The sequence below is a fragment of the Sorex fumeus genome, unplaced genomic scaffold, assembly GCF_029834395.1.
Source record: "Sorex fumeus unplaced genomic scaffold, SorFum_2.1 ptg000098l, whole genome shotgun sequence".
Classification (NCBI taxonomy): Eukaryota; Metazoa; Chordata; class Mammalia; order Eulipotyphla; family Soricidae; genus Sorex; species Sorex fumeus.
In genome coordinates, this window is record NW_026606155.1 from 263,013 (window position 1) to 378,243 (window position 115,231).

Consider the following 115,231-nt stretch of genomic DNA (forward strand, 5'->3'; position numbering starts at 1 on the left):
ATTTTAGGGGCTGGAGCAATAGCACAGCGGGTAAGGCGTTTGCCTTGCACGCAGCCAACATGGCCGACACAGGTTCGATTCCCAGCATCCCATATGGTCCCCAGAGCACCACCAGGAGCAATTTCTGAGTGCATGAGCCAGGAGTAACCCCTGAGCATTGCAGGGTGTGACCCAAAAAGAAAAAAAAAACAAAATTTATTGAGCCATCGTGAGATACAATTACAAAGCTTTCATGTCTGAGATTCAGCTATACAATGATCAATCACCCATCCCTCCACCAGTGGAAACTTTCCACCACCAAAGTCCCCATTATCCCCCCGACTTCCATCCTAGTCCTTACCCTGCCTCTATGGCAGACAATTGCTCAGATACTCTCTCTCTACTTTTGGGCATTATATTTTGCTCAAATTTTCCCACCAAATCGTTTTCTTTTTTCCCCCCTTTTATTCCCTTCTTTATTTTGGGGGGGGGGGTCAGACCGGGCAATAAGGCTGGAGCAATAGCAATAGCGGGTAGGTGTTTGCCTTGCCACCTGGCTGACCCGGGTTCGATTCCTCTGTCCCTCTCAGAGAGCTCGGCAAGCTACCAAGAGTATCCCGCCCACACTGCAGAGCCTGGCAAGCTCCCCCTGGCGTATTCGATATGCCAAAAACAGTAACAACAAGTGTCACAATGGAGACGTTATTGGTGCCTGCTCGAGCAAATCAATGAACAACGGGAGGACAGTGCTACTGTGTCACCTGGCAATGCTCCTGGCTCTCCACTCAAGAGTCACTCCTGACGGTGTCCTCCGGATGCTGGGGATTGACGCTGGGTCGGCAGCATGCAAGGCAAGTGCCCTGCCCGCTGTCCTATCGTGCCAGCCCTGGCCTGTGTTTTTCGCTGCTCGGGCCCCGTGGTGCTGAATCAGGGGCCAGCCTGGGTGCTGGACCGAATCCAGAGTCTCCCTTAAGAAGATCATGCGCCAGCCTCATGCGCTGTCCCCCCTCCCCGCCCCCAGTCACACACAGGCTCTCAGCAGAAGGCCTGGGGTCAGCGTCGGACAGGAAAACACACCGCCCCTCGCTACCACCCCTGCCCACTGCCTCCCTGCCTGGACGGTGGAGACAATAGCCAAAAGTTGCCCTGCTAACCGGGTGTGGGGCTGCTTCAAGGGGGACAGCCCTCGTTTCTGGCACAGTTCATGGGCATATACAGTATTGAAATCACCCCTTGTGTCCTTGATGATTACATGGGTCGGGGAGTCACTCGGACAGCCCAGTGAGGACCTAGAGCGGCACCGCAGACCCTAGGCTCGCTCTGGGACCCTTGGACCTTCATTCTGGTTGATGCCTCCAGCTGCCTGTCTTCCAGGTGGGAACAGACCCCCAAAACGCTCAAATTTGCAGGGGTTGGCCACTGCTGGACGTGACTGAGCAGGGGCTAAAGTCCCTGTCGCCACCACAGCTAGGAATTAGAGAGCATTGCAGTCCACCGAGGCACGACATCCCCTCTCTTGCACCTAGAGAGGGTTCTCTATGGCCCTCCAGATGGCTCTGCATCCTGAGAGCATCATGTGGGCTCACAGGAAATCCTTGGGGGGATGAACGAGGGGTCAGATCTCGCCTCCCTCCACCTCTGTACCCTCTGACACCTTCATCTGTGCTTATCTTACAACGGGACTGTCTCTGGGGGCAGGAGGGCCCTCCAGGGACACAGGGGGACATGGCGACAGGCAGAAGGATGTTGGTTTCCACGTGCTGGTCCACCCAACTCGGGAAAGAGGACCTCTCGGATACCAGGTACAGGTTGTCCCACAGCCTTTGGTTCCGTGGAACATGCCAGCAGGAAATTAGCAAGAACCCCGCCCCCTCACACAGGCCCTGACACCGCCTTTAACAGCGTTGAAGCCACAACTGTCATCCCTTATCCCTGTTGATTAACAGGAAGATTAATTTTCATGGGCAGGTGACATGGATTTGGCCACGTGCCCCAGGGGCAGGGGGTTTGGGGGTCTTCTTGCAGGCTAGACTCTCTCTTCTCAGCTCTTGGGGTCCTGGCTAAGCCAGCCTGTGTCAAAGCAGGGAGTCACTTATTGGTCCTTGATGGAGGGTCAAGGGTACAATGGAAGAATTTTTTAGGATGGAGAATTTGCCTAGAGACCTTGGAAAATACCACAGTCATCCCCCAGCCCGGGGCCCTTGCATGCTATTTCCTGACTAGGCAATTTCAGCAGCTTGCGGCTTTTGGGCGCAAATTGTCCCGTGCAAAAGCCGAGAAGTTGGACATTTGAAAGGAGTTCAAAGTTCTCCTGGGCTGCGAGACCTCGGCCAAACCTCTTCAGCCCAGATTCATGGGAAGAGGCGGTGGGGGATGGATGCGGTTTTTTTTTTAATTTATTTTTTATTAGTGAAACACCATGAGGTACAGTTGTAGATTTACAAATTTTTGTGCTTGGATTTCGGTCATACCATGATCAAATACCCATCCCTCCACCAGTGCCCATTTTCCACCACCATAGATAATATCCCTCCCCCCCCATCCCCCCCTGCCTCTGTGGCAGGGCATTCCCTTTTGTTCTCTCTCTCCTTTTGGGTGTTGTGGTCAGCAAAAGAGGCATTGAGTGGCAAACATGTTCAGTCCATAGTCTACTTTCAACCTGCATCTCCCCTCCTGGGAGGATCCTCCAAACACCCTCCATTTGGTGCTCCCTTCTCTATCTGAACTGCCCTTTCCCCTAGAATACCCGGCTGGCCTCTAAGCTATGGAGTAATCCTCCTGGTGTTGATCTCAGCTATTCTTGGGTATTAATCTCATATCTGGTTACTTTATATCCCCCAGATGAATGCAATCTTTCTATGTCTATCCCTCTCTTTCTGACTCATTTCGCTTAGCATGATACTTTCCATGTTGTACCTCTTGTTTGTAAATTTCATGACTTCATCTTTTCTAACAGCTACATAGTACTCCATTGTGTAGATGTACCAAAGTTTCTTTAACCAGTCATCTGTTCTTGGGCATTCAGGTTTCTTCCAGTTTCTGGCTATTGTAAAGAGTGCTGCAATGAACAAACAAGTGCAGATGTCACTTCGACTACACATTTTTGCCTCTCTGGGATATATTCCCAGGAGTGGTATCGCTGGGTGCATTTGGGTTTTTAGCAAGCACGGAATGGAGAAAGGGAAGTCGTATGAGCCCCCTAGTTCTGTGTGTGCTCTATGGAAAATTCCTTTATGATGTTCTGATGCACTGGTGATATTTCTGTATTTTTATAAGTGCAGAAACAAAGTGTGGCTGAAGAAAAATCGTTCTGAGTGGGAATGAGGATCAGGGGTAGAGGACTTGCCCTGTCCCATCCTCCACAGCAAAAGAAGAAAAAAAAGGAGGAAAAGGGAGAAAAATTAAAGGAAGGAAGAAAATAAAAAGGAAAGAGAAGGAAAGAAAGAGAAGGAAGGAAAGGAAGAGAGGAAGGAAGGAAGAAAGGAGAGAGGAAGAAGAAAGGGAAGAAAGGAAAGAAAAGAAAAGAAAAGAAAGGAAGGAAGGAAGGAAGGAAGAAAGAAAGAAAGAAAGAAAGAAAGAAAGAAAGAAAGAGAAAGAAAGAAAGAGAGCTCATTCTGCTGACACAGTTAATCATCCATGGCATTCGGGGTACTGAAACCTGAGAACAGATTGAAGAATATGATGAAAGCCAGAGATGAGCATGGGGTCATTCATTCATTCTCTCATTCATTCACTCTTTCCCCAGTCAACTTTAGGCAAAGGCTTCAAGGTCTAGGGTGAAGCAGGCAACTTTCCAAGCCCTGGAATCCCCAGTCAGGCGGGAGATAAGATCTCTGCCCTCAGGAACTGTGCTTTAGGGGGTGTGGCCTTGGCGGGGAGCCGGGAGGGAAGGAACGAACAAATAAACAAGGCCAGCTCACAGAGCTGGGTTGCCGGGGTGCTGGGGTGCTGGGGTGCTGGGGTGCTGGGGTGCTGGGGGAGCTGGAGGCATAGCTCTGTCTGTCTGAAAACACTTGCCTTGTGGAAGGCTCTGGGTTCAATCCCCAGCACTGCAGAAAAAGAGGAGGAAAAAGAAAGCAAGACCCCTTGGGCCAGAGAAATAGGGCAGGAGAGCACTCTTGGCAGGCCCCCCAAGCACCAAGCACCTGGTCCCTCAAGCACCTCTAGAACAGACCCCTGGGCACAGAACCAGAACAACTCCAGAGCACTGCCAGATGTGGCCCTCAAAGCAAAACAAAACATAAACGGTTTGCAAAAGAGGCTCATTAATAAAAATTAAAAAATTAAAAATAAAATAAAATATACTCAAGAAAAATAAACTTTAAAAAATTGCTTAAAAATAATAAAAAAAATTTTTAAAAACGTAAACAGGCTGGAGTGATAGTACAGCTGGGAGGGCGTACAGCTGACACGGTCGACCAGGGGTTTGTATCTCGAGGAATAATTCCTGAGCATGCTGGGTGTGACCCCAAAACAAAACAAAACAAATCCAAGGCCAGCTGGGGCAAGTGCTAAGGCACTGGGGCAGGTAGGGAAATTATAAGCAGGTTTCTCATTGCAGGGAGCCCGCTGGGACGTTGCAGGCCTGGCGTGACCCAGTGCAGGTTCCAGGTCGACTGGGAAAAGGTCAGGAAGCACAGTCCATTTCCAAACTGAGGGATCTCTTCGTGATGTGTGTTTTCTTTGGCCCATACAGCAATCCTGAGGGAGGCATCCCTGTCCGACTATGCCCAGAAGAGCAGCGCAGGCTCAGAGAAGTTGAGTCACTTCTTGCAGGTCACACAGCAAAGTGCGGTGAGGTGAGGGGACACCACAAGCGGGTCTGACCAGTGAGTGGGGCCGGAGCAGGCCAGGGGCTGTTTACCTGGTGGGTGGAGGCGGCAGGGGTGAAGGGAACAGAGGTGAGCGGAATTGTTTCCTGACTCAGGGTCAGGGAGTTTTGGGAGTCTGAGCCAAGCCTGGAGGCTGGTGGGGAGGCGGGGGCCTGCTCCGAGCAGGGGTTGTGGAGTGGACAAAGCCGGAGGACTTTGGGGCGCCCACCCACCTCAGGCACTTTGCCCCCTGTCTCCCTGGGCCTGGGCTCCCCTGTACCAAGCAGCGAGCACTGGGGCCTGGAGCTCAGACCTGCACCAGCCCTCATGGGGCTCCCAGCCCCATCTCCCACATCTGCACGGTGCTGCCGGGACCCCGGCTTCTTCCCCATGACACGAGGGTCCCCTTGAGATTCTAGAGTAACTGATTTGGGTGTGGGGGAGGGTGAGGGGTCTGGAACACAGATTCTCAGTTCAGCCTCGTGCACTGCACTATCTTCCGAGCACCACCGCCATGTGTGGGGATCACAGGCCCTGGGCAGCTCTGACTCCTTGAGCTGTGGATTGAAGTGTCCAGTCTGGGTACAGATATCACTGAGTGGCCCCCAGATGCCTGGGAGCGCCCCCGCCAAGAGATGAACTCGGGGGGCAGATTTAGGTTCATAGCAAAGGAGGTTTCCCAGCCCTGGGCCCTGGAACCAGGGGCCCCTGGGGGTGATGGATCCACTTCAACCAGTGACTGTACGTGAACATACCACTCTCACCCGACATTGGGGTCCCCTGGGGTGCCTTCACAGGGGCCAGGAAGGGCTCAGAAGACTGAGAGCAGACCTTGTGAATGCAAGATGCAGGAGGTTATAACTACAGAACCACATGGTCCCCTGAGCACTGGAGCACCACTGGTGGTGGTCCCCAGGCGAAACAAAACAAGAGGCGTGAAACACATGTTGGTAAAAGATTGAAGGAAGAGGAATGTGGCACCGTTGGCTGAATTGCAAATGAGCGTCCATGACAATGGTCAGGGTTCCCAGGTACTTGTGGAGTAAGAAATATATATAGCGAAATATCCAAACCAGAGTCAGTAACACTGAAATCGCAAGACCCCAGCTTTTCAAAAATATCTGAGTTAATTTATTTTTTAATTGAATCACTGTGAGATGCAGTTCAAAGTTGTTCATGTTTGGGTGTCAGTCGTACAATATTCCAACACCCGCCCCCTCCGCCAGTGTATGTTTCCCACCACCAATGTTCCTAGTTACCCTTCTACCACCCCATTCCCCATGCCTGCCTCTAGGGGAGGCATTTTTCTTCTCTTGCTCTCCCTCTTTCCTTTCTTTTTGGTGTTATGGTTTGCAATCCAGGTACTGAAAGGTTATCATGTCTATCCCTTTACCTGGAGCTGGAGGGATAGCACAGCGGGTAGGGTGTTTGCCTTGCACGCGGCCGACCCAGGCTCAATTCCTCTGTCCCTCTCGGAGAGCCTGGCCAGCTCCCCTTGACATATTCAATATGCCAAAAATAGTAACAACAAGCCTCACAATGGAGACGTTACTGGTGCCCGCTCGAGCAAATCGATGAACAACATGGACAGTGCTACAGTGCTATCCCTGTACCTACTTTCAGCACTCAGTTCTTGTCCAGAGGGACCATTTCCAACCATTATTTAGACCCAAACTTTTTTTTTTTTTGCTTTGGCATCCTGCTTTGTTTAACAAAAATTGTTTTACAGGCTGACAGAAATAATGTTTTAGTAAAAATGGCATGTGTCCCCTTTTCACTCTTTTGAAAAATCGAGTCAGTGAGATACACAGTTTAGACAGTTACAAACTTGTTCATAATTGAGTTTCAAATAGTGTTCCAACATCTGTCCCTTCACCAGTGTACGTTTCCCCTCACCAATTAGACACAAATTTTCATAACCAAATGTAAAAGATGCCTGTCAAGATGCCAGGCTGGGGTGTGTGGAGTAGGAGATGAGAACCCAGGGACACTTGTGGAGGGAAGTTGACACTGGTGGTGGGATTGGTGATGGAACATGGAATGTCAAAAACTCAACTATGAATAACATTGCAATTCACAGTAGCACAGCGGGTAGGGCGTCTGCCTTGCACGTAGCCAACATGGCCGACCCGAGTTCGATTCCTCCGCCCCTCTCGGAGAGCCCGGCAAGCTACCGAGAGTATTCGATATGCCAGACACAGTAACAACAAAGTCTCCAATGGAGACGTTACTGGGCCCGCTCGAGCAAATCGACGATCAACGGGAGGGCCTTTACCTTTTTTACCTTTATTATTTATTTATTTATTTATTTTTGTGTCACACCCAGCAATGCTCAGGGGCTACTCCTGGCTCTACACTCAGGAGTTACTCTTGGCGGTGCTCAGGGGACCCTATGGAATGTTGGGGATTCAAACCCAGGTTGGCTGCATGCAAGGCAAATGCCCTGCCCACTGCACTACCTCTCTGGCCCCAATTCACAGTGCTTTAGTAAAATCAAATTTTGACCAAAAAATATATAAGCATTAAAAAAAAAAAGAGGCCATTCCCTAACCCAGAAATGCCATCCTCAGGGACTTGTCCGAAGGGCTTGGGCACTCTGATTTGTGAAGGTATTTGCACCCTCTGTTCATGGCAGTCCTGTTCAGAACAGCCCACACACGCCTATTTCTGGTTCTGGGCTCATTCCTGGAGGTGCTCAGGGGATCCTATGAGGCATGAGGAGAGAACCCGGATCAGCTGCATGTCAGGCCAGCGTCCTCCCTGCGGTACTAGCTCTTCCAGCACCAGAAGCTTTGACTTTTTTTTTGTTGTTGTTTTTGGGTCACACCTGGGAATCGAACCTGGGTCAGTGGCATGCAAGGTAAACGCCCTACCTGCTGTGCTATTGCTCCAGCGCCCAGAAGCTTTGACTCTTATTTATTTATTTATTTATAGCTTTTTGGGTCACACCTGGGGATGCACAGGGGTTACTCCTGCCTCTGCACTCAGGAGTTACTCTTGGCGGTGCTCAAGGGACCATATGGGATGCTGGGAATCGAACCCGGGTCGGCCGCGTGCAAGGCAAACACCCTACCCGCTGTGCTATCTCTCCAGCCCCAGAAGCTTTGACTTTTAAGCCACTCCTTCCTGGGCCGATCCTCAATTAACTTTGCTTTTTGCTACCCCCGAAAATGTTATAAAAAAAAATCCAGCATTTTTCCCGCAGCGTTTCTGCAAACACCCTCCCCCTCCAGGTGTTTTTCGCCCCCACCCTGGTCTCTGTCTCTCCCACATCTTCACAGTGCCAGCAGCTTGCACGATGTGGAGGAAAGTTTTTCTCATTTGTTCCCTGGAAAATCTGTTCTCCTCAAATAGTGCTCTACTGCTTGGGGAAAAAAAAAAAAAAGAAAAGACAAAATGAATAGGGCTGTCTCCGGGGAAGCAGCCTTTGACTACTGGAACCAGGAAGAAATGAAGGGTTTTATTTGTGGAAATTGGGACATCTGGTACTATCTAGGTAGGAAAGCTAAGTTTTTTTTTAACCACCATCAACACCCCCACATGCCCTCCCACTCCCAGGATATCAGATCCTAGGGAATACATTAATATTTCACATTTCAGGTAACCTCCCCAGTTTCCAGAAAACTCTGCATATGAATGCAGCTCTTTGCAAGGCGAAGAAAGTTCTCAAGGTTTCCCTCCCCCTTTCTTTTTACTCCCTAGAGAATAAAGAGTCCATAACGAGGATGGCATAGTTTTGATTTTGCAACTGTCCCCAAATCGGGCCCCTTTTGATGCACCAAAGTCCAGCGAGGTTAAGAATCTGCCTGTGCTGACAGTAGACTAGAGACCAAACATGATTGCCACTGAATGCCTCTTTTGCAAACCACAACACCCAAAAGGAGAGAGAGAATAAAAGGGAATGCCCTGCCACAGAGGCAGGGTGGGATGGGAGGGATGGGGGGTGGGAGGGATACTGGGATCAGTGGTGGTGGGAAATGGGCACTGGTGGAGGGATGGGTATTTGATCATTGTATAATTGAAACCCAAGCACAAAAATTTGTAAGTCTGCAGCTGTACCTCATGGTGTTTTACTAATAAAAACCAAAAAATAAAACAAAAAACAAAACAAACAAAAAAGAATCTGCCTGTCAGGGGCACCGGAATGATAGTTCAGCAAGGAGGGTGCTGGCCTTGCATGTGGCTGTCCCAGGTTCAATCCCCAGCACCTCACATGGTCCCCTGAGCTCCACCAGGAGTGCTCTCTGAGAGCTAGGAGAAAGCCCTGAGCACTGCTGATCCCCCCATCCTCCGCACCCCCCTAAAAGAATCTGCCTGGGGTCACACAGTTCAAACCTCCCGGGGTCACTGTCCACCGAACACCTTCCCTTGATCCTTGTGCTCGAACCTGGCTTCCTCCTGTGTCGTTGGAGACCCAGCAGTAGCTGGAGGTTGGTGGCATTCACAGGCCACGTGTGACAGTTGCCTCATGGAGACCAACAGGCTGTCCCCAGCTCCTGCCTTCCCCTCCCACCCCCTCTCCACACCAGCACCCATGGGATCACCAGCTCTCCCTTCGGTTCTTGAAGGTTCCTCTCTGCCTGGGGCAGTCTAAACCCCTGAAGCCCAAACTGACCCGCTTCCCCACAGGCTTGGGTCTGGCGTAGGCGGGGATGGAGGACATGAAAACGCAGAGTGGGCGGTGTCCTCTGCAGAGTGGCCTTGTGACATCACAATGCAGGTCGCCACCTGGAGCCGAGCTGCTGACTCGAGAGACTCAGCTTAATCCAGTCTAATCCGGCCCAGGGCCTGGCTCTCGGCTTCTTGGTTTCAGCAGAAATGCTGGCATGTGTAAAGTCCCAGTAGCGCTCCGAAGGGCCAGAGAGAAGGCTTCGATTGATTGATTGATTGATTGATTTGGGGGGTGGGGCTCACAAATGGTGCTCAAGGAACCTGTGGAATTTAGGGATGGGCAGTTCCATCCTGGGGACCACCAGCACCACACCTGGCAGTGTCCCTATGAGGACAGCTGGTGCCAGGAACAAATTTATGTCCTCACACACAGGCCTGCACCCCTGGCCCTGTGCGACCTTTCCTCACCCTAAAAATACACGGTATTAGCCTGCCGAGACCCAGAGGGGTGGTAGTGGGGGTCGGGCAGCTGTCAGGAGGGGTTGGGGGGCTACTGTGAGTATTGGGGACAGACTGGACAGAATCTGCATGTGCTTGACATCGTGGCCTTGGCCTCTGAAGTTCAAAGCCCATGGAAAGTGCTGCTACCTTGCTTACCTCTTGAGCTCACGGTGGCAGAGAGCTGACAGGCTAACCTAGATTTCTGTGCACGCAGGAGGCTTAGGGGGGCACCCGAAGGAGGGGGTCACTGTCAGGGCCATCACACCCCACTCCATGCCGGAAGCGGAGTTTCATAGTTCCGGATATTTTCCAAGCCTGCAGATGCCGGTCAGGTCCATCCGTTCCCCGAAAAATTCAGGGGGCAGGGACTGGTACTCAGTGTCACCTGCTTCCCTCCCTGGGGAAGGATGTAGGGCTCCGAGCTCTGGGAAGTCCCATCCAAAGCTTTTTTTCTTCTCCTGTTTCCCACTTCTTTTCCTGGGCAGAGCCGAGTTTCAAAAGTCGGACAAAGATTCAAGCAGCATCAGGCAGCTCCGAGAAAATCCATTTCTGGAAACTCCCGGGAAGCCAAGAGGACTTTTCCTTCCCTCCAGTAAAAGTGTAAACAGAAAAACAGGATGGTTCATTCATGCAAGAGGGCGAATAATACCCCCCCCCCCCCCCCCCAGGAAGGTCACAACCCAACCTCGACCAGGACCAACAGACCCAGGGTGGCTGGGCACAGCCCCCAGGGAGGAACTGTGCACCGTCAGGCGTGTGCCAATGTGTGGCGTGTGTTCTGCCCATGGGCGACAGGCCAACGATTTCCCGGCTTCCAGGTCACGGGGCTTCTGTGGGCCCTTGCTCTGGAGTTGGGGCTGGCAAGTGCCAAGCCATCCATTCAAGCGTTCACCCAGCACGGAGGCCTCTTGCTAAGCGTTCAGAGAAAGGAATGACACGGCCCTGGAGGCAGCTTGCGGGGAACACCATGTGGCAGCAAGGAGAGCCTGGCTGGGAGCGGGGATGCTATCAGGAGATGGCACCAAATCAGGGAGGGTGTCCGGTGAGCACTCAGAGGTCCCTGGATGTCAGGGAAGATGCTCTGGAGGTGCACATCCTAGAAGGAGGAGTGAAGAGGACGTGCAGGGAAGGAACCAGCATGAAGGCAGGAACCTGCAGGGGCTCAACATCAGGACCTGAAAGTCACCAGGGGTGGGTGAGCTCGGGGATGTTTCAGGGCCAATCAGAAAACTCCCCAAAGCTCAATGACAGTGAGGGGCAGGGAACAGGGCCAATCAGGGAAGGTCAAAGCCCATGTTGCGTCAGTCCAGGACCCTTGAGAGAGGAACCCCATGCTTGGGGCTGTGGGTTCTGGTTCTCGTTCCTGATTCTACCGTACTGAAAAAAATTCTCTTTCCAGCACAGGGCAAAAGGGAAAGAATCTTTAGAGAGTGTGTGGGGTGGTGCTGATCCAGATTTGGTAGACAGTTGGCGCTCAATCGTTGATGCTGGGGGGAGGGTGAGGGTGGTGGTGACAGCCTGTGCCATGTTCCCCCCCAAGACGCCGTGTTCCTGACCAGGAGCAGTGCGTTGGGATGGTGACAAGCGGCCCCTCCCCACAGCTGACATCCAAGGCCTGTGTGACACTTCTGTTCCCGGACCCGCCTCTCCACACAGAAAGGCTGATTCTCTGGGCACTTTGCTCTGGAAGGAAAAGGATTTCAGTCCAACTTGGCCCCCTGGCAATTGGGGAAGTCTCTGAAGTTTTGAAACAAAATGGCTAGGACAGGGAGCACTAGCTCTGCGGAGACAAGGAGCCTGTCCTGTGTGGGAGAAGACCAGCTTAGGGACCAAATCACAGTAGAAATTGCCACCAGCCATCACCCCCAGAGTACCTGCCCAGGCAGCCAGGGGCCCCCCACTGAGGCAGGGGGCCCTCAGGCCTTTCAGAGGAGAAGAGCAGGGGCAGGCAGAGGATGGGGGTCCTGGAAAGACCCCGAGGGAGAGGGGAATGACACCCCACTTTCTGCTGGTTATAATTGCAGGCGCCTTTGCCTTTGTGATTCCGGAAAGTTCCCAGAGTGGTAGTGCCCACAGGCAGCCGTGGCTTGAGCCTGGTGAGGGCCCAGCACCTTGGGGCACCCAGATTAGCCCCCAGTCACCTCTGTTAACCCCTCCATCACTGCTGTCCCTTGCGGGGGCTCCGCAGAGGTGCCCAGCCCCAGATAGGAACCGGCCCCAAAGGGCTGGCTCCCTGCCAATCCCTTCATGATGCAGTTCCTGGTCCCTTAGCTGAGTCCCCCTCAATGGATGACCAAAGGGGGCTCTTATGCCACCAAGGTTGAAAGGGAACAGTAGAGAAGGTTCTGGAATCTCAGCACAGCTATGAGAGTTCTGATGTGGGGTCCCGGGCTGGGGCTGGGGTGGGTGGGGGGGTTGCAGTCTGCTGTGTTTCCTCTTGGATCACCCCCGTCCTAGTCCTAAGCCGGGGTGAGAAGGGGTCAGCAGCCCGCCTATCCCCACCCACAACGGCAGCCTGGGGCAAATTCCGGTTCTCTTGGCCTCACAGGTCACCTGGACTCAGTCTGGGGAGAAGAGGAAGGACTTGGCCTCTGCCAGAGACATTGAGCCCAGAGAGGGAAAGAGAGAGAAAGAGAGAGAGAGAGAAAGCACACTAGACAGACTCGGTCTTCATTGAACATACCATAGCTCAGCACCCCATGAGAACCCCAAATCCTGGTAGCGACTTCTCCCTCCTCCCCACAACCTAGGGACCCCTGGGTGGGGTCTCTGTGGCAAGCCTCCCCCAAATCCATCCTTCTGCCAGCGACCCCGCTGCTCCCCCTAACTCTCTCCACACTGCTCGGCACCCAGCACCCACTCTTAGCCCCCAGGTGCCCCGAGGGGAACGGTGGGGGAGTCCGCGGAGGGTGGGCGCCCAGGATGCCTCCAGCCCCTGGGGGCCGTGTGTCCGTGTCGGAGGGGTGGGGGTTCCCACGGTGGGGTAGGGGGAGCCACGGAGTCCGGGCGACCCGGGAGGGGTGGGAAGAGGAGGGAGGGGCCTCCAGCCCCGCGACGCGACCCTCGGGCTCAGCTCCGCGGGCCCCTCCGCCCCCGCCTTGGCGTCACCGGCGTCCCCCTCCCTCTACACATCACAATCTGGGGAGGGGGTCCGGGTCCCCGCGTCTCATCGCCGCGCCCTTGCGACCCAACAATCCCGGGGGAGTGAGCGAGCGAGCGAGCGAGCGAGCGAGTGGGTGGGTGGGTGGGGGGGCGGGGGAGAGCGCGAGAGCCGAGCGAGAAGCGGCGCAGCCCAGCCCAGCCCCGGGCCCGCCCCGGCCCGCCCCGCGCCCCCGGGGCCCCCGCCCCCCGGCCGGGGCACTGAGCGCGCGGGCGCCCCGCAGCGCGCGCCCCGCCCGGCCCCGCCCGCCGCCGCCGCCGCCGCCGCCGCCGCCGCCCGGCCCGGTGCGTGCGCCGCCCGCCGCCCGCGTCCCCGCCGCCGGCCCGCCGCGCTCCATGGCTGCGCCCGAGTGGGACTGGTTCCAGCGCGAGGAGCTCATCGGCCACATCAGCGACATCCGCGTGCAGAACCTGCAAGGTAGCGAGCGAGCCCGGCACCCGGGGGTCCCGTGGGGGGGTGGGGAGGGGGGCGCTGGCGCCCGCGCCGCTGCCCACCGCCCCCCGGCTGCACCCCTGGCCCGGCCCGGCCCGGCCCGGCCCGGGCGTCCACTTCGGGGAACTTCGCGCGTGGGCTCGCGGGGTGCTGCGGGGCGCCCCCCGCGGCCCGAGTGCATTTGGGGCTGGGGGCGTCGGGTTGGAGGAGGAGGAGGAGCGGGCCGGGGGCGGCGGCGGGAGGGGGGATTTGCAGCGTCCTCGTGGCTGGGTGGGTGGGTGGGTGGATGGATGGGGGGGCTCCCGGTGCCGGCCTGTCCTTTCTGGAGGAGATCCCCCCACACCCACTCACCCACCCAAAAACACCCCCGTTGGGGGCCGCCCCTTCCCCCGAAAGTGCGTGGCGCCGCGTCCACCTGGAGTTCGTTAAGGTGAAAGAGAAACTCCCGCTCCTGGGGAGGTGGGTCGGCCTCTCCAGGGAGGGGTTCGGGGTGGAAACTCAGCCCAGGAAGAGTGCCCGGGGATGGGTGTGTGTGTGTGTTGGGGGGGGGAGAACTGCCCGTCCCCCCGACCCCCACGCCCCTAGAGAAACTGCTGCGTGGGGACCCGAGTGACAGCGCCCGCCTTTTGCCTCTAAGGGCTCTGCCGAGCTGCCCCGCGTTCCACTTCCGGCTCCCGTGTCCCCCACCCCCCGTCCGCACCCCTTATCCCGTGCTCCCAGGGACACCCCGAGGCCCCGGGAGGGAGGCGGAGGGCGCTGTGTCCGCGCGCCGCCGCTGGGTCCAGCAGGTGTCCAGCCCTGGCCACCCGAGCCGACGCGGGGGAGAGGCCGGGGTGGGGGTGGAGCAGTCAAGTTTAAACATTACACCTGGCTGGAGGTTTCCTGGGCACCCACGTGGGTGGGCTCCACCCCTCGGTTGGGCAAGGACAGTGCAAGCCGGAGGTGACTTGCAGTGGGGGCCCCCGGAGACTAGGAGGCGCAGCTAGGTGCTGGCTCCCGGGTGCCCCGTGGCTTCCCTGGGATTTGGGCAAAGGAGGATAAAGTCAGAGACACAGGACCTAAGGCCTTTGGGTGATGCTCCCTCCTGTCCTGTCCCTCCTGTCCCCCCACATCCCGGCCGTCCTGTTTGAGGGTGTGCACTGGTTAGCATCTTTGGGGATGGCATCCGGTCTGTCAGGGCTTATGTGACTGTCCGTGGGTGTTTCATCAGTACACACTAACCGATGCTTGGTGTCACTTTTCCTGTATGTCTCTGAGATCTGTTCCGGCTGTAGAAATGGACTCTCCTGGGTGAAATATGAGCGGCTAATTTATTCCTGGAGCAGTCAGAGAGAAACTTTCACAAGCCTGAGGGCAATGGGAGACGGGTGCCGAAGGTAGGATAGGAGTTTGATAGCTGTGTTTCTCAAATCCCAGCGACCCCACTGGTTCTTCTAGGCAAGGCTTAATTTGAGGGCTTGATAGACTTTCGCTCTTTGAATAATACTTTAAAATGTGTATATATCTGATATATATGACACTTTTTTTTTGGGCTTTTTGGGTCACACCCAGCGATGCTCAGGGGTTACTCCTGGCTCATGCACTCAGGAATTACTCCTGGTGGTGCTCGGGGGACCCTATGGGATGCTGGGAATCGAACCTGGGTTGGCCATGTTGGCTGCGTGCAAGGCAAACGCCCTACCGCTGTGCTATCTCTCCAGCCCCCGATATATATGACTTTTGAGGTGTATGGAAAATGTGCTTTAATTTAATGTGAAAAATTAAATTTTTAATTTAAAAATCTTGGGTGCAAGTCCAATAAATGTTTCCAGGTGGGTACACATGTGACCACACAGATCTGGAAGTAGATTTCGAGGTCTCACCTTTTTTCCCAGTTAGGGTCACCCCCACCCTGCCGTAAGGTAACGACCATTCTGGTCTTTATAACCAAGTTTTGCCTCTAGCACTTCATAGAAAATTCACTCATGGGCCCTAGGAAGTACCAAGCAGTAGAGCACTGACCTAAAGTATGAGGCTCCTAGTACCATGTTCACGCTTCCGAATTGCTGGGGAGACCTTGGCCACCTCTTGACCTCTTAACTGGGGGGGGTGTCATCCCATTTTTTTACAGTACGGTAAGCATTTTCTTGGACTGACTTTACTTGTTCATTGTGTTGGTGTAAATTGGTGTATGTTGGTTGGGGTAAATCATCCGTGTTCTTCTGGTACCAGTAGGTTCTTTTTTTGTTTGTTTGGGGGCATCAGTTGGCAGTGCTCTGGGATCACTCCTGGAGGGGCTTGGGGACCCCTGTGTGGTGCTGGGGATCGAACTGGGGTGAGCCATGTGCCAGGCCAGTGCCTTCCCACTGTGCTGTCTCTCTGGCTCCCACCAGCAGGCGTTTTAAAGAGAGGCTGAGGAGAAGGGACAGGGCATCGATTTGGTCCCCATGAGCACTGCTAGGGTGGTATCTGGCATTGAACTGCCTGGCCTGAGTGGCCCCAAAGCCCCAGGCTGAGCGGTCCCAAAGCCCCCTGAGCACTGCCCCCCAAATATTTTTATCATAAAACTGCATTATTGGGGCCAGGGGTAGAGCACTTGCCCTGAAGAAGTGAGGTTCTGGGTCAGGCACTGAGGTTGGTTCTCAGTACTGCGTGGATCCCGAGCACTGAGCTAAGAGTAGCTCCTGAGCACTGCTGGGTGTGACGCCCCCAAAACAAGAAGTCCCCCCATGAAAGAGCTCCTGTATTACTGCCATGTAATTCATCTGTCATTTGATTGCCCTGTTCTGCCATTTCCGCTTTGGTTATTTGTAGAGAGTTAGAGTACTGTGGCTAGCATAGTCCAGAGAGGGCAAGTTTTCATGACCTGGGAAAAATCCCTGGGCCTGTTGCTGCGGTCAGCTGCTGGCCGTGGTCGTCTGGAATTCCCAGGGCCAGCCCGGCACGTTCCTGGCCCTTGCCAGGATGACCCATTTGTCCAACCCGTGGGTTTATCTGTGAGAGGCACTGGTGGTTTGCAGTGTGTCCCGTGGGGAGGGGATATTTGCTTCCGGTTTCCTGCTTGGCTATGCGATTTCTTGACCCAGTGCTTTTTTTTTGGGGGGGGGGAGGGAGGGTCACACCCAGCGATGCACAGGGGTTACTCCTGGCGGTGTTCCGGGGACCATATGGGATGCTGGGAGTCGAACCTGGGTTGGCCGCATGCAAGGCAAACGCCCTACCTGCTTGCTATCACTTCAGCCCCGATCCAATGCTTTTAACACATGCTTCCTTGAGTCATCTTGGTGACCCCCGAAAAGTGCAGAGGAGATGGTGAGCCTTAGGATGCCTTCCGTGGGGCGTCTGTGGACCCTGGGCCATCGACTGGGTCATCTGTTGCACGGTCACTGCTTGGTGTGGGTCACTGCTTGGTGCTGGTGGTGGCAGTGGAGGTAATGGGTGGGCTTTGAGCTGTGCATCCAAGGTGGTCTGCATGGGGGTGGTGAGGGCTGGGGCCTGGGGCCACAGCAATCCACCTCAGAGGGATGGAAGCTTCCAAGCCTTGGGTCATAGGTGGACACTGCCCACCTGTGCCCCCTTCTTCCCAGAAAGCCTCAGCCCTTGTCCTGGACCAGGGGGTATGGGCCCCCTAGGGGCATAGCCGGGGGGGGGGGGACTCTGCTTCTCCCCATCCTAACCGGATGAAGCTGACCCTGGCCTCAACTCTGGGTTGTGAAGTCAGCTCATGCCCCCTCAAGGCTCCCCCCCCGCCCCCCCCCGATCCTTGGGGTGAGGAGTGAGCCAGGGTGCACACACGCTGGACCCCCGTGGTGTGGGCACCTGGCCGTGATTGAGGACAGGGGAGGCAGCGTCCTTGCTCCTCCAGCAGAGCCTGGAGCTCCCCGGGGGCCGGTTGGAACAGTCATGCTCCCATCCTGGGGTCCCTGGCGAGAAAGGGGTGCCCACACTATCATCCTTCTTAGATGGGGGGCAAACGGAATGGAAGCTGCGGTGCTCCCCTCCCCCTGCCTCTCCATGGAGCCCATGGGGAAGCCCCAGCTGGGGTGGGGGGGGCCCTGCCCTTGTTCTCTGCTCGCCCGTGGGTGGCGGTGGCGCCGGTCTCTGCTCACCGGGCCACTGCGGCTGCCCTCTCTCCCTCTCTGCCTTGACCTCAGCGTCTGGCCAAACAATGCCCCATTTTCCTGGGGCTTGGAGGGTGTCACTGGGTAATGGAGCAAAGGCGGTGAGGGGCTGAAGTCTGAAGGCCTGCCCTTCCCGGCCGGGCCCTGTGCTGGGGAAGTTGTGTTGCTTCACAGGCCTGTAGCCCCGCTAGGGGCTCTGCTGGATGGGTTTGGGGGGGATAGGCCAAAGGTAATGCTCCCTGCTCGGTGCCCTGAGCGGCACCTGCAGCCGCTGATGGGGTTTCCCCCAGGCAGGGTTGGCCTGGAGCTGTGACCCGGGCCACTGGAGGTTGAGGTACTTCAAGGACTGCCGGGTGGTCAGCCTGGTGTCCTGCTAGCGGTAGGTACATGTCATGGGGGCGAGTGAAGGGGGTACACCCACGGCCGAGGGGCTCGCATGGGGTCCCGACATAAGCACCATCCAGGCCAGCTTTTCCTGATTCTCACCCAAACTGTGCTCTGTGTGTGTGTGTGTGTGTGTGTGTGTGTGTGTGTGTCCTCACACAGCTGAGACATGCCCGCTGGCCCTTGGCCGTGACCTCCCATGGCTCCAGGCCAGGGGACACCTGTTCCATTGCTCTGACTGCCTGGCCACCACCTGTGTCCCTTCCCATCCCTTCACTGCCTATCTGTGGCCAACGGGCATCTCCGTACTGGAAGGCGTGCATGTCCTCCTGCAGAGGCGTCCGGCATCTGTGTCAGGCGCCCGAGGCTGCCACTGGAGGCCCTGACTGGCCCAGTTCAGGCTGCTACAGCGACTGCCCCTCTCACAGTTGTGTCCTGTAGCCCGGGTGCCTCAGTCCCCTTCTCGGGGCACGTGAGCTACAGGGGGCTTTTGTGTGTATTTATGTTTTGGGCACCTGCCTGGCGGTGCTCGGGGCTTACTCCTGACTCTGTGCTCAGGGATTACTCCTGGTGAGCGTGGGAGACCCTAGGGAGTGGCTGGGGATAGAAGCTGGGCTGACTGCATGGGGGGCAAGCGCCCTCCCTGTTGTACTGTCACTTGGGCCCCTGCAGAGGTTTTAGAAGCCAAAGGAGGGGCTGGAGTGATAGCACAGTGGGTTGGGCCTTTGCCTTGCATGCAACTGACCTGGGTTCGATTCCCAGCATCCCATAGGGTCCCCGAGTACCACCAGGAGTAATGCCCGAGTGCATGAGCCAGGAGTAACCCCTGTGCATTGCCAGGTGTGACCCAAAAAGAAAAAAAAAAGTACGATGATGGGACTGGAGCGATAGCACAGCGGGGAGGGCGTTTGCCTTGCATGCGACCGACCCGGGTTCAATTCCCAGAACCCCATATACTCCCTTGAGCACTGCCAGGAGTAATTCCTGAGTGTATGATCCAGGAGTAACCCCTGTGCATCGCCAGGTGTGACATTAAAAAAAAAAAAAGAAGCCAAAGAAAGTTTTCAAGTGTGTGGACAGAGTCCCCCCAGAACCCTACTTGTGCCCCACTGGGCTGTGCTGTGGGAAGTGATGAGCATCAGGGACCACCCCCAGCTCCTGCCTCCCTGACTGCCCTGAGGGGCCTTCCTAGGACTTTTTTCCAGAATTGCCGAATTTTGCAGGCAGCAGCCTTGTCCCCTCCTAGGTCCTCCCTGCCCGGGCTGTGGGGGCTTCTCTGGGGGGAACTGAAGACCCGGGTCTGAATCCTGGTTTTGTTGGGGCATCTCTTCCCCCAAGCTGTGTCTCCTTCCTCATCTGCAAGATGCTTGGTCGAACCAGTGGGGGGCTGCGGAAGGAGGGCACCTTGGAAAGAGGCATATGGGGGCTGGGCCGGCTCAGCATGGTCACGTGATCCCTCCACAGCGTGTCCCCGACACCCACCCACAGGTGGGCGAGCTGCTGAGCTGGGGGGCCCCTATTCAGCTGCCTACTGTCCAGCCCCTTTGTGCTGTGTACCCAGGGGCATTTTGGTTCCATCTCGGCAGAAGGTTTCAGTTCCCACCAGCTGGACTGGCAGGACAGAGTGGACATTTCTGGGGAGCTTTCTTCCATGCCCCCCTCCCTACCCATGACAGACTCGGGTGGCCCCATGGCCCCATGCACCAGGACCAAAAAAGCGTGTCCCCAAAGCTGCCCGGAGGGCCAGGGTACCGGCTGGCGGTCCCGGAGGCAGCCAGCCGAGCCTTGGAAGAAGTTTCCAGGCGGAATCGCACTTGATTCCATCAGAGCCCGCCCCTGCGGCCGCCCACGGCTGCCCTCCCTGACCCCTGTCACGGCTGGCCACCACCGACTGCCCCCCTGCCCTGCACCCGGTCCTTCCCCGCCCGCGCAGCGGCCCCCGGGTCAGGCCGGCCGGCCGGAGGGGGCGGGAGACACAGAACGTGGTTGTCGGGGCTGGTGGCAGCCTTGGAGGAAGGGAGCTGCTGCCTCCGTTCCCATGGAAACCGGTCCTTGTTTGGCCCGCCCCCTCGCGGCGCACCCCGCCCCCCCGCCGGCGGTAGCTGGTGTCAGCGAAGGAGGAACCCGCAGGCAGACTCAGATCCATCCGGAGGCTCTCCCCTTCCTCCCCTCCTCTTCTCCTGCGCTTCCTTTGTTTTTTCTTGCACAGGGTTGCCAGGCTGCTGTTTGCACCCCGGACGTGGTCCCCTGCAGGCACTCAACCCGAAATAAAGTTTTTTTGGGGGGAGGGGTGTCCTGCAAGGGCCTTTGCTTTGCACGTGGTCTGTGCGGAGGGCGGACCCTGCAAGCCAGACCTTTTTGCGCCCTGGCTTACCATGGGGTTTGGGGGCACTGTGTTTGCCAGGGAATCGGGGGAGCCGCGGGACAGGGGGGATGTGTCCATTGCTGGCCTTAGTTTGCGGGTGGCTGCCCCCAGCTGTGGTGGGCTGTCTGACCCTTCGGGTAGGGGACAGTTAACTGGGTCTGCCTGACATGCTCGGGTGCAAGTGCAGGGGTGCAGGAGAGCACTGAGGGTGGGCCCAACCAGCCTGAGAGGTGCTGGCACAGACAGGCGGCGTGAGGGTGAGGCCTGGGTGGGGTGGGGGTGGCGGTGGGGACCCCCGGGAGCCCGTCATGGCTGGTCCCCCTTTGTCTTTGCACCTCTTCAGCTCGGCCACCCTCCGCCGCTCCCTGAGGTCAGCCCGAGGCCCTGACCCAGCGAGCCAGGCTTGTTTCCGTGTCCTGCAGCCCCTCCGGCTTGGGGTACAGGATGTTCCTCTCCGCTCCCCTCTCCCGGGGGCTCTGCCCGTGGCCCAGAGCCTTTGCGATATTTATATTCCTCCCCTCTTTTCAACTATTTTTAATCCTCGATGGTTTGACATACTTAAAAGTCAGACTTGCTGGGAACTGGGACGGGGCGGGGTGGGGGTGTGTGTGCTCCAACCTGCCCTTGGGGTGGAGAATAACTGGACCCCTGGGTCATCTCCCTCGGCCTTCAGCCACGAAGGGGCTCACCTACACCGTCCACCCTGGCCACCCTGCGCGGTTGTCATCGCCCCGGCACCCTGTACCCGTCCAGGCGCACTGCCGGCAGAGGGGAGCGGAGGCCGGGCTCCCCGGATGCTGGCTGCTGCTTCCTGTGCTCTCCAGAAGGTTCTCCGGTCCTGCCCACAACCTCAGAGCTGAGCACGCTTGAACCCTTCCCCAGCTTCTGACCTCGGAAGGCACGAGAGGAGATTTGCGTTGTTTTCAGCCCTATGTCTTGTTTCGAAGAGGCTCAGCCGGGAGGGTTGGCCTGTGCAGGGTCTCCTAGAATTCGGAGGGACACCGGGGCTGTGCTGGGTGGGAACTCTAATGCAGGGTCTGGCCGTGGGAGTGGGGGACTGGGGGAGACATGGCGAGATTTGGGGGTAGGGGTGGGGCGCAGGGCCAGGGACTGGCCTGGTGGACCAACTTCATCCGGAGTAAAGATGTGACCAGGATGGGATTCAGGCAGGGCCAGGACTCGAGGAAGGGGTGTCTGTGATCCACTGTGTGACCCTAAGGGGCTGAGGAGGTGACAGTGACCTCTCAGCCTACACTCTGTCCCGGGGGGTCTGGATTCAGCCCAGCAGTGGCAGTCAGGTCTCTGTCCTGTGTCCTTTTAGATGCGATGCATGGACTCTGCAAACATGTTTCCTTCTCCCGCCCCCACCCCCCACCCCGTCGACCTCCCCCACCGCTTCCCTCCCCAGCAAGTCACGCCCGTCCCAGATGTTTTTATAAACCGTCAATCCTCAGCAGGGTACATCAAAGTCTGTTTGGAAGACCGGGGAGCGTTCCAGGCCTCTCGGCCGTCCCCTTTCTGGGCTTCAGATCCAGCACTGGAGGCCCCAGTGACAGGGGACTTGGATTCCTGGAATGACAAGGTGGCCTGGGCGGCGACTTCGTTCCAGTTCTGCCCGTGTCCCCATCACTTCCTGTGTTGCCACGGAATCCCTGGTCTTAGGTGACGGTCTGGCCCGTGGCCTTCACAATCCGGCCTCATGAAGGCAATGCTGGTGACCGACGAGGATGCTTTTCATCTGTCGCTTTCTGTGTGTCTCGGTAAAACGGGAGCGGAACGCATGGACTTTGCATGTGGGGAGGTTGAACCCGGTGATGGTGGCAGGATGGCCGAGCAGGGTCCCCGGCACTGACTGTCGCTCACCTCTGGAGGGGTGTGGGGACCAGATGGGGTGTTCTAGTCGGAGACCCCCTTCCTCCTGGTGGTTTGATCTTCTCCCCCCCCCCCCCCCCCCCCCCGCACACTGAGACCCAGCAGAGAGCATCAGACGTGTCAGGCTGCAGGGCTGTTGAGTGACAGATCTAGGCGCCAGCATGAAGCCTGGTGAGAAGGCAGGGAGAGCAGGGGTGAAGCAATGGGCTGGGTCAGGCCCCAGTGGCGAGGAGCCGTGCCAGCCTCAGTGTTGGAGGCCGAGAGCCTTACTGGAGCCCAACAACTTGCCTGAGGCTGCCGCAGGGAGGAAGGCTGGATTTTTTTTTTTTTTTTTTTTGCTTTTTGGGTCATACCCAGCGTTGCACAGGGGTTACTCCTGGCTCTGCACTCAGGAATGACTCCTGGCAGTGCTCAGGGGACCATATGAGATGCTGGGAATTGAACCCAGGTCGGTGCAAGGCAAACACCCTACCCGCTGTGATATTGCTCCAGCCCCCAAGGCTAGATTCTTATTGGGTGTTTCTTCACCCCTGCATGTGGGGCCCAGGGGGACTTGGGTCCTCTGGGAAGAGCTGGAGAAAATGGATCCCTGGACCCTGGATTCCTGCAGAGGTGACTGGAGGTCATTCCGTGCTCCCCTATCTTAAGAGTTCCCCCACCCCTTTCCGGGGCCACTGCTCACTGGCGGCCTGTGTCCCGGGCACTCACTCCCCACAGTGCCCTGCAGGGGCCCGGTGGCCTTTGAACTTGACCCTGATGTTACACAAAGCAGAGTGTGATGAACTTCCAGCTGGGCCTTGACTTTGTCCTGAGTGTCGCCGGCAAACATCAGGAGTCACCTGAGGGACACATGGGCAAGGGTCCGGGGTCACGAGCTGGCAAAGCAGGTGGCGAGGAATCGGGTGGGTCTGTCCAGCGCTGGCCTGGTTGTTGCTGGTAGAGCCAGGGCTGCACCCCTAGGCTCTGTCCTGACCCCTGCTGTGTTTGGGGGCTGTGTGCTGGCCCAGCTCCATGTCCACTCAGCTCATCCATGCTGACTCGGGGAGTGTGGGCTTGCGGGCAAAGTGCTCTGACCCTCCCTCACTCCTGACCTGCCCAGGGGAATCCCGGGCTCCAGAGCTGGGGAAGTGTCTTTGTCACTGCTTCTGGGGCTCCGGCCTGTCCTCGCCCCAGCCTGCTCCCGGGGTTCTCTCGGTAACACCCCCAAGCTCCTTCCTCCTTAGGATCCGGTTCCATTTCCCACCCTGGGCCTCCTCTCGACCTCTCGATCCCCAACTCATTCCTGTACCCCCATGTCCCCGAGGGGGGTGGCTCCCAGGGGCTGTTCCCTCCCGCCCTGCCCTGCGGGTCCTCTGCGGAGGGGTCTCTGGTTTTTCCTCTGGCCCTTTGGGGGCTCTGTGCCCCGCCTTCCATCTCTGCCCTCCTCCCCTGGGCTGGGGCACAGCTGTCCCCGCATCCTCTGTTACTGTCTCGGGGGTCTTTTGCCCACCCCAGGGCATGCCCTCTCTTGCCTTCCTCTCGGGGGTCCTGAGCTGCCTGGAAGCGGCCCGAGGCAGGGTGGGTGCTGGGAGACTGTGGGCAAGGGCTGAGTGATGTCACTGGGACCTGCCATTGGGCAGCCTAATTTAGGGTTAAAGCCCCTCGTTCTTCTCTGGGGGTACCACTGAGAACTGTGAGGCGCCCGGCACTGTGTGGTCTGTCTGAGCTGTTCCGCTGGAAGCTTGTGGCCGCCTCCTCCTCTTCCTCCTCTTTCTCCCCTCCTCCTCCCCCTCCCTCTCTTTTTCCTTCTTGCTGGGATCAAACCAGGACTACCCACTTGCATAGATGCTCTGCCCCTGAGATGCACCCCGGCCTCTTAGGGTGTCCAGAGCCCCGAGACTTCGGGGTGCCTGGCTCGGTGCGGGTCTCTCGGCCGTCATGGGTCCCCGTTTGGGGCACAGTCTTCAACAGACTCTGCTCTGGTCTCCTATGACCGTCTGAAGCCCCTCTATGAATAAAGACCCTGCGCTTGGCTGCTCTCTCTTGGTTCCTGTTTCCCCTCACTGTCGGCGTCTTGGGTTTTTTTTCAGCGCAATTTTCTATACCATTTTCTCTGTTATTCTCTAATCTCTCCCATTTCTAATTTGTTGGCGCTTTTTCTCAAACTTCACAGGGCTGGGGGTCTCTCTGCGGGACGTGTTATGGCTGGACAGTGCAGGGAGAGGTTCTGGGAGGAAGCTTTGGGTGCCCAATGCTTCGGACATGTGCCCTGCCCTCACCGAGGTTCTCTTGAAGGGTCACCGGGGAGGGAGGCGCCAGGCTGAGCCCTAGGAGTTTGCCCAGCGCAGTGGCTGGCTGTTGCATTGGGCTGTGAGCTGTACTCTGGGACTTCTCTGGCTTTTGTGTGCGAGCGAGTGGGTGACTACACAGGTGTGAGCGCATGTGTGAGTATGTGTGTGTTTGCACATGTGTATTTGAGTGTATGTGAGTGTGCAAATGTTTGAGTATATGAGCAAGTGAGTGTGAGTGGGCATGTATGTATATGTGTAGGAGGGGTGTGCGCATGCGTGTGTTTTAGTGTATGTCAGTATGTGTGTGTGTGTGTGTGTGAGAGAGAGAGAGAGAAAGAGAGAGAGAGAGTGTGTGTGTGTGTGTGTGTGTGTGTGTGTGTGTGTGTGTGTGTGCTTATGGGCCTGAAGATCTGGAAGCAAAGTCAGCGATGTGACTTAATGGCAGGATGCCTGCCCGTATGTTAACCTCCAGGTCACACAGTCTCTCTCTCTCTCTGTCTCCCTCTGTCTCTCTGTTTCTGTGTCTGTCTGTCCTCATACAAAAGTGCCCCAGGCCTGTCCTCAGGGGTTGGAGCTCCTTGTCCAGAACCTTCTCTGCTTCTGTTCTGCTGGGCTGGGCTTTGTCCCCTGAGGCTTTCCTTCCAGACCGGAAGAGGACCAGCGTGTGCTGTCTGGGGGCCAGACGGGGCTGGGGTGGGCAGGTGCTCCCCCTCACTGTGTCCCTTTGCTCTCGTTCGCCCCGACACCTGCTGCTTCACCGTCTGGGGAGAATCAGCTTGCAGTCTTGGGTGACACAGAGGGACTGTCACCGGCGAGAGCCATATGGGAGGGGACGTGGGCGTCCCACTGCGCCTTTCATCAGTCCCCTGGGTCCTACAGGGACACCTGTCGCCTCTCCTTTGTCCTTCCCCATGGTGCTCTCTCTCCCCACCTACTGGGCGCTGGGACCCCTCGTTGCCGGTCCTTTGGCGCTGCCCAAAGTCACCTGTTTACTCTGAACTGAGGAGCTTCTGGGGAGTCCTCTTCCGGTGCCCATTCGAGAACTCTCTTTGCTCTCTATGCAGAAGAGAGTGGAGGGGCCGGAGCGATAGCACAGCGAGTAGGGCGTTTGCCTTGCACGCGGTCGACCCGGGTTCGATCCCCGGCATCCCATATGGTCCCCCAAGCACCGACAGGAGCAATTCCTGAGTGCAATTCCTGAGGGTCTCATCTGGACACCCGGCGTGGACAGTGGAGGGCAGCCCTTGACTTTCGGTTCCAGTGGATGTCCCGATGATGGCCTGGAGTGGCAGCTGGTGCGAGTCCCACCTCTGACAGGTGGCTGTCACCTTCCCGAGCACCCGGGGGACAGCTGGCCAAGAGTTGGGGGCTCAGGCCAGTCACAGGAATGAAGACCCTGGCTTGACTCCATTCCCCAAAGAGCCACTGGGGGCAAGACAGGACTTCTGGTCGCCCCTGGAGACATAGGTCCCCGGGGTGCAGCTCCGAAGAGGCGGAACTTCCTCCCGCCTCTCAGCCTCGCTGTGAGAACACTGGCCAGTGCTCACTCCGTGCTGGGGGTGATTGTTTGCAAGCTGTAGCTTGTGCTGCCCATGGACTGCGTGGGCTCAGGACACACAGGCTCCTCAGGAGGTGAAGGGCACACTGCAGAATGAAACCCACCGGGTGGGCCCGCAAAGCCACCCGAGCCCCCGCTCCCAAGGCTCTTTTTTGTGTGCTGACTTCTTTTTCTTTTCTTTTGCTTTTTGGGCCATACCCAGTCATGCTCAGAGGTTACTCCTGGCTCATGCACTCAGGAATGACTCCTCACAGTGCTCAGGGGACTGCATGGGATGCTGGGAATCGAACCCGGGTCGGCTGCATGCAAGGCAAACTCCCTCCCTGCTCTGCTGTCGCTCTAGCCCTGTGCGCTGACTTCTGGGGATTGTCTCGGCTCTGGGAGGGGGACTCGAGGGCACTGGGGGGCGGGGGTGCACTGTGCAAGGCTACAGGAGACAGCCGACCCTCTTGGACATGCAGTGCCCTGAAGGGTGGGGGTCCTGCCCCCTGTGAGCTGTGGAGAGCAGATACCTCCATTGTGGGAACTGAGCGCCAGCACCCTCAGGTCCTGGTTACTCCTGAGCACCTTTTCTTTAAAGTAAAAGATACGGTGTGTGTGTGTGTGTGTGTGTGTGTGTGTGTGTGTGTGTGTGTGCTTAATGGTATTGGGTAGGGATTTGACAGATGTGAATGAACTGGTTACTTAGATTCTTGTTTGTTTTGTTGTTGTTATTGTTTGCTTTTGTTTGTTTGTTTGTTTTTTTTTTTTTGCTTTTTGGGTCACACTTGGCGATGCACAGGGGTTACTCCTGGCTCTTCACTCAGAAATCACTCCTGGCAGTGCTTGGGGGACCATATGGGATGCTGGGAATCAAACCTGGGTCGGCCGTGTGCAAGGCAAATGCCCTACCCGCTGTACTATCACTCCAGCCCCCATTTTGGCTTTCTTGGGCCACACCCGGTGATGCGCAGGGATTACTCCTGGCTCTGCACCCAGGATTCACTCCTGGAGGTGCTCATGGGACCACATGGGATGCGAGGGACTGAACCCTGGGTCGGCGACATGCAAGGCAAACGCCCTCCCTGCTGTACTATCACTTCCTGTGTTTGAATGTCAGATATCTGTGTCTGGGGGTCACGTGGAGATTGGGGTCTCAGCGGGAAGATGGAATGTCTGGCTGGATGGCTGGGGTGACATCATCTCCAGGGGTTATGTTCTGTGCATACCAGGAGCGTCAGTCCCCCCAGGAGGAGGGGAAGACCTCAGAATCCTTTGACTGCTGGGTAATGGACACCTGACCTCTTATGGGGTGACTCCTTGGTCCTGGATCTTTCTAGAGTCCATGCCCAGAGGGTCCTTGTGAGTGGCTTGCTCACCCCTTCCTGTGTAGGCTGCCAGAGCCCGCAGCCCCGCCCTCTCTGTGTCTGTCTAGGGCCTGCCCAGCCGCTGCGCCCCTTTCTGGGAGGAATCGCCCCTCATTGGGGCTCACCTGATCCCTCCGGCCCGATCTCTCCTCCCGTCCATCCTCAGAGGCCTGGTTGGTAAAATCCCCCTCTCATGGGGTGCAGGGGAAGCGATGTTCCCGCAGTCCCCGGCCCTGGCTCCGTCCCATGCCGACACACGGGCTGGCACCCCAAGGCCCCGCCATGGACAGACAGCGGTGTGGACCCTGCCTGTTCCGACAGTGATTTCCTTAGCAAAATGTGTGGATGCAAATGAAGCACCTGCAGCTGCCTGGCCCTGCTGCCCTGCGCTGCCCCGCCCGTGGGCACCAGGGGGTGGCTGGGTCTCGTTGGGGTGGGGAGGAAAGGGCCGGCTCCACCCCCATCCTGTGAGGTCCCGCGTGTCTCATCATTGCGGGCCCAAACCTGACTCTCCAGTGGCCTCTGGAGGATGGCGGCCACCTGGCCGCCAGGGGAAACAGGCCAAGGCACGAAACCTATTCCCACCTGGGGTGGCCCAGCACCGGTAACCTACTGCAGGGACCGGATGCATTTCTGCCAAAAGCCTTTGGGTTTCGAGATTTGTTTCTGAGTCTCTGGGTTCCTGGCCGTTAAGCAGTTCAATCAGAAACCAGAGAGGCCTTGCTTCTCATTATATAGCCAAGCCCGAGGTGGTTTGTGGGTGTGTCTCCCACATACCTAACTTTTGGCCGCTGACTTTCTCGGTAAACTTTGCCCCGAATTTTTGGGGTCTGGCCAAAGGCACAGCAGCAATTTTGGGGTATCTGGAAGTCTGAAGGCGCCGTCAGGCTGCTGATGCACTCGCCTCACAGGTACAGATTGACCTGCTGGTGGCACCATATCCCCCGGGGGTGGCTGGGAGGCTGGATCAGACCCGGAGCGCATGGTCAGGCACACACCCAGAATCTTCTCTCTTGTGGTCCAGAGTCCCCTTTGGGTCCTGAGCTTCAGGGAGTCCCAGATCTGGACATTTGTGGTGGTGGGGGGGTGGTCAGAGAGCTTGGATGGCGTCAGGGCTGCTAGCGCTGTGGGTATGGCGGGGGTGTGTTAGAACCCAGAGGCAGGTAGGGGAGGGTCGGGCCTGTCCTTGGGGTCCTGGCTGAGAACAGAGCCAGCAAGTAAGGGTGGGCGCCCCCTTCCCTGTGCCTGGCCGTGAGTCACAGGCACGGAGCCCTTGGCATGGTCTCATGTCAGCCTTGGGCAGTTGCTTTGCTCTTGGGGTTTTGTTGAGCCCTGAAAGTCCTTTGGAAGTTTGGGGTCCCCTGTCCTGACCCCCACACCATGCTCACTCGTGTTGGGTTTTGCAGACTTGGGTTCATTCCCTGATGACCGCCTGGCCCGGTGCTGCTGGGCCCTCCCTGGCACCAGAACCCAGGGTCCAAGGGTGAATCCCAACTCTCTGCCCCACGACGTTTTCTAGATGCTTTGTTTGTTTGTTTGTTTGTTTTTTGCTTTTTGGGTCACACCCGGCGAGGCACAGGGGTTCCTCCTGGCTCTGCACTCAGGAGTTACTCCTGGCGGTGCTCAGGGGACCATATGGGATGCTGGGAATCAAACCCAGGTCAGCCGCGTGCAAGGCGAATACCCTACCGGCTTTTTTCTTGCTCCAGGCCCTTTATTTTTACTTTTATTTTATTTTATTTATTTATTTATTTAGTCTTTGCTTTTTGGGTCACACCTAGCGATGCACAGGGGTTCCTCCTGGCTCTGCACTCAGGAGTTACTGCTGGCAGTGCTCGGGGGACCATATGGGATGCTGGGAATCGAACCCGGGTCGGCCACATGCAAGGCAAACGCCCTACCTGCGCTATCTGCTATCTCCCCAGCCCTGACGCTTTGTTTTTGATTTGGGGATTGAACCCTGGGCCCTCACACATAACAAAGTTAAGTGCCCTACCACTGAGAGCAGCCCGGCTTGTAGAAGTTTCTAGAATTAGCCCAACAGTGTGCCACTGTTCGTTGGCCAACACTCGGTCACCTGTTTACTCTGAACCGTGGGGATTCTGGGGAGTCCTCTGCCAGTGCCCATTCGAGAACGCTCTTTGCTCTATGCGGAAGAGTGGAGGGGCTGGAGTGATAGCACAGTGGATAGGGCATTTGCCTTGCACGCGGCTGACCTGGGTTCGATCCCTGGCATCCCATATGGTCCCCCAAGCACCGCCAGGAGGAATTCCTGAGTGCAAAACCAGGAGTAACCCCTGAGCATTGCTGGGTGTGGCCGAAAAAGTCCAGAGAGAGAGAGAGAGAGAGAGAGAGAGAGAGAGAGAGAGAGAAGCTGTGGGGGGCCGGAAACGGACCCTGAGAGCCCTCCGTGCTTGAAGCTCTGCTCGTGTTTCTCTCTCCCATCTGTTAAGGACCCGGCAGTTCCCCCTCCCCCCCCCCCCCCCCCCCCACCGCATGTTCTGGAAACTTCACCAGGGCATGGACAGGAATTCTGATGTCCTCATGCAGCATCTCTGGAGAGATGCCCCGAACTCAGGTGCCCAGTCCTGTTTGCCACACAGAGAGGGGTGCCTGGTGCAGGACTGGGCTCCCCGTTCTTCGGGCCCCCAGCCCCATGCCTCGTGGGGTCATCCTGTTGTCATCCAGATTGGAGAGGTGGGATCCATGTCCCGGGTCACCAGCCAGGGAGAGGGGGGCTGGGAGGGCCAACATGGGCCAGCCTTGCTCTCTCTGCTTTGTATGGGACAGTCTTGGGGACATGCAAGATCAAGGTCCCTGGGTGGGTGCCCCCTCGCAGGCATCGAAGCCCCTGGGGAGACCTGGGGAGCCCCGAGGCCTCACCAGGCAGAGGGGAGAGGGGGTGGGGGGGAGACTGGATTGGGCATAGCGTTCGTCCTTCCAGCTGCTGGAGCAGTTCTGAGTAATGACTCATGTGGGTGACGGAGGGGTGACCGGGGGCCCTGGTGCCAGCCGTGCTTGTCCCGAGAGGCCTCTCTGGGCATCTGCTTGGCTCTGCCCCAGCCTCCAGGGCCTCGGCGGGTTGGGAAAACCACATGCCAAGTGCCTGGCTCCCTGTGGCCGTGCCTCTCCGGGCACAGCCGAGCCTGGTGGTGGGCTCACAGGCAGCGTGGCCAGCCTTGTGCCTGGCTCCTCTGCTCAGCTGGGTTGGGGTCTCCTAGTCGTCCGGCCTGCTGACCGCTGCTCCTCCCTTCTCCCTCTTAACACAGCTGCCCTGCCGGCTTGGACACCGTGGCCCCCAGGCCTCGGGTGGGGTGCGGGGCGTTTTCCTTCAGGGGCCTTTCCCAATCTTGCCCAGAGCTGATGGTTGAGTGTTTGCGGGGAAAACAGGGCTGGTGGCGGCCTGCCCACAGCGTGGGCAGCCCGGGGACTGGAATTCAGATGGCAGTGGTGCTTATTAAAGCTCCTGAATAATGCATGCAGCCGAGCGCTGGCCGTAGCTGTGGGCTTCCAGAGCAGCCCAGAAGCCCCGACACACTGGCCGGCGGGAGGGTTGTGTCCACTGCGTCGCCTCCTCTCCTGTCAAATAAAGGGTTGTGCACAGTGGCCTGCGCTGACCCAGTGGTCCTGGCCACAGAGTGCTCTCCCCCGGCTGCAGTCACTGCCCGGGCCTCTGACCACCCCCTCTCCCCACCTCAGGGATGGTCGCTGCCCCCTTCCTGGGCACCGACCTCATTCATGAGCCCATAGTGACCTCCTCAGGCCATGGCAGTAGAAACCCCCCGAAGTCAGTCCCCATCTGCTGCGGGGGGACCCACTTTGTTGAATCTTCCAACGTCCAAGAGTTCCCGTGTTCTGAGGGGTCCCTGCATCCTTCTCGGTTATTTCTATTCCTAGTCCCTGACTGCCCCATGAGCAATCGTCTCATCCTTCTGCTCCTCTGTGGTTCCCCACAGCACGATCCCCCTTTTACAGGGCTGTGCCGTATTCCATGGGGATTTGAGGCCACTGCAGCACAGGAAACACCCACCCTGGCTGACAAACAAGATCAGGGTGGGGACCCCCAAAGACCAGAGCCTTGTGTTGGCCAACATGGGGAGGCATGGGGGGAGGTGCCCACCCCTCTCCACCCTATCACCCCTTGTTGGCTGCATGAAGAAAGTAGCCCAAAGACAAGGCTGCCCAGGAATGCAGCCTCTGATGGGGTGTGTATTGGTGGGGGACACCTCACCTTTGTCATAGATTTTGTTTGTCTTGTTTTGGAGCTACACCTGGCATTGCATTGCTCAGGGGTTATTCCTGGCTTCCGAACTCGGGGATTACTCCTGGGGAGAAAGTGTTGGGGGACCCTATGGGATACTGAGGATCGAACCTGGGCTGGCCGCATGCCAGGCAAGTGCCCTATCGCTGTGTTATAGTATTGCTTTGGCCCCATTGCTTTGTTTTTATTCCCAGACTTTCTTAGGGTGTCTTGTTCTTCGCCCTTGGGTGTTGGTGCTGTCGTAGCTTCAGCAGCACCTCAGACCCTCCACCCAGGCCCCAAAGCTGTCACACCAGCAGGTGGCCCGCTCATTCCCTGATACCCCGGAACAGTTGAATCTTCCAACGCCCAGGAGTTCCCCGTGTTCTGAAGGGTCTGTGCATCTTTCTTGGTTATTTCTGTTCCTGGTGCCTGACTGCCCCATGAGCATTCGTCTCCTCCTCCTGCTCCTCTGTAGTTCCCCACAGCACGATCCCCCTTTTTCATGGCTGCGCCGTATTCCACGGGGACTTGAGGCCACTGCTTCCTTACCTGGCTTGAGTGGTGCTGATGCTGCCTGGAGCAAGGCACGGTGCCCTTCAGCTGAGTCTGTTCCTGACCGTGGGGGTGGCACTGTAGGATCACGTAGATTTTCCACTTTCTGTTTTTTTTTCCCCCTCCGGCCCCTCCATTTTTTTTAAATTAAATTATTTATTTATTTATTTTTTATTTCGAATACCCATCCCTCCACCAGCTCGACATCTCCTTATATATACAAAGTGATCAATGGAAAGTAAATCATCCAACGTTTCTCCCTGAAAATCAGGCTTAACTCTTTTGCAAACCACAACACTCAAAAGGAGAGAGGGCTGGAGCGATAGCACAGCGGGTAGGGTGTTTGCCTTGCACGCAGCCGACCCGGGTCCGATTCCCAGCATCCCATATGGTTCTCCGAGCACCGCCAGGAGCAATTCCTGAGTGCATGAGCCAGGAGTAACCACTGTGCATCACCGGGTATGACCCAAAAAGTTAAAAAAAAAAAAAGCGAGAGAACAGAGGGGAATGCCCTGCCACAGAGGCAGGGTAAGATGGGGGGCCTGAGGGGAGGGAGGGATACTGGGATCCGTGGTGGTGGGAAATGGGCACTTTCTGTTTTTTTTTTTTTAAGAACCTCCCGAATGTCTCCCTGAGAGGCAGCACCATTGTCCCAGCCGCCCACAGGCCTGCGGTCACACTGCAGGAAGCAGCTCCGTGCAGGGCCATTTCTACCGCCGGTCTTACCCCAGGGGACTGCTCACCTGGGGTGACCTGGCTGGGGAGAAACGGGTTGGCAGATGGCTGGCGGTGGGTCAGTCCCCGAGATGGGCCCTGTGGTGGGTCCCTGGGCACCGAGTGTGCCCCGGTCCTGCCCCCTGCACCCCAGCATGAATGGTTGCTTGGGTCTTGAGGGCCCTCGCCCTCTGCTCTTTGGGAAACTGTCACGGTTTGTCATCTGGGCTCTGGCTGGTGCCTTCATCGCCTGCCCCCTGCCTGTCTCTACAGCCTGCCCAGGGCCTGGCTCAGGGCTGGTGGCTGGTGATGGGGTTGGGGGTGGGGGCAGGATCCCTTGAGGTTTGGGGGGTTCTGGGGTCCGTGTCTGACTGCAGGGGAGGCGAGGGCGGCCCTTCACTGTCTTGATTCCTGCCTTGCTTTCCTTCTTCTCCCTCCTCGGCACCCATCTGTCTGTCCTTGGGCTGTGGGCAGGTGGAAAGAGGGAATATTTTTTTCTCCTTTTTATTTTCAGTGTTGGGGTGGGCAGGAGAGATCAGTGTGCAGGGACAGTGGTCCTGGGAATGGGCAGTGGGACGGGGGAGGGGGGGGAGGTTCTAGGCCAGACGGGACTTAATTGGCTGCTTCCTCCTCAGTGGCCACCGCTTCCTGCTGTCCACCTGCCACAATCCCCTCTGACGCTGTCCGATTGTGCTAAACCCCCCACAGTCGTGGTCATGTGAGACCCGCCCAGCCTCTTCCCTTCCTGCCACTCCCCAACCAGCGGCAGCCACCGTCCTGGTCCCAAGGCGCCAGGATCGGCCTTGATGGTTCCCAGGCTTGGCGTCGACAGAGCCGTACTGTGGGTTTTGCTTTTCTCAGAGCTTCCCTGAGATCCGTCCTGGCCTCCAGGGGCGCAGGGGGTCTCCCCGGGTGCCTGGACCGCACTATCTTGTGCCTTCGTGCATGGGCAAATGGGCTGTTTCTCGTGGTTCCGTGCTGCTGGGCCGTGAGCTAGTGGGCAGGAGTGTGGGTGGGTTCTGAGTGATAGGGTAGTGGGAGTTTGCGGGGGTCCCGGCAGCTCTCCTGAGTCCCGTGGAGGGGGGAAGGGCTCTTGCTGCTGAGAAGACGCGAGCACCCGGCCACCTTGGCAGGAGACGGTGCTGGCTGAAAGGTCTCTGCGTCTGCCTGACCCTGGACCCCAGGGACTGTCCCTGCCTGTCTCATGTGCACTGTCTCGTGGTTGATGTGGAGCATCTTACAGGGTCCTTCCTTGGATCTCTGGTCCAGCTCCTGTCCATGCCCAGATTAAGTTCACCCAGCCTCCTCTGGCTAGCTTCTTGGTCGACACGGGTGTCCCCTATTCAGTCCCCACAAGCGGCCAGAGCCTGTCCAAAAAATTGCACTCTGGGCCAGGACAGCAGTATAGGAAGTATCGTGCACGCACCCGGTTCAGTACCCGGCACTGCCTTACGGTCTCCTGAGCACTGCCAGGAATAACCCTTGAGCACTCTCAAGTGTGACTCATAAAACCAAAAGGTTCTCCTAAGGTCCAGCTTCCAAGGAAGGTCATTCGAGAGCTGGTGTTTGCTGCCTGTTCCTGGTGCACATCTGCCAAATCAAACTGCTTAGATTTTTTTTTTTAAATTCAAAAGTTTTATTGCACCAAAATGCCACAGGAAAAAAAAAAGGATCAAAGTAATACAAGAACAAGTTTTAAGAAAGATTTCCCCTATTGACATTGATACGTACATCACTGATTAAAAATATCAAGTCCTATCGATTTGTACGAATGGTGCCTCAATCATAATAAATCCCAGTTTTCCCCCTTTATTGAAATACCACTTAAATTTAAGCATGTTTGAATTCTGCTTCCGAGTTAGACAGTTTGCCAAATTTTGACATTTCAAAGTCGAATACACTGAGGGAGCTGTCTGATTTGGGCAAATATTATATTAAAATATCCCCTTCTCCCAAACACAATAAAAAACAAATGGTTCACATTTACCAAGAGAACTGCTTAGGTGTTTTACCATTGCTCTTCCCTGGACATTCTCTTCTGCGGCATTTGTGCCTGGCGAGCTCCTATTCACGCTTCAGGACCCAGGTTCTATTCTCCCTTCCTCAGGCCTCGGATGTACAGGGACACTCACTCTGATCGAGAACTCAGCAAGTTCAGTAGATGTGGCTCTTGGCTGAAGAGGATGGATGGTCTTAATTGCTTTTCTCCCTTCCACCCCTTCACTTGCCAGCTTTGTTTCTTGCTGTTCTGTGCCGCCGGGCCGTGAGCTGGTGGGCAGGAGTGCGGCTTGCTTCTGAGTGAAAGGGCAGTGGGAGTTTGCGGGGGTCCCTGCAGCTCTCCTGAGTCCGGTGGGCGGGGTGGGGGGAAGGGCTTCTGCTGCTGCTGAAGGCCACCCTGGCGGGAGACGGTGCTGGCTGAAAGGTCTCTGCGTCTGCCCGACCCCGGCCCCCAGGGACTCATCTTTGAGAATCCTCACAGTGCATTAGGGGCCCAGGGGGTTGGCGGTGGCGTCACGTGCTTCCAATTTCCCAGATGTGGAAAGATTTCAGCTGAGAGGGACTTGAGTGGGACAGTCTGGATTTCAAGCCAAACAGCGCCGTTCTGAGCGATCATGGGCGGTCCCAGGCACATGTCCAGCGGTGGCCTGGACTTCTGCTGTGCCTGATGGGAGCCACCTGTGTGGACAGGGTGCAGAGGGACCCTCAGAACCTCGCTCACCCCACAGAGGGGGTGGTGTGACTCAGTGGCCTGCCTAATGTCATCCTGACCAAACCGACTGGGGCTCAGGGACAGGCTAGCCGGTCACTCGTTGACTGGTAATGCTGGATTGGGGAGACACCCCTGCCCTCCCCAGCACCCACAGACAACCCTTTGCTCTCCCCTGCGGCTGTGAGGACCCTGCGGAAGTGGGTCGGTTGCTCACTGAGGCTGATCCTGTGCCCCACGCAGTGTCCCCTTGCAGCCATCATGCCGCTCCTTGTCACTGCAGAGGCGGCATGAGCTGGTCACCTCCTTGCTGCTGATTGCCGAGTGGCCCTCCTGGGAGTGAGCTGGGGTAGCGGGGGTCCCGCCCTGCAGGGCTGAGGCCCCCCCAGCTGCCTCTGCTGGGATGCATGGGACCGCCACCCCCAGCGTCTGCAGGACTCAAGGTCACCATGGAGCCTCTCAATGCATTCTGGGCCTTTTCCTGTTCGTCCAGTTGACACACAGGTCGTGCTTTCTGGGTTGTCTTCCTACCCCTCCTCAGGCTGACTCCTCCTTCCCCCCTGCAGGTCCAGCCCATCCCAGGGTGTGAATTTGGTGGGAAGGGTGTGTGTGTGTGTGTGTGTGTGTGTGTGTGTGTGTGTCCTTGTTTCCCTGGAAATCTGAGAGCTTTCTAGAAGAACTCCCATAAACCAGGAGGAAATTGTTTGCTTTGAAGGAGGGACGTTGGCCCTTGGAAGGAGAGGGGCGAGTCTGTTGACGTTATTGCCACTTGTTTATTATTCTTCAATTTTATTATGCTTTTCTGGAAATGATGTTGACCGGCTTTTGTTTAAACTTGAATGCAGATAAATAAAAGTGGGGGTTGGAGAGATAGCAGCACCGGACGAGCCTGCTGTGTGATTCCAGGAAGTTGACCCGATTTCGTCTCTGCCACCACAAGCCCCTGAACGCAGCCAGTCCCTTTGTGACTTTCCATCATTTTCGCTTTCCAACAGCACCATATTTCTGCCCATCAGTGCCCCCCCCACACACACACCTGTGAGTCACTCCAGAATCACAACAGAGTGGTCTTCACAGACTGTAGAGACCTCTCCCCAAACCACGTGGGTGAATCTCGAATCTGGAACAAATGAATGGGAAACTCCCTTCCCCACAAAGAGACACAAACACTGGCCTGTCGTGTTAACCCTTGTAGATGAAGTTTAAAAACGGGGCCAATGAATCCTGTGGTTAGACTCAGCAGAGCAGAGGTGGGGAGGGGGCCGGGAGGGCTTCCTGGTAATGGCCATATTCCCTGTTCTGGTCCAGGTGCTCCTGGGATGCTAAAATGCGTGGAGCTGTGTGTTCGATTTTGTGCATTTCACTGCATTTCTGCCAGGATGGGGTCATAGACAGACGGGCCCATCCCTGGGCACTCAGTGCTGTGTATTTTTGCTTCCTTTGTTGAATCCTAGTGCCGGGTGGATGGGCTGTGTAATTTACAAGTCTCCTGCCTGGTTGGCACTGGTGTCTCCAGACCAGCCTGTTCCAGGTCGGAAATCCTTCTGAAATGGTGGAGAAGAGAACGGGTTCAGCCAGGGCCTTGGCATTCACTGGTACCCTTCAGGGCATGTGGTTGCAGCCAGTGGGCTGTAAGGGAGTGACATGTTCTGGGAGCGAATTGTTCCCAGGAATCTGTTCATCGGGAGTAACTTCTAAAAGATGAGTCAGGCTGGGCGCAAGAGATCACACGGGATGAAGGAAGGTGCTCCCCTCGCATCCCTCAGGCCCTGCTCTAAATCCCTAGCACTGTGCAGAGTCCCTGAGCATCACTAGGTATAAGCCCTGTTCCCCACCTCCACCCCTCGCCCCCGCCAATAAATCTTGAGCCAGGCTTCATCTGAATTAGAAATGTTTGTGCTTTAGGGGCTGGAGGGATAGCACAGCGGGTAGGGCGTTTGCCTCGCACGCGGCCAACCCGGGTTCGATTCCCAGCATCCCATATGATCTCCTGAGCACTGCCAGGAGTAACTCCTGAGTGCAGAGCCAGAAAAAACCCTGTGCATTGATGGGTGTGACCCAAAAAGAAAAAAAAAAAAGAAATGTTTGTGCTTTATTTATTTATTTTTTTCTTTTCTTATTGGGTCACACCTGGCAATGCTCAGGGGTTACTCCTGGCTCTGAACTCAGGAATTACTCCTGGCGGCGCTCAAGGAACCATATGGGATGCTGGGAATGGAACCTGGGTTGGCCTCATGCAAGGCAAATGCCCTCCCCGCTGTGCTATCGCTCCAGCCCCAAAATGTTTGTGCTTTAAAGGGCACCATCAAGAAAGTGAAAAGAGAGTCTGGAGACTGGGAGCCAATATCTGTAGGTCTCTTCGCGGAGGGACCGACCCAGTGCAGACATACACAGAAGCTAGTAAATAGACCCCCCAAATATAAAGGAACAGAGGATTCAGTTACATTCAGTTAGATTCCCTGCCCTCGCCCCTGCCCCCAAAGATGGACCAACAGCAAACAGGTGTGTGGGAAGATGCCCAGGATCCTTGATCATCAGGGAAGTGAAATGGAAATGGCAACAACCACAGTGAAATACCCCTTCAGCCCACTGTATGGCTCAACTCAAAGAAGGCAGCAAATAGGTGTTGGCAAGGCGTGGAGTGTTTGGAACCAGCAGCCAGAGTGGGGTGGAATGGTGCTCGCCCTCAGACTGGGGCACAGTTACTGCCCAGCCCACAGTTCCATTCCTAGTGTAGACCTGAGAGAAATGAGGACCCGTCCACACAAGGGTTTGTCTGGGAATATGTCCATCCAGCCCAGGTATCTGAGACATGGACACAATGCAAGGCTCCCTCAGCTGGTGAGTGGAGACAGAAAACGAGGTTCCCGTGGTGTTGCAGTATCCTTGGGCAGTGACCGGGGTAGAGTAACTGGGCCACGCTACAACTCGGATGACCCTTGAAAGCATCAGGCTCAGAAACAGGACCACCCGTCACTTGACCCCATTTGTATGAGACGTCTCGGATCAGGGCAAGACGGAGAGTGTAGTATCGTAGTTGGACTGGAGATAGGGATGGAAGAGGCTGCTCAGGGTGGAGGCTTTCTTTGGATGACAAGTCCTCTAAACTATGACAATTTGCATTGTCTTCTGCTTGTACGAGAAACCACTGACCTGCCCCCCTAATGAGGTACATGGCAAGAGAATTCTAGCTCTGGACATGATGGAGGGCATGGAAATGACCCCCCAGGAATATGTAATGGCCAACGGGGAAGATGGGAAAGGTGGTGGATTGTAGGTGGGTGTTTCAAATTGGTGGTAAATTCCCAAGGGTGCCTGAACCCCGGCTGTCCCCTTCCTGCTGTGTCCTTTCTGCCCCTGCCCGCCACACCCCCTCTCCACCAGGCTGTCGTTTGATGGTTCCTGGGGTGCAGTAGTTTTCTATATAAAGCGGGAAATGGGTGTTGGGGAGGGCCGGGTGCAGGACCAGGCAGACCAAGATTGGGCCCAGTCAAAGTATCCACCAGCCTCTCTGTCCCTGGCAGCCGAGACACGCCCCCTGCCGCTGATAGGTGGGATGAGAGCGAGGGGGCGTGTCCTCCAGGCCGGGAGTGGCATCCTTCTGCCCTGTCCCACTGGCCAGGGCTGTGCCAAGGTCCAGAGGTGCAGCGCCGTCTGCAGGGAGGGTCGTGCGGCTGTGGAGGCTGGCGTTGGGGCTGCAGGGGGCACCGGAGGCTCATCGACGTGGGGTACAAGCCAGACGGCAGCCTAAAGGAGAAATGGGATTCCAGAGGGTATGACAGTTTTCTTTCTTTTTGCTTTTTGGGTCACACCCAGTGATGCACAGGGGATACTCCTGGCTCATGCACTCAGGAATTACTTCTGGTGGTGCTCAGGGGACCCTATGGGATGCTGGGAATCGAACCCGGGTCGGGCCGCATGCAAGGCAAACACCCTACTGGCTGTGCTATCACTCCAACCCCTGGGATGGCAGTTTAGACGCGAGCTAAGACCTATCAGCCCTGCCTGCTCTTGCTCCCGTGGTCTAATGCAGAGACCTCTGTCCCCTGGGAGGCTCCGGTGTCCCCTGCCTCCAAGGAAGTTTCCCAGGTGCCAGCTGCTCGGAGCTCACAGCTGCCAGGAGCACTGTGACACAGGGTGGTTACAACAGAGAACATCGGATTCTCAACTCATTAGAACAATCGTTTCCCCTAAGGCTGGCGCATGCCACCTGGAGGGACCCACTCCTCCTGCCTCCTTCGAGCTCCCAGAAAAGCGGATGTCCCTGGGCGCTGTGTTTGAGCATGAAAAGAATGCCCTGTTCCCCCTCCCCCCCCATCTCAGGCAGCTGCTCCAAGTGATGAGTCATGGGAGGCAAACTCAGAAATCGATCGGGTTGGTGCGGTTCCAGGTGATCCCAGACAGGAGCTCTGAGTCAGAGCAGTGCCTCCCTCCTCTGCACGCACACGTGCCGCTGTTGCTACCTGCCTGCCTCTGCCAGGATCGCCCAGAGAGACACGGCCAGCAGGATGTGGAGAGCGATCTCACTTCAGGAATGACTCATGGGACCGTGCGCGCTGACACTCGGAAATCGATAGGGTGGGCTGTCCAAATTGAGATCCTGGAGACCTTGCAATTCAAGGCCAAGGGTTATGTGTTGGCAGAAGCCCCTCTTGCGAGGAGGGAATGTCTTAATGGCTCCCGCCAAAATAGAACAATCTTCACACTGCTTCCTATATGAACACTTTTTTTGTAAGCATGCTCAGCAAAGGCCCCCTAAAGGCCCTCCCGTTGATCGTCGATTTGCTCGAGCGGGCCCAGTAACGTCTCCATTGGAGACTTTGTTGTTACTGTGTCTGGCATATCGAATACGTCACGGGGAGCTTGCCAGGCTCTGCCGTGCGGGCGAGATACTCTCGGTAGCTTGCCGGGCTCTCCGAGAGGGGCGGAGGAATCGAACTCGGGTTGGCCATGTTGGCTGGGTGCAAGGCAAATGTCCTACCCACTGTGCTATCGCTCCAGCCCATAACAGACAGTACAAAATACATTCTTTCAGTTGTGTTTTGGGACAGGGATTGGGTTTGGGCATGGAAACATCCCGAATTTGGTGGTGGGAAGGTGTAATGGTGGTGGGATTGGTGTTTGAATCTTTATGCAGTCAAATATTGTGAACTAACTTATAAAATAAAAAAAGTAAAGAAAAAACCCGTCAGTTGCTTAGACGAGGCCCACCCACACGATGGAAGGCAATTTGACTCATAATTTAGTGATTTTTACGTTCTTCTCACCGCCCCACCCCCATAATAAATACACATTCACAGGAACATCCAGAAAAATATTCAACTCACTGCTAGGGTGCGTGACTGAGTGGCGTGTGCACAGAATGAACGCTCTCACTATTTTTTTTTTTAATTTTCATTAGTGAGACACCGTGAGGTACAGTTGTAGACTTACAAATGTTTGTGCTTGAGTTTCAGTTATACAATGATCCAGTACCCATCCCTCCACCAGTGCCCATTTTCCACCACCACGGGTCCCAGTGTCCCTCCCACCCCCCCAACCCCCCCATCCTACCCTGCCTCTGTGGCAGGGCATTCCCTTTTGTTCTCTCCTTTTGGGTGTTCACTCACTGTATTTATCCCCTCACAGTGCTCCTGGAGCCGGTGGACTGAGGGGGCTTGAGCGGTGACCCTTTCCTCCTATGGGGCAGCGCTGTCCCCTCTCTGAGCCTCTGTGGCTGTGTCAGCCTGCTCCGACCAAGCTGCTGGACTCAGGCTTCTCCCAAGTTTCAGGCTGGCCCCGGAGCGGTCGATTCACCCTGCTGGCAGGGGTGCGGTGTGGCTGATGGGTGTGATTGCAGTGCCCTTGCAAGGGCCCAGGCCGGCCCTGCTGGCTTGTGCTCCATCCGAGGCTGGTTTCCTTTCGCAAAGGCCGCGGGAAGTGAAGGGTTTGCTCAGAACTCGAAGAATTAAGACGGCAGAGAAGGTGACAGTGCCGGTGACGTTCGGCACTTCCTGCGTGACACTGGGCACTTCCTGGGTGACACTTGGCACTTCCTGGGTATCTATGGTGTAGTTCTTGTTTCTGGGCCTTCACTGGCCCCTGACCCAGCCCTGCTGTCACAGCCCAGCTCAGCCCTGGGCTGTGGGTTCTGAGTCACAGGCCACTTCCCTGGGACAGCCCTTGTGACAGGGCTGCATTTCCTGACTGCTCATTTGGAAAACAGAGAGGCACATAGCTGATGGAAAGCCGCCTCCTCCAGCTGCCTCCACCTGTAAAAATCTAGCTTTCAAAGATTTTTTTTCACACCCCCCCACCCTTTCTTCACAGTACCTGTTATGTTGACCACGGCACAAACTGATTGACATGTGTCCTGTAGATTTTTCTTGTGTGTCAAGGGCAGGAAATGTATTGGAATTCTCTGCCCTGCATCTAGTAGGCCCAAACAAGTGTGGATTCTTTCCACAAGCACTTGGTTCCTCAGTTTCCTGGGTTTATTCTTTTTGTTTGGGGGAGTCACACCTGGTGATGCACAGGGGTTACTCCTGTCTCTGCACTCAGGAATTAATCCTGGTGGTGCTCGGGGGGACCATATGGGATGCTGGGAATCGAACCCGGGTCAGCCGCATGTAAGGCAAACGCCCTACCCTCTGTGCTATCACTCCAGCCCCTTGGGTTCATTCTTTCAATAAATAGGCCGAGCAGATGCTGTGAAGGCTGCCCTACAGGACAGTGCCTCATGGCGCGTGACATTTTGCCATGTTTCTGTTCCCAGCAGACCACATAAGTGACAGGTCCCCATGGTGCCGCAGCATGGGGTGCATAGATGAGGGCCCCTCCCCCATCCTAGGGAGTCTTCCCGGGGGACTGGCCAAAAGGTGGAAGAATGCAGGGTGTGCCTGGAAGCCATACTGAGGCCTGGGCATGCTGAGCTGGTGTGTCTGGGCGTTAAAATGAGCTGGGACTGGGGACTCTGGGTGCCCTTTGCCGCTAGGGGGCATCCTGCACACCAGGCAGTAGTTGGAGATGCCTTTGACCTTCGTGTGTGCAGCAATGCCAGGGGGAGGGGTGGGGGGGTTGCCAGGGGCCATATGCCAGAAGGGGGACGTGGAGGTCACTTGGGCATCTGCACCCCCACCTCGGCCCCGGCTAGGCATGGGCGCAGCTCCCGAGCCGACTGGGGAACACGAGATCCTGGCCGCCTCCCAGGGACCCTGTGGAAACCCCCAGCCTGTCTCCTTCCTCCCCAGGAAGCCTGGCGGGGCCAGGTGTGGGTCCCCTGTCCTTGTGAAGGGCGTCCCAGCACCCACAGGGTGTGTCCACAAGGCATTTCCTCCTGGCTTCTGTGCCTGAGGTGACACTCGGTGAGGGGGGGGGAGCTTCAGGGGCGGGGCACGGGCCAGTGGCCAGCAGCCAGCCCTGTCCCAGCACTTGGTCCTGCCTGTGACTCCCTGGCCTTTCTCAGGCCCAGCAGTGACCCAGTCACACATATACAAACATACACATACACACACCCCAGCCCAGCCACAAATGCAGTCTAAAGACACATGTAGGCCTGGGAAGCACACGGAACACGTAAAGCACATAGACATGTGTAAAGCACATGGATGCCTGACACAGAAAACACACTTCACCCCCAGACATGTGGATGCAGCATGTGTGCACCCGAGTGTGCAGTTGTGACCTGCCTTATGCACCCACACCCACACGCTCCGTGCTCTTATGTAACACATTGCAGACCAAGGCCCCTCATCCGTGGCATTCACATACCCCTCACCTGGCGCATGGGTGCAGAAAACCGGTCCCTTCTGCCTTTCTCATCTCTACCTCAAACAAAACAAACAAACACTGTCCTCCCGTTGTTCATCGATTTGCTCGAGTGGGCACTAGTAATGTCTGCATTGTAAGACTTGTTACTGTGTTTGGCATATTGAATTCGTTACGGGTAGCTTGCCAGGCTTTACTGTGCGGGTGAGATACTCTCGGTAGCTTGCCGGGCTCTCCGAGAGGGGTGGAGCAATCGAACCCGGCGGGGCCGGGCTGGCTGTGCGCAAGGCAAATGCCCTACTGCTGTGCTATCGCTCCAGCCCATCTCTACCTCATTTTTTCTTTTCTGTTTTCAGGCCATGCTTGGGGCTCAGGGTTTACTCCTGGTTCTGTGCTCAGGGATCACTTCTAGCTTTGTGCTCAGGGTTTACTCCTTGCTCTATGCTCAGGGATCACTCCTGGTTCTGTGCTCAAGGGATCACTCCTTATTCTGTGCTCAGGGATCACTCCTGACTCTGTGCTCAAAGATCACTTCCAGCTTTGTGTTCAGGGCTTACTCCTGGCTCTGTGCTCAGGGATCACTCCTTGTTCTGTGCTTAGGGTTCATTCCTAACTCTGTGCTCAGGGCTCACTTCTGACTCTGTCCTCAGGGCTCACTCCTGGTGGGGCTTTGAAGACCATCTGAGGTGTCAGGGATTGAACCCAGGTTGACTGCGTGCAAGGCTAGCACCCTCCTCAACTGTACTGTCGCTCCGGGCCCTCCGCCTCATTTTGAATAAATTAATAGTATAGTATAGTATAGTATAGTGTAGTGTAGTTTACATCAGCCACACAGTGCTGATGTTTCTGCACCCCCGTCCCCTTGTGCCGTGCCCCTCCCCCACCTCCCCAGGGTCACCCCTAGTTCCTCTCCACCTCTTGCTCCCCTTATTCCGGGCTCGTTGGCCGGGGAGCTGGGCTAGAGACTGAACCCGGCCAGGGAGGCCTCTGGCCAGTACATGTGTGGGTTGGCCTCCAGGCACCCCCAGACTGGAGCTCAACCCCATTCCCACACAGCGGGCTCTGGGGGGGTCCCCAGTGACCCCTTCCTTCCCCTTCATGAGCCTAAACCGGCACCAGAAGACCCCCCCCCCCCCACTGCCAGGGAACCCGCGTGACTCCCCCCGCCTTCCAGAGCAGGCGGCGTGATCAGAAACGGGCCGTCCTGCCTTTCAGAACACTGTTGTCAAGGAAACCGGCTCCCACAGAGGGCAGTGAAGGGCAGAGGAAGGCCTGGGCCAGGGCAGTGTCTCCGCGTCAGCCCTAAGCGCAGCCCTAAGGAGCTGCTCCAGGGGTGCTGGGCACTCTGGGCCCCCGGGAGAGCCCAGGGGTGCCCCCGAGTCTGTCTGTGTGCAGGCTGTGGACCCCACGCCGCACACTCGCCTCTCCATCTGCTCTCCCCCAGCCAGACTCAAGCCCAAGGTCAAGTCCTTGGTCGGGGAGAGGGTGGCACAAGAGGGTCCTACTTCTGGGGGTGGCGGGAGATTCTGCCTCTTATCCCCTCAGGCTGTCTTCCTGGGTGTGTTTCAGGATGCAGGTCACCTGAGTGACTGCACAACCTTGGGCCAGCTCTTTTTTTTTTTTTTCTGGCTTTTTTTGGGTTATACCCAGCGGTGCTCAGGGCTTACTCCTGACTCTGCACTCAGGGATTACTCCTGATGGTGCTCAGGGGACCCTATGGGATGCTAGGGACCGAACCCGGCTCTGCTGCGTGCAAATGCCCTCCCCGCTATGCTATCGCTCCGGCCCTGGACCACTGCATTTTAACCCCCACCCCCACAAAGACCCGCTCTCCAGACTGGAACAGAGCCAGGAGCCGGACTTGGGGGCATAAGGGAATTGGAACCGATGGCCCCGGCCACACCACTGGGTGATGGAGCTGGGGGCACCAACTCTGCGGACTGCAGAGAGGATACGGGGTCCCTGCAAGCACCCAGCATTGCCCCCAGGAGACCTGGAGCCAGCAGGGCCTGCCCACCCCTCGGGCTTTTCTACCCTGGGGCTGAGCAAGAGCAAAGTGGGAAGGGCACCCGTCTTACACGCAGCTGACCCAAGTGCAGTCCCTGGCACCCCATATGGTCCCTGAGCCTTCTAGGAGCAATTCCTGAGTGCAGAGCCAAGAGTAACCCCTGAGCACTGCCGGGTGTGCCCTCCCCCCAAGTACTGGGGGTCCGGAGGTGTCAGTTCCCACAGGACCTCTTGGTGTCAGAGAACTCTCTGGTTTTGGTGCAAACTCTGGGGCGTGCTGCAGAGATTTGGGGGTCCGTTATTCTGTCTTTGCAGTGGCTCCACCAAGTGCCTCCCATCTTCCTCAGGGGGTTGGGGATGGGGTTGTCCGTCTGGAGGGACTCAGGGTGACAAGAAAGTGGCACAGACTTCACTGGAACAAACCCAGGCACCCCGGGAGGAATGGGTTCCAGCCCAGGGCCCCCGGACTGGCGCCTGGCTGGTCGCTGGTACAGCTGAACCCCCGCCAGAGCTTTGGGGGCTCAGGGTCAGGGTCAGACATGCCCCCCGCTCCCACCCTCTGCCCATGGCCCCAGGCTGCTGCCTTCAGTGTGAGCAAAGCTCCTGCAAGCCGGATGGGCAGGGTCTGTGGCCCAGTGTGGCACCCCTGGGAGCAAAGGGGAGCAGAGTGGGAGGCAGCATCCTGGAAGGGCCTGGAAGGGCCTGGAAGGGTGACAGTGGAGTGAGGAGGTGTGGAGCGCCTCAGTCTGGTCCCTGGTCCCGGAGAGGTTCGCTTCCCCTCTCGAAAGCCAGTTAATTGCGGAAGATTAATTGGACTTAATGGCTTGCAGCGAAATATTTCTAACCCTCAGCGCCAGGATTCTATTAACCACACATTGTCGGAGGCTCCTGCTGGGGCTCTGTCAACGGATAAACAGCTTCACTTCCAGGCTGCTCTATTGGGGCTCTATTGTCTGCCAGGGGGCGGGGGAAGAAGCAGGAGTGAATGGGAAACCCAAGGGGAACAGCCACAGTCCCACAGTTCCTCCTCAGCTGCAGCCCGAGAGCGGTGTGCCCTGTGTGGGACCCGGGGAGGAATTCTGCGTGATTCCTCCCACCAGGGGCCGCTTCCCGCATGCAGATGTGTGGGCACTGCGGCCAGAGGGAAGTGCCCACGCTCTGCCAGGAGCACTCCACGCTCTACCGGGAGCACTCACTGCAGAGCCGTTGCAGCCTGTTTGCAGAGGAACCTGGGGTGACCCTCCTGCCTCTGCTCCCCTTTCCCCCTGCCCCTCCCCCTCTCCCCCTGTCCCTCCCCCTCTCCCCCTGCCTGTCCCCCTCTCCCCATGCCCCACCCTGTGTGCCTCTGACCTTCCCCCTTTCCCCTTCCCCTCCCCCGCTTCCCCTGCCCCCTTCCCCTCCCCCTCCCCACCCTTCCCCTCTCCCCCTGCCCCTTCCTGTGTCCCCCTGCCCCTCCCCCACTCCCCCTGCCCCTCCTCCTCTCCCCCTCTCCCCCTGCCTCTCCCCCTGCCTCTTCTAATCTCCCCTGCCCCTCCCCGTCTCCGCATCCCTCCCCCTTTCCCCCTGCCCCTCCCCTCTTCCCCTCCCTCCCCCTCTCCCCCCTCCCTTTGCTCCCCCATCTTCTTCTTCCTCTCAGTGTCTCCTTCTTCCCGCCCAAGGGCCTGGGCCTCCCTCCTGGGAACCTACTGGTCATTGTCACACACTGTCCTCCCTTGGGGTCCCTGCCCCTCTCCGGAAATGCCTTCTGCTTCCCATCCGCTGATACCCCACTGGCCCTTCCGGCTCCTGCTCCATCCTGGCCTCCCAGAAGAGAACCCGCCTGGCCTCTGCTATTTTTTGGATGCTCTGTAGACCGCGTCCTGTAGGCCAGGGGAGTCCGGCCCCGGCCCGGACTTGGTCCTCCCCTCTTGACCCGGACACCCAGCACTGTTGTTGTTTCGAAATGACTCGAAGGCAGGGACAGCAGCCTGGGCGCCCTGTGGCCTTTCTTGGTTCACTCTGGCATGTTGAGTGAAGAGTCGCTGGTCTCAGCTCTCAGCCGGCTGGCGGACGGGCCGTCAGTGTTACATGCTGCAGTGACCGGCTGAAGCCCAGAGCCACTTGCTGTGGTTTCCTGCCCTGAAATTCATGCCACACTTCAGGTGGGCACCGCGAACAGAGCAGAGCGCTGGCTGCCGTGAAGTTGCCAGATGGTGCGAAATGTGAGCGGCAGCACAGTGCCAAGGTGAACTCAGAATCGGGCTGGGCGATTCTGTTCTGCAGGGACTAGAATGGGTTTAACGGGCCTGGGAGCAGGCGTGTGCGTGTGTGTGTGGGGGGGGGGGGGGCGGGGCGGGGCTTGGTGGAGGGCTCCCAGGAGAGCAGGCGGAGGGCCCACATCCCTGCCCCACACCCCATGTCCCTCTGAGCCTGACTTCCTAGGCAGAACTGTGCAGTTCTACCCGCTTCTAGCTGTGAGATCGGAGGCAAATCACTTAACCTCTCTGTGCCTGGTTGTCTTGTTTGGGGGATGGGGAGGTGCTCTCTCCCCTCTCGCCAGGGTTGAAGGAATGAAGGCTGAATGCTCCCGTTTCAGCCGCATGCTTCCAACCCTCCCGTCTGCTCTGCTGAGGCGTGTTCCTGCAAAAGCCCCACACTAGTGAGAACTGAGATTTGAAAGGGCAGTAAAGGCCTGGGGTGTGTGTGTTAGGGTGTCCGGGGGACAGGAACTGGGTGTTGCAGGCATGAGGTGCTGAGAAGCAGCAGGAAGAAGACCCCTGGTCAGCCCCTGGCCCCTCACTTGCCCTGCCAGCCCGGAGGCTCCGGGCCTGCGCTGGGTCATGCGTGGATCACAGTTAGAGTGGCTGCCTGGCAGAAGCCCACGGCCCGTGTAAGGGGCTGCCGGGCCAGGGCTGGGGACAGCCCAGGGATGTCGGCACCTGCTTGGCCCACAGCCAAGCCGGGTTTGATTCCTGGCACCCCATGTGGTCCCCTGAGCACCACCAGGAGGGTTCCCTGAGCACAGAGCCGGGAGTAAACCCAGAGCATCGCCAGCTGGGGCCCAGACAGTGGTTCAGTGCGCTGCTGTCTGCCTGACACTTCTTTTATTGATTGATTGAGTGATTGATTTAGAATCACAAAGTTGCAAAGACATTAGTGATGGAGTTTCAGGCATATGGTGTTCCGACACCATTCCCTCCAGTGGTGTTCCTGGTTGGGCTGGAGCGATAGCACAGCGGTCGGGCGTTTGCCTTGCACGCAGCCAGCCCAGCCGAGCTGGGTTCGATTCCTCCGCTCCTCTCGGAGAGCCCGGCAAGCTACCGAGAGTATCTCGCCCGCACGGCAAAGCCTGGCAAGCTCCCCGTGACGTATTCCATATGCCAAACACAGTAACAATAAGTCTCAAAAAAAAAATGGAGACGTTACTGGGCCCGCTCGAGCAAATCGATGAACAACGGGAGGACAGTGACAGTGACAGTGGTGTTCCCGGTTTCCCTCCGGCCCATGGCCTGCCTCTGTGGCAGCCACTTTCCCCCTCCCCCAGGGGCCTTGTGTCCCCCTCCGGAAACGTAGAGGACTTCAGCAAGCAGCTGGCCTGCTTGGCTCACTCCCTAACTGACCCCTCCCCGTGCCCTGAGGCCCAGCGTGAGGCCCAGTGCTGGGTTCCGGGACAGGCAGCCTGCAGGGAAGTTATTTTTCAATCAACTTCGGCTTTGCCGCCGTAATCCTCCCCCTCTGCAGGGGCTCAGGCCGAATCTTCCCGGCACCAGGAGCCCCAAATCTCTGGCTCTGAGCCAGGGGTCCCCAGATGGAGAAGCTGGACCTGAAGGGGGAGAATAAGCCAGAGTTCAGGAATGTGTCTCTGAGACCCACCAGGCCAGCTGCGCTTCTGGAAGAGGCCACTGGTGAGGGGGGGACACCACGGGCTGCTCCCAGATGCCGCCCCGACCCCTCTCTGCGGCCCCACCCAGAATGTGCAAGCATGGGCGTGAGATGTTAGCATGCCCCCCGCCCTTTCCTGCTAATCCTGATTACCATGCCCTTCTCCCCAAGCCTCAGTTTCCTCATCTGCCCATTGGAGATGTTAATGCCCACCGGTGCCCAGTACCCTCAGGACTCTCAGAGGCCTGGTGCTGGGCAACCTCCAGGTAGTCCAAGGATGGATGTCAGATGCCATTCACTTCCAAGAGGGGACACAGTGCAAGCCTAGAGACCCTTGGGGCTGGAGCGATAGCACGGCAGGTAGAGCATTTACCTTGCACGCAGCCGACCCGGATTAGATTCCCAGCATCCTTTATGGTCCACTGAGCACTGCCAGGAGTAACTCCTGGGTGCAGAGCCAGGAGTAACCCCTGTGCATCGCCGGGTGTGACTCAAAAAGCAAAAAAAAAAAAAAAAAAAAAAAAAGGCTAGAGGCCCAGCTGGAAGGACACTCGCTCAGAAGGCGGTCCTGGAAGCGCTGGTCTGATGGGAATTCTGTGGTGTGGGACGAGGCGGGGACAGAGGTGTCCTGGGCTTTGAAACACTGGGCCGGGTGCCCCTCGGGTTTCTTTGGGGCTGCTCCCGGCAGCTGGCTCGGCGCCGTCACAGTTGACAGCAGGAACTTTGCCACTGACCTGTGTTGCTCCCCCACATGGGCCCCGTGGGTACATACAACCTGCCCCGGAGACACAGAGAGGAGAAGGGCCACATGTGGTCATCCTGGCCCAGGAGCAGACACCGACATGGTCATTTAGTACCAGGCCCTCCCCCCATGTCTTTGCAAGAGCCCACACTGTAGGATCTTTTTTTTTTTTTTTTTAAATTTTTGGGTCACACCCGGCGATGCTCAGGGGTTCCTCCTGGCTCTGCAGTCAGGAGTTACTCCTGGCGGTGCTCAGGGGACCAATATGGGATGCTGGGAATCGAACCTGGGTCGGCCGCGTGCACGGCAAACGCCCTACCCGCTGTGCTATCACTCCAGCCTCTGCTGGGTCTCTTGTGCAATCCCTCCCCGCCCCATGCCATTCAGTGGCCCCTGGCCCAGCAGTATTAGGACTTGCCGAGCTCTTGGTGGGGGCCTGATATCTTGCCTGCACCCCCAGGGAGCCCGGCAGTGCGCCTGGCCGGAGCCTTGAGGGGTGTTTCTCATTCCTTGCTCGACTGCGTGTGAACAGAGGCAGGTGTTGGGGACCAGAAGGAGAGGGAGGGTTCACAGAAGCACCGAGGATGGGGTGGGGACTGGGGGAGCACCCTCAGCCCGGCCGCAGGAGACCGAGTCAAAGGAGGATAGAAGGTAGAGGTGGTCAGGAAGGTCCTGGGGAGGGGAGGGGAGGCAAGGGTCCCACGCTGAGGGGCCACCTCGCTCCCTGGGGAGCCAGGGAGTGGGACTGTGAGTGTTGGTGGGCTTTGAATGGCCCGTCGTGCTGAGAGGGTATATCGTGTCAGACGGAGCCCAGCCCCAGAGACTCCGCTCAGAGAGCACTGTGTGAGGAGCAGCCACATCCATCTCCCCCCCCCCCCCCCCGCCTTCCCCTCCAAGCCGAGGGCAGTGGCCGCCCTGGGAAGGGACAGTGACTTAGGCTCGTTTTCCTGGTTTCCTTCTTGTCTGCGAATCGGCATTTGACGTCCGGGTCAGGGCTGTGGCCACAGGGTCTGTGTGTGTCGGGCACCAGCGTGGACGAGCCCGGGCTGCCACCAGCCTGCCACTTCTCTGTCGGTAAAATGGGCCCCTGGGACCGTGACTCAAGACTCTGGGTTCAGACCATGTGTTGATGCATTTCCGCTCTCGACTGCTTCCGTATGTTGACTTTGGGGGGAGCGGCTGTGGCCTCACCCAGGGGTGCTCGGAGGACCATGTGGTGCCGTGGCCCGAACTTGGGGCTCCCGCATGCGAATCCTGGGCTGCAGTCCTGGGAGCCATCACCTAGCCCCCCTAAGGGGCCATGATTTTTTTCTTTCTATCTATCTATCTCGTATCTATCTATATATCACTGTATCACTGTCATCCTGTTGTTCATCGATTGCCTCGAGCAGGCACCAGTCACGTCTCCTTCATCCTAGCCCTGAGATTTTTATGAAAGTGCCACATTCGAGGCTCTTTCAGGGTCAGGAGAATGAGACCCATCATTGTTACTGGTTTTTGGCATATTGAATACGCCACAGGGAGTTTGCCAGACTCTGCCGTGTGGGCAGGATACTTTCGGTTGCCTGCCAGGTTCTCCAGAGTGAGAACTAGATGATAAGATGCCTATCTCTCTCTCTATATATATTTTTTTCTTTTGGATATTTTGCCACACCTAATGGTGCTCAGGGGTGATTCCTGTCTCTGTACTCAGGAATTACTCCCGCTTGTACTTGGGGACCCTATGCGGTGCCGGGAATCGAACCTGAGTTGTTGACTGTGAACAAGGCAAGAGTCCTACCCACTGTACTATCTCTCTGCCCCCTCCCCCTGTCATATATTTTTATTTATTTATTTATTTAGACTTTTTGGGTCACACCTGGTGATGCACAGGGGTTACTCCTGGCTCTGTGCTCAGGAATGACTCCTGGCGGTGCTCAGGGGACCATATGGGATGCTGGGATTCGAACCCGGGTTGTCCGCATGCGAGGCAAACGCCCTCCCCGCTATGCTATCGCTCCAGCCCCCTCCATTATGAACTTTATAGGAAAGAAGAAAAAGCACCAAAGATAATTGTTGGGGTGGTGGCGTTTTTTGCCCCCTCTGTGCTCCCACGGACTTTTCAGACAAAGAAGGTCTTATAGGAGCGGGTGAGGACTGTTTTGAGAAAGCTACTTGCTGCAAAGGAAAGGCAGGTGAGAATTCCTTCCAGGCACGGCTGCCCAGATGGGACTTTTCCTCTGGCTCTGGCAATGAAGGAGAGAAAACCCAGTGGGTTTTTCTGATTTGCAAGAAAACTGCGTCTATTTCGGGAACCCAAACCTTAATTCCAGCAATTGGGTCATGAAGGTTCCTCCCGCTGCTGGGTTCGCTGTGGTTGCCTGAATCAGTCAACGGAGCTTGGGCGTCCGGAGCAGGGCGGGGCTACCCTGCGGCCCCCTGCCTGGTTGTATAAATAAAGTTTTATTGGAACACAGCCACAACCATTTATGTCTGGTCTGGGCCGTATTTCCACCCCAGCCGCAGCGGACTCGTCGCCATATGGCCTGCGAGGTTTACGACAGACTCTGGCCCTCGGCAGGAAGCGTTGCCAACCCTGGTTTCGAGCGGAGGTTCTCAGCCCTGGCTCTTGTCACTCGCACTTGGGGGACTTTAAAAATGCAGATGCGGGGTCTCTGGCCCAGGCACTCGGAGTTGGGGGGTCTGGAGAGCGGCCCAGCACCTCAGGTTGTTCCCGGTCATGGGGGATGGTCACGTGTACCTGGGATGCAGACTGGGGTCCAGTCTGAACAGGAACATCAGGCCCAGGGCACTGGGGTTTGCCAGCCGCAGGATTGGGAGAACTTGGACTGACCCAGCCCAGACCCACTGTGGCACCGGCCTGGGCAGATGCATGCTCTTCCAGAAGGTTCTTCAATGCCACGGTAGCTTGGATGGGTCCCTGTTGGCCTCAAGAGAGGGTCCGAGCTCATGGCCAAGGCCGGGCTCTTCCCGCCGTGGGGCGCCAGTCCTCACGGCTCCCAGACCCCCATTTCTCAGGCTGCTCTCGGCAGGGATTTTTTTTTCTTCTTTTGTTTTGTTTTTTGTCCCACTCCCAGAGATGCTCAGGGGTTACTCCTGGCTCTGCACTCAGGGGACCAGATGGGATGCGGGGGTTCTATAACCCGGGTGAGCTGCGTGCAAGGCAAACCCCTCCCTGCTGTATGGTGGTGCCACGCCCCTCTACAGGACTCCTGCTGTCCTCCCTGGGGATGGTATGAAGGATGCATGTGTCACCTCTTCCTGTCCCTGCCCTCCCTCGCGTGGGGGTCTCTCTTTCGCGCGCGCACACACACACACACACACACACATCTTAGTAGCTGCTCCAATTGCACGAGCCAGGGGAAAGCAGGTCCTAACCCCGACACCAGCTCCTGTACCCTCCTGTGGGTCTCGGCAGCCAGACTTCTTCCCTCCCAGTGGCGGCCCCAGGAGTGGAGGCCGAGAAGGCATGCCCACGGCTGGCCGGGATGCAGGACAGGCTGGGAAGGGTAGTTTGGCTGTTGTGCACCCAGAGGAAAGGAAACGGTGTTTAGTGGCCCTGGAGTGGTCTGTCTTGGCATTGTGGTTTTCACGCACTGTGAGGACCCCCGGAGACATCTGTCCCAGTCCTTGGGAGCTGGATTTCCCACTCGGGCTCTTGAAGGCAGTGGTGATGGTTTTACTCTGCAAAGGGGGTCTGGCTACCAGGGAACTGGGTTTGGACCAAGGGAAACTAGTTTCTTCTTTGCAGAACTTATCATGCAGGTTGACCCATGCTGATCCTAACTTGGATCAGCTCTAAGACCCTCAGAGCTAGGGTTCTGCAGAAGGGACTGTGGACAGCACTTCTTTCGAAGTTTTTCTAGTTACCTTCCAGGAGCCAGAAAACTTTGTGAAAAATACTGGAATTGGGGGGGAAAAAATCAACCCTCGAGGTCAGGAAAGAGCACTGTGGGCTGAGCACAGGTCTTACATGCAAGAGGCCCAGAGCTAGTCCCCGGCACCACATGGTTCGTTCCCCTGCCCTCCCTCCAACGCAGCCAAGAGTGACCCCCACGCATCACCAGGTATGACCAAACACGAAACAAGTCACTCAGACGTGGTCCCATGGAGATAAGGGGGGGGGGGCCTGGGAAGAATCTTGGGGGTTCTTCATGTCCCTCTGCTGGCCTTCGTCCTTCTGCCCATCCGTCTGGAGCCCAGACAGGTCTCACTCCCCCCCTCCCAGCTGGTTTTACCAGTGATGCGCTTGCCACGTCCATGTCAGCTGGACACGTCGGGCATCCTTGAGTGGGCTCACGACCCCTCTCTGCTCATCTGGGTGAACGTTAACCCCGCCCCCCCCTTTCCCTCAGCGAGATTCTGAAGGCTGGCAGGCGTCAGGTGTCATAAATCAAGGTGTATGTGTGTGTGGGGGGGGGGCGGGGGGTGGTTAGCACCGAGCAGAGGAAAGTGAGAGCAGGTTTATTTTTCATTTCACGCACCAGCACGACACCCCACGCCTCCCCCTATATAGCGTAAAACTTAATTTGGTGAGTAATTGGGACTCGCTCTTTGGCGCCCTGGGGCATGTGGTCTGGAGCAGCTGGGCCTCAGGGCACGGCGTGGTATGTTAATTGCTGGCCCCTGGGGCCCGGGAGAGAATCGGATTTAGTTAGGTCCCCTGTCTGGAGGCCCTGGACAGGCCAGCGCATCTCTGCGGATGCTCATGCAGGAGACCCCCAGTCTGCGCCAGCTCCCAGAGCGGGTCCCCTCCTTCCTGGTGGGCGCCAGGTGCTGGGTGGGGGACCCCCGGGCTCGTCCTCTCTCTGACTCACACAGCTCTTGTACGCTGCTGTGCTCGTACCCACGGAGGGGCTCGCGTTTTATGACCCGACGTCTCGCTGAATGGGGATGTGGGTCAGAGGGAACTTGCAAGGGAGAAAAAACAGAGGAAATGAAATGCAGAATCAGGGCTGGTGTGAAGCCCGGGGAGACCTGGGCTTTTAATACCGCCAGAGCCGAGTGGGGCTGCAACGGGTGGCGGGGAGATGTGGCCCCCAGGAGTCGGAATCGAGGGCCCTGTCTGCCTGCAGCCTGGGCCTCTCCCCTGTTTAAAAAGAAATTGCCGTTTAATTTGTTTCTGAGTTTTATTTCTCGAGTGAAGCAGCATGAGGCCATGTAATGAGGCCGCGTTTCTGGGAGGTGTTGAAAGACGAGGAGAGAGGAGCGAAGTGGCGGAGGAGGGGGGCCGGGCTGTGTAGGAGACCCCCCCACCCCTGATCCCAGCCCTTCTGGTCTCAGGCTCCTGGGAACACGGCAGCACCTTGGCTGGCGGGGGCTAGTGGAGCCCCCTGCTGGCTTCCCTGGGTACTGCCGGTGGGGGCAGTAGGAGCCCTGGTGTGAGCTGGTGGTGATCTGACCCGTGGGGTCACCCCCTGGGACCCCAGAGGCACGGAGAAATGTCTCTCTGTCCTGGTTTAGAGGTCACAGGTCTGAACTGGGGGGTGTTCCCAGGCTGTGGGACAGAGAAGAGTTTTCCTGGGCCAGGAGCCGGACCCCGAGCAGCCTGAACTCTCTGCCCATGCCTTATTCTGCAGACCACCTGCCTGGTGTAGAAGTGCAGGCCGGAGGTGTGGGGGCCCTCCAGCTGGCCCCTGGGGTGATCCCTGGGCAATCCCATTCAGCTTTCCAGCCCCCATGGGCTCCAAGTGGACACCTCCCCCCAAGCCCCCTTCTGCCCTCTCCCAAGTGCCCTTGTGCAGAGCTGGGTGGCTCTCCTGGCTGTGTAGGAATGAGGAGGCTTGTATGCAGGCCATCTGGGGGAGTACATGTGTGTGAGGGTCCAGGAGCTGGGAGGTGTACTGAGTACTTTTCTGCACCAGGTACACGGGTCCAACATGCCACACATGCACACGTGCACAGATATGCTTACACACAGAGAAATGCACATACACATGCAGACACGCACACACATGCTTCCATGTGCCAATATGCACATTCACACACACTACACAGAGGTATGCATGTGCACACAAATACGTGCAATGCTATCACAGATATGCAGTACTCACACAGATCTGCACACACTCAGGCCTGCACACACGCATGCACGCACTTACATGGGCCGGTATGCATGTGTGTACAGACACGTGTGCATGCGTGTAGGTGCGCAGCACTGCTGGGTCCCTCCCATAGTGGGGGATGGGTGGGGGAGGAATGACAGCTTGCCGGGCCAGTGAGCTTGAAGGACTGTGGGCAGTAAGTGTTGCTTAGTCAGGAACACCGCTGCGCCCACCTGTGTTTGCACTCAGGCCTCCACCTACCTGAGCTGTCCCACGCCCAGCCCGGTCCACCCCCACCCCCCCACCGGGCAGGAATCAGGCTCCTCCTGACATGGCCCTGGGGTCTGTGGAGACCCCATGCCCCAGGAGAGAAGCATTTTGGCCACCCAGGAAGGCACAGAGGGCAAGAACTGTTTCCTGCCCTGATGGTGACGGTGCCACGTCCTGCTGGGGCCCTGTGTCCCGCCACAGAGCTGGTTCCCCCGCCCAGACGAGGCTGCCCATGGCTGTCTCTGCTTGACCAAGGAACTACCAAGTTCCCCCCAGGAAATCTGTCTCGTCGGCTGGGTAAATGCAGACATGGGGGCCCAGGAAATAGCACGTAACTATTCTGCAAGTTAGGGGGACCCGTGCGGAGTCCTCGGCAGATGACACATAGGAATCGTCTGCATGAGAATCTGCAGGTGTTAGCTCTGAGTACAGGTGCCAGTGTGTGCACAGGTGCCAGGTGTGTGTGTGTGTGTGTGTGTGTGTGTGTGTACAGGTGTGTGCTCAGATGCTGGTGTGTGTGCAGTGCAGGTGTGTGTGTGTGTGTGTGTGTGTGCCGGCATACACTTAGGTGCAGGTGTGTGTGCAAGTACAGGTGTGTATGTGCAGATGCAGGTGTGTATACAGGTGTGTACTAGGATGCAGGTGTGTGTGTAGGTATGTACTCAGGTGCAGGTGTGTGTGCAGATGCACGTGTGTGTGCAGGAATGTACCCAGGTGCAGGAGTGTTTGCAGGTGGACACACAGATTTTAAGAGTTTGGGTATGTTTTTCTATGATTTTCTTTATGACTACTTTTTTTTCCTTTTTGGGCCACACCTGGCGATGCTTAGGGGTTCCTCCTGGCTCTGCACTCAGGAGTTACTCCTGGCGGTGCTCAGGGGATCATATGGGATGCTGGGAATTGAACGCGGGTCGGCCGCATGCAAGGCAAACGCCCTACCCGCTGTGCTATCTCTCCAGCCTCCTATGACTACTTTTTAAATATAAGTGATTTATATATTTGGGGGATGGTGGTTTGGGGGCCACACCCAATGGTGCTTAGGGTTTACTTCTGGCTCTGCACCTCGGGATCATCCGTGGCGCTGCTTGGGGGGCATGTGGGCTGCGGGATAGACCCCTGGTCTGTCCAGAGCCCCCATACTTATCTTTGCACACCCAATCTTATGAATTTTTTTTGGTGGGGTTGTTTTGAGGCCATGCCTGGCTGTGCTTGGGGCTTATTCCTGGCTTTGCACTCAGGGATCATTCCTGATGGACTCCGGGTACCATACGGGGTGCCAGGTCTTGAGCTCAGGTCAGCCATAGACAAGGTGAGCAGTGCTGCCTTGTCAGCCCCAAACCTGTGATTTTTCAAAGTGTCGTTTTTTTTTATTTTGTTATTGGGCCATGCCCAGTGGTGCTCAGGGCTGTCTCCACTCGGGGATCCCTCCTGGTGATGCTCCGGGGACCATACTGGGGTTTTGGGGATTGAACCCGTGTCGCTTCTGTCCTACCTCTCAGGCCCCCAAAGCGCCATTTCTTTCTCCTGGGTGGGGATTAAAGCGTGGAAACCTGATAGAGGACGAAGGTTTCCAGCACCAGGGACCACGGTCTGTAAATCCGTTTTCCTTGCGAGAACCCACAGCCCTCTTCCTGTGTTCCTTTCTGGGTCCCGCCCCCCTCCCGACCCCAGTCCCGGGCCAGGCGAGCCACTTGCTGCCCTCCCAGGCATGCAGGCCAGCTAAGAGGGAAGTCTCCCTGCACCCACGACTCTCCGGTGGCCCTGTCAAGCCCTGCCAGGCCCTGGCAGCGCTTGAGAGAAAGCCTGGGCCTTTGGACGCGCCGTTTCCCTACCCCTTTACAACGTGCGAGAGGCGGTGGAGAAAAGGCACCCTTGGCTTTATGGAAGCTATATAAAGTTTATGGGGTCTCAGCTGGCAGGAGTAGGAAGGCCTGCGGGAGTGGGGGGGTCCCCCAGTCAAGATGGCCAGGAAAGGCCACACAGCACATCACATGCTCGCAGTCGGCCCCGCTGTGGGGGGCCCGGGAAGGGGGTTGGTCTTCTTGTGGCACAGCTTGGGGGTGGGGGTGCCCGGTGGGGTGGGCGGTGTCCTCCCGATGCCAGGCAGCATGGGGGGGACTGAAGTGGGGGTGCAGGAAGCTGTGAGCTGGCCAAGGTGGCCCAGTGGGGGCTGGACACGTAAGGGTGGACCTGCTTCTCTGTTCCCGGAGGACGGAGCGAGGCGCCCCAGTTCCGACTCGGAAGCACTGTCCCCCTTTCCCGTTTTAGCCTGGACGTGACTGCTCCCGGTGACTCAGTCGCGTCCTCAACCGGCCCTGCCCTCCCGTGGGCCCACCGAGCCCTCAAAACCGATTTAGGCCAATTCCCGTGTGGCCTGGGCGGCAGGGCCGGACACCAGCTTGGCCATCTCAGCCTCCCAGGACCCGCATCTACTGTGAGGTCCTCGTCTGCCCCGGAGCGCGCCTCCCCTGTCCCCCGCTCTGACCCTAGTGGTCTCATTCTCCCTGCATGTGTGTGCTCTGGCTCCGGCCTGGCCGTGGGTTCTTGGGGTGCCAATTCCGGGAACGCTGAATTCTTCATCTCTCCTTTTGCCCACTGCATCTGGCAGAGTTTCCAGGGTCCATGGTGCTGCCCACGGTGGGGGGTGGTGGTGGAAGGGTTCAAAGGTGGAAGAGCCGATGGGGTAGAAGGAAGGAAAGGAGGGGGTGGGTCAAGGAAACAGGGCCTGTATGAGTGATGGACAGGTGAGTTGGGTGGGTGGACAGATGGGGGCGTGTGTGAGTGACGGGCAGGTGAGAGGGTGGATTGACAGATAAGGGGGGTGTAGAGTGATGAGGGGTGGATGGACAAATGGGTGAGTGAATGGACAGGTGAGGGGATGTATAGTGACACAGGTGAGTGGGTAGATGGACAGATGGGGGTGGGCGTATGAGTAATGGAAAAGTAAGTGGGTGGATGGACAGGTGAGTGGTTGATGGACAGGCGAGGGGTGTATAGTGACGAACAGCTGAGGGGTGGATGGACAGGTGGTGGACAGGTGACATAGTGACGGGCAGGTGAGTGGGTGATGGACAGGTGAGGGGTATATAGTGACGGACAGGTGCTGACTGGTGGAAGGATGCGTGGACAGACGGGTGGATGGGTCAGCGAGGTCTGTCTGGACTAGCCAACACGTGTTTCTTCCTATCCACCCTTTGGCTGGTTCACTTACCATTCCCTTCCCTGTGCCCTGAGCCCTGCTGGCGAGTTCACGTCTGCCTCGGGGGGTCTCCTTTGCTCCCTGGAGCCCCGAGGTGCGAGCAGGCTGTTGAGTGTGCGTGTAAATACTTTACAGTTCCATAAACTTGGCTAAGGACGGGTGGGGGTGGGGTGTACACGGCCAGCCTTTGGGGAGGGCAGCTTGGAAGCAGCTCATAAAGTCTGGAGCGTGCCCACCCGACAGCCCTGCATGGGGGTCTAGCACGAGGAGGCTTTTGCCACTCTCGTGTGCTGGACCCACCCTCGGGGGCATCAGTCCATGCCAGGGTCCCTCCAAGCTCAAACCCCGTAGAGCCTGGTGCCATCGGCAGGGGGGAGAGGTTGCAGGGTGTGCAGGCAGGGGCCAGAAACACCCAGTCACAGAGAAAACCGCCGAGCAAGCAGCCCTCCCCAGTCTTCCAGAAGTTTCTAGAAACTTCCAGACCCTTCCTCTGACTCCTCCAGCCCCTCTCCCAGTCCCGAGCTGGGAGATGGAGTTTGCTCAGATGAGCTCTTCCAGCCGTCAGCCTGCTTGCCAAGGGCCTGACTTGCAGAGGAGACGGGCGGCGGGGAGGGAGGCGGTTATGGGCGCAATTACTGTCTGCTGGCTCTTCAATTAAAGAGATTGAAAGGCTCAATATTAAAATTTGATTTATGGGCCTCCCTATCAGCCTAATAATGTGCTGTGGGAGAAGAAAGAGCCAGAGTCGTTAGAGAAAGCGGTCGCTCCCCCCCCCCTCTTTTTTTTGGGTCTCCCCCAGGAGAGAAATTGCCTCACATTTTCTCATGGTGGGAGAAATGTGAGACGGTAATGTCGGGATGGGGTCTTCCCGACGGGCAGGCCCAGAACCCAGTCGTCTGGGTTGGCAGCAGGCTCAGACGCTCCTGGGTCACTTCTGAGAGGCAGCTGCAGCTGTCGCCACAGAGAACCTCCCACCACCCCCGGGTGCTGCCACCCTCGAAGCATCCCTGGGGCGGGGGGGTCTCAGACACTGAGTCAGCTAATTCCAGAGCAGAGACCCAGGCCCATGGGGCGTAGTAAGTCCCACCAGGGCTGCAGACTGGCACCTGCCTCTGTTTGTTCATCTGTAAAATGGGCACAATCCCTCTTTTGATGGGGGCAGATGGCTCAAGTGGACCGTGGCCATGGGAATGTTCTGATGGGACATGGCTCTGCAGAGCTAAGTGAGATTCGGTGAATGGACCTGTCCTAGAGGCAGCGCTGGGTGGACATCTGCCTCCGTTTCCACACAATTCAGACACCTTTGCCATTCTTGGAGGCGCTGAGACTTTCCGTTTCCAGGATGCCAGCTAATGGGCGGGAGGTCGGATGGACTTGGGGGTGGACGCCCACCTCTGCCCCTCTGCCCTGGGGGAGGTATTTTCTCCTGAACCTCCACTGAATTCATCTGTACTGGAGGGAGGCTCTGGGGTAGGACACCTACCTCGTGGGTCCTGATTCTCTCCCAGGAAACGTGTCCCAGACCCTACACGTTAGGGTCGCCCTCTGGAAAAATCAGAATAAAAGAATGGTTTCTTCTCTGAGTTTTAAGTTTCACGGAAGGGCAGGGGTCACAAGCACCCACCTTCAACACCCCCCCCCCATAGGGGAGAAAAAAATTTGCCAATAAAGTATGGCACACGCATTCCACAGCAAGCACCCTGGGAAGGAAGTTTCCTCTTTCTTTGGTTTGGGGGCCAACTGGGCAGTGCTCAGGTCGGGTCCATCCTGGCAGGGTGCAGGGGCCCTACGGGGTGCCAAGGATGGAAGCCAGGTTTGCTGGAAGGGGGTGTTCTAAGGAGTTCACCGGGGTTGCTGGGCCAGGGACAGGACCCTGCATGGCTTCTGTGCCTGCCTGCTGAGTGCCACAGTTCCAGACTCTCCCAGCTTGATGGCAGGGCAGGGGGCTGGGCGGGGAGGCAGGTCAGCTGTGGGCATGGCCGCAGAGCACAAGGGCAGCTGGGTTGAGTGTGCCCCCTCTCCCCTGCCAGGCAAGTGGCTCTCCCCACCCCCTCCCCCACTTCTCCCCCTGGGGCCGTAGTGCCCACGTGCCCACTCTGGGTGGCAGGACCTTTTGCTCCGTGTTTGGATTTGTGCGCCTTTGATCTGCTTTGGGTCCCCTGGAGTGGGCTGAGAGGGGATGGATTCTAGGGGGGTGCCCTCGTGCCAGCCCCCTTTTGGGAAGGGGCCATGGGGGTCCCACAGGGCAGGGCAGGCCAGTGGGGTGTGCGCGGGGCTCCTTCTGGTGCCCCACTGACACTGTGCCTTTGTTCCAGTGGAACGGGAGAACGTGCAGAAGAGGACCTTCACGCGCTGGATCAACCTCCATCTGGAGAAGGTAGGGGTGCGTGGGTGCGTGGGTGCGTGGGTGTGGGGAAGGGCCGCTTCTTCCCCCCTTCTTCCCAGCGTCTGGGACCCCTTCATGGCAGGATGCAGGGGAGCCCCTGGGGCGGGGGTCTCAGAGCTGGGTCTCTGGGCGCAGTTCTCTGGAATTAGCATCTCCTAGGGAGGAGAGGAGCCAGGGAGCCAAGGTCCAAGCCCTCCATCACCTCGCGCCTGGTGTGGGACGGGGCGCCCCACGTTCCAGCATGTGGGTGTGTGTTGGGGAACGAGGGTGCGAGTCCGGGGGGCAGTCGAGAGTTTTGATGGGAATTAGGAACCCTGCGTGCCTTTTGGCAACGCCAGATGACCACTCGCCTCTGCTGGCCACGCACGTTGCTCTGATCACAGAACTCACCAGGTCTGTGGTGCATTTGCGTCCACAGTCCCATTGAGCCTGAGGACGGGCCCGGTTACCCCAACTTTTTCTTTTTTTAAAGAAGAATATTTTATTTTTTTGCTTTTTGGTTCACACCCAGCAATGCTCAGGGGTGACTCCTGGCTCTGCACTCAGGAATTACTCCTGGCGGTACCATATGGGATGCTGGGGATCGAACCTGGGTCCACAGCGTGCAAGCAAACAAGGCTGTCCTATCGCTCAGCCTTTGATCCGGTTCGGTAGGGCGTTTGCTTTGTGCGCAACTGGCTCAGCCGAGTCCGGTTCAATTCCTCCGCCTCTCTCGGAGAGCCCGGCAAGCTACCGAGTGTATCTCGCCCTCATGGAAGCTACCCATGACGTATTCCATATGCCAAACACAGTAACAACAAGTCTCACGATGGAGACATTATTGGGTCCGCTTGAGCAAATCGATGAACAACGGGAGGACCGTGACCCATGAGGAAACTGGTTCCTCCAGCTTGTCACGTGCGCCCCTGGGTGGTCCTTCTCCGGCTCCTGCCACTTCGCTGAGGCTCAGCTGGGACATCTGGGTGCAAACTCTTGCCCCAGCCAGCCCGAGAGCTGCCCCTGTGACCCAGGATGGGCAGAAAGGGAGGCGGGGGTCATGTGGGGGACCGCTGAACCCAGCAGAGTTTCCCTCCCTGGGGGCGGCCTTGCATGATTGTCCCGATGAGCCCCTTGACTCCCCCCCACCCCCACCACTTGGCCCGCGGAATTGGAGAGGAGAAACTTTTATTACATGTGAGAGCAGCTTCTCAGGCCCCCTCGCCGCCTTCTGGCCTCCTGCGTCCACCCGCCTCATTTCTTTTTTAACTGCTGGACCCGGCGCCTCCCTTCATGAATTCCAAGTCACTTCCGTCCCCTCCCCTGTGGCCGGAAGTGGTTGTTGATTCCTCTGCACACAGCCGAGGTTCTGGAGACCCCGAGAGGGGTCAGGTCCCGAGTGGCGCATTGAGCCGAGTCTGCACCCCCTTTAAGTGCGCCCCTCTCTGCTTTGGCGATCACCGGCCCAATCACCACATGCGTCCCCCAATCCCCCCGTTCCTGTTGCTTTTGACTATTGCTGCATTTTCAGCTGTACTTATTAAGGCTGATGATTTTTATTTTTTTTAATTTTGGGTTGTTTGGGGGGAGGGGAGTGGGGTGGCAAAGTAGGAACCCCGTTCCCTCAACCGAGGTCGGCCGAATTCCTCGGTGCATGTCTGATGTGTGTCGGGGTACCTGGAAATTCTTCTGGGTGGACGGACTGTCACCAGGCATAATTCTTGGGGCTTTTTTATTTTTTTGAGTTAAAAAATCAGCACCGAGAAAAGTCCAGCGGGTGAGAGCACAGCCCAGGCACTGGCTCGGCGCCCCGAGTGATCCCGGCGAGCATTTATCACGGCGGGCCTGTTCTTGGCTCCGTTCCTGCCCCTTCCTCGGGGCTTGCGGCTGTGCCCGCTCGGAAGATAAATCAGGTGGCACCTGAGCCCGCCGCCTAATAAACGGGGCGAAATTAACAGCCGTGTTTCCAACCTTGAGCCTTTCAAGAACCCCCTTTCATGTGAAGGAAACCCAGGAACTCCGGCGGGAATTGGGCTTAACTGCAATTTGAAGACTGTCAGAAATATTTACTGAGGCTCTGGCTTCTGGAAAAATCCGTCCATTCACCCTGAGACTTGGATCCTGCAGAAAGCCCTGGGGTGCTGTTGGAGGGGCCAGACCCAAGGTCCTGCAGCCCAGCCGGCCCAGCCGGCAGAGCCGTTGCGGGCCCTGAGGGGTGTTTGCCCTGGAGCTGGTTCACTTTCTCCTCCCTCCGCCTCCCTTGGCTTCCCGCCAAGGCCAGGGGCCGCGGCCGCCCCACCCCCCACCCTTGGCCATGGAAATGGCTGTTCCCTGGTCCCCCTTGGAACGCGGGCAAGGCCTGGGAAGGGGAAGATTGGTTTGTTCTTTGAGCAAGACTGGCTGAGTGGGGGGCGGTGGGGGTGGGCAGGGGTCTTGTGTGTTGTGTCGCACATTAGCAGGAAGAGGCTGAGTAATGGGAGGTCACCCCGGCGTCCCCCTGCCCCACCCCCATCACCCCAGTGCTGGGAGTTTGCACTGAGAATGGGAGCTTGTCCAAAGGACTGGAGTACTTGCTTTGCTTCCTTGAACCCAGGTTCGATCTCTGGCACCCCCAAGCCCTCACTGGCCCCGAAACAAAGTGAAATAAAAAACCGTTTCCTTTTTGGAACTGGAGTGATAGCACAGCGGGTTTGCCTTGCATGCGGCCCGACCCGGGTTCGATTCCCAGCATCCCATTTGGTCCCTCGAGCATGGCCACTGGGTGTGACCCAAAAAGCAAACAAAAAAATAAAACCGTTTCCTTTTTGATTCCAAGGCCCTGGGAGCAAAGCGTCTTCTGCAGCCCTGGGGGTGGACTCGCCTGTATTCTCAGTCCCGGGCCCGGGGGTCTCAAAAGGGTGGAGGGACCCCCCCCCATCTTCCCTCCTGGCCCACATGAATGATGCTGGAAATGGGGTCTGGGCGTCAGGCGTCACTTCCCCGGGGTCTCCGTGCTCCTGGCTCTGGTTGGCTACTGGGCGCTCCCTTCTCTGCCCCCAGCATCCTGTCTCTGTGATGCCCTTTATCACTGTACCCGGGAGCAGAATGAATACCGGTCTCACGACCCTCATGGTGCCCAGTGCTCCCGTCTGAGCAGTCAGCGGCTTCCAGGCTCGCGAGAGCCCAGTCATCTGAATCCTGTTCTCTAGAGTCGGTGGCTGTTGGTCCCCGCTGCTGGCTGCCTTGGAGGCATTGTTGCCCTTCTGTCCTGGACAGAATTAGAGACCCTTTCTCAGTACTGACTCCACCCCCAGCCCGGAACATGGGCTTCCAGCAGCTGCACTGGTTGGCCTGAAGGGGGCGCTGTGGACCAGTTTATTCTCGACCTGCCCCAGCTCCCCTCAGCCTGTGGGGCCCTCCGGAGAGCCAGAGCTGGGTGGGTGGGGCCAGGGCCACCATTTGTATGAAAGAGAAGCAGGGGTGGGGGACGGGGATGGAAGAGGACGATGAGGAGCAGAGGCCCAGAGATACTCCCCAGGTGACGTGCCTTGTCCAGAGTGCGCCCCAGACTGAGGGGGGCACCACCCCCATGGGCTGGCCATGAGGCTTGGGAAGCAGGGGCTGCTGCCGCTCATTCCTTGTTCCCTGTCCGGGGGCGGGAGGGCGGGCAGTTCCAAAGCTGAGGCCTCTGAGGCCCTTTCCTTAGGGACAGGCCCTAGGCCAAGGCCAGGGCGGCAGCGCTGGCCAGCGGGTGGGGAGCAGGGATTCCCCCTGACCCCTTAGTGGGTGGATCGTGTGGGTGTGAGCAGATGCCAGGGAATGGGTATAAGCCGATGGGGCCTGGGGCAGGGATGCTCATATGGCATAATCTTTGTGTCGTCTGTCTACAGTGCAATCTGTGGGTTGACTCTGTGCAGTATAATCTGTGCGTCTTGTCTCTGTACAGTGTAATTCATGCTTCTTGTCTCTGTACTGTGGAATCTGTGGGTTGTGTCTGTACACTGTGATCTGTGGATTGTCTGTACAGTGTAATCCGTGGGTCTTGTCTCTGTACAGTGTGATCCATGGGTCTTGTCTCTGTACTGTGTAATCCGTGGGTCATGTCTGTACAGTGTAATCCATGGTTCGTGTCTATACAGTGTAATCTGTGGTTTGTGTCTGTACAGTGTAATCCACGGGTAATGTCACTGTACAGTGTAATCTGTGGGTTGTCTCTGTACAGTGTAATCTGTGGGTTGTCTCTCTACCGTGTAATTCATGCGTCTTGTCTCTGTACAGTGTAATCCGTGCGTCTTGTCTCTGTACTGTGTAACCTGTGGGTCCTGTATCTGTACTGTGTAATCTGTGGGTTGTGTCTGTACAGTGCAATCCATGGGTCATGTCTCCATACAGTGTAATCCGTGGGTCATGTCTGTACATTGTAATCCGTGTGTCTTCTCTCTGTACAGTGTAATAGTGGTTCGTTTCTGTACAATGTAATCTGTGGTTTGTGTCTGTACAGTGTAATCCATGGTTCATCTATACAGTGTAATCTGTGAATTGTCTGTACAATATAGTCCGTGGGTTGTCTCTGTGCAGTGTAATCTGTTGTCGTGTCTGAGTGGGCACAGAAGGTAGATGAGCATGAATGCACCCACCGGTGCCCTCACTTCGAGGCATCTGCAGTCTGGGGACTCCGGAGGGGTTAAGGGTCCCTCCGGGCCCCCACCATCTGCTGTTCAGCGGGTGAGCTGTATGCTCACCCCTCTCACTGCTCGTTCCACATGTGCACAGCCTTGCAGAATTTACCCCCTGGGGACCGGCTCCCTGCCCAGACCTGGCCTGGAGGTTGGGCAGGGCCACCTCTGCAGAGCACGAGAGGGTTGCACCAGCCTGGGTCGTGCCTTCAGCGTGTAGACCCGGTCGCACTGAGTAGGCCCACAGGTCTGAGTGGACTTGTCAAACATGGGGCCCAGCCATGGGCACCCCCAGATGGGAGGGGAAGGGTGGCCCTCGATGGGCGTGGGGAACCTTCTTCCTGCCAAGGGCCATTTGGGGATTTACAACATGACTCATGGGCCCTACCGATGGGCAGTGGGCAGCCATGGAGCAGTACTCGTGCGTCCCCTCGTGCCGTGATGTTGGGGACCTCAGATGCCTTCCGGCCGCACATCCCCACCCGACTCTCCGTCACTCCTCAGGGGCCTGCTTGGAGCCGCCATCTCCTTGTGCCCTATCTGGGGAGCCTCTCGGGGGTCTGGGGTCCCGAGAGATGTGGGTGCCCCAGGTCAGACAGATGCTCGGGGGCCCACGCCCCACTCACTGCCGCCTTCTGTCCCTGTGCCCCAGTGCGACCCGCCCCTGGAAGTGAAAGACTTGTTCGTCGATATCCAGGATGGCAAGATCCTCATGGCCCTGCTAGAAGTGCTGTCGGGACGCGGCCTGGTGCGTACAGGGGTCCCCGCGTGGTCTGTCTCGTGCTCCCCGCACACAGGGACCCTTCCTGAGCACACACTTGGGGGTGACAGCCCCTACCCCTCAGTGCAAGGACCTCCCTGTTCTGTTTCCCTGACTGGCGCTCACTTCTGCCTGAGCAACACTCCCAGGCCCAGGTGGCCACCAGCGGGGCAGGTGCAGTGACTTGGGGGCGGGGGTCCAGGGGTCACGTCCTGCTGGGGGGGCAAAGGTGGGCAGGAAGGTCATTAGAGGCTGCGCTTCTGTGAGTCTTTCTCGCACTCTCCCTCACGTTCTCGCTGTCTCATCCTCTGTCCCTCGCTCTGTTCCTGTATTGCATGTTCTCTCTCTATCTCTCTCTCTTTCTGTCTCTCTCTCTCTCTCTCTCTCTCTCTCTCTCTCTCTCACGCTCTCTTTCTGTCTCCCTCTTTCTCGCGCTGCATCTGTCCAGCTGGCATAACTGCCCACAGAGCACTTGGTCAGAGGATGGGGTGCTGTGTCGGGGGCTGCCTTGGGCCATGTGTCTGTCCTGCGCCCCCCCCACCCCCCCACCCCCCCACTCCCGTGCACCGACCTCTCACGTGCCCTGCCCTGGGAGTCCCGGCCCCTCACACCCCTACCCTGTGTTCCAGCTGCACGAGTACAAACCCTCCTCCCACCGCATCTTCCGCCTGAACAACATCGCCAAGGCGCTTCAGTTCCTGGAGGAGAGCAGCGTGAGTGCCCCTGCCGCCCGCCGTCCCTTGGGCAGGACTCAGAGTCGGGCACCTCTCGGACCCCCATAGCACCCCCTGTGTGTCCTGGAGCCCCCCAGTTACTCTGCCCTCACCCCATCAAGATCTCCCCGGGTCTTCCAGAAGGGGAAGCGGCATGAGCGCTCCCTTGCGGGCTGCAGTGGACGCACAGCACAGTGATCACTCCGGGAGGACCTTCTCTAAGAACCCGGAATTGGGGAGCAGCAGCAGGTGGAGAGTCCCAAGCTGGGGCGGGCGGAGGGGGGGCGCAGAGAAGTCACCTGATTCCTTCATACAACTGAGAATGCTGAGACCTCCATTAACTTTTTTTTTGGAGGGGGGAGTCACACCTGGCAATGCACAGGGATTACTCCTGGCTCTGCACTCAGGAATTACTCCTGGCGGTGCTCGGGGGACCATATGGGATGCTGGGACTCGAACCCGGGTTGTCCACGTGTGAGGCAAACACCCTACCCGCTGTGCTATTGCTCCAGCCCCGCCAGGAGTAGCTTTTAGTGGTGGTGGGTTTGGCCCCCTCCCCCACCCCCAAATCACTGTAGCACTGTAGCACTGTCCTCCCGTTGTTCATCGATTTGCTCGAGCGGGCCCAGTAACATCTCCATCAGGAGACTTGTTGTTACTGTGCTTGGCATATCGAATACGTCACGGGGAGCTTGCCAGGCTTAGCCATGCGGGCGAGATACTCTCGGGAGCTTGCCGGGCTCTCCGAGAGGGGCAGAGGAATCGAACCCGGCTCGGCTGGGCCGGCTTTGCACAAGGCAAACACCCTACCACTGTGCTATCGCTCCAGCCCCAAATCAATAAATATTAATACCTCCCGAGCCTGACCCATCAACTCTGCCCTCCTCCCCGACACTTGCTTCTCCACAGGTAAAACTGGTCAGCATCGATGCGGCGGAAATCGCAGACGGCAACCCCTCCTTGGTTCTCGGGCTGATATGGAACATCATCGTCTTCTTCCAGGTAAAGGCGGGATGTTGGCCAAGTCTTGGGGGAGGGGGGGGCGAGTGGATGGGACCCTTGCCCGGGACCCGAGTGTTCGCCACAGCACTGGGCGGCTCGGCTTGTTCCCCTTACAGATCCCAGAGATTTGATTTTATGCTTCTAATTTTTTATAAAGAGTTTTTAAATTGAATCACCGGGAGATAAAGTTGCTCGTGGTTGGGTTTCAGTCATATAATGTTCCAACACCCGTCCCTTCACCAGTGCATTATTTCCCACTACCAGTGTCCCCAGTTTCACCCCCACCCCAGCCTGCCTCTATGGCAGACACTTTTCTTTTCTTCTCTCTCTCTCTCTCTCTCTCTCTCTCTCTCTCTCTCATTGAATAATTTTATTTTATTTTTTATTGAATCTCTGTGAGATGCAGTTACAAAGCTTTCATGTTTGAGTTTCAGCCGTACAATGATTGAACACCCATCCCTCCACCAGTGCACATTCTCCACCACCAATGTCCCCACTAAGCCCCCTCCCGATCCCAGTCCTCCCCCTGCCTCTGGCAGACAGTTTCCCCAATACTCTCTCTACTTTTGGGCATTAGAGTTTGCTCGAATTTTCCCACCGCCATTCAAGCCTTCTTGTCAGGGACAGACACTAGATAATTTATTTTCTCCTGCTCACTTTGAATATGAGAGCGTTCTAAGATTATAAATGGTTGGGGTCCAGAGACATCTCTGTAGGGCGCTAACCCATTTTGGGATTCAGTTGGGAATCCCTGAACCCAGACCTTAACCAGGTCTTTAAAGGTTAAGGTCTGAACCTTAACCTTTCTTGTGGAAGCTCATGGTTGCTGGGGCTTCATCTGAAGAGGGGTCATCCCAGAGATTTTAAAAGCCAGGTGAACCCTGTTCTCCAGAAGTGTTCCCCTCCACTTGGGGATTGCTGGGTTCCATAGGGTTAAAAATATATTTGTTCTACTTGTTGCAAGGGGCTGGAGCAATAGCACGGCGGTAGGATGTTTGCCTTGCACGCAGCCAACATGGCCAACCCGAGTTCGATTCCTCTGCCCCTCTCGGAGAGCCAGGCAAGCTACCGAGAGTATCTCGCCCGCATGACAGAGCCTGGCAAGCTACCTGTGACGTATTCAATATGCCAAACACAGTAACAACAAATCTCCTGATAGAAATGTTACTGGGCCCACTCGAGCAAATCGATGAAGAGCGGGAGGACTGTGATCACCTGTGACATGTTGCAAAATGGACCTCAGCAGAGGGTCACTCTGGGGAAAGGGGGCTCCACAGAGCTGGGAGAGCCCCTGGGGCCGGTCCAGAAGCAGGGACGTACCACCCCTTGGTTCCCACCCTGACAGATGCAGGTTGGTGGCCTCAGTGCGCCCGACGGTGACATCAAAGTCTGGTTCCCTTGGGCGATGCCTGCCCGCCCGGGTAGGGTGACCACGGGCTGACGCGCCATTGCTTCCCTTCCAGATTAAAGAGCTCACGGGCAACCTCAGCAGAAACTCGCCCCCTTCCAGCCTATCACCCGGTTCAGGGGGCACCGACTCGGACTCCTCCTTCCCTCCCACCCCCACGGCTGAGAGTGCGGGCCTGTCCGTGAAAGACCAGAGGAAGGCCATCAGGACGCTGCTGGCGTGGGTGCAGCGGAAGACGAGGAAGTGAGCCCCACCCCGACTTGTCTGCAGGGCATGGGAGGGGGCCCTTCCTGGGGTAGGGTGATGGGAAGGGGCAGAAGGGAGAGTTCCTATAGGGGGAGGCTCTAGCCCGGCATTCGGTTGGTCAGGCCCCGGCTAAGGCACCTCCCTTGCATGCAGCAGACCCCAGTTCAGACCCTGGCACCATGGAGCATCAGTGAGAGACCCTTGAGAATAGAGCCAGGAGCAGCCCCCGAGCGCCACTGGCTGTGGCCCCAAAGCCCCCCAATGCAAAGCAGAAGTGGCCCCTGGTGCTGGCTTCTCCATTGAGCCCCCAGGATTATTTCGGGCACGCGGGAAGGGCACAGAGGGGACCGTTCCGCTCTCACGCAGGTACGGCGTGGCCGTGCAGGACTTCACGGGCAGCTGGAGGAGCGGGCTGGCCTTCCTGGCCGTGATCAAGGCCATCGACCCCAGCCTGGTGGACATGAAGCAGGCCCTGGATTTGCCGATGCGGGAGAACCTGGAGAAGGCCTTCAGCGTGGCGCACGATGCGTTGCACATCCCGCGGCTCCTGGAGCCCGAAGGTAGCTCTCCCGAGACGGTCGCTGCGCGGACGCGGGCCCAGGACCACAGGAAAACCAAAGGAGGCTATTTGGGGGGCTGCGGGTGCTTGGGACTTCCGAGATTCCCCTGTTGGTGCTTGGGCTCTGCTCCTAGCTCAGTGCTCAGGGACCTGCATGCAATCGTGGGGCTCTTGCATGCAGAGCAGCTGCACCCTTAAAGCAGCCTCCTCGGAGGTCCAGTGCCCTCCTGGTCCAGTTCTGAGATCATTTCTCAGAAGTTTTTTTGATACACTGAATTACAGTGTCTGAAAGTGGGATCATTCCCTGGAGCAGAAGTGTCTCTTGTTGTCTCTTCTTTTTGTTGTTTTGTTGTTGTTGTTGTTGTTTTGCTTTTAGGGTCACACCTGGTGATGCTCAGGGGTTACTCCTGGCTCTGCACTCAGGAATCACTCCTGGCGGTGCTCAGGGGACCATATGGGATGCTGGGAATTGAACCCGAGTCTGCTGTGTGCAAGGCAAATGCCCTACCTGCTGTGCTATTGCTCCAGCCGCCCCCGCCCTCTTTTTTTTCCTTTTTTCCCCTTTTTTTTTGGGTCTTGCCCAGCGACGCACAGGAGTTACTCCTGGCTTATGCACTCAGGCGTTACTCCTGCTGGTGCTCAGGGGACCATATGAGATGCTGGGAGTCGAACTCGGGTTGGCTGCATGCAAGGCAAACACCCTGCCTGCTGTGCTATTGCTCCAGCCCCCCACGCATCTCTTGTTTCTTGCGCTTAACAACATAGCACTGTCCTACCGTTGTTCATTGATTTGCTTGAGCGGGCCCAGTAACGTCTCCATTTTGAGACTTGTTACTGTGTTTGGCATATCAGATACATCACGGGTAGCTTGCCAGGCTTTGCCGTGCGGGTGAGATACTCTCGGTAGCTTGCCGGGCTCTCCGAGAGGGGTGGAAGAATCGAACCCGGCTCGGCCGAGCCAGCCGCATGCAAGGCAAAGTCCCTACCCACTGTGCTATCACTCCAGCCCCCCTCCCCCCCTTTTTTCCCCTTTTTTCCCCTTTTTTTTTGGTTCCTACCCAGCGACGCACAGGGGTTACTCCTGGCTCATGCACTCAGGCCTTACTCCTGGTGATGCTCAGGGGACAATATGGGATGCTGGGAATCGAACTTGGGTCGGCTGCATGCAAGGCAAACGCCCTATCTGCTGTGCTATTTCTCCAGCCCCCCATGCGTCTCTTGTTTCTTGCACTTAACAACATGATACTAAGTATTTGGCACATTGCTCGTGCCTTCCTTGTGACTAATGGGGCTACATTCGTCACCCGTGTCGGGTTTGCAGAATTCCCCCAGCATCTGTGGGATACCAAGGTTGTCCCCGACATAGTTCCTTGTGTAGAGCACTGCAGGGGTCTTTGTACTGCCTGAAGCTCGGCCAGGCTTCCAGATGGTTCTCGCTAGAACCAGGCCCAACAGCAGAACAGAACAAGGCTGGGGAATGCATGCCCCCCCTTTTTTTTGTTTTGCTTTTTTTTTTGGGGTCACACCCGGCGATATACAGGGGTTCCTCCTGGCTCTGCACTCAGGAGTTACTCCTGGCGGTGCTCAGGGGACCATATGGGATGCTGGGAATCGAACCTGGGTCGTCCATGTGCAAGGCAAACGCCCTACCCGCTGTGCTATCGCTCCAGCCCCACGCTTGCCCCTTTTAAGGCATTTGACTTGGCCAGTTGCTTTCCACAGGGGTTCGGCTAATGTGGGGGTCCTGCCAGCAGCCAGGAGCAGTTCTGGTCTAGCAACTAGCCGGCTGATGGAGCTGGCACCATCAGGAGGGGTCTCGCTCACCACTCGCCTGCCCGGCTGAGCCGTGGTGACTTCCCACCCCCACCTTTTTGCAAGTGTGAGATCAGCGTGTCACCCGTGGTGGTGTGTGAGACCCCGGCCTTGTGATTCTGCGAGCGGTGTGGCCCGTGCTGTGTCCTGCTGACCCCTGTGTTCCTTCACAGACATCATGGTGGATACGCCAGATGAGCAGTCTATCGTGACGTACGTGGCACAGTTTCTCGAGCGTTTCCCGGAGGTAGAGCCGGTAAGTGTTCCTCTGACACTGGGTTCGGGAACGGCCGTGCCAGGGGCTGTGCCCCGTGTGATGGGGAGACCCGCGTGTCTGTTCATGCGTGTCAGCACAGTCTGTTCCAACTCTCCATCTGCTGTGAGTGATGTGGAAATGCAGCCCAGGACTGCAGAGAAAGGACAGCGGGGAGGCCACTTGCCCTCCCTGCAGCCGACCCGGGTTCAATCCCCACCTTCCCCAAGCCCAGCCAGGTGAGCGCAGAGCCAGGAGTCAACCCTAAGCACTGCTGGGTGAGGCCCCTAAACTGACAGAATCCACCAGCGCAGCCCTGGAAGTCAGGCAACCGCCCTCCCTCATGGCCCACCCCTTCCCCTTTACAGTGACTGCGGGCCCCCAGATTATCAGGCAGAATGTTTGAGCAGCGACCAATCGCCGTCCCACCAGGTTGAAGATGGCAGGAGGCAATGACCCTCCGAACCCACCATTTAGCCCCCAAGGCCCACAATGCAGTTGGAGAATTTTGGAGAGAGGGTACCAGGGCCCCTCTGCCCGGACAACCCGAGATGGAGGCGATGATGCTGATGACCCCTTTGGGGCTCTGTGGTCAGTTTTGCCAGCGCCCAGGGCTGGCTCCGGGCTGACTCCTGGCTCTATGCTCAGGGATCCCTCCTGGTGGGACTTGGGGGACCCTGTGGGGTGCTGGGGATCGAACCCAGGTTGGCCGTGTGCAAAGCAAACACCCTACCTGCTATGCTATTGCTCCAAACACTGGTCTTTTATTCATGCCTTTTGTAGTCAGTGTTCCCCATCGTTTGCAAAGATGTCATCTCTCATCTTCCCATTTCTCGTTGGTTCTGTCTCATCTCAGCAACTTTGTCCTTCCTTGCCAACTTGCCGTTGCATTATTGGATTTTTTTCCCATTTTGAATCTCTTCTGTTGGCTTCCTGCCCACATCTGTGTGCCACGTCGTCTCTGTAGTTCTAGTAGTTCTCGGGATGATGAATGACACTCACCCTGGCCATCCTGCCCTGAATCGCTGAGTAAAATGTTTATCTCGAAGTGCTTCTGTACCTTGCAATTGCATCCCATCACTTCCTTCATTTTTAAAAAAATTTTTTTTTGCTTTTTGGGTCACACTCGGCGATGCTCAGGGGTTACTCCTGGCTCTGCACTTGGGAATCACTCCTGGTGATGCTCGGGGGACCATATGGGATGCTGGGAATCAAACCTGGATCGGCCGCGTACAAGACAAATGCCCTACCCGCTGTGCTATCGCTCCAGCCCCGCTTCTTCTGTTTCTTTGTGCTTTTGTCATTTTACCTCTGTACACTTGTTTTTCCATCCCAGATTGACTTTTATTGATTTCTTTTCTGTTAATTCCATTTTCCATTACTTCAGGTATTGTTCGAGCAAATAAAAGGAAATACATTTGTTACAGGCCTGCAATTGTTATCATCCCTAACAGTTGCGGCTTCTTTTTGACTTCAAGCAGGAAGGCTTTTTGTTTTTGTTTTGTCTTGTGTTTGGAACATGCCCAGTGGTCCTCAGCACTGGGGAGTTGCTCTTGGCACTGGTGGTGCTGTGGTGTACACGCTGTGTCAGGGATCCAACCAGACCACTGGAGCTCCCTCTGGCCCTGAACAGGAAAACTTTTGTTTTGTTTTGGGGGTCACAACCAGGGTGCTTACTCCTGGCTCTGTGCACTCAGGGATCACTCCTGGCAGGGCTGCCGGGACACCATGGGGTGCGGAGGGTTGAACCCATTTCAGCCGCATGCAAGGCGAGCCCTTTGCCTGTGGCACTGTTACTTGGCCCCATGAACAGGAAGACTTTGTGTATTTTTTTTTTTCGCTTTTTGGGTCATACCCGGCAATGTACAGGGGTTATTCCTGGCTTATGCACTCAGGAATTACTCCTGGCGGTGCTCGGGGGACCATATGGGATGCTGGGAATCAAACCCGGGTCGGCTGCGTGCAAGGCAAGCACCCTACCCGCTGTGCTATCACTCCAGCCCCTAGGAAGACTTTGAAGAAAACATTTCAAATGGGATTTTGTCATGACACTGGAACTTACCATGTCAGGCATGTTTTCATTTCCTCCTTCCCTTAATGATCCTGACTTCCTTCTCCACTGCAAAGAGGCAGTTCTGTAGCTTTTGACGAGGGGATTGGCTCTGCTGGGGTCTTTGTGCTAGTCCAAACCCAGGTCACATGTGGGTCTTCACATTTTTAATTTGGGGGCCAGGAGCTAACACAGCAGCTAGGACACGCTCAGCATGTGCCAACCCAGGTTTAATCCCCAACACCATACAATGTCCTGAGCTTCACAGGGTGTGACCCCCCCACCAAGGCCTGAGCACTGCCAGAGTGACCCTGCTGGTCCCCGACACCGTTGGGCCTGACCAGCCACCACATCTTGGGGTCTGAGCCTGACACACCAGCCAGTACTCAGAGCTGTGTACTGCCAGGAATGACCCCCCAGGCCTCCCGAGCACTCCTTGGGAATTGTCCCCCCCACACAAAAAAATGAATGTTACCTTTTCAACTGAAAATTTAAAATGTTAGCTTGATGAGAGGTAGAAAAGACCAGCCAAGGTGGGGTGGAGTAGTGGCTATTCCAGAGAGCTCCCGGGAACACCTCCCAGGAGCACCTCCTGGGAGCACCTCATCATTTCTGACCTTCCTGGGCATTGGTGAACGCATTATGGCAGTAATGCTGGATCCCAGCACTCTGACTTCTTGGGGCACTTGGGGTGCCTCCATTCCACTGTGCCCTGGGACCGAGCTTGCCGGTGCTCTGAAAGGCTCCCAGGAAGCAAGAGAAGGGCTCAGTGCATTGAGGCTTCTCTGCCACCGTAGCTTTAAGCGTCTTTGTCATTGGTTTGGTGTGAGAACCCGAGTTGGTGGCCCCCGCTTCCCTGTTCAGCAGAATCTTTGCCGCCAGGCCCCCCGGAGGAGGCTCATGGTGGGTGTTTGTGGGGGTCACCCCAGTGGTGCCTGCACGCGCCTCTGACTCCATCTCGTCCTGTCTCCCTGCAGGACGAGGCTGTGGATTCGGACAGGGAAGCCCCCATCGAGTCCACGTTCGTCCGCATCAAAGAGGCCAGGGCTGAGCAGGAGAGCAAAGTCTTGCTCCTGTCCGAAAACGGGGAGCCGACCCGCCTGGTGAACCACGAGACCGTGCACCCGCGCCCCTCCAGGGTCTTCGTCCCCGACAAGTCGGCCAGCGTGGAGGAGAGCTCCCCGCCGGACAGCAGCGACAGTGACATGCTCATGGCTGACAGCCCCCCTGAGATCGTGGACCAGGTCCTCTGCCAGGTCCTCTCGGGAGTGGTGGGGAAGGACAGCAGCAGCGGCGGCAGCAGCAGCAGCGAGCCCCTTCCGGAATCTTCCATCCTGTCCTGCAGGAAGGAGAACCGGAGGTCCAGCTCTTTGCCCATTAGGAAGACGGTCCACTTCGAGGCCGACTTCTACAAGGACACCTCGTGCAGCCAGGACACGCTCTACAGCCAGAACCTGAGCTTCGAAGGGAGCCCCCCAGAGGCCCGAAAGCCGTCGCCAGGCTGGCCCCAGGATGCCCCCGGGCTGGCCGCTGGACTGATAGAGGATGAGAGGAGGCCCAAACCAGAAGTCGCCTCCGACGTTACCCCCGTTACCCCAAGGGCCGGGTCTCCAGTGGCCAACATGGACAGGCTTGCTCAGGGCTCCCCGAGTCCGCCCTCCTGGAACGGCACAGCCAGCCCGGGGGAAGAGGGTGGCTCATGCTCGCCTGCCCGGGACAGCCCCATTCTGGCCTCCACCCTGGAGCTCAAGGTCCCACTGCTGACCACGCAGGCCCTGACGGAGGAGGACGGCTTCGAGGGCATCCCCTTGAAAGCCTCCAGATTCAACAGTGACCTGGTCGACTATGCCTGCACCAGCCAGCAGGCCTTCGGAGACGAGCCTGCACCCCTGCACCAGGACAGGGGCGCCGCAGAGAGGGAGGAGGAGGAGGAAGAGGGGATGGAGGAGGAGGAGGAGGAGGAGGAACCTGCAGAGAAGCCAGGCAAGAGGAGCTTCAAGACCGCACACAAGACACCCGACCCAGAGGAGCCGGCGCCCGAGGCCAGGAAGGCCGAGGTGTTCGAGAAGGCCAAGTGCAAGTCCCCGGGCCGCCGGCGCCGCAGCCTGGAGGACGGCAGCCCCCCGGAACCCCACCCGCCTAGCGTCAGCGCCAGCCTGGAGACGCTGCAGAGCCATAGCCAGGACGGCCTGGACTTGAAGCGCTCCCCGCCCCTGTCCAAGATCTCCGTCATCCCCCACGATCTCTTCTACTACCCGCACTACGAGGTGCCCCTGTCGGCCGTGCTGGAGGCCTACGCCGAAGGCGCCGAGGACATGAGGAACGAGGAGGAGGAGGAGGCGGAGATGGAGGAGGAGGAGGAAGGGCTGGAGGAGCTGGAGGCCTGTGTGCAGGGCCGCGGGGTGCAGGATGAGGACCAAACCCCCGACAGCGACCAGGAACCCAGCCTGGAGGGGGAGTCGGATGACTATGACGACGAGTCACCCATCCCAGTGCTCACGCCCCCGACACCCCCGGCTGCCCAGCCCCCCAGCAAGGTCCCCGAGAGCACCCCTGTGGAGACGCAGCAGGTACGTGGATGGGGGTCTGGGGGTCTCGAATGCTGTCCGCGGGACTCTAACCTTTCCTGTAGCTCCATCAAGTAGGGAGATGGGGGGATTGGTAGGGGTTCCCTCCTCCACCACGCCCAGGACCGGAAGCTAAGGAGATGCTCGCTGGGGTGCAGGCCGACCCCCCCCCCCAGAGTGTGTCTTCCTTCCGTTTTGCACCCGGAGAGTGTCCTCCGTGGCCCTTCCCCCAGGGCTGCCCCCTCAGTAAGGCTGGGTCTGGGGGTTCGCTGCATTGGGCAGAGCCCTTGTGGTTTTTCACTCCCTTCCCCCTGCCTGCCCTCCATATCACTGATGGGTGATGACAGGGTCATCCTCTGTGGTCATGGTGCTCATGGGGGTCACTGCAGTACTCACACCCAGCAGTACTCACACCCACACTCCTCGGCCGAGGTGCTCGCTTGCACTGCTGATTCTCAGGCCCAGGGGCCCCGGACCACCAGCTGCCAAATCTACTCTCAGTATGTGTGTGGTGTTGCCAGGCCTGGAGCTTCCGGCCGGGCACATTCTAAGTCTCTTGAGCTCTTCCTGGGGCCCCCTGAGGGGGACAGCCATTTGGGACAGTGATGGTCAGTGGTCACCACCAAGCACTGCCCCTGGGGAATCATTGCTCCCCACGTCCTGCAGCTGCTGTAAGGGCCAGGTGAGGTTCCTCCTCTGGTCTGTCCCTAAGCGGGGTGGGGGAGGGGGTGATGGCCAAGTTTCAGGCCATCAGAACAGGCCTTCATGGGCTCAGAGCAAGGCTGGTGTCTCTGCAGTAATTGGTTTTTGTTGTTGTTTTGTTTTGTTTTTTTTTTTTGCTTTTTTGCTTTTTGGGTCATACCCGGCGATGCACAGGGATTGTTCCTGGCTCATGCATTCAGGAATTACTCCTGGTGGTACTCAGGGGATCCTATGGGATGCTGGGAATCAAACTCTGGTCGGCCTTGTACAAGGCAAATGCCCTACCCGCTGTGCTATCGCTCCAGCCCCTCTCTGTAGTATTTGAACACGGGACTCTCTCACCCCCGGAGTCCGTGACGGGCGTCAGTCCTGCCTACAGGGATGCTCAGGGCCCAGGAAGTGAGTTCGAATCTCACAGATGACAGATGCAGTGTTCAGCGCTGGGTGTGGAACCCTCAGCCTGGGACACGTGAGGTCTGCGCTCTGCCGCCAGCCGTGTGCCTAATGCCTGTGTCTGCATCCGCCCTGTGGGGTGCTGGCAGCCAGCTCGGGGGTTCTGGGATGGGTGAGTGGGGTGCAGGGACATATACATCCTGCTGTTGGGTCAACACCTGCCTCCCCGACCTGCGTTGTCTCCTCAGCAGAGGGGCCGTGGGGATGGGGGGAGGGGTCTCTGTGTTAATACACTGGTGTACAGCAGTGTACACCCCCTCCAGAGTCCCCACTCTCTGGAGTGCACCCCTGCACCATGCTGCCTGGGGGTTGGGTCCACGAGCCACCTTCCCCCCCCCCCCACGCCCTGCTCCTCTCACCCCTACCACGCCCGGGATAAGCAAAGTGGGATTCTTATCTCTGGTGCTGCAGACACCAGCCCCCAAGGAACTGAGGAGAAGGAGCAGATGACGGCAAAGAATGAGACCAGCAAAGGGTCCGGGGCTGCACACAGGCTCACCCCCCCCCCCCCGTACTTGACTCCTGGCCTTGTGATCTGCGGAGTGGGGAGAGGGCTAGCACCCCTCCTCCCTAGTAGCAGGCCAGTCTGTGTGTTTAACCTCCCAACTGTGATCTAGGATGGGGTGGGGAGGTCCTTGGTATGTGACCCCCCCTCACCCTCTAAAAGGATTGAAAACAGCATTTTCTTCTTCTGAGTCTTTAGATTTGAGGGCCAGAGAGATAATAATCAGTTACTGTCCTCCCATTGTTCATCGATTTGTTCAAGTGGGCCCAGTAACGTCTCCAGTGTGAGACTTGGTTGTTACTGTGTTTGGCATATCGAATACGTCACGGGGAGCTTGCCAGGCTTTGCCGTGCAGGTGAGATACTCTCGGTAGCTTGCTGGGCTCTCCGAGAGGGGTGGAAGAATTGAACTTGGGTCAGCCATGTTGGCCACTTGCAAGGCAAACGCCCTACCCGCTGTGCTATTGCTCCAGCCCCAGAGACAGATAATACTGGGGTTAAAGTGTTTGCCTCACACGCACCAAGCTGGGGTAGAGTCAGCATACCAGAGGGTCCCCCAAGTCCTGCCAGGAGTGGTCTCTGCGTGCAGAGCCAGGAGTGAGCCCTAAGCACTGCCAAGTGTGACCTTAACCCTCCCCCTCCCCGCAGAATAAAGCCACTCGCCTGTCTCCTCCTGTCCCTTTCTGCCGAGGGAAGGGGCTCAGACGACCCTGCGACTCTGGGTGCTTGAGTCCTACTTGCTCTGGTGCTTGAGTCAACTTGCTGAGAAGGTCCTCCCAGCCCCCAAAGGGATTCTGGAGAGTTGAGGCACCAGCGTTCCCCCCAATGTGGATGCAGGGTGCCCAGGGTGCTCGGGTGAGAGTGCTCCTCAGGGGGCAGAGGCGTTCCGAGAGAGATAGCACCGTGTGTTCTGCTCTGCCTCTGGCAAGAGACCCTGGAGGATCCACTCACCAGTCTGTGGTGGCCTGATGTGACCCCTTGCAAGTGCAGGGTCCACCACCACGGCACCCCCCCCCCCCCCCGCCCTGCCTGGTTTCCCAGATTCATTTCTGTGTCTAAGTGGAAGGCTGGTGCGTAGGGCCGGAGGACGGCCCGTGGTACTGAGTGTGGGAAGATGTGGGAACTCATGAACCCTGTTTGTCGGACCGGAAATGGGGGGGTTGGAGAAAGTGAGGTACTCGAGGTCAGGTGCGGACAGAGCAGAGCTCACAGCCCCTGACCCCGGGCCATCTCCCCACTTGGTTGTTGCCCCTGAACTTCCGCCCAGGGGCCAGGGCCAGGCTGAGCTGCACTAGTGGGTAGCAGGTCCCAAGGGCGGAGCTTGGAGGGGACCAGAGCCCAGAGATGGTGCCCCTGGCCATCTCTCAAGGCTGACTTGGACCCTCTTGTCTTGTCTTGAAACCCAGGAACCCTCCGACTCGGAGAAGGCGGCAAAGCCAGCAGAAGCGAAGGTCACCGAAGAATCAACCAGCACGAAGAAAAAGGAGAAGAGGAAGCACGTAGGCTGCGTGGACAGTGCACTGTTCACGGCGCCCCAATCTGGGCGATCCTCCGAGGACCTGGAGGAGGAGGAGGAGGAGGAGGCCAACGAATACAGAGTCCAGTCCAGGTACTGCTGCGCTCGCCACCCCTGGGCAGATGTCTGCAGCTGTCCACCTTGGTGTCTGACCGGAGCGGGGAGCTCGAGACAGGAAATGGGTCGCCCTGGGCAGACCTGCTCGTGGCGGCCCCTGTGTGGACCCCACAGCCGTCTCTCCTCCATGCCTGCAGTAACATGGACTTGGGGGGGCGCTCTGCTAGCCCCCTGGTGACCAAGGTGGAAGGTGGGGGCAGGGGGTTCTAGGCAGAGTGTTGAACAGACCTGGTTATGAGCCTCATAGTGAAGCTGGTCTCTGCGCGGGGGACCGGGTCGTCATTGTCACACGGACCTGGACGTGACGTGGACTCCGCCGGCTGGCATCTCTGGTGCGTGGATGCTGGGTATCTCTGGGGATGGAGACGGAAGAGGCAGGATGCTGGCCGCTCCGTCAGCTCTGTTCCATGACACCACATGAGCTGGATATATCCCAGTGTGGACTTGGGTTCAGAGCTATCTGGAGCCAAACCCGGTCTCTTCCGACTCTCGCCAGCACATTCACCTTCAGACCTGGCAGGGGGGTAGGGGGGAGAGCACTGGTGCCCCCACTCCCAGTCTTACGGGATGTTCCATCACTATGGTGGGCACGCAAGTGTGGGACCAACGCACGCATTCTCAGCTACGAGGCACCCGAGGTGGCGGGGGGGGGGGGTGGGACCCAAGTTCCCCAGGCTTCATTTCCAAGTTCATGTACCTGGCCCAGCGGATGGATGGAAGCAGGGTGGGCACCGGAATACTGGGATGTCCCCGGAGCAGCCTGGGCTGGGAGGGCTGATGGGTTGCTGGTGCTTTGCTGCCTCTCACTGTGTCTGAGTTCAGACTCTCCCTGACTATGGCAACTGGTTCCGCTCAGATGGCAGCTGGATACTTGACAGCCTGCGGGAGTGGGGGGCAGGAGTGGGGTGCCTCCCCCACACCACTCACATGCTGGTCATTGGACCAGGTTTGACTGTGCCCTGGCACCCAGGGAGGCACACACAGGGCTTCCTGAGGACCAGCTGCTGGGTGATTGTGGGGGCCCAGTGCCATTCTCAACCTCTGGGTGGGTGGGCAGGAGCTCACATTTCAGAGGGAGGTAGTGTGCGGGGGACTGGGGTCCCCCTGGACCGGAATCCATGGGATAAGTAGCGTTTGGAGTCGGGAGGAGGCTGACATTCCAGGAGAGAGCCACAGCCACGAGCAAACAACTCAGCAAGCCACCAGGATTTCAGAATCCGCCGCGGCACGGATCCGGAGTTTGTAACAGCGCTGCGCTCTCCCGTGTGGGCTGGTGAAAGGGGAATGTGGGTGGGAAATGGCTAGAAGGGTCTCTACCAGCTCAAGCACTGCTCAGCTCTGCCTCCGCCATAAGGCTGGTGGGTAGGGGGGTGCAGGACCATTTTACGGGTGAGACAAACTGATAGCACCTCACAGGGGCGCCAGAGTGAAGACCAGACTCCGGGCAGGTTCTCTTGGCTTCGTGCTAGGCCAGCCGGCTGGATTAGGGGTCAACAGCCCTTTCCTCATTCTTCATCATCAAACAGGTCCAGAGTTTTCTGCCTGGACCTCAGGGATCCTGCCACCTGCCGTTCCAGCCACTTTTAAGAACCTGTGATGCAGGCTGCAGTGATAGTACTACGGGGTACGGTGCTGGCCTTGCATGCAGTCAACCTGGGCGTGCCAGATGGTCCCCTAAGCGCAGAGTCAGGAGCGAGCCCTGAGCATCACCTGGTGTTGGCCCAAGAGCAGACAGACAAGAGTATGTGATCAGCTTTCCCTGTAAAATTCTTTCTCCCAAACTTTTTTTTTTTTGTATTTGCTTCTTGTAGACACGGCCCCCAAGGGTCTCTGAAGTGTCCATCCTCCTGACTGGCACGGCTTCGGTGCAGGTGGACACGCGGATAACCTTTCTCATCTTTTCTCGTGTCTCGCCGAGAAGCCGCCGGTGGAAGACGCGGCTGGGCGTGGCCGCCCCCGAGCATGCGCACTGAGGGCTGCAATTGACCACCTGCGTTTCCTTTGCAGGACCAGCCACAGTGATTCCAGCATTTACATTCGACGACATACTAATAGGTCTTTGGAATCGGTTAGTATGTGACTTTCTTCTTGCTCCTTCAGTCCCCGGCTAATCAATTCCTTTCCGCCCTTCCTCCCCCAGCCCAGAGCTCTGACATTACTGGCGTGCAACAGCTGTACTTTTGGATAGAAGACAGGCAATGAAATCTTGTCGTTAGGCACAATCCAATCGGATGTCCAGTTTGGGCAGTAAGGGATGTTAAATAAAGTGATTTAAAAGCCCGAAGGCCTCTTTGTTATAAAACAAAAACGAACAAAAAAAAAAAAAAACCCAGTAAGATGCAGCCAAACCCACCCCTTCCCCCATCCCAGCCCTGGAGAAATCACATTCAAAGATGGTGTATCTTAGATTCTCAGCTGTTGAGCCCCAGGTGTGCGGGTAACCCCTAGCTCCATGGTCTGCTGTGTGTGGGTGGTGGGTCCACTATTGCGGGGAGGAGGTGGGGAGAGGGTAGAATAACGGAGAACGTTTCTTAGTTTGCTTTTGAAACTTAGATGTTTACAGCACCGAGAAAAGCGTGGTGTGCTCAGCTTTCTGTGTTCAAAATCATTTTATTTTCTGTTTCAGAGATTTCATCTTTACTAATTGGGTTGCGGGTTTTGTTTATAAATTTCACTGTAGGACCATTTTAGCTATGTTCAATTGAGGAACGCAGCTGATGTGGATGACAGAAGAAACCGAATGTTAAACAGGTGCGTGGTGTTGCCGCTTCCTTCTGGGTGTGCTTACATGTTGGGGTTCCCCCCTCCGTTCCAGCCCCTGCCTCCAGGGGGTGGCCCTCATCCACCCTGGCCTGAGTTGACACGGGGAGTTGGCTCTGAGTGTGAAGGGAACGGTGATGAGTTCACCCCTCTGGGCAGGGCTTAGACGATACCCCCACTTGGAAGATAGTCCAGTAGACAGTTTACCAGAACCCTGAGTTCAGTCCCTAGCACTGCATAGATCCCTGAGCATTACCCAGTGTGACCCTGGGCCTCCACTGCCCCCCAAACCCCTGTCCACCCATCCATGCCCAATGTGGTCCTCATTCCCCGACACTTCTGAACCTGAAATGCTTCACACTGCCAGGTCCCCAGGAGTGGCTCCCAGGCCCCTGAGAATTGCTGGCGAACTCCACTTCCCAAAATTAGAAACTGGAAATGTAGGATAGCACAGTGGTTAGGGCCCTTCCCTTGCATGCAGCCAACTTGGGGTCAGTCCTCAGCACCCCATATGGTCATCAGGAGTGGTCCCTGAACACAGAATCGGGAGTAAACCCTGAGCACAGCCGGGTGTGGCCCAAAAAAAACAGAACCAAAGCCACAACACAAAATAGAATAATGAAGATGGGTCTGGGTGAGGAGCCTTGCCCCTTTGTTTATTTTTTTAATTTTTTAAGTTTCTGATATAAATGCTACATCATGTGGCTTTATTTTATTTATTTATTTATTTATTATTTGCTTTTTGGGTCACACCCGGCAATGCACAGGGGTTCCTCCTGGCTCTGCACTCAGGATTTACTCCTGGTGGTGCCCAGGGGACCATATGGGATGCTGGGAATCAAACCCGGGTCGGCTGCGTGCAAGGCAAACGCCCTATCCACTGTGCTATCGCTCCAGCCCCACCCCCGCCCCTTGAAAAACTCAGCGACGGCAGACCACAGGGATCCTCAGCAGAGATAGGGCCTTGTCGCCCCGCGTCCCCGGGCTGACGCTGTCGGTTCTGTGTCATCACTGCAGGTACAATACTGAGAAGCTCACTGAGGTGACTTTACAGTTTTATGGCATCAGAGCTGACATGAAGAGGGAAAGCAAACAAGCCAGGATGTCTATGAAAGTATTCCGTACACTTAAGAGCACTAGAGTCAGAAAGATTGCCACTCGCTGGGCACACACGGGTTGGAAAGGAGACAGACGCATCCCCAGGGATGCCCAGCCTCACCACGTCTCCCGGGGGAGCGGCCGGGTGCCCGCAAGCCGTGCTTAAACAACAAGCAGTATTTAATTAAACTTGCCCGCACCTCCCACAGTCAGCCTGTGGCAGAGTCCCCTGATCCCACTCCCGGGACAGGAGTGACTCAGCGGCAGATGGAAGAAAACGGGAAGGCGAGAACGTACCTCCTGAGCTCCAGGTCACAGGAGTGTGGGCCCAAGTGCCCGCTCGTATCCGAGGGGAGCAGAGAGCCTCCCATGCCCTGGAAAATGTCCAGCCCCCTTCAGTTGTGTCCTTTTATTTTTTTTTTCCCTCCCATCTTTGCTACTGGTTGGAATTGGTTTAGAAGGATGTTAACGATGAAACTAGAAAGTTCCCTCCGGCACTCTTCAGCACCGCACTCTTCCTTGGCCAGCATGGCCACTCTTAGCACCCACCCCCTGGCTTCTAAACCGGGGAGCAGCCTGGCTCCCCTTCCTACTCCAAGGGGCCAAGGAAACCCCCTCCCTGTCTTGAGGGTCACAGGCAGGGAAAGAAGGACCGTCCAACCGATTGTGTGTGCCCGAGAGTTGCGCTGGGGCCATGGGTCTGAGAACGGCCGTGTGCTCCTGGTTTGGGCTTGCTTGGCCTTGGGGAAAATCAATGATCCCCAGCAGGGAGTGGGTTTTCTCTCCAAACGCTTTGGAGGAAAAGCAGCTTTTGCCAGGTTGCCTGAAGGCCCTGCTGTCCTAGACCAGGCACTGCTGTCCCCTGCCTGCCCCTCCTTGTCCCAGGACCCATGGCCCAGGGCTTGTTGCTCCCATCTCTGCCCTCAGAGGCCCAAGCTCTGGGCTCCTGTAGACATGTGACTTCAGGCTGGGTCTCCTCCCGTCAGGCCAGGCCCCCCCTCCCCCCACCCTTCCCTGGCAGAAGTCTAGAACTGAGCTGGGCGATCACCACATCCTTCCACGCGTTCTTTTATCTGCTGGGCCAAAAAAGCAGGCCATCATAACAACACGGCCATCTGCAAAATACAAGAATGCTAAATCCTGGGGGGCTAGCGAGATAGGGGAGTGGGTAGGGCTCTTACTTTGTACACGGCTACTCTGGGTTCCATCCTTGGCATCCTTTATGGTTCCCAGGCCCCTCTAGAGTGATCCCTGAGCACGGAGCCAGGAGTAAGCCAGGGATACCCCTGGGTGTGGCCCCCAAACATTAGTAGAAAATTGTGCTTCATCCAACTCTAATCAAAGCCAGACCTTATTTATTTATTTATTTATTTAAATGTTATTTATTTTATTTTATTTTTTTTTGTCCTGGACTTTTTTTCTTTTTTGGGGGGGGGGTCACACCCAGTGATGCTCAGGGGTTACTCCTGGCTTTGCACTCAGGAATTACTCCTGGCGGTGCTTGGGGGACCATATGGGATGCCGGGGATCCAACTCGGGTTGACTGTGTGCAAGGCAAAGGCCCTACCTGCTGTGCTATAGTCCCAGCCCAAAGCCAGCCTTTATTTGAAAGCATCGATTCCAACACCCCCAGACAAGGTTCCCAGACAAGGCGGGAGCGGACCTGGCTGGAGGTTTTCTCTGCTGAGCCAGGACAGAGCTCGGAGGCTGCTACCCTGTGTGCTTCCCTGAGCACTGCCGGTGGTCACCCTGGTGGCATCTGGTGCTGCTCGCCTTGAATGGACACACATTGTCAGGCGCCAGCCGTGAACCACCAGGCATGTAAGGCTGGACCTGAGTATCACCAGGAATGGCCCTGGGGCCTCCTGAGCACTGTGGAGGGGGGTCAGGACAGGGATCAGAGAAAAGAACTAAACCTCTCTGCTCTTCTGGGTATGTCAGGAATTCACTGTTCACTGTCCTCCTGTTGTTCATCGATTTGCTCAAGCGGGCCCAGTAACGTCTCCATTGGAGACTTTTGTTGTTACTATGTTTGGCATATGGAATACGTCACGGGGAGCTTGCCAGGCTCTGCCGTGCGGGTGAAATACTCTCAGTAGCTTGCTGGGCTCTCCGAGAGGGGCGGAGGAATCGAACTCGGGTCGGCCATGTTGGCTGCGTGCAAGGCAAACACCTTACTGCTGTGCTATCGCTCCAGCCCTGTGTCAGGAATAAGGGGTCCAAAGCCGGCCCAGAGTTCAGGGCACTAGAGGAAAGGTCTGGGTCGGGTGATCGAGCTAGCCAGGGTGTGATGCTGTCCCAAGGTGCTTGCGTGGCTGTGGGCCAGCCTCTGCGGCTCACCCGCCCCCGGGTGCCCATCTGCGCTAACGGACAGAGCTGGTGACACTCCCGGAGCCCAGCACCTACCTTCATGCCCGCATGAGCGGAGAGAGGCGGGTGGGGGCCGATGCAGGGCTCCCCCGGGCAGCGCAGTGGGGGCATGCAGGGCCAGGACCCCCCAAGTGACTGCGTTGCCGTGTCTCTTCCTGCAGGAAGGCCACCAGCTCGGGAGAAACCATGACGCAGGAGGGCCAGGCCGCGCGGAGCGACTCGCTGACGCAGCTGGTGCAGCAGCCCGACATGATGTACTTCATCCTCTTCCTCTGGCTGCTGGTGTACTGCCTGTTGCTCTTCCCGCAGCTGGACGTCAACAGGCTCTGAGCGCGACCTGGCAATAAAGACATTGGGGCCCGCCCGGGGCCCGCCCCGCTCCCTCCCTTGGGCCCTGGGTCTGGACCACCCCCTCCCCGCGTACGGGCTGCAGAGGACATCGGAGCAGGCAACCGGCCGAGCCTCCCGCCTCCCTTGCCCGCACCCCTTCTCCTCTGTAAGTCCTCACGCTGCTTGTCTGGCTGTGAACTCGGGGCTCGGGGCTGTGCCCGCTGCTCGGTCCCTTAGCGCGGGCGGCATCGGCATGGCAGGGTCCTAGCTGGCACCCGAGTCCGGCTCATCCCAGGCTGGCTGGAAGGTCAGGACGGGCTTGAGTCACTGAGCTCTCAGATGAGGGTCGGGGGGCAGAAGCGGGGAGAGGGTGTGCGGCAAGAGGGGTGTGGGGGGGTGGGACAGAGGGCAGCCCCAGGCAGACTCCTGGAAAGGAGATTGTCATGTTTTTCTCCCAGCGGGGAGGTTTTCATGCGTGCAGGGGTGAGTGGCTGCACCTGTGCGCCTGTGACGGCCAGCCTGAAACTGTGGGCGCAGGAAATACCCCGAAAAGCACAGAGCCTGGGCTGGAGGTGAAGGCCATGTCCTGGGTTAAGTGGAGGAAGCGCTTTTTCAGCCTGATTTCATGGGGTGGGGGGCCCGAGGGGAAGTGTTTCAGAAAGATGCTGTGATTGCGCTGAGGTCAAACTCGGATTTCCCCACTTTTTCCATGCACAGGACCTTCCTTTCAAATAAACACTTTTAGGGGGACAGCCTCGAGGGGGTTGAAAGCAGGGTGCTGGGTGACACGGGGCCCCTCCCCCTTCCCCCACACAGCCCCTCCTCCCACCAACTTCCATCACTGGTTCCTGAGTCTCTCTGTGCCCCTCCCCGGGCCCCGGAGGCTGCAGCCCGGCACCTGAGGAGGAGTGCAGAGGGGCTGAGTGGAGGCGTGCCAAAGTGGGGTGCACTGGGCATGGTCCCACGGACTCCTGCCCTGAGAAAGCCTCGGTCACCCACAATGCAAGGCTCACCATCCTCAGTCCATGCCCAAAGAAGTTTCTAGAAACCTCGAGAATCCAGGGTGGTAGGGAGGTCCCAGTCTTCCTCTTCCTCTTGTCCATGGTCCTTCCATGACTCTCCCTGCTGGCCTCCCCTCCCCAAGCGTGTTCCCAGGCACTCCTAGCCCAATGTCCAGCTCTCAGGGAGCCTCGGAGCCTTTTGATTGTCGAGCTGCACCCAGAAAGGCAGGTCAGGTGGACCGAGGTTACGGCCAGTGGCCAGCGATGGCTTGTTCCGAGCAGCTAGCTGTGAGGCTGCAGACTCCAGCAGGACCCAAGGAATGTGTCACCATCCAGCCGAGAGCATACGGGTGGGAGTGACATCAGCTCAGATCTGGCCCCTACTGGCTCTGAGGCGACCCCCAAGAGCAGCCGAGCCCCCAGGCTAGGCTAGAAGCAGCTGGGAGCATGGAGAGGGTCCCTCTAAAGGCCATGTGTGAGTGTCCCGGCAGCACTGACCGTCCCGAGGGACAGACACGAAAGCTCCAGTGCTGGGAGAAGAGGGACCCAAATGTGAATGGCTTCAACGTGCAACTTTCTTACCTCTGGGGATTTGTAATATTGTTTCAACCATCAATGTCATATTGTTTCACCCATCATTTGGCCTTGGTGCCTCAAAATTGTTTCCGATTGGCAGCCAACCAATTTTTAAATGACTGAGAAGGGGAAACTGTATGTATCATTTGCATATTGGCTTATAGGGAACAAAATTTCAAGCCGGGTCCATTTATTTATTGTAAACTCACCCAAGTAATGCACGTTGAGACTTTAAAAAGTGGCAGATACTCTAAGGCTTTTCTTGGGGGCAGTGGGGACCGGCACACCTGGCAGTGCTCAGGGCTTACTCCAGGCTCTGTGCTCAGGGATTACTTCCTGGCGGTGCTCAGGGGACGCTATGGGGTGCTGGGGATTGAACCCAGGTCAGTTGCGTGCAGTGTCTCAGCTTCAGCCCGTGAACACCAGCGGGCTCCCAGAAGTCACACTGCCCCTCTTCGAGCTCTTCCTCCTCACGCCTGCCTTCTGCAGGCCATCCTTGTGCTCCTTTACATTTGGGGAGCACCAGTGCTCGGGAGACCATGCAGTGCTGGGGTTTGGCCCAGGGCCCCAAGCATGCCAGGCCCGTGCTGACTCCCGGGCTGGCCCTTTGATCTGAACGGATGCTCGCGCAACCCCCCACGTGGCTTCTCCAGCCCCCTCCAGCTTGTAAACCAGGGCTGCACCAGGGTATGAGCCAGGCCCCAGTGCTGCTGCCTTGTCATCCACTCTAGGTTTTGTTTGCTGGGCCTGGGGCTCGGTCAGTCCCTGAACCAGAGTACCTGGGAGGTCCTTCCCCCCAGGGCTTTCTCTAGCCCCCCACCAAGTGGGACCAGGTAGAGTGTTGGATACCTCTTCCACCATCCATGTGATGACTGACTTCAGGTGCCTCCCAGCCCTTCTCCCTTCTCGGAGCCCCTGGCTGATCCTTTGTTGTGCATGTCCTTTACTGCCCTGGGCTGTTAGACCCTCAGGTGGTGCCCTGTCCTGGGCCCTGGAAAGGGCTGGAAAGAGCAAGTCGTTTCCTTGTGCTTGGCGTGGCCCACGGGTGCCCATTTGTTCTGCGTCTCTTTCTCTGCTCTCTTAGCCCTCACCCCTGTTCGGAGGCTCTGCCGTCCGGCTCTCTCCTTCTAACCTGCCCAGGATGCTTGGTTTTGTTTTCACTTTCCTCAGCACCCGGTGGTCCCCTTGCTTCTCGTTTCCCGCCAGCAGCCTTCCTTGTCTGTCTGATTGTCCCCTGATCATGGGGTTGCCCTGGCTTCTGCTTGGGATGCCTCCAGGGTCCCTTTCCTTTGCATTATCCCCAGTTTGGGTCTTTCCTACTCAGCAGGTGGCCCCTGGCCGCCTCTGCAGAGGACCCCTCCCCCTCCCACTGTCATCTTTAACGGCGTTCTCCTGGTTTTTCCAGAGCTGTCTGTGCACTGCTTGGGAGAGATGGGCGCCCCAGGTCTGCTCCCCTCCTGGGCAGTGTTCTCTACCATTTCAGAGTGGGCACCCATTACTCTGCATCAGTGATGGAGGCCAAGGAGCCCCCTGGGCAAAAGGGGCTCCATGCAGTGGGTAGCACCTTCCTCTCCCTTCTAGCACAAGCAGCCCCAGGTGAACTCTGGGCTGGGGGCCAAATTCTGGGCTGCTTTTCTCTCCCCACTGCTGCCCACTCCACCAGTGCCTGTGACGGGGACACACTGTCCTGGCTGCCGGGCAATCTCTGGGCACCATCATTTCCTGGGCCGTTCATTCACTCCTGCATCACCAAAGACTTCTTGGTGCAGGCTATGCCCGGCTGCTGGTGGCTATGTCTGGTACCTGGAGCTAGGATGCCCCAGGGGCTAGCAGCTCTGCCCAGCAACATCTCAGATTGGGTCCATCTCTTGCCCATGGCTGGCCCTACTCCATCCCTGTGGCTGTACATGCCAGCATCTCGGCCCTCTGGTCCTGGTTTCACAAGGGGAGGAGCGAGAACCGCGCTCCACGCAGCCTCTGCTTCCTCAGAATCTCCCACTGTCCGCTCTCCCCTTTGCTGGCCAGCGCATACTTGCGGGTGTGCCCAGAACCTGGGGCTCTGGTGCCCCCACTGAGCGCCTTGGTGCAGGAGTGGCGAGTCTCGCTGCTCTGGTCCCTCCACCTCCTCCCCTCATCCCTTCGACAACCCCCCAGCACCATCACAACAAGGAATTTAAACCTGCCACCCGCCCACCAGCTCGAGGCTGAGCATGTCCCCATCTGTCTGGCTGGCTGTCGCCTCACTTCCGGCCGCCCGGCAGCCTCTGGGCCGTGGCTATCCAGAATTCTCCAGACCCAGACCCAGTTCATCTGCGGAGAGATGAGATTTCCCCCAGCCCCTGGCACCTGCGAGAACATTCTCGCTGCCCAAGACAGCCACCCCAGTCACACTGTTGCTCTCTTTTGGGGTGCAGTGAGTTTTCCCAGCCCTCCTGCGTGCAAGGTAGAACCTTATGAAGTCAGAGGCATCTTGAGGCTGGCTCATGCTTACTTGGCTGCCGGGGGAGCCGGCCCTGCACGCCACATCATTTAAGGAAGTTTCCAGAAAAAGGGCTAGGTGGGTTTTCTGCAAAGCTCGACCCTTGCACCTTGGACAGCAGCCCACAGCCGCCCCTCCCTGGGGACTGAGTCCCCTGGAGTGAGTCCCATGGAGGCGAGTGTAACAGGGCAGAGGTGCCAGCTCCTCCATCCCCCCCGCCAGGGAAGGATGTTCCCCTCCATGCCCAGATGGTACCCACACGTGCCCTGCCAGCTCCATTTTTATTAAATATCTGTAAGAACTGCAGGAGGCCCAGTGGGGTTTGGACCAGCCTCTTTTTTTCCCGCTGTCAGTGGGGGACCCCTCCTTTGGGCCTTCCCCGCCTGCTTTTGGGCCCCACTTCCTGAAGGCCCCCATGGACCCTGGGGGAGCGCCCTGCCAGTCTGGAAACTTCCGCAGCTCTGCTTGGCCAGGAAACCGCATAGGGCGCCCCACAAGCCCACCTGCTCCTGATGTCACAGTTTCCCCTGGGGCTGCCTTTGGGGAAGACTCACCATCTCGGCCCACACTGCCCCTTCCCCCACAGAATAGGCCTTTGGCCTGTCTGGGGAGTGAGGCTGGAGCAGTCATAGGGCCAGGAGTGCTGACAGGGTCACCACATCCTTGCCATGTCCTCTGCACGGTCACCAGTGTGAGGGGAACCTGGGCGGAATGTGGGGTGTCTTAATCCTTCCAGCTGTCTGCTCAGGCTTTCTTGGGCCGCTGGCCACACAGGGAAGGGAGCCTGGGCTGGAGATGCTCCCCGTTCAGTGCTCCTGTGTGCAGGAGCAGGCTGTGGGCAGGGTGATGCCTCTGGGCCCCAGCTCCTGTGGGGTCAGAGAGGTCTCGGGGATCCCCGCTTGCTCCGATGACCACAGACCCATGAGCTTGACTTCACCATTTCTGTTTTTTCGGGAGAAGCTGAGAGCCAGCAGCCAACACTGAGTCTCCCTAGACGGGCTGCGTGCTCGGGTCTGGGGGCGCAGGACCAGTTTTAGGGTCTGCTGCTCCTGAGCACACATGGCCTCTGGGGCTGCCTCTCACCCCCTGTGATCCTGCTCACATCTCCCAGGCATATGTCTTACTCAGAGACCCTGCCCAAAGCTTTTGGGCACATGCTCCCCCTTATTTAGAGAAGATAATCACTGAACACCCTGAGTCCCGAGAATGGACGTAGCAGTCAGGTGCTTGCCTTGCGTACGGCTGACCTGGGTTCAATCCCCAGCATGATCGAGGCTCCCCTGAGCTCCGCCAGGAGTGATCCCTGAGCACCGCCATGTGTGGCCCCAAACCAGTGTCCCCCAGTGATGCCTAATGCTACTACACGGGCGTGGATAATACTGAACCCGCCCTCCCAATTTCTTCACATCCACTCCCTCCCCTAGAAGGTGTGATGGGAAAGGGGGGGTAGTCCCTAGCACCGTTGCCCGTTCCTGGGCTGTCTGGGGCCCGTCCACCTGCCCTCCGTCTCGGAGGCGCTCGCTGCTGACTCATGGGACCAGTAAGTGTGTCCCTGCTGGTGAGTCGGACTCCAGGAGGGGTCTGAGTGTTCCCGGCCCCAGCGTCTCGCCCTCCCCAAACACAGACCTGCCTCCTAGGCCCAGAGTGTGACATCTCATCCTCCTCCGCCCCCCTTGGTCCCGCATCTAAGGCGTGCCTTCTGCCAGAGGAACTTGAAGCCATTGTGTACCTGTCACCTCCCATGACCCTGGCCACAGTGTTGAGGTCACTGGGAAGGAAGGAAGGAAGAAAGGCGCAGATAAGAGTGGAGTGCCAGTGTGCCGCCCGGCCACGTGGCTGTCCTTCCAGCAGCCCTGTCCCGCTGGACTCCCAGCCTTAGGAAAGGAATTTTTGCTTGGGGACACGGGCTGCGCTTCCTCCTCTCACCAGACAACAGAGCGGTGGCCCTTTCAGACTCCGTGGGCATGACAGGGGGTACCCCAAGTTCTCACGCTAGTCCGTGTTGGCACCCAGAGACAGAACTGAGAAATCCGAGCATCTAACACGGCCGACTTCACCATCCCCTTTCCCTGTGCCAGTCCTTCTCAGGGCAGCGAGGGGGACTTCCCCCTCCGGAAGGCCAATGAGTTCCCTTGATGCTGGCCAGGGGGCCCGGAGAACGGGGCTGAGCCGCAGCTCTAGAGCTGCTGGTGGAAGGGACGACCCTTCCCATGTTTATAAGCTGTGAGTTCCACGTTGTTGCCGAAGCAAAGAGAAGGAAGTTTTGGGGCTGGAGCAATAGCACAGCGGGTAGGGCGTTTGCCTTGCACGCGGCCGACCCGGGTTCAATTCCCAGCATCCCATATGGTCCCCTGAGCACCGCCAGGGGTAATTCCTGAGTGCAGAGCCAGGAGTAATCCCTGTGCATTGCCGGGTGTGACCCAAAAAGCAAAAAAAAAAAAAAAAAAAAAAAAAAAAGAGAAGAAAGTTTTGAATAGGTTTGCTTTGTGGGTCACAGCTCCCATTTTTTCCAGCCCCCCAAAAGCCGCTGGAGCCTTTCCTCGACAAGACTGGGAGGAGGGTCGGGTTCCTAATGCCTGCCCATTTGGAAGCCATTTTTCTGGAGGAACCTCGGGGACATGGGGAGGCCTGAAGTGTTGGCATTCCCTGGGGCACAGTTGGCATGGTCATCAGGGACCCCCAGTTTTAGACTCCTTGAATAACCAGTTTTCCTCTCTGGGTATGAAATTGAAAGAACCTCTTTTTCCACATCTTCCAGGGTCAGGGAAGAACTCCGGGAGCTGGAACCCAGGCTTTGGATGTGGGGAGCCCTGGGTTCCCTCCCTGGCACTCCTTGGAGTCCCCCCCCACCCCCAGCACTGCTAAGTATGGGTGCCAAACCAAAAAGATGGAGTAATTATCTTTCTTGCTTTCAAACCCAAAGGTATTCGAGTTAGGTGGGTTTTGTGGTTAGGAAGTGGGTCTGCTGAAAGTGTTCTTTTGCCAAGTTCCTGCTTATGTGCAAGGTCAGCACCCACGGGGTTCCCTGAGCACCACCCGGAGTGATTCCTGAGTGCAGAGCCAGGAATGACTCCTGAGCATTGCCGGGTATAGCCCCCAAACAAACCAAATAATGAAGTCAACATCTGGACCATTGCCCAGGGGACTCACTTTCGAATCCGGAAGTCCAGCCTCAGGCCCCATCTGCCCCTCCCACTTTCTCTTTCCCCTAGTGGACTCAGAACACAAAAGCACAGAACCCCACGGGGGCTTTCTCCCTCATCACTCCACCTTGGACCCCTTAAGCCAAAGTCTGGCACTTTTGTGTGAAAGGCCCTGGCATGGGCATGAAGTCTGAGGGTGGGGGCCGCCTCCAGTCCTAGCCTCGGCCTTGGCCCTCAGAGGTGCAACCCTGGTAGCTGCCTGAGCCTCCCGCGTGGGTGCTGGTAGTACTCGCCAGAAACCACGAAGAGTGGCCCGGTGGCTTCTCCTGCACACTTCTAAGCCTAGAGCTTATGCAGCCTGTCTGGTTTTGGGCAGAGGAAGATGTTTATTTTTTCAAAGTCTCTAATATGTTTAACAGTTAATGCTACTGTTTATTTTAATGTCACAGCAGGATTTCATAACGCCTGAAGATTTTTACTGAGAGCTTTAAGGAAACTGTTAAAAATGACTGAAATGTTATTTTGAAGTACGAGGATTATTTTATCTATTTAGAGAACATAGCTGTAGCTTTGTTAAAAAGGGGTCTTTGTAAAAAAAAAACAACAGTTGTATGAATGTGCACTTATTTATTGATTATAAATGAAGATATAAATGACTATTTACATAATTTATATGTGGGGAAATTAACTGTTTGACTGTTTTCTATTAAGGAATATTAGGCTTGGTGCTATGATGAATGGTCTTGTAAAATTACACGGATCCTTAAGAAGATTCTTGCGGATAAACTTCCTAAGTTGAGCATCTCACTGATAATTCTTTCTTCTGCATGTGCTTGTGTCTTTGCCAATCAAAAGTTACACTAACATTCCTTTGCCCTCCCCTCCAAAAAATAGGGTGTTGCCAGAGTAAAAGTGAAGCCAAGTGGCTTGAGAACCGGAGGGCTTAGAATGTGGGATGCAGCATTTTAAACTCTCCACATGCCCTAAGCCTGGGCAGAGGCTCCAAGAAGAGACCGTGAAGATGATAAGGATGATGGTGTAAGGTTTGGTGGGTTGCTGAAAGGAAAAGTGGCAGTGATGATTGTGGTGGTGGTGCTGATGATGGTCGTGGGGATGCTGGTGTGATGGTGTTGATGGAGTTCGTGGTGACTGGCAACAGTGCTGGTGGTGGTGATGTGACAGGTGGTAATAGGGGCTGGTGGTAGGAGTGATGTTGTGGTGGTGATTGTGGCAACCCAGAGGCCTGCTCAGGATTCAGTGTGTGCTCTGCAGGCTGCAGAAGCTGCCCAGGAGGTGGAGAGAACCATATTCCACACGCAACCAAGCAGCTATAAGAGCTGCCCATCCCCACTGTGCCCATCTTATGGATACCCCCCAAGGGACACCCCCCCTAGAGAACATCACTTGGGGCATGGGGCCTGTGGGTCCCATACAGAGCTGGCACAGACCCACAGGGCTCCCCTGCATCAGGGTCTGAGAGATGGGGGTCCCCAAGTCAGTCTAAACTGTCAAGCAACAACTCCTCCCTCTCTGCAGCCCTCCCAAAAGAACCCAGGGGACAAATTTACCCTCCAGGGAGCATCCCCCCTCCTCCCATTTAGCACAGCAAAAAGCCCCACTTCTCTCTCCTGTGTGTACTTGGGGCAACCCTGCCCTGACCCCAAACGGTCCTGAGAACCTGGAATGTTCTCAGCTCCTTGAAAATTACTCCTTGGCATTTCTCTCTGGCCTGGGCCCCGCTGTCTCAGTCACTGAGACTGGACAGGAGCTTCCTCCATGGCCCCAGGATAAGAAGCCTCCTACAGGGGGACCCCGTACTCTCCAAGTGAGAGGGGTGCAATGCTGGCTTTTCTGGAGGGATTACAGGAAGTACAGGGCACTTGGCACGCTTTCAGTCTAAGCCTTGTCTGGGGGTTAGGGGTGGTGAGATTTTCTTTCAAATCTCAGACTCTGTCTTACGCCAAATGACTCTCAGAGAAGAACCCCAAGAGGGGACCCCAGGATACTGCGTGGGAGAAGGTGCCCTCCATCCAGGGACAAGAAGTCCTGAAAGTCATGTCCATGAGGAGAGACTAACCAAGCCTACCAAGACCCTCGTGAAGGACCCCTGTCCCACATATATCACAAACCTATTCTGTAAAATGTGGCATGACTGGTCAGACACACAACTCATAGCTCTAGGCAAAGGTTAATCTTACTCTACTCTTTCAGTTGATTTTACAGTCTGTCCTCTCATTTTCAAAATGTCTCCTATGAAATATGTAGAGTATTTCTAGCTGCCTCTAAACAAATCTTCCAACCATATACATTATACTCAGGTTTATTAAGATATGTAATTTTATTTATAAGAAAATGGTGCAGATTCACATGCCCAATCTGATCCTGTTCCCAGTGTCACATGGTCCCTAGGTGCTGCGGCCCCAGAGGCCCCCAGCACTGCAGGTGTGGTCAGTGTTTGCCCAGCACTGTGTCCTCAGGTCCATGTGCTGAACTGTTGGCTTGTTGGGTGGGAAATCACCTGTGGGCCCCCCGATCTCCTGAGAACCACTGGGGAGCCCACCCAAATCAAGAACAATAAAAAAAACATATGGATGGATTCTCTCCAAACGAGAAAAATAAGGCATCAAAGGACACACCCATTATTGGTGACTCAAATCATGGGACCTTGCTCAGATGTCACGGCCCTGGGTAGTGCACATGCTTGTCTCTGCACCTGCCCGCTCCTGCCAGGACCCCAGCAGAGCTGACCCATGTAAGACCTTGCCGTCACCCACTCATCCTGCTGAGAACAGTGGTCCATGCCCCTCACCGCCCACCTCTGCTCGCCACTTCCTGGCTTGAGTGGCCACCCCCCTGAGCCAGAGCTGCATGGACTTTGCCTTATGGGGAGGTCACGTCCAGCAGTGTCCAGGCCTGACTCCTGGCTCTGTGCTCAGGGATCACTCCTGGTAGGGCTTGGGGGACCCTATGGGGTCCTGGAGTCTGAATCCAGGTTGACTGTCTACAGGGTTCCTCAGCCCATGGACTATGCCTTTTAAACTTTTTTTTTTGGTGGGGGGAGATAACTGCATTCAAGTCATCAGAGGTGGGGACCAGCCTCCACCACATGTTAGGTGGCCAACACCCCAAAAGGCCCCTCTGCACCCCACTGCTTGGCTCAGTGCCCTGGGCAGCTTCATCCCAACAGGCCTTGACCTTCTTGCTCAAGCTGCATTCCTGAAGGCCTGCTTGGCCAGGGGCCAGCCCACCACCTGCAGAAGAAACCTTGGAAGACAAGATTGGGAACAATGGGCACTGGTGGGATGTGGGAGCTGCTGACACCCACAGTGTGCCCCCCCCATACCCAGGGACCCTGGCCAAGAGGAAGTCATCAGGACTGGAGAGAGTAAAGTGGATTTGGGCATTGCCCTGCACGCAACCAAGCTGTGTTCAATTCCTGGCATCCCATAGGGTTTCTTAAGCCTACCAGGAGCAATTCCTGAGCCCAGTGCCAGGAGCAAGCCCTGAGTACCACTGGATGTGGCCCAAAACAAACAAAAAATGTTCTCAGCTGCCCAGAACCAGCCCCTCCAGTAGCATCAAGCCACACTGCCCCAGCTCAGATGGAGGGAGGAGAGTCCTCCAATAGCATAAGTAGTGGTTGGAGAAGGTCAGTGCACCTCACCCCAGAGGGGTCCCTGGCTGCTGAGACAGTGACAGGCTTTTATTTTTTTAATTATTATTTTTTGGGGGGGTCACACTCGGCGATGCACAGGGGCTATTCCTGGCTCTGCACTCAGGAATTACTCCTGGTGGTGCTTAGGGGACCATATGGGATGCTGGGAATTGAACCCGGGTTGGCCGCATGCAAGGCAAATGCCCTACCTGCTGTGCTATGAGTCCAGCCCCCCATGAGGGGCTTTTCTGATTGATCAAAGAGCCAGTTTCCTTCTACTCTCTGGCTAAGTGGGCTCCGAGTCCAGGCCGCCCTCCTCATGCTCAGTGCATTCCAGAAGTTCTGTTTTAAAGTCATTATTTTATTTCCTGGGCCACATCTGGCAATGCTTAGGGGTTTCTCCTGGCTCTGCACTTGGATTACTCCCAGAACTGGGGGACCATATGGAATGCTGAGGCTCAAACCTGGGTCGGCTGCGTGCAAGGCAAACGCTCTACCCTATCTGCGGATCTATCTATCTGTCTCTGGCTCTTGCTTTAAAGTTGTTATTTAAAAGTCAATTCTTTAACTAAGTACCAGGAGGTTTACTCCATGGCTTGGAGGCCATCCACACACGCAAGGAGAAAAGGCAGCTCAGGTAGAGAAGGGAGCACCAAATAAAGGGTGTTGGGAAGATCTTCCCAGGATGGGAGAAGCATGCTGAAAGTAGACTATAGACCAAACATGATTGCCACTCAGTGCCTCTTTTGCAAACCACAACACCCAAAAGGAGAGAGAGAACAAAGGGGAGTGCCCTGCCACAGAGGCAGGGTGGGATGGGGGGGATGGGGGGTGGGAGGGATACTGGGATCAGTGGTGGTAGAGAATGGGCACTGGTGGAGGGATGGGTACTGGATCATTGTATAACAAACCCAAGCACAAAAACTTGTAGTCTACAACTGTACCTCATGGTGTTTCACTAATAAAAATTTTTAAAAAATAAAATAAAAGCCAATTCTTGGAGTCCAGGAGGCAACCCAGGGACCAGAGGCACATGTCTTCCATGCAGGAAGTTCCAAGTTTGATCCCTGCCACCATAAGGCCCCTGATAATGACTGGTTCTGGCTCTTGGTAAGGCCCAAGCCCTGTTGGGCCTTAGCAAGTCTGAGCACTGAACCATCTGACCTGATTGAGTATCTACAGGAATGGGCCCCCACCTCTGAGCCCTGGTGGGAAGGCCTCCACAAAGAAATACATAGATAATTTTTTTTTATTCTCTATGGATTCGTTGACCGGAGAGAGGGGTCTCCCTATCAATTGGGGGTCCGTTCAGCTGTGTATTAGAGATACCCTCTAGCGGTATCTGTTCACTGTTTGATTTCAAGCATTGGGTGACTGAGTAGGGGGTACCCAAGGTATAGGGCATTCAGGCTCTCACCCATGGCTCATTCTCTTCCATTTCCCATCCTGCCAGCCTCAGCACGAGGCTCCCTGCTGTGGTCTTGTCTGGTCGGAAATCCTCTGAGACAGTTCAGCAGGGGATGGCACTGGCCTGGTATATGGTGATCCTTGTTGGATCCCCAGAACTGCATATGGTCTCCCAGAAGGGACCCCAGAGCACCACTGGATGTAGCGAAAAAAACAAAAGGAAAAGGAGACCACCTCTGCTGCCCAGCAGGAGCAAGACCTAGAGGGGTCCCACCAGTGGAACACAGATGGCGGCTCAGCACAGCACGTGCACCACCTTCTGTCATCAGAACGTTGCAAATTCAAGCTCTGAGATGCTGCTGTGAACCCATTAGCGTGACCAGAATTCCAAGCTGGCACCGCCCCATGCTGAAGAAGATGGGGTGCCAGCCTAGCTCCCCTTCCTGGCTGATGGCAATGTAAGAGGGTGCTACCATGTTGGAAGACCATTGGGTGTAGTTTTATTTATTTATTTAGCCTTTTTGGGTCACACCCAGCGATGCTCAGGGATCACTCCTGGCTCTGCACTCAGGAATTATTCCTGGCAGTGCTTGGGGGGCCATATGGGATGCCAGGGATTGAACCCGGGTCGGCTGCATGCAAGGCAAACGCCCTCCCTGCTGTGCTATCACTCTGGCCCCCGTTGGGTGTAGTTTTAGGAAGCTGCACACAGCCTTAACCTGAGAGCCCAGACACTGAGCCCCTTGGCACTTGTCCAGAAGATCTGAAAGCATGTGTTTCCACAAAGTTCCAACCCTGACCGTATTATTACAGCAACTTGACTCATAATTGCCCGCACTCGGAGGCTTCCAGTGTGTCCTTTAACTGGTGAATGGGTAAACAAACTTTGGACCCTCACAACAGTGAAATATATTCAGAAGTATAAAGACATGTGCGAGAAAACCATGAAAATACACAGGAGGAATTGGAAGAAAGGCCAGTAAAAGCCACACACTCTATGACTCCAACTCTTGGAAACTCTGAACAATGCAAAACAATGCAGTGATTAAAAACCATGAAAAGACCATGGGTTGCCAGGTTCAGGAGGGAGGGAAAGAATGGATGGGTAGAAGCCAGGGGCATTTCAGGGCAGTGGGGCTGCAAGGCGATTCTGTAAATATCCTGACATGAGGCATTTGCCCAAACTCCTCGAAGGACAAGGGCAGTGCACCCTGATGTCAAGTGTGCTTCGTGACTTGATAACTAATGCAGTGGATTGATCCTGGGAAACTGAGGAAGGGAGAGTAGACATCAGTGAAGGAGCATGCCTCGCTTGCCCAACCCAGGCTCCATCCGAAGCACCACCTGGTCACCTATGGACTGCCAGGTGAAATCCTGGAGGTCCTTAAGCACCGAGTAATCCCCAGCTTTGCAGGGTCTGAGCAGCCCCACTTCTGGGGTCCCTTGCATTGCATCAACAGCCTAGTTGGTCAAGACATGCTGGTAGGGCTCCTGGATTCCCTGAATATGGTTTGGGAGCCCTTTTTTTTAAAAAAAATTTTTTTATTAGTGAGACACCATGAGGTACAGTTGTAGGCTTACAAATTTTGTGCTTGGATTTCAATTACACAATGATCAAATACCCATCCCTTCACCAGTGCCCATTTCCCACCACCACAGATCCCAGTATCCCTCCCATCCCCCAACCCTCCCATCCCACCCTGCAACCCTCCCATCCCACCCTGCCTCTGTGTCAGGGCATTCCCCTCTGTTCTCTTTCTCCTTTTGGGTGTTGTGGTTGGCAAAAGAGGCATTGAGTGGCAGTCATGTTTGGTCTAGAGTCTACTTTCAGCATGCTTCTCCCATCCTGGGAGGCTCCTCCCGACACCCTTAATTTGGTGCTCCCTTCTCTATCTGAGCTCCCTTTTCCCCTAGCATGTGTGGCTGGCCTCCAAGCCATGGAGCAAAATTCCTGGTACTAATCTCGGCCATTCTTGGGTGTTAGTCTCCTATTTTGTTACTTTATGTTTTGGGAACCCTCTTTCCTGCACATGGGGAACTATGCAAGGAGGGGTAAGTCATATGGGACCTCTAAGTGCTTTCTGCTGAATGTTTCCTTAGCCATAAAACTACTCTAAGAAATCAAGGCTATTATTAAATTATTAATCGTGAGTGTGTGGTCTGCATGTGTGTGTATGTGTGAGTTTGTGTGGTGTGCTCATGTGAGTATGCATGCATGTATGATTGTATGTGCACAAGTGTGTGTCTGTACTTAAGTCTATCTGTGTCTGTGTGTGTCTGTGTGTACCAAGGAATCAAACCTAGGGTCTTGTCCCATGGAATGTTCTCCACCACCCAGCTGCATCTCCAGCCTCTGTGAGAAGGAAGTCTCAGTCAAAGATTCAGGGGCACCTGAGGATAACAGGAAGTTGCTGTGGAATTCCCCGAAGGTCATTTGAGGCTGGAGCATTGTGAGCTGCTATGAACAGTCACGGCTAGTAAATAAATAACTGGGTGGAAATGGCACCAGAGAAGTGGGAATTACAGCATGCTCTTACGAATTTTAAATTAACACTAGAAAACACTAGAAAATGAGGTGCGGCTTTTTGCATACTAAATGCTGCTGGTGTTCCCCAAACTGTGAGTAGGGAAGGGCAAGTGACTTCCCACCCGAAGACTTTCCAAGTTTCCCTCCTCCCCTTATTATTGGGGTCATGACCCGGAAGACCCTCAGGACCACCAGCTGGGACCTCAGGCAGCAGCTTGTTTAGAAATGTTCTCAGCCACTTGGTCATTGACTGTGGGTCCCACAGTTTCAGACTCCACATCTACCGCGTACCCTAAAGAAAACTAGAGCAGGCCTTGGAGAGACAAGATTGCTTTGACCAAGATTGAGCTATAACTATGCAACAGCAGATCTTTCCAAGCCCAAGTGCCGTGTTATTCCTGATTAGATGGAAGGTACCTGGTCTTGAAGAGTTTCTACGTGTTTCCGTCTAGCTGTGAGCAGATGGAGCAACTCCATTTTTTAACGGTACGGTTGGCCGAGCCTCAGATATGCAAGGTAATAGCTTTGTTTCTAGGCCATAACCCCACCCAGCCCTTAACTGCAGAACTAATAGCACTGCACTGTAGTACTGTCCTCCCGTTATTCATTGATTTGCTCAAGCGGGCACCAGTAACGGCTCTATTGTGAGACTTGTTATTACTGTTTTTGGCATACTGAATACCCCACGGTAGCTTGCCAGGCTCTGCCATGTGGGAGGGATACTCTCGGTAGCTTGCCGGGCTCCCTGAGAGGGACAGGGGAATTGAACCCGGGTTGGCCGTGTGCAAGGCAAACACCCTACCTGCTGTGCTATCGCTCCAGCCCATAAAAAAAAAAAAAAGGAATAGAGCAAATTCAACATTTCAAAATTGTGTTTTAGAAAAATATAGAACGCTTCACCAATTTGCATGTCATCCTTGCCAGTAACATGACTATTTTCTTTGTTGTTTGTTTGGTTTGGGGGCAGTACCTGGTGGTACCACCCTGGCTCTGTGCTCAGAGGTATCCCCCTGGACACCTGGCATTCCCTTAACCTTGTTATTCTGTCTGCCACAGATGAGTGAGATCATCCGGTATTTGTACTTTGTTTTTTCTGACTTGCTTACCACAATGAATTCAGGCATTGTGGACATGATGTCTGCTCAAAGCATCTTTTTTATTCCTCTGTCCTTATTTATTTATTTGTTATTTTATAAGGTATCACTGTATCACTGTCCTCCTGTTGTTCATTGATTTGCTCGAGTGGACACCAGTAATGTCTTCATTGTGAGACTTGTTGTTACTGTTTTTGGCATATGGAATATGTCACGGGGAGCTTGCCAGGCTTTGCAGTGCGGGCGAGATATTCTTGGTAGCTTGCCGGGCTCTCCGAGAGGGATGGAGGAATCAAACCTGGGTCGGCCGCGTGCAAGGCAAACACCCTACCTACCCTGCTATCGCTCCAGCCCCTCCTCTGTAGCCCTCCCCCTTTCCTTCCCCCATAACCCTCCCTGGTAACCTTCCCTCCAAACTTTCCCCCATATCCCTCCTCCACAAACCTACCCCCATAACCCTCCCCTTTACCTCCCCTAAAACCTTCCCCTCTACCGTCCCGTAATTTTATAAGGTAGTTCACAATACTTGATTACATTTAATATTCAAACACCAATCCCACCACCATTACACTTTCCCACCACCATATTTCGGATGTTTCCATCCCAAACCCCAATCCCTGTCCCAAAGCAGAACCGAAATAATAATTTTGTATTGTTTGTTATGAAAAACCGCTGAAAATGCTACAAAAAAGTTTGAGGAAAGAGTGTGAAGATTGTTCTATTTCAACAAGGGCCTTTAAGACCTTCTATAGGATATCACTAACATGTTGTTATAGGTTAAGCCATGCATGCTTTCATATATATATGTAAAATATATATACATATATGGGCTGGAGCGATAGGACAGTGGTAGGGCGTTCGCCTTACACGCGGCCAACATGGCCGACCCGAGTTCGATTCCTCCGCCCCTCTTGGAGAGCCCGGCAAGCTACCGAGAATATCCGATATGCCAGACACAGTAACAACAAAGTCTCCGATGGAGACGTTACTGGGCCCGCTCGAGCAAATCGACGATCAACGGGAGGGCCTTTACCTTTACCTTACTTTGAACCTCATCAAATCTGGTCCGGTACTCACCTCATGGTGTCTCACTAATAAAAAAAAAAATGTGCTGCAGTACTCTTGGAGTGGGCTGGAGCGATAGCACAGTGGGTAGGGCGTTTGCCTTGCACGCAGCCAACATGGCCAACCCGAGTTCGATTCCTCCGCCCCTCTCGGAGAGCCTGGCAAGCTACTGAGAGTATCTTGCCCGCACGACAAGGCCTGGCAAGCTACCCATGATGTATTCAATATGCCAAACACAGTAACAAGTCTCACAATGGAGACGTTACTGGGCCTGCTCAAGAAAATCGGTGAACAACGGGAGGACCATGACCATGACCGTGACTCTTAAAGTATGGGTACGCTGCTCAGAGCATCTTGCTAGAGTCTAAGGTCCAGAAACTTTTGTTCACACAGGAGGTCACCTCCAGGAGTGCCCGAGACATGAGGGACTGTGACACTCTAAGCCACCATCACTGTGGTGGGATGACCTGATCTGAGGTAGCAAAGGGCTTTGCAAAGGTTGGGAGATGGCAGGGAGGGGCCGTGGTGTGGACAGGGCAGTGATGCTTCATTGCTCAGCCAGCTTGAAGAAACCTTGGGTGGGTCCAGAAGAGCCCTGAGGTCTTCACTCCAGGAGCCGGGGGCAGGGCATCAGCAGTACCTGCTGAGTAGAGACGTTTCCCACATTTGAATTTATCTGAAAAACCTCTTTGAAAGGTCAACACTGCTTTAGTGATCTTGCTTCAGACAGAAAACTCGTAACAAAAATCATCTGTTCCTGTGATAAAGACAGTATGTGGTCATGAGCCACCAGTCTGTGCACAGGGAAAAGAAACTGTGTTTTTACCTTTCAGATGTTGTAGAGGTGTGGGCCCCTCTCCCGTTACGACTCTCTGGTGTGGGGCCAAAGAGATGGTACGGTGGGTAGGGTGCTGCTTGCCTTGCATGGGCTGTGGGTTTGATCCCCAGCATCCTGTATGGTTCCCCAAGGCAACATGTGATTGCTGAGCGCAGAGTCCAGAGTAAGCCATGAGCACTGCTAAACATAAACAGACAAAAACCACTCAAAAACCACTAAGGGCCAAGGAGATGGCTCAGTGGTTGGGGACTCATTCCTCTGCACGCATAGGCACCTGAATTTGAGATCCAGCACTTCATGGCCCCCTAACACCGCCAGTGTCATCATGGACTTCAGTGGTAGGTGTGGCTCTTGTGGTCCCCAGTTCCAGAGGCCCAGAGAAGCACTACATCACTCGACCTGAGTATTGAACTGTATAGAGAAGTTGACTGAGTATCTCTGGGAGTGGTCTCACATGCCCTGACCACTGCTTGGGAAATCCCCCCCTCCCCAACAAGGAAATGACACTGATGAAGCAACCATGTCTTTCCCACTAAGGTCAATGAACGTTTAATTCTTGCTCTTTCCCATTTTCACATTGACTGGTGTTAAATTTTATTTATTTATTTATTTATTTGCTTTTTTGGGTCACACCCGATGATGCACAGGGGTTACTCCTGTCTCTTTCCTCAGGAATCAGTCCTGGCAGTGCTCAGGGGACCATATGGGATGCTGGGAATTGAACCCAGGTTGGCTGCGTGCAAGGCAAACGCCCTACCTGCTGTGCTATGGCTCCAGCCCTGGTGTTAAATTTTAAACGTGTACCTCAGCACATCAGCTTGTGCCTAAAAAAATGTCTTTCTGAGTGTCCATCTTTGAGACACAAATATCTTGACATTTTCTTAGTGAACAGCTTGGCTTTTTAAAAAATGTTTAAGCCAAGCTGGCAGTGTCAGAGGGTTCCCCTGGGGTTCCCATGTAGTTTGTGCAGCAGCCTTGGTGCCATCACCCCAGCCTCCTCCCCCTCACCTGGAAATGATTACTGGGTCTTTGCCACAAATGCACTGAGAAGAAGCACGACTGCAATTCTTTCACAGTTAACTTTTTAATATAAAAAATTAAAGATCATATTAATGAGAAGGTTTGCTGGAGAATCCCAAGAGGTAATTTCACCAGCTTGACAGAGAGGTCAGAGCATAAGAAAGGCTAAGTTCCCCGCCATCTGTCCCTGGGTGATAAAAGTTTTTGGTAAGCAAAATTATGACAATAATAGGTGAACAGGATCATTCTGGAGAAGAACTGAGTGCTGAAGGGAGGTAAAAGGATATATATGATAATCTTTTAGTACCTGCTTGCAGATCACAATGCCCAGAAGGAGAGAGAGAGAAGTGTGTGTGTGTGCGTGTGTGTGTGTGTGTGTGTGTGTGTGTGAGAGAGAGAGAGAGAGAGAGAGAGAGACAGGTGGTGTGTGTGTGTTGGGGGGTGATGGGGGGCAGGAGGGAAACTGGTGGTGGGACATGTACACTGGTAAAGGGATGGGTGTTGGAACACTATATAACTGAAACCCAATCCGCTTTGTAACTGTGCATCTCACGGTGATTCAATAAAAAAAAAAGAATAAAAATGAAATGTTAAAAAATGCATTCGAAAAGATCATAAAGAATAGCAATGATAATATATGTATGTTATCAAATGTGATGTTGGAATACTTTTGTGAAGTCCCCCTATTGCGCTGCAAAGGTGTCATGCATTTAAAAAAAAATTAGGGGGCTGGAGTGATAGCACAGCGGATAGGGCGTTTGCCTTGCATGCAGCCAACATAGCCAACACAGGTTTGATTCCCAGCATCCCATATGGTCCCCCGAGCACCTCCAGGAGTGATTCCTGAGTGCATGAGCCAGGAGTAACCCCTGAGCATCGCCGGGTGTGACCCAAAAAGGAAAAAATAATAATAAAAAAAGGTCAGGGGCTGGAACAATAGCACAGTGGGTAGGGTGTTTGCCTTGTATGCGGCCGACCCAGGTTCGATTCCCAGCATCCCATATGGTCCCCTGAGCACCGCCAGGAGTAATTCCTGAGTGCAGGGACCAGGAGTAACCCCTGTGCATCGCCAGGTGTGACCCCCCAAAAAAAAGCAAAAAAAAAATTTAGGTCAATAGTATGGAGACTTAGCTAATTACTTGACTTCCCAGCATTCCTTGTGGCCAGTGTGGTCATGTGACAGGAACTAGGCCAATGAGATTTGAGCAGAAATAATGTGTGCAGGTCTAGGTCACACTCTTAAAACGAAGAGCACTTGTTTCCCCTCTGGCCTCTCTTTCCTGGGGCTTCAGTGGGGTGCACTGGAGGGGAATGTGGCTGTCATTTCAGAGGCAGCAGATCCGTGTGTGGACAGATGACAGCTCCCAGATGGAGAGAACCTGGGGTTCCCTTGTTGACTCCAAATACTGTCAAAAAGGGACTGGGCAGTTAGGGCTTCCTATTGTGAAGCTGTAACATGGTTCCCTGAACACAGAGCTATGAGAAGAGATGAAATCTTGCAGTTGGCTGCAACGTGGATGGTACTGGAGAGCCTCATTAATGTTCGGCAGAGGGAGAAGGATAAATACGGGATGATCTCACTCATCTGTGTTAGAGAGGCAGGACGAGGGAATAGAGTCCTGAACAAAGACAGCTCCTTGGCCTTGGATCCCAGAACTAACTGCCAAGCACTGGGGGAAGTGGGAGAAGGAAGAGGTGGACCGAGGTGACAGAGGGACAGTGGATGTGGGGGTTGACTCGGGCTTCCAGCACGCAGAGCAGAGCAAGGGCACTACCTTTCGAGTGATCTTGTTGGCTTTCTTTTCTTTTTCTTTGTTGTGGGGGCCACCCTAGTGGCACTCGGAGATCCAGGAGTTACTTCCGGCAGCACTCAACCTTGTGATCTGAGGTCAACGCCCAGTCCCTGCAGTGTGGTGCTACTAGGGACCAGCTGTGCTCAGAGGCCACCAGGGCACCCTCAGTGGTGCTGTGGGGGTGGGGCATGTGGTTCTGGGAATCAAACTGTGCATGCAGGTCACACTGTGGCCCTTGGCACTGTCTCCCCAGCCCCTCTCGGCTTCTTTCCATCCTTTCCCCTGACATCCTTCCCTTTGTGATACAAGCAAAGCAGAAAGTCAGGGCCACTCACTGCTCTGGCTAAAATTTTAGGTCCCCTCCCCCCCCCCCACACCAATTCAGATACTGGAGGCACATGTCCAGGTGGCAGTATGAGGAGGTGGGGACCCAGGAGATAATTATGTCATGATGCAGCTGCAGAAGAAATCTGTGTCTGTTTTGTCACAGCAGCCCAGGGGGCCATGGCAGAGCCCCTGAGACATGGTGGCCTAAACTAGTTAGTGGTGCTCAGGCACCGCCAGTCCTTGGCAGGAGAAGGGCTGGAGCCACTGGCCTACCATCTTGTTTTCCACTGCTGGTCCAAGGGCTGGTCTGTGGACAGACACAGCATGGGGAACAGGCGCTGTCTGCGCGACAGGAGGGGGACAAGTGGGGTCTGTGGTACAGGTGTGGCCTGTGGGATAGGTGTGCTCTGCAGGTGTGGGAGGGCTGAAGAAGACCGTTCTGAAAAGTTGTTTCCTTACTGCTTGGGACTCGGGTGTCTTCCCAGAACCCCTCCTCAGCCTGCAGATGCCCCCCACCTCCGTCTCCCTGGGGCTCTCCTTGTAGGCCTTGATTATTCTGGAGTACCATCCTCCCTCTTTACTCATTTAACTATACTCCGCCCCACCCCAGTGGGCTGGACTCCAAATACTGTCACAGCTCCACGGACTGGGCAGTTAGGGCTTCCACATGAAGATTGGGGGTGGGGTGGAGAGGATATAGCCCAGTACGTAATGATCGGACAAGCCTCATGCATGAAGGAACTGGCAGAGGAATCCAGGCATGCGGGTCCCGGGGCTGAGATCTCCAAGCTTGCTCGTATTGAGACTGGGTCTCCTCCACCCAGATCCCCCATCTTCCAGTAGGTAGGCACCACACCCACCAACTGCCCCCGGTGCCAGGTAATCCCATCAACAGCCAAGACCCAGAGACTATAAAACCCAGCTCCTGGACATCTTATTATCTAGCTCTTACTCTGGAGAACCCGGCAGGCTACCAAAAGTATCCTGCCTGCCCGGCAGAGTCTGGCAAACTCCCCGTGGCCTACTCAATATGCCAAAAACCAGTAACAATGATGGGTCTCATTCTCCTGACCCTGAAAGAGCCTGAATATGGCACTTTCTAAAATCTCAGGGCTAGGATGAAGGAGACGCTACTGGTGCCTGCTTGAGGAAATTGATGAACAACAGGGTACCGTAATGATCAGATCTTTCTGCAACCGCTAGGGGGCTCAGGGTGCGGGTAACCCTCCCTGCCTTGAGAGGTGGCACCACAGTGAGAACACAGATGGAAGTCCCCGGGTTGGTCACTGTCCAGCTGTCGCCCTCCTTCCCTCTTCCTTCACATGCCAGAGGAAACAGCCTGGGAGGTGCGAATTCCCCGACACTTCTTTCCCAGTTGACACTCCTCCCCAGAGCTAGGTTTGCCTCCTCTCGTTCCGCACACCCCATTGTTTGGAGCCCAGTTTCCTAAGCTGTTGTTGGCTCATCCTGTAGCACAAAGTCTATTGCGCTCAGCTCTCCCCAGCCGTCAGCCCTGGAGGCCCTGTCTCTCGGGTCTAATTCCAGGACACGTACCCCTGGTGCCAGCTGCCCAAACCGCTGCTCTTACCCAGTTCTTTGCCAGCTTCCCTGGGTCTCCAGCGTGGGTGATGTGCTCAGCTCCCCTGTGAAACCATTCCCAAATCTCAGACTTAAGGCTAGAGAGATAATATAGGCATTAAAGCACTTGACTTGGGGCTGGAGAGATAGCACAGTGGGTAGGGCGTTTGCCTTGCACGTGACTGACCTGGGTTTGAATCCCAGCATCCCATATGGTCCCCTGAGCACTGCCAGGAGTAATTCCTGAGTGCAGAGCCAGGAGTAACCCCTATGCATCGCCAGGTGTGACCCAAAAAGCAAAAACAGGAAAAAAAAAAGCATTTGACTTGCATACAGCCGACCCCTGGGTACCACATCCCCAAGACAATATAGTCCCAGAACACCACAGGGTGTGGCCCCTGCCAGGATGGCTGCCCCTGCCCCCTGCCTCCCACAAGCCCCTCATACATATGTTCATAAGTCCTATTGGCGTTCTCTCTCTCTCTGGAGAACCCCAATACAAACACACAAGCTACACCCACAGATCTTTGAGCCAACGGGATCAAATTCCATTTGCTTTTTGTTCACGAGACCAATCACATCCCTTTGACAAGAAGACCCCGTGCTCCACACAGCACTTAAGGCCACAACCCTTTTGTTTCTCTCTCTCTCTCTCTCTCTCTCTCTCTCTCTCTCTCTCTCTCTCTCTCTCTTTCCTTTATTGGGTCACACCTGGTGATGCACAGGGGTTACTCCTGGCTCATGCACTCAGGAATTACTCCTGGTGGTACTCGGGGGACCCTATAGGATGCTGGGAATTGAACCCAGGTTGGCTGCGTGCAAGGCAAATGCCCTACCCACTGTGCTATCACTCCAGCCCCTGCAATAGCTTTATTTTATTTATTTATTTTTTTGCTTTTTGGGTCACACCCGGCAATGCACAGGGGTTACTCCTGGCTCATGCACTCAGGAATTACCCCTGGCGGTGCCCGGGGGACCATATGGGATGCTGGAAATCGATCCCAGGTCGGCCGCGTGCAAGGCAAACACCCTACCCGCTGCTGTGCTATTGCTCCAGTCCCTGCAATAGTTTTTTAAGTCTTTGGCTTCATAACCCTAAAAGGCTGTGGGCTGGGGACTGGGTGTGCTCCAGGCTATCCTCCCAGCTGGCATCCTCTTCACATTTCCTCATCCTGTTTGAGATGGCCAGTTGGGGGTGAGGTACCCCAGAAGCCACTCTGGAGCCGGGCCTCTCATCAGTTCCATTCCAGGTGCCATGAGGGATGAACAAAGCCAGGTGGCAGGTGGCGGTTCATTTCCCTCCCTTTTTCCATCATGGAACTGAAGCCCCGTGGAGCTGGCCAGACCCCATCTGCTAGAGACAAGACAAGGTCGGACATTCCTGATGTTCTGAGCAGTTCCCAAGCATGTCCCTGCCGCTCAGTTCCCTCAGCACATTTTAACTTCTAGCCCTTCCAGGGACTTTCCCAAGATGCGTTTATTGTACTCAACAAGGCTGCTGGTGTTGGGGGTGGGGTGGAGCCATCTTAGTCTTGGGCTCCGGCTGGCTGTTTGCACATGGGACTGCTGGCCTAGGCAGGTCTCATGCTGCTGGGATCTTAGCCAGGGCGCACACACAATAGCTCCGCTGTCCTCCGCAGCCAAATAACAATGAAGGTTCAGGCATAGCGTGCACACTGCTGCCATATTATGGCGGTGCCTTGCAATAGCTCCCCCAGCAAGTGTTTTGGTTACCCCGTGCTCCAGCACCGACTTGGAATATTGTCTCAGGAGAGCAGGGGGCAGGGGCTCCTTTGAAAGTTCTTTGGTTTTCTTTGGAGGCGCTCAGGTCTTGCTCCTTGCTCTGCGCCCAGGATTCACCCCTGGTGAGGCTCAGGGGATCACGTGGAGCACGGGGATTGAACTGAGATCAGCCACGTAGACAAGGCAAGTGCCTGCCTGCTGCTGTACGATCTGTCCAGCCCCAGTTTTTTTTTTCTCCCTTTTTTGGGTCACATCCAGCGATGCACAGGGGTTATTCCTGGCTCTGCACTCAGGAGTTACTCCTGGCAGTGTTCAGGGGACCATATGGGATGCTGGGAATCGAACTCGGGTTGGCCGTGTGCAAAGCAAACGTCCTACCTGCTGTGCTATCACTCCAGCCCCAGCTTTTTATTAAAGAGGAACTTTAGTGGCAAATGCCCTGAACCTATGCAAACATCTTATTTCTTGTCCAACTTTTACTCCCTAGATGGCAGGAACATTAAAATGATTTTCAAATAGGGCTTTTCTAGTTTCTTTCACTACTATTGTATCTACCAATTATGCCTATGCTAACATTTGTCTGTTTTCTGTCTGTAGCACTGTAGCACTGTCCTCCCATTGTTCATTGATTTGCTCGAGCGGGCACCAGTAACGTCTCCATTGTGAGACTTGTTGTTACTGTTTTTGGCATATTGAATACATCACGGGTAGCTTGCCAGGCTCTGCTATGTGGACGGGATACTCTTGGTAGCTTGCTGGGCTCTCTGAGAGAGATGAGGAATCGAACCTGGATTGGCCGCATGCAAGGCAAACACCCTACCCACCGTGCTATCACTACAGCCAGGCCATTTTCTGTCTAGTTTGATATATATGTATGTGTGTGTATACACACACATATATATTAGTACATGTGTGTATATACTGTAGGCTCACAGATTCTTCTCTTTTCTCTCATGGGATATAATCTCCCAGTTACCGTTTAGTTTGGTGATCAGATTGTCTCAGATTTGGGCAGAGGGAACCCCTTTTTTTTGTTTTTGTTTCACACCCAAGCAATGCTCAGGGGTTACTCTTGGTTCTGTACTCTGAAATAACTCCTGATGGTGCTCAGGGGACCTTATGGGGTGCTGGGGATCAAACCAAGATTGTCCACATGCAAGGCAAGTACCCTACCTGCTGTCCTATAGGTCCAGAAGGAACCTTTTTTAAGTGAATTGCTTTATCCCTTTGAAATACCTCCACTTCCAGATAGTTCTTCCAGGAGATCCGGTACCTTCAGGGGCAAATAGTGTTTCAACTTGGGTGTTCAGTATTTTCCCAGCTGTTGCAATGCTGCTTGTCTGAGCCCTATTCATGAAAGAGCTAGGAAATCACTGGCTAAATCATTGATGCATATGCATAAGTAAATATACATAAATATGTCCGGACACATGCATATCTTTACCTCACTATTTAGTGAGATTTTCTATAAAAAAAAATCCACAATTCAGTCTGAAGAATCGACATAGGAATTAAGAAGTTTGCCTTCTGTGTGGCGGACTTCAGTGTGACCTCCTGGATCACATGATCACTGGGTATAACCTTGGAGGTCCCTGAGCACCTCTAAGTAACCCTGATACTGAAACACATCCTTGGGCCCTTACCTGGTTGTCTGAGAATCACTAGGAGAGCCCCCAGGCTTTCTGTGCCCCAAGTGTTCCTCTGTTACCTTCAGTTCACATTGAAATCTTCTGCTATTCTGTGCTTGTACTCACTGCACAGTGAGAAGTCTGGATTATGGGGCTGGAGCGATAGCACAGCAGGAAGGGCATTTGCCTTGCATACAGCCAACCCCAGTTCGATCCCCAGTATCCCATAGAGTTCCCCGAGCACCACCAGGAGTGATTGCCTAATGCAGAGCCAGGAGTAACCACTGAGTATCACCAGGTATGACCCTCCAAAAAAAAAAAAAAGTCTGGGTACCTTTCTCATGAGAATCGTATTTCTCTGGACTTTGCATCACTCTAATCAACTTCTTCACTTTGGGACCTGCTGCCCCTTTCCTTGTTTTATTATTTTTATGCTCCCTGGTCCCCTCCACACCCCCTGCCCCATGCTGAAGTTCTAGCTGCCTTTCCTCTTCTGTATAGCTGGAAAGGCAGAGAGAACCAGGCAGTAGAGAGACATTCAAAGACGAAGCAAGCGTGCAGGGGAGGGGAGAATCTCAGGAAGAAAGAGAGTATAATTCGGGTTCCTGGAAGCCTTTTAACTCCGTGATTGTCCTTTCCTAAGATGTAGCCCTATTTCTCTGCAACCCACTTTTGTACCCTACTCCTACCTCCTTGCGATACATTCTTCCCTTGATAGTGCTACTTTGGACAGATTTCTATTTGCAAACAGAGAGTCTTAAAGGTCTAGTTCTATGTTGGCTTGTTGCACACAAAGCAAAACCAATTGTGGAAATAATCAGGGCGAAGGAAAAATAAAAATGAGCCCATGGAAAATGCATACCCCCATGGTCCTGCACGGTGCTCCCGCAAGCTGAAATATTAGCTCTAGGATTTCTAGTGATCCAAACAAAGCGTGAAACACTATCCTTTACAGATTATGTTTCCAGATTTAAAACAAGCTAGCAACTGGAGCGTGGACAGCCAGACCCCACAGAACAAAAGCAAGGCTAGAAGGAAATCTTCAACAAATGGTCAGCTGTGTAGCCGGCTGGACACAAATGAATTGGGATCCATCCCTCTCTACACGGAATCAGTTCAAATGGATCAATGTTTAATTAGGAAAGGCCAGGAGTCTAAAAGCCATCAACAGAGAATTGGCTAAATAAATTATGGTTTGTATCGGCAATAGTGTGTTACTAGGAATAAAAATAAAATAGTGAGGAAGTTAGTATAGATTGCTATAAACATATGTTCTTGATACATTAGGTTAAAAAAAAAAGACCAGGGGACTGGGGTATATGTGCAGAGAAGGGAATTCTTTGGATCCTTTTTATTCTTTCTGATGAACTAATTGCATTTTTTTCCTTTTTGTTTTTGGTTCCTACCCAGTGATGCTCAGGGGGTACTCCTGACTCTGCACTCAGGAATTATTCCTGGCAGTGCTTGGGGGACAATATGAGATGCTGAGGATTGAACTCGGGTCAATCACATGCAAGGCAAATGCCCTGCTATTGCTCTGGCCCCTGATGCATTTTTTTAAACAATAAAAACCTTCTCCCTCCCTCTCTTTCTCATTGTCCCTCCCTTCCTTCCCCCACTCCCCTTTGGGTCATAATGGTTTGTAG

General features: G+C 56.0%; 1 protein-coding gene across 1 annotated transcript; it reads left to right on the forward strand.

Annotated features, from left to right (window-relative positions):
- The first annotated feature begins 13,335 nt into the window (after positions 1 to 13,335).
- Positions 13,336 to 87,782, forward strand: CLMN (calmin). Its single transcript, XM_056133233.1, has 13 exons — positions 13,336 to 13,479; positions 61,790 to 61,851; positions 67,144 to 67,239; positions 67,881 to 67,964; positions 68,874 to 68,966; positions 70,430 to 70,617; positions 70,987 to 71,180; positions 73,165 to 73,247; positions 76,272 to 77,864; positions 80,927 to 81,129; positions 83,161 to 83,221; positions 83,834 to 83,904; positions 87,543 to 87,782. The coding sequence occupies exons 1-13, from the start codon at positions 13,398 to 13,400 to the stop codon at positions 87,709 to 87,711; spliced, it is 2,979 nt and encodes a 992-aa protein (XP_055989208.1). The 5' UTR covers positions 13,336 to 13,397; the 3' UTR covers positions 87,712 to 87,782.
- Positions 87,783 to 115,231: the final 27,449 nt, after the last annotated feature.

Coding starts and splice junctions, on each gene's coding strand:
- CLMN (XM_056133233.1), top strand. CDS start 13,398: ATGGCTGCGCCCGAGTGGGACTGGTTCCAGCGCGAGGAGCTCATCGGC. Junction 77,865..80,926: donor CCCCTGTGGAGACGCAGCAG/GTACGTGGATGG, acceptor CTTGAAACCCAG/GAACCCTCCGACTCGGAGAA. Junction 83,222..83,833: donor CTAATAGGTCTTTGGAATCG/GTTAGTATGTGA, acceptor ATTTCACTGTAG/GACCATTTTAGCTATGTTCA.